We start from the raw sequence: 141,348 nt of genomic DNA on the forward strand, positions 1-141,348 counted from the left end.
TCTCTGGAGCAGTGGAAGTGCATTATCTGGAGTGATGAATCACGCTTCACCAACTGGCAGTCCGATGGACGAATCTGGGTTTGGCGGATGCCAGGAGAATGCTACCTGCCCCAATGCATAGTGACAACTGTAAAGTTTGGTGGAGGATAAATAATGGTCTGGGGCTGTTTTTCATGCTAGGCTAAGCCCCTTTGTTACAGTTAAGGGAAATCTTAAAGCTACAGCATACAATGACATTTTAGACGATTCTATACTTCCAACTTTGTGGCAACAGTTTGGGGAAGTCCATTTCCTGTTTCTGCATGACAATGCCCCTGTGCACAAAGTGAGGTCCATACAGAAATGGCTTGTTGAGATCGGTGTGGAAGAACTTGACTGGCCCGAACAGAGCCCTGACCTCAACTCCATTGAACACGTTTGGGATGAATTGGAACGTGACTGCGAGCCAGGCCTAATTGCCCAACATCAGTGCCTGACCACACTAATGCTCTTTTGGCTGAATGGAAGCAAGTCCCTGCAACAGTATCCCAACGTCTAGTGGAAATCCTTCCCAGAAGAGTGGAGGCTGTTATAGCAGCAAGGGAGGACCAACTCCATATTAATGCCCAGTGTTGTCTTACTCAAGACCTGTCTCAGGTCTGGAGATCACATTGAGTGTCTTGGTCTTGTCTCGCTGTCGGTCTTGTCTCAGACAGTGAGGACTAGTCATTTCTTCTCCAGACCAGAACATTTTTTGCAGTCGGAGTGCAGTATAACTCCAGTATACTGCATCCAAAATTTAAGAAATTTACTGCAGTAATTTTGCAGTGTGACTGCAGTAATTCTGCAATTACTGTGTCTGAAATACCAGTCGACTGCAGTTTCAAAACTGCTATATTTTTTTGTAAGGGGAGTAAAAAAGCTCATTATCAGCTTCCATTCAGTCAGCACATAAAACCGCATCGCCAGGCCAAATATATACACACCTTTCTTGAAACTTTAACCTCTTGAACCTCTAGGGGCAGTATGTCATTATTGGATAAAAAAACGTGCCCGTTTTAAGCGCAATACTGTCTCCTTAATAATGACTATATGATATTAGCCTTACTACTTGCAAAAATAATTAAAGAAGTCCTGGATGCAATCATTGATGAAACACAGTCTGGCTTTGTGAGGAACAGACATATTTCTAACAATGTCAGACTAGTATTAGACATACTTGACTACTCAGACCTAATAACTGAGGATAGCTTCATATTATTTTTAGATTTTTATAAAGCATTTGACACAGTAGAGCATCAGTTTCTCTTCCACTCCCTTGAGAGACTTGGCTTTGGGGATTTTTTCTGTAAGGCTATTAAGACTCTCTATGCAAATGGTAACAGCTCTATCAAATTGAAATATGGCACCTCACCTAGATTTGAGTTAAAGAGAGGAATTAGGCAAGGTTGTCCTATCTCTCCGTACCTGTTTTTATTAATCACCCAACTTCTTGCAAATTCTTTAAATAATAGTCCTGTACAAGGTATTTCCATAGCTGGTAAAGAAATTATTATAAGCCAGCTGGCTGATGATACTACACTTTTTCTGAAAGACGCTAACGAAATTCCCATATCGATCAATGTGATACAATCCTTTTCGAAAGTGTCTGGTCTATATCTTAACATTAATAAATGTGAACTCATAGCTGTCAAAGATTGTGTGACACCTTCATATTATGGTATTCCAGTAAAATAAAAACTTACATATTTAGGCATAACCATTACAAAGGATCAGAAGTCTAGAGGCTTACTAAATTTGAACCCTCTTATTAAAAAAACAGAAGAAGCTAAATCAATGGCTACAGAGGGACTTATCTTTAAAAGGTAGAGTCCTAATAACCAAGGCTGAAGGTATCTCTAGACTAACATATGATGCTCTATCTTTATATCTGGACAGTAAAATAAGCAAGGAGATAGACCAGATGCTTTTCAACTTTCTTTGGAGAAACCATACCCATTACATTAGGAAAACTGTTGTAATGAACACTTATGAGAATGGTGGACTGAATTTTCTGGACTTTACTACTTTAAATAATACTTTTAAGATCAATTGGATAAAACAATTCCTAAGAAGACCCACTTCTATCTGGAATGTTATTCCTCATCGTGTCTTCTCTACTTTTGGTGGCCTTAACTTCATGTTGTTTTGCAATTATAATATTGACAAAGTTCCAGTGAAACTATCTGCTTTTCATCAGCAGGGTTTCTTGTCATGGTCCTTAATTTATAAACACAATTTTCCACACAGATATTATATATGGAATAATCGGGATATATTGTATAAAAAGACTTATTTGTTTTTAGAATATTGGCTCCGAAATAATATCCTATTGGTGAGCCAACTGGTAAATGCAGAGGGTCTTTTACTCAGTTATAAAGAATTCTTATCACTTTACAAGGTCCCTGTAACACCTAAAGATTTTGCAATTGTTTTAGATGCCATTCCCTCAGGTGTTTCTATGTTATTCAGGAACGTGTCAAGACCTGACCCTCAAAGCCAACCTTCTATTGACCCTGTTGACTCATCAGTAGGAAAGATTTGTTTCTCTTTTGGTCCATTCAACAGAGCGATATGAACCTTGTTTCAACAGGATGTTGTATCTATACCTTATGTTATGCCTTATTGGAATGGATTTATTGATAATATCTGTTGGGAAAAAAGTTTGGATGTTGCCACACACATAGCTACTTGTTAACAAAATTAAGGAAGTTTCCTTTAAAATTATTCATAAATATTATCCTGCCAACCACTATATGAAGAAGTTTAAAGAACATCAACTCAAATTGCTCCTTTTGTAATGACCACCCAGAAACAGTGTTGCATCTTTTTTGGCATTGTATGCATGTAAGAAAACTGTGGCAAGACATCAGTAGGTTTATAATTGAACACATTTTTGAAGATTTTACACTATTGTGGAGACATGTACTCTGTTTGGATTCTTTACATACAATAGAAATAAGCTGAAACATTATGTAATACATTTCATTATTCTTTTGGCCAAATTTCATATACACAAATGTATATTTACAAACAGAAAACCACATTTTCGTACCCTACAAAAAGAAATTGAACTGTATTTTAAGACGGTTAAATGCTCTACTAACAAAAAAGCTGTTAGAATTGTCAGTATATGTACAGTGGGGAGAACAAGTATTGGATACACTGACGATTTTGCATGTTTTCCAACTTACAAAGCATGTAGAGGTCTGTTATTTTTATCATAGGTCCACTTCAACTGTGAGAGACGGAATCTAAAACAAAAATCCAGAAAATCACATTGTATGATTTTTAAGTAAATAATTTGCATTTTATTGCACAACATAAGTATTTGATACGTCAGAAAAGCTGAACTTAATATTTGGTACAGAAACCTTTGTTTGCAATTACAGAGATCATACGTTTCCTGTAGTTGTTGACCAGGTTTGCACACACTGCAGCAGGGATTTTGGCCCACTCCTCCATACAGACCTTCTCCAGATCCTTCAGGTTCCGGGGTTGTCGCTGGGCAATACAGACTTTCAGCTCCCTCCAAAGATTTTCTATTGGGTTCAGGTCTGGAGATTGGCTAAGCCACTCCAGGACCTTGAGATGCTTCTTACGGAGCCACTCCTTAGTTGCCCTGGCTGTGTGTTTCGGGTCGATGTCATGCTGGAAGACCCAGCCACGATCCATCTTCAATGCTCTTACTGAGGGAAGGAGGTTGTTGGCCAAGATCTCGCGATACATGGCCCCATCCATCCTCCCCTCAATACGGTGCAGTTGTCCTGTCCCCTTTGCAGAAAAGCATCCCCAAAGAATGATGTTTCCACCTCCATGCTTCACGGTTGGGATGGTGTTCTTGGGGTTGTACTCATCCTTCTTCTTCCTCCAAACACGGCGAGTGGAGTTTAGACCAAAAAGCTCTATTTTTGTCTCATCAGACCACATGACCTTCTCCCATTCCTCCTCTGGATCATCCAGATGGTCATTTGCAAACTTCCGGCGGGCCTGGACATGCGCTGGCTTGATTATGCGCTGGCATAATCCATGACGGCGTAGTGTGTTACTAATTAGTGTGTTACTAATGTTTTTCTTTGAGACTGTGGTCCCAGCTCTCTTCGGGTCACTGACCAGGTCCTGCCGTGTAGTTCTGGGCTGATCATTCACCTTCCTCATGATCATTGATGCCCCACGAAGTGAGATCTTGCATGGAGCCCCAGACCGAGGGTGATTGACCGTCATCTTGCACTTCTTCCATTTTCAAATAATTGCGCCAACAGTTGTTGCCTTCTCACCAAGCTGCTTACCTATTGTCCTGTAGCCCATCCCAGCCTTGAGCAGGTCTAGAATTTTATCCCTGATGTCCTTACACAGCTCTCTGGTCTTGGCCATTCTGGAGAGGTTGGAGTCTTGTTTGATTTTGTGTGTGGACAGGTGTCTTTTATACAGGAAACGAGTTCAAACAGGTGCAGTTAATACAGGTAATGAGTGGAGAACAGGAGGGTTTCTTAAAGAAAAACTAACAAGTCTGTGAGAGACGGAATTCTTACTGGTTGGTAGGTGATCAAATACTTATGTCATGCAATAAAATGCAAATTAATTACTTAAACATTATACAATGTGATTTTCTGGATTTTTGTTTTAGATTCCGTCTCTCACAGTTGAAGTGTACCTATGATAAAAATTAAAGACCTCTACATGCTTTGTAAGTAGTAAAACCTGTGATATTGTACCCCCTAGCTCGATTGTCCATTGTTTAATCTATGTATGCTCCTGTTCCCTCATGTGCTTTATGTATTGATTTGTTGTTAATAAAAAAATTAAAAATTAAAAGCTTGATCTGAAAATGTAGTCTGAGGCGCCGTAAGGAGTGTGTGACGCAATTGTGGAGCCTCCAGAGTTATGCCGAGGCCAAATTGAACTTTGTACTGCATCGCCGTGCTCCTCCCAAATGTATCAATGCGGGAAGCTCCTTATAGCTCCACATTGATATGATTGGTTGACGGTAGGTGGGGCGGGAGGTCCTGTATAAACACAAACTCACTTCCCTTGACAGCTATGTGAAGCAGAACACGTAGGAATGCCCTATAAGTGCTAGAAACTCTGGTAGTAAAATGTGTATTCTGACCTTGAATTTAAGCATGAGAATAGCGTGCTGTTCACCCCGCCATTCGTTCGAATTGGAGATTTAAGAAATGAAGGTGTGGCAGAGGTGCGTCTACAGATACCGTATTCTGACCTTGACTTCATTCCCTAATAATTCCACCACCTTTACAAGGAAACCATGAATAAATGCTATCCAACCTACCAGTTCTACTTTTTATATATTTATTATAGAAATAACAGCATTCTCCATGCACTGTAATTTCTGAATGTGTAAGAGCTATTGATAAGAGCTAGGTAAATGAGTAATCCGTTTGGAGAAGGGGATTGTAAATACACATAGCAATTGTTTTAGGTGATTTTTCCTTATGATCCCTGGTGAGTGGAGATGATTGTGAAACCAGCCATATGAAGGCAAACTGAAAATCATATCAACATGACATGTATTGTGGACCCTTTTCCACTGTGAAAAAGGCTATATATTGCTGCACCATTACTCAGATGTGTTTTGTGTATCAATATATTTAGTGTGTAAAGCCTCTCCAGGTTGTTTTTATGATTCATACTTTCCTAACCCTAATGTGCCTAAATAATCTACAAGATTGGAGTATGTTTAATTCTACCAGTTGGTGCTGAAATGGAGACGAAGGTGCATAGATGGCATTCTTTCATTGAGCCCTATTTTCTGAACCCCTTCTCTCAATGTATTCTAATGTCGACAAACGTCTAATTAAAGGTATACCATATTTAAAGGGATGGCTTAAGATAAATGTAATAAACTCCATGAGAAAATCTGTTGGCCAGCAAGTAGGAGGGTTCAACAGTTGAATTCCATGTATGCGTGCACAAGGAACCCACGCCTGCAAAGCCCATTATGCACCTTCAAAGGTGATTCTAACATGTATTGACTCAGGGGTGTGAATAGTTATGTAAATTAGATATTTCTGTATTTAGTTTTCAATACATTTGCAAAAATCACTAAAAACATGTTTTCACTGTCATTATGGGGTATTGTGTATCTGACTGAGAAAAATAAATAAGTTAAGAAATGTTGAATTCAGGCTGTAACAAAACGTGGAATAAGTCAAGGGGTATGTGCATTTGGGAAGTATTCAGACTCCCTGGACCTTTTCCACATTTTTTTACATTACAGCCTTATTCTAAAATTGATTAAAAAACATTTTTCTTTCACTCTACACACAACCCATAATGACAAAGCAAAAAAAACATTTTATTGTAGCAAATGTATTATAAACTCACATGTATTCAGACCCTTTACTCAGTACTTTATTGAAGAACCTTTGGTATCACGCTGCAAGCTTGGCACACTTGTATTTGGGGAGTTTCTCGCAGATCCTCTCAAGCTCTGTCATGTTGGTTGCGGAGCGTCGCTGCACAGCTATTTTCAGGTCTCTCCGGAGATGTTAGATCAGTTTCAAGTCCGGGCTCTGGCAGGGCCACTCAAGGACAATCAGAGACTTGTCCCAAAGCCACTTCTGTGTTGTGTGCTTGGGGTTTTAGTCCTGTTGGAAGGTGAACCTTCTCCCCAGTCTGAGGTCCTGAGTAGGATTTCATCAAGGATCTCTCTGTACTTTGCTCTGATCACCTGTCCCTCGATCCTGACTCATCTCCCACTCCCTGCCGCTGAATAATATTTCCACACATGATAATGCCACCATCATGCTTCACCGTAGGGATGGTGCCAGGTTTCCTCCAGACATGACGCTTGGCATTCAGGCCAGAGTTCAATCTTAGTTTCATCAGAGCAGAGAATGTTGTTTCTGAGAGTCTTTAGGTGCCTTTTACTGAGGAGTAGCTTCTGTCTGGCCACTAACAGGATGTACCTGAGCTCAAGTTCGAGTCTCAGAGCAAAGTGTCTGAATACTTATTTACATAAGATTTAATTTTTGTACATTTGCAAACATTTCTAAAACCTGTTTCTGCGTTGTCATTATGGGGTGTTGTGTGTAGATAATTGTTGTTTATTCAATTTTTTCTTTATTAATGCACTGCAGGAGTACTTACTAATGTACAAGCAACAAAGATCTTTGGTTTACTGTGATATCACTGCATGACAAAAGACCTGGCTTCCACTTAAGGCACAAAATCACAAACGTATAGAGCCAGCCAAATGCTTGTTTATTGAAAAACATGTATTTTTATTCCCATAGTTAAATGAGAGCGGTACAGTGGTTTCCCATGTTCAACTAGTAGTAGAAACAACTCATTCTACTGCCGAAGGAGGCAGTTTATGCCAAGGGGGCCACAGCCTTGGTATAAAAACACACAGCTACACACAGCCCCTTCCACCAGACCAGAGAGAGCCCTCATACATTTTCATTAAGTAGTTTTGTCATCTGGGTTACTGACTGTTAAATAAAACACAAAAAGGTTGTTAATAATGCAGCTGTCAACATATCCTTAAGACAAGGACTTCAATCAACACCTCCGTCTCAACCCTTCAACACAGTAGATATGTTTAGAATACTGAAGGAACCCCTGTCCAGTCGTATTCTAAGAGGCTGAATTAATCAAATAACAGTTTCAACACAAATCATGTCTGTTCCAAGCCCAACGGTCAGGAGGTTAACTTGATTACATCTACCCATGCAAGGGAGGAGCAGAGTACAGGCTTGGACAAGAGAAACATAAACATCATAGCCCTAATATCAGCATTATCCTCCGTTAGACCGACTGACACGCACTCAGGAAACTCACCAGGTCAGATAGGGAGGACAGAGTGAGACAGTGTTATTGCACTACATCTGCTGGGTAGAGTTGCCGTTCCAAGTGTTATTCTCATCCTCACTGTCCTCGTGATTCCGTAGCCTGTGGATTTTTCCGTCTTGTTTGAAGTCTGCTGGTTGCTTCTCCAGCGTGCGTTTGCGAAGGGTTTCTCTGAGAAAGTGGAAATGGATGTGAAATAACCCAACTAGGCCTTAAAAATGTTTTATTGGTATGTAACTATTATGAAAGCTGTATTGTCAATTTTGTATTTAAAACGCCACTTTAAACGTGTACATGACACTGCAACAAAATTTCCCCATGGGGACAAAGTCAGTAAGTAAGTAGGCTTTAGAGCACCCAGCCACACTGCTCAATCAAACCCCTAGATTCATTCTCCAAATTCTTTGCACTCTGGTTACAACAAATCATGTTAAATGTGGCTGTTATGAGCCCTGACAACAATTAACCTGGACCAGTAGACCAGCTTAACCATTCAATTACATTGTAACAATCTGGCAATGTTGTGTTACTAACTCCTAACCATAATGTACCACAACAATCTCAGCTACTCTTAAAAATATGCCTGTACACCATGAGTACATAGAAGATTCTGCTGGATGGGGCCTCACCTCTTTGGTTCACCAGATGAGGATGAGGAGCCAGAGGCAGTGTTGGGCCGCTGGGCTGGGCCTCTGGGGCCTGCTGCTCCAGGGATAGGGGGGCTGGTGAAGAGGAAGCCACTCAGGAACCTCCACACAGCCAGCAGAGGGTAGAGGATGGTACCCAGTACAGCCCAGATACCCCCTCCAGAGGTCGACTGGACTACCATGTTGTTTGGCCGTCCCGTTTGCTGGAAGGATTTAGAAGGAGATAAACACTGTATTCTCAATGCCATCATTCTACTGGGGAAACCAGAGAAAAATATGGGAAAACAAGCAAAAAGTCCCCAAAACAAACATTGGGAGCTAGATAACATTCGGAAAGTATTCAGACCCCTTCCCTTTTTCCACATTTTGTTACGCTACAGCCTTATTCTGAAATAGATTAAATTACTTTCTTCCCTTCAAATCTACACACAATACCCCATAATGACAACGCGAAAACAGGTTTAGACATTTTTGCAAAAAATAAATAAATAATTTACATACGTATCGAGACCCTTTGCTATGTATGAGACTTGAAATTGAGCTCAGGTGCATCCCATTTCCATTGATCATCCTTGACATGTTTCTGCAACTTGATTGGAGTCCACCTGTGGTAAATTCAATTGATTGGACATGATCTGGAAAGGCATACACCTGTCTATATAAAGTCCCACAGTTGACAATGCATGTCAGAGCAAACAAAAAGCTAGAGCTCCAAGACAGGATTGTGTCAAGGCACAGATCTGGGGGAGGGTACCAAACAATGTCTGCAGCATTGAAGGTCCCCATCATTCTTAAATGGAAGTTGTGAACTTCCTAGAGTTGGCCAACCGGCCAAAACTGAGCAATAGGGGAGGAATGGCCTTGGTCAGGGAGGTGACCAAGAACACAATGGTCACTCTGACAAAGCTCGAGAGTTCCTCTGTGGAGATGGTTGTCCTTCAGGAAGTTTCTCCCATCTCTGCAGCACTCCACCAATCAGGCTTTTATGGTAGTGGCCAGGCAGAAGCCACTCCTCACTAAAAGGCACGACAGCCCACTTGGAGTTTGCCAAAGGCACCTAAAGGACTCTCAGACCATGAGAAACAAGATTCTCTGGTCTGATGAAACAAGGATTGAACTCTTTGGCCTGAATGCCAAGCGTCACATCTGGAGGAAACCTGGCACCATCCCTACGGTGAAGCATGGTGGTGGCAGCATCATGCTGTGGGGATGTTTTTCAGCGGCAGGGAATGTGAGTCTAATCAGGATCGAGGGAAAGATGAACGGAGCAAAGTACAGAGAGATCATTGATGAAAACCTGCTCCAGAGCATTCAGGACCTCAGACTGGGAGCTCCAACAGGACAATGACCCTAAGTACACAGCCAGGACAACGCAGGAGTGGTTTTGGGGCAAGTCTCTGAATGTCCTTGAGTGGCCCAGCCAGAGCCCGGACTTGAACCTGATCGAACATCTCTGGAGAGACCTGAAAATAGCGGTGCACCAACGCTCCCCATCCAACTTGACAGACCTTGAGAGAGAAGACTGGGAGAAACTCCCCAAATACAGGTGTGCCAAACTTGTAGCGTCATACCGGAGAAGACTCAATGCTGAAATCGCTGCCAAAGATGATTTAACAAAGTACTGAGTAAAGTGTCTGAATACCTATGTGGATGTGATATTTTTTTTTTTTAAATAAATGTGCAAAAATTTCAACACAACTGTTTTTGCTTCGTCATTATGGGATATTGTTTGTAGGTTGATGAGGGGAAAAAAAACTAATTTCATGCATTTTAGAATAAGGCTAACGTAATAAAATGTAGAAAAAGTCAAGGGGTCTGAATACTTTCCGAATGCACTGTACACAAAGAAACCTAAGAGGCGTAAATATAACTGTGCTGCGATTCTATGACACGGTCTTGTTGTGAATTCTCAAAATGGGAGTTGTGGCTATGGACTCTAGATACCAATAGTCATCAATATTAGCAGAAATTTACAAAGAGACATAGGGAGCTCACTCACAGGCAGCAGCACTATTGAGGCACTGGGGGCCAGCTCAAGCGCCAGAAGAGTCTTGTCCAGGTCATCAGCGGTAAACTCTCTGCGAGGGAACACGGTTGCCAGGGAGAAGTTGCCATACCTATTTCCCACTTCCTGAGAGGAAAATTAAACTCTTAAGTGACAGCCAGCATTATGATATCTAATATCATATTCCAACAAAGAGGATGAACGTGTTCTTAATAGTCACTTGTCCAACTCTTGAATTATATTGAGTTAGAAAAAGTATCTTACATTGACAGCGAACTGCCGAGCTTCCTGCAGTCTGGCCTCTGAGGGGAACTGGTTGGTGAAGAATGACCCATCTGGTAGACGGAACTGTATTCTGGCTATGGCGCTGGAGGACAGTAACACACAGTTTGATGACAATCTAGAATTACATTAGTAGTGACATACAATTTAAAACTTTAAAAATAGTTTAAACTTTTTATTGAAAGTGACTGCTTTAAAACTAACTCCCCCCCAGCCCTGTGACTGTAGAATAGCTCCATACCTCCTCTCCCTTTGTGCATTCTCCTTCTTGGCCTGTGTCTCTGCCTGTCTGGCCTGCAGTGCTGCCAGCCGGGCTGCCTCCACCTCATCCTTGTTGTTGGCATAGCGGGCAGCTCTGTCAGCACGGTCCTGTGGGGATAAAGGTGCATCAGCCAGCCACTACCCTCCTCCCACAACAAACAATGGCTATTTCATCAAACTCTGCAGTGCTCATTTAGGCAACTAGAGGGAGTTATGAGAGAAAGTTCAATCAGAGGCCCAACCAGGGATTAGTTATGAGTGAAAGTGTGATGTGTTTGTTTACCAGGGCGATCTGTGCTTTGACACGCTCCCTGGCAGCCTTCTCCTCTGCCTTATCCCTGTTTCGCTCATCCATAATGCGTTTGGTCTTCTCATCCTCATTCTTCCTCTTGAAGTCAAGCATCTCCTTCCCCATCTTCCTTCTCTCCATCTCCTTCTTTATTTCACCCTGACCATCATCACACAGAAATAGATACAGGTGCACACAAGCATTAACATCAGAATCGCCATAGGCCAATGGCCACTGACGTTTGATTTTGTAAGTAAAAGGAATCGGCCCAAAAAAGAAGCAACGTCCTGCTCCTTGAAATTTCTTTAAGTGTTTGTCTTTTACATTGCTCATTTGTCAGACTTTTCTAATCACAAATAGTAGTGTTAATTAAGGGCTTTTTTTCACCTGCCCCCCCCACACACACACACACACACACCTATTCCCACCTTAACGGCCAGGGCAAATGTGCGGTAGGACGTTGGTACCCAGCCATGTGCGTCTCTCTCCTCACTGAATTAATTACATAGGCTAAATGGACGAATGGTTGATAGAAACTGATAATTGTGCACATTACTTCACAAATGTATTTAAATTAGGCATAACTGAATGATGAGGGAGAAGAGGGTGATTTAATTGTGTGTAATGATGAAGAATTGTGGCCATTGTGACTGAAATCGAGAGCATAGAGTAGAGAAGACGAGATTGATTCATGCGTAAAGGCACGGTTGGGGAACAATACAGAGTCCGATACAATCAGTAACTAATTTCACACATAAGAGTTAGCCTAAAGACAAGACTAAATTGACAATAGTATGATGAGTGACAATATCAGTTGTCAAATTGTACATGAAGATGGGCACATCTTGGAATTGACAGAGAAAGGAGCACCACTTTATCAAATTTTCCTTCAGAGTCACATTCAGGTAAAACTGATTGTATCAGCAATAGCATATTCTGCAGTTTCTAAGACACTTTTGTCAAATAACTCAATTCAAGAGCTGCAGCTCTATTTCCAAATATTACTTTTTCAAAGCATAACCGCGCTTTCCTTGGGGCAGCATTGCTCAGGATGCTAAGTAAAGACTAGTAACATAATAAACATAAAATATGCTATTCTGTCTATTTTTATATAAATGTTATTATTTCCACAATGTTTTTTGGACCTGCCAAAAATAAAAAAAAGGGTTTCTTTGTGATGGATTTAACTCTTGAACTAGTGGTTTTTCAATTGTACTTATAGCCTAGAGTAACAAACTAATGAAACTTGCATTATGTTCTTTGAAATAGCTTTTTTCATATTCTAATGTTACCTAAGACCTTCATAAACTCAACCACATGATTATTCTTCCCATAGCATATAAGAAATGTATTTATTAGACTGTTAGAATGTTGACCCATCATTGGTTGGGAGGGGGATCCAACGAGGCCGGACATATGCTTATGGAGCCGCAAGACAACGTTCTCTAATGGATACTTATAGGCTGAAAGGCCAGGCGATTCTATTATTATTATTATTACTGTGGTGTCAATATGGGACACCAATGTCTACAGTTATTCTTTACCTCCTCCTCTCCTTTCTTTTTCTGCTCCCGTCTTTCCTCCAGTTTCTTTGTTAACCTACAGAAGGAAAGGTTTCAGTTTGAAAAGAAAGCCATTTTCAACCTTTTATCCCACCTCCGTTGTGTGTGTATATATAGGTCCTACCTCTCCACCTTGGCATCGAGGCCTTCGTCAGGCTGAGAGCTGGTTGACACGTCCTCTGATGATGCGCTCCTGTCATCCCCAAGGGTCACAACCTCTGAGGCCGAGGGGCCGCCTTCTTCTGCTGGCCTGGACAGGGATTCTGGGTTGGACCACATCAAAGCAATCATGACAGTGTCTCAACTTCAATCTCTCAATCAACAGGACACATATCAAATAACACGCACAGACATACATTTACATATAGCGCAAGTACTTGTAATTTTGTTGCATTGCTTTTCAGTAAAGTTACTTTTCATCAACATTCCAAAGTGACCCCTCACACAAACATACCTTTAGACATTGCTGGTGCTGCTGCACTGTCTGTGTCTGCTGGTGGTGTGTGGCTGGGTTGGAGCTCCTGTGAGGTTGAGGGGGTCTGTGCTGGGGCTGGCTCTGAGGCTACCGTGGCTCGTGGGAGCCCCTCCATGGGAGCCCCTGCATCCGCTCCCTCACCTGCCATCTGCTGAACGTGCATCTGTTAGGCACAAGAAATGCATGTTAAGTGTGACACGCTCTAGGCTGGCTGATGCGCAACGCACATGACTACACAGCGAGCTGGAGACTTCGAGAGCAGGTGTCAGGCAAACTAGATACCCTCTACCTTACATCTATCTCAGTGCTCTTGGAGACCATTTACTGATGTCGTTTAAGTGTTTTCTGTGTTATATTTGGCTATCATACCTGTTTGACTTTGTTGATTCTTTTCATGAGTTCCTCTGCAGAGACACTCCCGGCAACAACTTCGAGGGGGATTCCATTCTCTCCGATAAAGAAACTAGACGGGATGCACACCACTGGGTCTTTTTCAGAAAGTTAAAGGCAAACCAACCATGCTCATAAAAATCATTTTAAAAATGGGATTGGACTTAATTAAATGATGTAGAACAGGTATTCCCAAACTGGGGTACGCCAAATAAAAAAATAAAAAAAATTCTTCATCACATTTCCATCAGTACATTTATATTTTCCAACGGGGCTATACATTTGGGTGGGTTTTTTCCCCCTTGCCTGAGTAGTCTCAACTCATTTTGGCAGTTTAATTAAACCATCTATTGTTCATTGAAATTACACAATGTCAAATATAGGTAGCCTCGTCAAATAATTAACATGCAATCACATTAACCATTACTCTCTCACGGGAAACATTCACTCTTGAGCAGACATTTAAAAACATGACAATTTGAAAAATAAGCAATGGGAGTTTTTAGAGCAAGAATAAAGATGACTTTCGAGAAGTAATATGTATAAAAGCAACAGATACCATTAATAAGAAGGGGATAGAAGCATCTTATATGGTGAGCTACCAAGTGGGTAGGACAGACAAGCCCCATACTATTGTGGAGGACTTAACTCTTCCTGCTGCCACAGATTTGTCTGGGACAATGCTGGAGGAAAAGGCAAAAAAAAAAAAAAAACTACACAGACAATGCCTTCATCAAACAACACTGTTTCATGACGCATCAGTGACACGGCAGGAAATGTTTTGAAACAATTACTGCTTCGCATACAAGACAGTGCATTACATGCGTTACAGCTGGATGAATCAACAGACATGGCGGGCCTGGCACAGCTCCTGGTATATGTCTGTTACGTTTATGTGGGGTCAATTAAGGAAGACATCCTCTTCTGCAAACCAATGGAAACCAGGACAACATGAGGATATTTTTAAAGTACTGAACAGCTTTGTGACATCAAATGGACTTTGGTATCTGTACTGAAGGCGCAAAAGCCATGACAGGGAGACATAGTGGAGTGGTAACGCGCATGCAAGCAGTTGCTCGCTCTGACGCCACTTGGGTACACTACAGCATCCACCGAGAGGCTCTTGCTGCCAGGGGAATGTCTGACATCTTGAAAGACGTTTTGTTAAAGCAATGGCCCTGAACTCCGGTGTATTTTTTGCATTATGAAATGATATGGGCAGCGACCATGTAACACTTTTACAACATACAGAAGTGCGCTGGTTATCAAGAGGCAAAGTATTGACATGTTTTTTTTTGTGTGTTTTCTTTTTTTAATTGAGAGACGAGCTTAAAGTTTTCTTGGCTGACCATAATTTTCACTTGTCTGACTGCTTGCATGATGACGAGTTTCTCACACAACTGGCCTACCTGGGTGATGTTTTTTCTCGCCTGAATGATCTGAATCTAGCATTACAGGGACTCTCCGCAACTATATTCAATGTGCGGGACAAAATTTAGCATTTGATTAAGAAGTTGGAGATATTTTCTGTCTGCATTAAGGACAACACACAGGTTTTTCCATCATTGTATGATTTTTGTGTACAAATTAACTCAAGCTTACAAACAATATCAAATGTGATAACGAAGTATCTGAGTGAGCTGGGTGCTCAATTACGCAGGTACTTTCCCGAAATGGATGACAACTGGATTCGTTATCCCTTTCATGCCCTGCCTCCAGTCCACTTAACGATATTGCGGTTCTGTGAAAATGTAATTTAATCAGAAGCCACTGACAGATTTCTGGATAGGGCTGCGCTCAGAGTTTCTTGTCTTGGCAAATTGCGCTGTTAAGACACTGATGCCCTCTGCAACCACGTACCTATGTGAGAGTGGATTCTCGGCCCTCACTAGCATGAAAACTAAATACAGGCAGAGACCGTGTGGGAAATGATTTAAGACTGAGAATCTCTCCAATACAAACCAACATTGCAGAGTTATGTTTTTCCTTTCAAGCACACCCTTATCATGGCCTATTTATTGCCTACCTCCTCATGCCTTTTGTACACACTGTATATAGACTTTCTTTTTTCTACTGTGTCATTGACTCGTTTATTGTGTTATTGGCTTGTTTATTCCATGTGTACCTCTGTGTTGCTGTCTGTGTCACACTGTTTTGCTTTCTTGGCCAGGTCGCAGTTGTAAATGAGAACTTGTTCTCAACTAGCCTACCTGGTTAAATAAAGGTGAAATAAAACATTTTTAAAAATTACCTGTGGTGAGTTATTCAATTTCGTATGAACAATGCGTTTTATATGTAAGATGGCTAAATAAAAGAGCAAAATGATTGATTATTATTTGGGCCCTGGTCCTATAAGGGCTTTGTCGTCACTTCCCACGAGCCAGGTTGTGACAAAAACGTACACTCATTCTTATGTTTAATAAATGTATTGTATAGTGTGTGTGTAGCAGGCATACAATGATGGCAAAAAAACAACATTTGAGATTGCGCCAACCCTGGTGCTAGAGGGGATACGCAGCTGGAGGTTGAATGTTTGAAGGAGTACGGACTATAAAAACTTTGGGAACCACTGATCTAGAATATGTCTGAAAGACAAAGCTTGGTGAATTGTCTAAAGGAAGTCAAGCCTAAGGGATCACAAACACAACAGTCTAACTCTAAGATAAGGATAAGAACCCTTTGGAGAAGAAGGATACAGATTTGGGAGAACTGTGTGCATGTCTCACTGCAAGAAAAGAAAAATATTAAACATAAAATGCATCACATTTGTTAGCATTTCCATTTTGATAGTGCTGTACAGAAAGTGTACATCATATCCACACAAGTGTAGGAGGATTCCATTATAAAGGCTACCTCTTGGAATCAACCTTGATTGCAACACAGCAGTTGTAGGAGGCCTCGGCCACTCTGTCGTCCTCCCAACTGGACATCATTTGTCCTGACACCTCATCGTCGCCTAGTAGAGAACAAGAATGTCAGATTCAGAATTGGTGAATCACTCGTCCTACGACACTCAATGCCCAGTTCCCACAATACAAGTCTGTGGTGTTGGTGTAGCGGACTAAACTCCATTCCATGGTGAAGGAAGGAGTTTAGTCCGCTAGTGTTGGTGGTGACAGTCGCCATCCAGAATAATTGCGAGTCGTCATCTAACGATTAACACACTAACGTTAGTAGGAAGCTAGCCAGAGCTAACTAACGTTAGTTAGCTGCGATTTGACAGCTGTCATTCCTTTTCGTTTTGACAAGTTAGCATTGGCTACATCGCCACTTCGAGTTTCATGTTGTTGACATGCATAGCTAGCTAAATAGCTGACTGACAATGACAGGGCTCGTTTGCTCTCCCGAGCTTGACAGTTTTATTCGCTACTATGGCGAATCTTTCGACTGGTTAAGGTTAGCTTTGCTAGCATACAAAACTGCGCTAGCTAATCTAAAAAACAATACCTGTTATTACGACGACGAAGATGGAGCTCTGTTGTTTTGCGGAGATGATGGCTGCTGGAATAGAGCCTTCAAACCAAATCATTTTTATAAAATGTGTTGGCTTTTCCTGTTTAATCGTTTCAATCCTGTAAATGCCTAGAACGTTCAAGCTCGTCACAGGAACTAACGGAGAATGATGGAAGTTGTAGTCCATAGATACGTATCGTGCTTATGGGACTTGAAGTCCGTTCATTATGTCACCAAATTAACAGTAGATGGCGCTGTGGTACTGAAAGTAATTGGTGCAGATAACTAACTGTCCACCACGATGAACTCTGAGGGGGGGACTGGATCTCGCTCAGTCCGTTTGTACATAGTTAGTCACACGAGATCTCAGTCACCACAGGTACGATTTTATCGAAATGTTGGTGAATGGTGCGTCTTGCCATAGAGATCCGGCATTTACAAAATGAAAGACTATATATTATGACAAGATAGCCACGTGACCACTAAAACAATGGAAATAAAGTACCACAGTATTAGTCATAATACCCTTAAAACCTAGAGGTCAAACATGGAAATGGTTCCAATCGTTTTGCACCATTCATTCTTCCCATAGGGGTTCTTAAATACACTTAAAATACGGGCTGTTCCGTGTAGGCTTACCCTGGTGTGACGGTTTGATAACTGTGTAAATCTCTCTAGGACTTTTATCAATATATTCACCTTTATTTATGCCACACAAAAAATAAACCCTAATCTGCTGATAATGTGGCTATCCTAAAGAACTAGAAATGCCATGATAATCTGGACAAGACTGCCGAATCGAGGCAAAGGTAAGAATCCCTGAAATTAACTAATGTTAGATAAATGTAGTAATTAATAAATTGGCTACATCTCTTTAAATGGGCAATTCTGTGAACTGTGCCTTGTGCAAGTTTTAAATGGACCAAATACCTGTTAGCAAAGGTGTCAGTTAGAGATGATGCACAGGAGCCTGCAGGCATTTGCATGATGTTTGTTTTGATGCTAATTAATATTTTCGAATCTGAGAGTAAATATAGCCGAATATATTGATGTCACTGTGTCCGACATAAATGTACATAGTAATCAAAACGTCACACCAGGGTAAGCCTACACGAAACACAGCCCTTATTTTAAGTGTTTCTAAAAATAAAAAACTATGGGTAGAATGAATGTTGGGAAAATGATTGGAACTATTTACCTGTTTGACCGCTAGGTTTTATGGGTATTATGACACCTCCACTGTGGTGCTCTATACATGTCCTCAAAGATGGAAGGCAGGCGGGAGGCAAGATCAGGTGGGACCATTCTAGCCCATGAGAGGGCAGATACGTGTGTGAACATACCATAGCGATAGAGGACTCATTTTTGTATCTGTGCCATTATAGCGTCTGTAACACATGGGCAGTGCCATTATCTCCATTTTAAAGTAGTACATTTTCTTCATTGGCTGATTGCTCCCAACTTGTAGAAATCCCCATCGAGTGGACTACTTTAAAATGGTGGAAGACCTCAATGGCATTGTCCATTTGGATTTGAAATCAAATATGAGGTTAAAGTGCAGACTGTCAGCTTTAATTTAAGGGTATTTCCATCCATATCGGGCAAACTGTTTAGAATTTACAGCACTTTTTGTACATAGTCCCCCACATTTTAGGGGAGCAAAAGTATTGGAACAAATTCACTTATATGTATTTAAGTATTCAAAAGTTAGGTATTTGTTCCTGTAGCATGCAATGACTACATCTCAAGCTTGTGACGCAACAAATTTGTTGAATGCATTTGCTGTTTGTTTTGGTTGTGTTTCAGATTATTTTGTGTCCAGTAGAAATGAATGGTAAATAATGTACTGTCATTTTGGACTAAAAATCCAAACTTGGAGTATAGACCCAAAAGAAGAACAAATGCTTCACTGTCCCAGTAATTACTGAGGGCACTGTATATCAGTGGTGGAAAAAGTACCCAATGGTCATACTTGAGTAAAGATACCTAGAAATACTGTGACTCAAGTAAGAGAAAGTCCTCCAGTAAAAGTACTACTTGAATAAAAGTCTAAAAGTATTTGGTTTTAAATATACTTAAGTATCAAAACTAAATGTAATTGCAAGAATATACTTAAGTATCAAAAGTATAAATTATTTCAATGTGCTTATATTAAGCAAACCAGACAGCGCCATTTAATATATATATACACACACACACACACACACACACACACACACACACACACACACACACTGCTCAAAACAATAAAGGGAACACTAAAATAACACATCCTAGATCTGAATGAATGAAATATTCTTATTAAATACTTTTTTTACATAGTTGAATGTGCTGACAACAAAATCACACAAAAATGATCAATGGAAATCAAATTTATCAACCCATGGATGTCTGGATTTGGAGTCACACTCAAAATTAAAGTGGAAAACCACACTACAGGCTGATCCAACTTTGATGTAATGTCCTTAAAACAAGTCAAAATGAGGCTTAGTAGTGTGTGTGGCCTCCACGTGCCTGTATGACCTCCCTACAACGCCTGGGCATGCTCCTGATGAGGTGGCGGATGGTCTCCTGAGGGATCTCCTCCCAGACCTGGACTAAAGCATCCGCCAACTCCTGGACAGTCTGTGGTGCATCGTGGCGTTGGTGGATGGAGCGAGACATGATGTCCCAGATGTGCTCAATTGGATTCAGGTCTGGGGAACGGGCAGGCCAGTCCATAGCATCAATGCCTTCCTCTTGCAGGAACTGCTGACACATTCCAGCCACATGAGGTCTAGCATTGTCTTGCATTAGGAGGAACCCAGGGCCAACCGCACCAGCATATGGTCTCACAAGGGGTCTGAGGATATCATCTCGGTACCTAATGGCAGTCAGGCTACCTCTGGCGAGCACATGGAGGGCTGTGCGGCCCCCCAAAGAAATGCCATGAGCTGCACTACCTGAGCCACTTGTGTGGGTTGTAGACTCCGTCTCATGCTACCACTAGAGTGAAAGCACCGCCAGCATTCAAAAGTGACCAAAACATCAGCCAGGAAGCATAGGAACTGAGAAGTGGTCTGTGGTCACCACCTGCAGAACCACTCCTTTATTGGGTGTGTCTTGCTAATTGCCTATAATTTCCACCTGTTGTCTATTCCATTTCCACAACAGCATGTGGAATTTATTGTCAATCAGTGTTGCTTCCTAAGTGGAAAGTTTGATTTCACAGAAGTGTGATTGACTTGGAGTTACATTGTGTTGTTTAAGCGTTCCCTTTATTTTTTTGAGCAGTGTATATAAATCAAATCAAATTTATTTATATAGCCCTTCGTACATCAGCTGATATCTCAAAGTGCTGTACAGAAACCCAGCCTAAAACCCCAAACAGCAAGCAATGCAGGTGTAGAAGCACGGTGGCTAGGAAAAACTCCCTAGAAAGGCCAAAACCTAGGAAGAAACCTAGAGAGGAACCAGGCTATGTGGGGTGGCCAGTCCTCTTCTGGCTGTGCCGGGTGGAGATTATAACAGAACATGGCCAAGATGTTCAAATGTTCATAAATGACCAGCATGGTCGAATAATAATAATGCAGAACAGTTGAAACTGGAGCAGCAGCACAGTCAGGTGGAAGTTGAAACTGGAGCAGCAGCATGGCCAGGTGGACTGGGGACAGCAAGGAGTCATCATGTCAGGTAGTCCTGGGGCATGGTCCTAGGGCTCAGGTCAGTTGAAACTGGAACAGCAGCATGGCCAGGTGGACTGGGGACAGCAAGGAGTCATCATGTCAGGTAGTCCTGGGGCATGGTCCTAGGGCTCAGGTCCTCCGAGAGAGAGAAAGAAAGAGAGAAGGAGAGAATTAGAGAACGCACACTTAGATTCACACAGGACACCGAATAGGACAGGAGAAGTACTCCAGATATAACAAACTGACCCCAGCCCCCGACACATAAACTACTGCAGCATAAATACTGGAGGCTGAGACAGGAGGGGTCAGGAGACACTGTGGCCCCATCCGAGGACACCCCCGGACAGGGCCAAACAGGAAGGATATAACCCCACCCACTTTGCCAAAGCACAGCCCCCACACCACTAGAGGGATATCTTCAACCACCAACTTACCATCCTGAGACAAGGCTGAGTATAGCCCACAAAGATCTCCGCCATATAACAGAGAGCCAGGGGCACACTACACGTAACAGTACGTTTGGGTGTCAGGAAAAATGTATGGAGTAAAAAGTACATTATTTTCTTTAGGAATGTTGTGAAGTAAAAGTTGTCAAAAATATCAACCATAAAGTACAGATACTACTTAAGTACTTTAAAGTATTTTGACTTAAGTACTTTACACCACTGTTGTATATACAGCCCCTCATGAGCTACATGTTTCCCATAAGGACATAAACTACGCCCATTAGATGTTCAGCAAATTACTAGTTTTGTCCCGCACGAAACATATTTTTCAGTGACCATTTTTTTATTATAATATTTTTTTCACATTGTCGGATCAAGCATAAATAGTATTTCATGGTCAATATGGCTTCTGTATTGGCCCTACAGCATTTACGGAGATGGGTCCTTTGCAGAAGTCAGGTAAATCATACTTATTGCGACTCGTGGAGGTATTTTCAGCATACTCCTATCTGTCGTGAAGGAAGTTATCAAGGAAGTGATTTTCTGTTTATACAGGACGTATCGCCTCCACCTACGGTCAAACAATTATCTCAATGCGGAGCTACATGTATATAGAGCCCTCCGCATCATTTGTGGGGGACGACATGTTTACTGTTGCCTTGTAACTATGGAGCTTTGATTAATAACAAGACCCTCTAAAAAAATACACGGGTGTGGTAGCTCACAACTCAACACATAATATAACATTTTATTACTGTGCTAATAGATCAGCCTCCACTACATTACTTTGTAATGCCATATTAAGATAGTATGGGTTAAAATTCGTGCACTATTTGTTTTCTTACTCTTTATGGGAAGAAAAAAAAATCACAAGGCAAATAGTCACAAAATGTCTGTCTTAGCATGTCAAACATCCCAGTGCTTTTCCTATTGATCATTACCCCACACTCTAGAAGGCTCTGTATGGTTACTGTGATACAGTCTCTGCAGAAGTCAACGCATTCATACTTCTTGCAATTCGTGGAGCAGAGCAGCGCTGTTGTCAATAAAGTGAGTTTGTGTTTATGCAGGCTTCCCGCCCCCACCTAGCGTCACCCACTCATGTCAATGCGGAGCTACTGATAACAATTCACTAGCTTCGATTGCAGTTTGAGACCAATGTGTCGCAGGGGGGGGGGGACTATACATTTTCACCACTAGTTTGCTTTCTCTATCAATAAGATGAGCATTTCAGTGACATGTATTCTTTATCAGGTTGATAAAGAAAATCTTATTTGATAGTCACCATGTCTTTATGACTTTCAAAACGACAGATGAGAATTCAATCTAACCTTGTTCTTCCTTAGGGTGGTTGTGGTCCCCAGATGCCAGATACCCAAACAAGTGAATCCTGAACAAACACCAGATATTTACCCACATCAACCTAGATTCAGCATACTATGGTCACAATGCTTTCCCTATCTCATTGCTGAACCATCAGTTTTAAAACAATCAAAACGACCACCTGTACTGTCAGGGCCTTAGGGCCAGTTTCCTGTCCCAAAAGCCTAGTCCTGGACTTAAAAAGCTTGTTCAATGGCAATTCTCCATTTAAAGTGCTTTTTAGCCCAGGACTAGGACTCATCTGTCAAGGAAACAAGCCCTCTGTGTTTATAGTGTAATAAAGGCGTGAAAACCTCCACCACCCCATTTTAATAGTAGGAATACAACTGAATTGGCACAGCTATTAAAGCTGTCTGTAACCTTATCTACTGTCTATGGAGCCCTTTCCAACCTGCCCTAATTTTTAGCTTTATTCCTACTGTGTCTGAGCTGAACAAGTCATACAACAGTGGAGAGGGTAATGGCAGCAGGTTGTCACCCTTCTAACAGTGGGAAGGGCTGTTTCATAGGCTAGTGCATACAGTATGCACCAGGTGCTTCACTACACATCAGAGAAAAGGACCATTCTCAGTAAGAACTATGAGCACCTTTCACAGAGAACAGGGTTGTATGTCATTTCCTTTCATGGAAAACATACCCCTGCTCACAGCTTTCATTCAATGATTTATGCATGTCTGGGACTATACTGGAGGTGATAGTGAGTGCAGCTTTGTTCAATTGGTTTTGTACGGACTTACCACCAAATTCTCCATGGTCTTCAGTGCATGTATACATTATAGAGCAACATTTTTTAATATTACATTTGCTGCTTGAAATAACTTAATGCATTAATATGCTTGATATCAATCCCTGTGCTAGACATCAACCCTTGGGCAGAAAAAGAGGGTAATTTATTGCTGAGAGAATTTCCTCAATAAGGCTCCATTTCACAAGCCTTGGCTGCAACACTGAGCTAGGTCCTCCAGATGTTGGCTTAATTATCTGTTAATAATCTCACTGTCAGTATGGAGATCCTTAATGCCATGACCGGACACCTAACAGGCTCCTTCACATAACAGATAACTCAGATATTAAGCCATCCATTTAAAACGGTTTCTGGCAACACTAGCTTCCCCAGGCTCTAGCTGAGACATGGGGCAGGTGGTTAGATTTTTCTTGCAGTAAATTGCTTTATTGTTATTGGAAAGGAAAAATATGACAGTGGAGGAAGGAACTGTATGGCATTGGGTGAGATGAGGTTGGTGGGAGGTTAATGTAGCAGACAAATTACCCTATAAAACCTGGATTGAGATGAATAGCACCAACCAAAGACCAAATTAGATAATGCCAAGTATAAAACCCACATCCCCACCAATAGCAAAATAAACCCCTATCTGCTTACACTGACATCTGAGGTAGGACTATACTTAGTGTTGATGAAAAATAATAATTTTATCATAAGTTTAAACATCATGAAAGAGGCCATCCAAAGCAGTTCGGTGATGATGGACAGAGAAAGAGAAACCCAGAGGACCCTCATCCATTTCAAAGGACTTCTTGTGATCTGAAAAAGCACATATTTTGGTGTAAACATTTATTGGTTTCAAACTGAAATAAAAATGACTTGCACCAGCACTGAACAGCCTTTCAGAATCCACACATTTTTATCTTTCGAGAGAAATAAAAAGGAGATATATATATATATATCTCATACCAGTCAAAAGTTATGGTCCCAGTCAAAAGTTTGGAAACACTCATTCCAATGTTTTTCTTTATTTTGGTTATTTTCTACATATAATAATAGTGAAGACAATCTATGGAATAACACATGGAATCATGTAACCAAAAAAAGCATTAAACAAATCAAAATATATTTTATGAGATTATTTAAAGTAGCCACACATTGCCTTGACAGCTTTGCACACTCTTGGCATTCTCTCAACCAGCTTCATGAGTTAGGTACCTGGAATGCATTTCAATTAACAAGTGTGCCTTAATTTGTGGAATTTCTTTCCCTCGTAATGCTTCTGAGGCAATCAATTGTGTTGTGACAGGTCAGGGGTAGTATACAGAAGATAACCCTCTTTGGTAAAAGACCAAGTCCATATTATGTCAAGAACAACTCAAATAAGCAAAGAGAAACGACACTCCATTACTTTAGGACATGAAAGTCAGTCAATACAGAACATTTCCTTCAAGTGCAGTCGCAAAAATCATCAAGCGCTATGATGAAACTGGCTCTCATGAGGACCGCCACAGAAAAGGAAGACCCACAGTTACCTCTACTGCAGGAGATACGTTCACTAGAATTACCAGCCTCAGAAATTGCAGCCCAAATAAATGCGTCAGAGTTCAAGTAACAGACATCTCAACATCAACTGTTCAGAGGAGTATGTATGAATCAGGCCTTCATGGTTGACTTGCTGCAAAGAAACCACTACTAAAGGACACCAATAACAAGAGACTCGCTTGGGCCAAGAAACACAAGCAATGGACATTAGACTGATGGAAAGCTGTCCTTTGGTCTGGAGTCAAACGTTGAGATTTTTGGTTCCAAACGCCGTGTCTTTGTGAAATACAAAGTAGGTGAACGAATGATCTCCGCATGTGTGGTTCCCACCATGATGCATGGAGGTGGTGTGATGGTGTGGGGGTGCTTGGCTGGTGACACTGTTGGTGATTTATTTAGAATTCAAGGCACACTTAACCAGCATGGCTACCACAGCATTCTGCAGCAATACGCCATCCCATCTGGTTTTGTGCTTAATGGAACTATCATTTGTTTTTCAACAGGACAATGACCCATCACACCTCCCGGCTGTGTAAGGGCTAATTGACCAAGGAGAGTGATGGATTGCTGCATCAGATGACCTGGCCTCCACAATCACCCGACCTCAAACCAATTGAGATGGTTTGGGATGAGTTGGACCACAGAGTGAAGGAAAAGCAATAAGTTCTCAGCATGTGTGGAAACTCAAACTGTTGGAAAAGCAATCCAGGTGAAACTCGTTGAGAGAATGCAAAGCTGTCATCAAGGCAAAGGTTGGCTACTTTGAAGAAACTAAAATATATTTTGATTAGTTTAACACTTTTTTGGTTACTACATGATTCCATGTATTATTTCATAGTTTTGATGTCTTCAATATTATTCTACAGTGTAGAAAATATTTTTAAAAATAAATGAAAGTAAAACCCTTGAATGAGTAGGTGTCCAAACTTGAGACGGGTACTGTGTATTCAGTTGTATAAATGTGCAAACTGTCTTTTTTCCCCAGTGACCCAGTAGGTATATAATTTAAAAAGACCTAATGAAAGATTTTAAACCATTGGCCATGTAGGAGGAGAGGAGAAAGAGGGAGAACAGTGTGGTGGAGAGAGGCCCTCCAAGCAGAGGATTGCTAAAATATGCAGTTGCAGTGGAGGAGTGTCATTTTTATCTCGACTTTTAAATTAAGTTAAAAACTAGGCGTGTCAAACAAAAGCCTTTCTTTGCTGCACTCATCTGTGCCCGCCTGTGACCAACACATACAAACCATTCACTGTGAAATGACAAGTGATTGAGATATTTAATTACCAATCCTATATAAATTATTTACAAGGTGCAGGTCTTTTCATTTAACAATAGACTGACTGGGGTGTCATTTTGTGTTTCTTGGAGAATAAATCAGTAGACTCTCAAGAGAAAGGCACAAGAGACCCATTGTGTAGCTAAGGGCGACTCCATGATGTACTGGCCACAATATGGGGCAAGTGGCTGGTGGCAGGGTGGCCGATAATCAGCTACTCTGGGGTGTGGGGAGGCTTTGGTTGAGTTAAACGGAACCAGGACAGACACTGCAACTGGGCTGGGGAATAATAATGAGCTTTGGGTCTGACTCAAGATTTCAACAACTATAAAACAAATTAAAAAATAAAACAAAAATACAGACTGCCCTTTTGATATGTTCCGGCCGGTTCTCAAAACAGAGAGCAGACGGGTTTATAATATTTGGAACTTCAATAATCGTGTTTTTTAAATGTTCGTTCACGTCGGATCAGTGTTACGTTTCGCTCTTTTGTTCCTTTTCATCAAATCGTTAGTAAGAATATTACAAAGTACAACACAATCCCCCTAAGCAAGTCTCTAGTGGAAAAACAACCCTTAACAACAAGCCAACTTAGTGAGGAGTGGGGCTGGGGGGAGTGATGGCAACAGGAAGTGACTGGCGGTGCTGGTGAGGGGTGAAAGGTCAAGCCAGGGGTCCTTAGCGCCCTCTACTGGGAGCTGGCCCTCTCCAGGGGGTGTCTGTGGCCCCTGCTCACAGTGAGTCTGAAGGAGGCTTGGGGGCCATTGTGGTGGAGGAGGGCGTCCTGCGCAGTGTATCCGGAAGGGAACATGGCCAGGATGGTGTAGACGAAGGCTGGGTCAGCAGGGGCTTGACCGTGGGTTTGGGTGGGGGACACCGTTAGCCCCCCGACTGCCAATCTCGGAGGCTGTGGTGCTCTGGGAGCCATCCGACTACAGCCCGGGCTCTGGAGAGCTCACCTAGCAGAGAGTCCGCCTCGGTCCTGCTGATCTCTCCCGGCAGGTCAGTCACCTCCAGGACTTGCCCACTCACTGTCACAGACAGAGCAGCGAGAGACAGAGCAGCGAGAGGGGGGGAGCAAGAGAAAAACTGTCAAAACCAACTTGGAGACAACCTTAGGCCCATGACCTAGTTTTACTGGTACAGACTAACCCTAGCGTCCTTTGCAATCAGTTTTGTTCTATGTACAAATCTGTGGGAATTCAAATCAAAGAAAAATATAAGATAGATCTAAGAGTGAGATATGAGGGGGTTTGTTTAGGCTTGGAGGTCCACATCTCTGTCCTCTAACAGACAGAGGGTGTTCCCTACCATTACCTGGATCACCTACACTGAGATCTGTAGACAGAGCTTTCCTTGTCTGCTTCCTCCCTCTGCCCCCTCCACCGCTGTGCCGCATCCCCATGGGTACCTGGGTGCAGAAAGAAGGACAAGAGCATGTTCAGATTACCATCTCTCGCAACTATACTTTCTTTGGACTCCAGCTTAAGGTATCGGAATGATATTGATTCAATTGGAAGACAAATGAGGAACAAAAGAATCAGAGACCAATGTTTGACTTCATCTTTTGTTTTATTTGCACAGTACTAAAGAGATGTTTCCAGGCTTTGCCAAGCATTTCAGAAGGGTATATCAAAATCCCCACATAATTCCTCCTATAAACAATAGGTAGCTTCAACTTAAGTGGATGATCTGTCTTGTGTAGACTCACCTGATGGTTGGGGACCATGGGTGGAGCGTGGAGAGGAGGACGGATCTGGGGGTTGTACTGGAGGGGCTGCCCTAGTAACGGGTACCGCGCATCTCCTGGGAAACACAGAGATGACAACACACTTAGTTTGGCTCAATTTCATTAGGGTTACAATTTTCCATAAAGATGGAGCAACTGAGCTGTCCTCAGGGACCCTGAGCATTCCACACATTTGTTGAATTTAGTACTAGCACACCTGATTCTTCTAGTCAACTAATGACAGCAAGCCTTTGGGATATCATATTCCTATATAATTGGAATAGATTAAATATGTAGAAATATCTGGTTGAAGGTCCACCAGGACTGGGTAGAAAAACACTGGGTGTCTCCCTCACCTTGCCCTGGCATAAAGGGTCTGGAGAACTGGGGCATCATGGGTACGGGGGCGAGGCCTGGACGGATGCTCTTCACATTGGTTAGGTGGTGTGGGTGGGAGGGAGTTGGCGACTGGGCGGGGGAAGTTGAGGGACTGCCCAGCTGGGGAATGCTCTGTACGGACAGTTGGGGAGGACAGGGGAGAGTTAGTGGGTGAACATGGAGCTCACAGACACCATTACATTTAGTCTCAGGGATACTCCCTTCTTAGAAAATTACAGACCATGGTCACGACTGTCCACATCATCAAACCAAACCTCATTACTACATTTACACTCAGCATGTGATACTGATAAATATATATATTTTTAATTAAATTGTTTTTGTTCATATATATATTTTTATCTGCAGGTTCTCTCTAGGCTCAGCTGGGTCCCTGCACTCACCTGTGAGGTGTCTAGGGTGGAGAGCTCTGTGGACTTTTGTCGTCTCGTGTGGTCCAGACTGTAGTACTTGCTGTGTTTCCACTGGGGGGGCGAGTGAGGCCGTGGTTGCTGGCCGGGGGGCAACGTCAGCTGCATCATCACCATCCCACCGCCTGGGGGAGGGGGAACACCTAGGGGGGCACAAAGACATCAAGGACAGACATTAGAATCTCATATTAAATAAACGTTTATTTATCCCCTCGGGGGCAATTAAAGATTTAATGTGTATAAACATCTTGTCCGCCTGTTAACGTGGGAATTCCATTATGTTCATCCTGTGTGTAGCAGGTTTACCTTAAAGATATTTATCAAGTTCAATAGGATCAGCATACGTCAGTGTGACTTAAATTATTTCCTTCTGTTTGTATTTCATAGTGCATTAGAAAAAAATAAAAATGTCCACATTCACTGTCTCACCGTTAGAATCCTTTGTAATCTATTTGTGTGACGTTAACCTCCACTCATTTGATATGTAATATGTTATTAGTAACTAAATTCCATGTTTGAACAAAGTGTTTGTTGATATGCAGATTATTCTTGTCTGGTCGCGACTTTCAGCGTGTCTTCTTTCCAAGGACAGCACCAACCACTAATACATAATCATATCCAAAACCTTCAGCCATCAAGCATCCATTTAAAGTTGTTTGCCCAACAATGAAGGGTTAGGGAATTTACTAGACCTGCACTTGGCCTTATTAAAAGAAGAGTTCTGACTGCACTAAGCCTGTCTAATGATTTTTGGCGGTGGTTTAAAAGTAAACAGTGTCTATATAATGCTCTTATCCTGACAGGGTGTAAACCACTGTATATGGCTAACTCATGCTTGAAGAAAAAAAGTCTTCAAACAAAGTGTGCCAAAAAAGCTGTACTTGTAATAGAAAACCAGGCAATAGATGAAATATTTAGGCCCGTCTTGGTGCAATATGATGCAGTTTATTGGGATTTAATTGCAAATGAAGAAGCTTAAGGACCAAAACACAATTCCACATTTAAAGAAAGAGAATGCCATTATAATTTTGTACTAAGGACTTATCTAACTCCTCGTAAGCTGTTTCATATGAACATTTTGAATGATGCATCCTGTACACTGTGCCCTCTTAATGAACCTGTTACCTTTATACACATGGTTTAGGAATTCCCTCGTATCTCTACTGAACAAAAATATAAACACAACATGTAACAATTTAAGATTTTACTGAGTTTGTTCATAGAAGGAAATCAATCAATTGAAAAAAATTAATTAGGCCCTAATATATAAATTTCACATGACTGTGTGGGCATTACACACCAGGCCCAGTCAATCAGAAGGAGTTTGTTTTTACAAACAAAAAAACTCCTCAGCAGAACTTTCCCCCCTTAGATGATCCTGCAGGTGAAGGAGCCGGATGTGGAGGTCTTGGGCTGGCCTGTTTACACGTGTTCTGCAGTTGTGCCAAATTCTCTAAAACGACGTTGGAGGCGGCTTATGGTAGCGAAATGAACATTACATTCTCTGGCACCAGCTTTGGTGGACATTCCTGCCTGCAGTCAGCATGCCAATTGTACGCTTCCTAAAAAATGGACACATCTGTGGTGTTGTGTTACAAAATTTCGCATTTTAGATTTGTCTTAATGTCCACAACACGAGGTGCACCTGTGTAGCGAGCATGCTGTTTAATCAGCTTCTTGATATGACACACCTGTCAGGTGGATGGATTATCTTGGCAAAGGAGAAATGCTCACTAACAGGGATCTAAACAAATTTGTGCCCAAAATTTGAGATACATTTCTGGGATCTTTAATTTCAGCTCATTGAACATGGGACTAACACTTTACATGTTGTGTTTTATATTTTGGTTTAGTATATATTCTGGGATGAAGTAGCTTTGATCTTGTCCACTGATGTCCGAAAATATTCCTGCATCTCCTTTCGTTTTACTTTTAAATGATTTCTCTGTACTTCATTTCTTTGGCTGTGGCACATTCTTCTTGCTGGCCCAACGGCTGCAAAGAAAATGATTGCCGTATGATGGAAGCCTCCACACACTATCTGGCAATGGATCCTCACTTTTTTGGATGTAATTTATATGGAGCTGTCTACCTCTCGCATTCATGGAGCTAAAGAAGTCACTTTGAACCAATGGTTCTTGCCGCAGAAACACTTTGTGATGTGTTGCTTTGAGTTTCTCTTTTCCTATCATTTATTTTGATCCATGTATGTTTATTTAATTTGATACCTTAGGTCCTCGGATGGGATTGGGGAGGGGGGAGGTGTAACTTAATTTTGTATGTATGTATTCATGTTTGCTGACTATTATTACTAAATTTAAAAAACATTTGATTAAAAAAAAGAAACAGAACGCAACAAAATACATATTTTAATTTGATAGTATTTGCCACAAAAAAAATGAAGGGAATTATTTTTCACTTGGTAATCCCTGCATGAAATTAAAACATTTACCACCTCACTTGTGAACGGAGCGAAATCTAATTTCAGGATTTGAAAGAACATTTCCCTTTCCATTTTAATTAGATATTCAAGGAGAAAAGACAAAAAGAGAGGGAGAGATGGAAAGGAGAGAGAGAGAGAGATGGGGTGACTGACGATGGCTATACTGATTCACAGGGGCTTCGCCACAGAGAGGAAATTCACATTAACTGAAATTAGAACACCCATGAAAGCCCTTACTTTTTTAAGATGGCCATAACTGGGAACAAAGCAGCAGAGGAATTACTTTTTAATTACCAGCCTATATCTGTTCAATAATTAGATCGTTAAGACTTGGAGTGTCATTTCAATTAGCACCTTAACGCTTCACAGCTAACAATCGAGGGGGGGGGGGCTGGCAGGGTGTTAAGGCGTCTACATGACTACCTTTCTTTTGTTGTTGCCACGCCGTATAACAATAGCTTTGGCCCTGGGAGATGAGAATACTGCCTGCCTGTCTGTGCCCTCTCACCCTTTTAGAATCGATTCAATCCATTTTGAATTGCCAGAGAATTCAGTCTGAAGTAATTTCTCCTGATGACACCTGCCTCTGTTAAGTGGGGTTCTAATTCCAGGGTTTGGTGAAAGGTTATTTTAGGCTATTACACTCCAGTGTTTCGCACAGGGGGGATTGGATTGAAGAGAGTATTAAAGAACAAAAAAGTACAGGTAGCAGAAAGGTTTAAAACAGGGTGCGAAGCTAGTGATCTGTGGGTTTTGTTCCAGAGACGACCTATACGGCAGCTAATTTTATTGACAGTGATTGATATTTCATTCCTAGTTGAGACCTGGATGTAATGGATGCTGTGGCTCAGGCTGGATCTGTGCTGTGACTGGGCTGTGTACCTGAGCACTGCTGTGCCTGATGGAGGGGCTGCTGGGAGCTGCAGGGGGAGGACGGCCGAGGGAACTGCATCTGCTCTGATCCAGGAGGAGGCAAGAACCCAACAGAGGAGCTGCAGAGAGAGAAACACACACACACACACACACACACACACACACTTTTTAAAGCTGAGCAGCAGAGAGGCAAAGCTCTGGCAGCGCTTCACTCAATGTAATCAGAATTTGGCTCATCAGTTTAAAATGGGCTAAATTACTGAAGTGGAACACTGTACACAGGGGCATTAGAACTACCACTAATATCCTCAATCGGAAACGAGTAAAGGCTGGGAATCGCTACGGACCTCATTTTCTATCAAATCAAAACAAATCAAGGGCAATCATAATTTTTTACTGTGTCTCCGTAACCAAATTGCGGTTGCAGTGTGCAACTTTGGGTTTTCTGCTTTCCAGGCTCTTCTTTCGCTCATTTCAGTTGTGATTTAATAAGGATAAAAGCAAAGCGAAGGCAGGCAAGAGGCAGGGTGATGCGTCAGCCCAAAGCACAGAGGCAGGCAGCTGCTGCTGGAGACAGTCGGCTCTTCGCTCCGCTCGGCACCCTGAGGAATAGTGTGCGTCTGCACAGCGGACCAGAGGGCTGGCATGAAGGATGGTGTAGAGAGAGCAGCTCACCACATGGGACCAGCAATGTTATATTAAGACTCAGTAGATATCTGGCCTTATAAATCATCTTGAACATGGCCTACTAAAGAAGAGGCCCCATGAGGGGGAGGGAAGAGGGGGGTGGAAAGTGACCCCTTTCTTTGCCATGCATAGCCCAGTGTGAAGCATCACAGAGACGGGCTAGTTATCGGTTAAAACTAAAAACGTCTCACTGTAAAATAAGGAATATATTAACGGTCTGTAATATTGTAATTTGTCTATAATCAGAGTATGTTCACATTAAAATATTGTGATTTCCTATTACATGGTGTTTTGTTAAACTGGGAATACATTTAGAACCGCTATTCAACAATGTAATGGGTCTACAATAAGCGTAATAATGGGTATAGGTATTTCCATGTTAAAACAGTGTGGTGATGATGTCCAACCTCATGGTGTTCTGTTGATTGGGTGTGATAACACTGTAGTAGATCTGGACACCAGAACCAGGCATGGGCCCCTGGTTGGACTGGTTGTGGTTGATGATAGGCTGCTGATATGTCTGCTGTGGCACACCCTGTGAGCCTTGGGGCTGCATGGATACCTGCCAAGACAGACCCAAATTACACATGGTCAACATGGGATGCCAAAAAATATACAAGATCGTTATTGTAAAAGAGAATGGTTCTTAACGACCAAGATACTTGGCTAAATAAAGGTTTAAATGAATATACTTTTTTTAACGTCTTAATAATGTTCATCATTGACAATTGTGTTTTGACATTATAGACTTACACTGACTTAGTGTTGGTGAAATGCCAAGTACCCACCTGATAAGATGGCATGGAGGGATACTGGACCATCATGCCTTGCATCTGATTTCCCATATTGCTATGCAGGCCACTGACAGTGTTCTGACTATGTGGCACTCCAATCATACTCTGATAGCTCTGTGGCTGATTTGGCATCACAGTTTGGTAACCTGGAGAAATAAAGAGAGCAAGTTGAAGTTGATACAATCAAAAAGTGGACAAAAATGACTTGAGGATCTTAGATTTCAGCAGACTTGCATTGAAATGAAATGCAAAGTTCCTTGGCACAGGACAGGCTGTGTGCTTGTTTATTTGAAAAGTGATCAATGATTCAATGAAGTCAACATTAAAATGGCTCGGTGAATAAACAACCTTTAAGAGCCAAAGTCATCTCAATAGGATTTATCCTCCGCTGGTAAGATTATGGGAGACGAGAAGAGAGAGAAAAAAAAACTTTTCATAGAGTATGTTAGAGAAATTATCCTCTTTTTTTGCACTGGGTAAAATACATCAGTGTCAAGGTTACCAAAGCTCTGAGAACACCATTGAAAAACCCTCCAAAGCAGGCGCCCTGAGGAGAGGTATGGGGGGATGGAGGGGATGAAAACTGCAGGAGGTAAAAAGGAGGAAGAGAGTGAGGTGGGGGGCTGGGCAATTTTCAATTTCTCCTGGCTTTTGGCCAGAGCGACAGCAATCAATTTGGTCCAGATGAGAAGAGAAGTGGGACAAAAGGAATGGATGGCCCCCGGCGGGGAATGAAGGAGAGGCAAGCGACGAGAGAGGCTGGTCGCTATTTTTAGTGCCATTCTCTCGCCTCCACTTACAAACTGAGCATGAAGCGAATATAATATTAAACACTCTCTGCTTCGGCTGACTGAGCAGAGGAAGGTGAGGAGAAAGGAGACGCGTTGCACTATGGTACCACCCAGACTCTGAACCTGGACATAGGGACTCAAAAGGTTTGAATCACTTGCTGCTTGCAGACAGTTTTGCCTGCCTGGTTAAAAAGGTACTGACTGTCAGGCGGCTATAGCAGATAAGATGAAACGGGCACGCCACCCCTCTCCTTGTTACAGCAGATAAACTGAGGCTTCCGCTGCCTTTCTCAAGTTCAAAAGCTTAATCTTTGCTTACAAGAATAAGGGAAAGGACTAGGCTTTCTCAGACGCCTGGGGAAAGGAGTTTTCAGGCGGTACTGGTGTCCTTCAACTCAGATCTACCACAACATTTTTCTTCCTCTTTTCACCAAAAAACATTTTCCTTCAGCTTTATTTGACCACATGTGGAGAAGTATAGTACATGTTTCACAGACAATGTCCAGTTTCAGCTGACATTAAGAATTCTGCTGATATTTTATGATTACAACAATTGTACAATTATGAATTTAATACTTTGTCTTCATAATTGCAGTTGAGACTCTTGCACAAGCCTTTTATAGTTAACAGAATCAGCTAATAATGAGCAGTATAATATATGTTAACAGAATCTGATTTTATTAAAATAATTATAGAAGTAGAGCACACAAAAAAGTCGAAGCCTGATGTAGAAGTCAAAACCAAAATGAGGGCACTTTTTATGGCAGGAACATTGAGGATAAAAACTCATGCACTGAGTCTTCACAAATATTCACGACGAGATGCATTTAAAGTCTCAGTCAAGTCAGAAGGCCTTCTGATTTGATAGTCAATAATCAAGAATGCCCAGAAGACAGGAGGGCTTTTTAACGTGCGAGTTTTACAGCAGTTTGATTTATTGCGTAATTGTTCGTGCCGAGCGATTAAACAACATTTCTGTTATTTTTAATTTTTTAAAACAACTATTGTCCAACATTGGTTCAATTATTTGGATTCCATTTCATTCAGGGTTTTTTTTGCGAGCTCAATGCAAATGATATCACTGCAGATTCTCTAAAGACAAATCAGATCAACCCTGAACTGTGCGATGTAGTAGGGAGTTATAGTTTTCAACAGGCCAATATTCTATAGTTTAGCGCAGTGTTTCCCAATCCTGGTCCTCAAGTACCCCCAACAGTACACAATTTCGTTGTAACCCTTGACAGACACACCTCATTCAACTCATTAAGAGCCTTACTTTTTATTTTATTTAACTAGGCAAGTCAGGTAAGAACAAATTCTTATTTACAATGACGGCCTAACCCGGATGACACTGGGCCAATTGTGCACCGCCCTATGGGACTCCCAATCACGGGTGTTTACGATACAGCTTGGAATCGAACCAGGGTCTGTAGTGACGCCTCTAGCACTGACATGCAGTGCCTTAGACCATTGTGCCACTAGGGAGCCTGATAATTAGTTGACAAGTTGAATCAGGTGTGCTTGAGGACCAGGGTTGAGAAACACTGGTTTAGCGCAGAAAACATAGCAATTAACTACAATGACCATAATCCATTGCACGCCTACTTGTCCGGAGACAACGCATGATGGAGAGGGATCAAGAGCAGTTGCTTTGCGAGGCACTGTATCTCTACCTGAAAATACATGATCTAACTGATTAATAGTTGGTATTCAGCAGTCAAAAGTATGCCTTATTTACTTTGATGAACAAATAAAATTGAGATTTTGTCAGACAGCATAGACAGCCACTCTAGAGATGAGATGACTAGGAATTAAATAAATTAATCAAATAAAACAAATGTAATATACACAACTGAAATATTAAATTAAAGTAATGTGAATAAAAGATGGGTAATAAGTGATAAGCAGTAATTGGTAGTCACTACCATCATGGGACTTTTATTAATTATTTTATTCTGTGTTACAGCATAATGCAGTGTGCTTCTGCTGCCTTTCATTAAAAATGTCTACAAAAATTCTGTAAACTGAAACAGACCTCAAAAAGCACTGATCGCTCAGCACTACTAGTGGTAGGATGTGGTTGGCGAACAGTTCTGTCTGAAGAGGTGAGTGTGAGGGGCTGGAAAAGAGACCGGTTCACTGTGAGAATCATAGGCCTCTCAGACAGTGCCCCGGCCCCGTATCCTGAGCCTCTGGTTTTACCATGGAGGGCCAATACCTGGTTCCACCCATGGAGGGTCTAGATCCACCAGTATCCAGGACAGGCCTTTCGGTTCTAACCCAGTCTGAAGGGCTGATATCCAGGTAGGAAACCCATCTAAACACCTGACTTTGGACCCACATGCATATAAACGTTCTGACATTTCCCTGCTGGAATTCACCATCATTTAATCATTTTCCCATTTGAAATCCCCATCCTTTTCTCCACTGCCAACCTGCATGACAGATGCATGTACAAAGGCTGGCAGGTAATTAAAACAAAATTCCCCATTTCCTTTCAGAGATCAGATTGGCTTCTGGATTTCAGTGGTGCAGCGGAGCATCTGTTTCTCTAGACAGGCCAGTGAATAATGCCTCAGCGATACACAGAGGGGGGAGGGAAACAATGCTAATAGTGTATTTGACTGGGAATTGTTATTATGGGGTAAAAGGGTAAGGCAAAACAATGGCCAAAACTGCAGAGAAAAGCATTCCAACACAGTAGCTTTTCGCTCTGCCCCAGGGGCACTGTCTAATTTCCCCTCTGCAGTTTACTTAAATTAGCCTATTGTGTACCCGCCATAAAAGCAGATAACCGGAGAGAAGAAAGTGCTGAGTGTAATAGAAAAGAAGTGTGAAAAGGGAGGGAGGAGCGGTAACAGCCATCTCCCCGCAGCTTGATATTAACTGTATTAAAATAAACACACAAGAAGGTGTGGTATGGGGTATTTTACCCCCCATGTAGATACCTTCAATGCAAACCACTCCAGTGATGGTATTACATATATTACACCAGAGAAATAACACACCTGAAAGTAACACCTGTTTTTAATAGGAGAACTTGGCAGCTGAGATGGATGGTTGAGTTACTGGTTCAGTGTGCTAGATACCTACCTGTCTGTTGTGTGGGCGGGGGCATTGGCTGACTCTGTGGGGCGCTGAACTGCACTGTGCCCACAGGCCTGTACTGCTGGTTGGACAGGGGGTACTGGCCTGGCGCACAGTAACATGCTGGCATCTGTAGGCAGAGATAGAGCAGTCTAAAATGGCATACCATTAATACCAACACAGCTATCCATCTCTCTGAGGTCTCTGAACATACAGTCCAGTACCTCTGCTGGTGTGTGGTATATAGTTACCAAGTGCCATTTAAATGCTATTTTAAGTAGAGAGAGAAAGTATTTATGAATAAATGTATTGTACATGTCTCTCTCAGATAGTATTGATGGAACATTACAATCATGTATTTGAGGGAACAAAGATACTGGCCAGGCATTGATTAAGATAGTCAGTTAGATGGAACAAAAGTATATTAGTACTAATGTAACAGAATAGTGTAAAGACTAAGAGGAGTAAACCAGATTAGGCTCGCATGTACAGAAACTACCTGCTGCTGCATGTAGCCCTGTTGCTGCATGACCGGCTGGTTGACAGGTGGAGGGGCGGGGTTGTTGTAGGCCTGGGGTGCCGGGACGTGCTGGACTGGAGGGGCCACCATGTAGCCCTGCTGCTGAGGGGGGGTCTGAAGCACGACGGAGGAGGGGTACATGGCAATGTGGGTGTCCCGACCTGGGCCCTCTCCAGAGACCTGCCGGGCCAAGCTCATGTGGCTGAACTGGGCTCCCAGGTTGTTTTGCTGTGGGAGCACACAGAAACGTGTTAAATTGATACATTACATTATTACATGTCTTTTATATATTTATTAATATAATGGGAGTTCAGTAATGGCTCTACTTGAACTACAACAGAACATTGTATATAATTAATAATACATCGTACTTTTATATAGCGATTTTCTGAAACCCAAAGACTTCTATAGAAAACTATAGGCTAGTACTAACGAACGACTACTGCTGGATACAGCCACCCATGCAAATCAAAAATCTGAAGGCCCTAAAACTGAATTCCTCCTGACCTGTTTAAGTGTGGTTTGGTTTACTTTTCTTTACAGGGTGGTGGGTGGTTAGGGACTTTCAGCATTGCTATTCATAGAACATCAAATTCCATCATCTGCTGTGAAATTAATTATTCAAAGCAGCCTTCCACAAATGTAAAAATGTAATTAGTTATTAAGGGATGTTTATTGGTAGAGGGAGGTCAGGAAAGAGGTTAACGGAACACATGATTTGCATCAATGGATGGAGTGGGGTAGAAATACACAACACATGAAAATAAAACTGATTCCATTTAGCATTAATTGGCATATTAAGTCTTACTAAGGGGGAAAAACACTAACCATTGACTAACTGCATTCGATTAGCCTCGAGAAGTAACGCTAAGCAATGCCTGACACTAGTGAATATAAGTTCATTAAGGAACTTTTGCAAGTCTTGTTTGAAATTCTGTCCTTGTGTGTATTATTTCATGAATATTAGCCTACATGTTACATTCAGATCTTAATGTGGGCATATAGCAAGAACAGAAGATTAGCTCCATTCATTTTGCTGTAGAGAATTTCTATATTTTATTAATCACAGTCATCTATCATATAGCTGGAAAATGACCCTATAATATTCCCATTTAGCAGTCTCAGGCACCTACAGTAGCAAACACCAGTTTGGCTCTGTACTAAGTTCACTATGTATTTACAAAAAGTATCAACAGATTATTTGGCTCTGTACTAAGTTCACTACACATTTACAGATTTTTTTAAACAAGCCATAAGAGGGAAAATGGGATAGAACCCAAATATTGAGGTTGAAGGAGGAGGTGAATGAAGGAAGAGTAAAGAGATGAAAGTCAAGTACCACAGTGTATTGTTGGTTAGGGGAGACGGAGAGCAGCTGAGGTGGGTAAGAGACAGATGAGTACTGGACAGGCTGAGCAGAAGGCTGGAGGGGCCGGACCGGCTGAGGAAGGGATAGAACAGACTGAGAAGAGGAGGAGAGGAAAAGAGGTAGAGGAGAAGAAGAGGTAGAGGAGGAGAGGAAAATAGGTAGAGGAGAAGAAGAGGTAGAGGTAGAGGAGGAGAGAAGAAGAGGTAGAGAAGAGGCAGAAAAGACAAGAGGAAGATTAAAGGAGAGAAGTAGGCGTAGAAGGTGAAGAGGAGAGGTAGGAGGAGAGTACAGTACAGGAGAGGAGAAGAGGAGGAGAAGCGGTAGAGGGCAATGGGTTTAGTCAAAGACATTAGGCAGAAGATGCAAACACTGCAAGAGGAGAAAGCATTGCCATCTCATAAACAAAATAATTACAGTAGGGGAAAAGGATATTAGTTTAGTGCTAGCTCCTGGGGAAATACAACTAAACAGTAATGAAGTTAATTAAGACAAAGAGCTCAGTCAATAGATGACCATGGATATGAATATCCTCTATCTTCTACCAAGGTTGACTGGTGGAAATCAATTACAAGACATAAATATGAACACCATGGGACAGCTCTTAGTTCAAAATAAATATCCTCCAATTTGCAAACCCCTCATCAGCCTCATCCCCTGTGTCTATAATGTCTTTATTAGAAAGGGACATTGCTGCTTCGCGTCATTGGAAAGGCATCCTTGTCCGACCCCTGGGTTGTGCACCCACACTGTCAGAGGTCAACTCATTTTCCTGCCCTGGTATTTTCACTAATGAAGCTCAACCCCTCTGGCTCCAGTTTATTTTTTTAAAGGACCTCTCCATGACAGGTTGTGTTGATGGGGATCTTGCTATTAGAGATTGCTATTCCTACCACCGAGGGCCTGTATAAATTCTAATGATTACCATTTGGGCTGTGTGCTGCACCAGGGTCACAGTGTTAAGCCGACACTCTGAACTCAATTCATTTACTCTGACAGGGGTGGCGACTAAGGAGAACGGCAGGTTGCAAAATTTCCTCAATGAATTACACCGTACCAATGTCAAGCACCGGCATGGTAATGTTTTGAAATGGGGGCCATGTCAATCACCGGGGTGTTTTAGGATGACTGAGTAAGAATTGAACATGTACATCAGTTGTTCTCCTACTTTCCCTTGCCCTGCTAGGGATTAAACAAGCACGTTATGGTTTGTAATGTGTAATGTGTAGATATGAATAAGCCGGTGACATCTACATTTTCTCCTATGCTTCAATTGAATTGAATTAAATCTCAAATTAAATTCAGTGCCCTGCTAAAGGGTGTTAGCGGACCTGTGAGAGTACGTGGTTGTGATTGGTGGGCTGGTGTTGGTGGCGGCCAGGAGGGTGTGGAGGAGGGAGCATGGGCTGCTGGGTCCTGCCCTGCTGATTATGATGCTGATGATGTTGATGCTGAGGAGCCATGCTGTGGTTGGGGTTGTATACCACAGCACTGCCATCCGGGTTCACAAAGGGCTGGCCTGTAGGTAGAGAGGAAGGGCTGAAACGCACTGGAAAACCACCAGCACGGGTATCTCTATTAACACATTAATGATCATAATTTTCAGCATTATAATCAACACGAACCATCTTTTTAAATCACATCAACCATTATTGTCAACATTCTTTTCATCCCTAATGATATTGGCCCCATTATCAACATTAAACATATTCTTCAACGCTTTGATACGAATTTGCCAAATTGTTAGGTATCCAGAAATGTAATTTGGCTAGCATTATCCTTACAGCAGTTGTAGACAGTATAGTGTCCAAGGGGCTTCATTTACATAGCCTATTTTTGAATTCACACAGTGAAGTGAGTAAATATTTACAATAAATGTGTACCTTTGCATGAGCAGGAAAAAGACGAAGAATATTGTGTGCGGAGGCACCTTGTGTAGAGAGAATATGAAAGAAACATCTAGGATAGATTTCTGCCCTCATTCTTTCCTAGGGCTCATTTCTCCTCTGAATCGCAGGTGAAAAATGCATTGATGGTTCTGAGGGTTCACTGTGAAATAGGCTGGCTCCGAATGCCGAATATCCTTTTGTGAAGGTATTTTTTAATGCAGAAAGGAGGTTATTGCCACGGAGCAGTGCAGAGACACTCAGCTCCAGTGTATGGCTTATATATCACATTACCTGGTCAAATCTTGGGTGTTTTTTCCTTACATTTGTATTCTACACACGTCTAATGAAGTGCCTGTTGGTAATATACATTGTCATAAGGACAAGGTTTCACTCCACAGACATGTTTGCTTTGTGAGCTCTACAGTTACTCATATACTACGAGGATTAGAGGGGGTTTGGCCATGCTCTTATTTTACTAAATCTAATATTGGTGAGTATCTACTATAGTTAGCATTTTTCCTACACATGGAGTCATAATAAATTATTGAGAAGAAAATATATAGGCTATACATTTGCACTCTGGGCTCATTTGCCAGTGGTGAGAGGATGGGTTTTCCTCAACTTTTTGCACGTGTGACGCACACATGGACCTGAAAATAACTCCTCTTGAGTTTTGAACTATCAGGTGGCTAAATTAATTCCTGGGTGCTACACAAGACATTTCCAAGAAAGGTCAATAAGCAATTACACACCCCTGACTGGCTCTTGAAAAACATTAGTGCCAGCTCCATATACCCGGGCTTATCAGCCAGACCCATGCATATTTAAGAACTAACCTTCTCTATGTCGGCCGCTGAACGAGCAGACTGAAGAAGAATGCATTATACATCAGAGCGCCGACTTACTCTCTAGTTTTTCTATATTCAACACCGTACAGTATGGCTCCATTATCCCTTGTCTCAGCAACACTTTAGGGAATTTGTTTTGACCAACGTCGGGAAATATTGATCTTGCGAGCGCGCTATCGTTTTTCAAAGTGCTTCTGTTCTGACCTCATCTGCGGGCAGCAGAGAGGCGGATCTTCATTTGAATGCAAGCCGCCTCAGACAGCAACTCCCGTGTCAAATCTAAATAATTTGAGGAAAGTGATACACATTCTGTCGGTTGGGTTTACTATTTAAAAGGACAATCAAAGCAAGTTCTAATTTTCACCTCCCCCAAAATACTCAGAACTCAAATACATCATAAATAATGCATGAAGAAATGCCTTGTGTTCTGCTGTGGCGTTCCACCACTTTTCTTCCAGATACCCCCCACCCGAGATACATCACCCTCCCCAGCTGGCTCCAATGTTACAAACTACAGTACGCTGTCTGTCTCTCTATGCACCACAAGAAGAAAGCAGTCAAGGTATAAGCAGCAAGATGTGAGAGTTTGTGAGTCGTGTTAGTTTGAAGGAGAATATTTCGGTTTGTGAAAGAAACCCAATGGCAGGACACAAGACACATTTTACATCCCCCACGCAAGCCCCCGTACTGTACAACTAACTTATTCCTAACCAACCTGGTCCGATGGTAGGGTTAGAGGGTACCAACCTGTGTGTGGGTTGACCAGGATACTCCCTGGCGGTATCCCTATGGCTTCCAGGGGAAGCAAATAGTAGCTAGTGTTAGCTGTATTTGCTGGTGGTGGCGGCACCGGGCCGCTCCTGCCTCCCGCCTCATAAGTCACAGTACTACTAGTGCAGGTGGCTGGGTAAGCCACTGGGCAGGGGGGCACGGCGTGGTTGTGAGGGTGGCCAGCCTGGGTTAGAGCTGGGACGGTGAGGGGCAGCTGGGAGCGAGAGAGCGAACCCGTGGAGGACCCTACACTACTAGAAGACTCTAGTGAACCTAAGGAAGGAAGGAAGGAAGGAAGGAAGGAAGGAAGGAAGGAAGGAAGGAAGGAAGGAAGGAAGGAAGGAAGGAAGGAAGGAAGGAAAAGGAAAGCCTTAACCTACAGACACAGCAGAGTTAACACACCATGCTTAGAGTTGTTATATGGGGATGGAAAGGGAGTCGTAAGATGCATGCCAAGGGTCAAAGGAGATACTGATGGTATCTACTGGAGAAGCGGCTTGAATTCATTGGATATTTATATTAGTCTGGCTTAGACAATCACCTTTAACTGTATAATGCACCAATGGTTGAGGCCATTGCCATAAAAACCTTTAGTTGACCCAAGTAGAAATCTAATGTTTTTCATTAAGAAATGCACTACTTTGAAAGGACAATTTTGAAATTCCAAACCTACACAACCAATGATCTGTTCGAATTACCTGTGGGACTGATGCGGTCATAAAATAGAAAGAGGATGATGATATCGTCAGCAGCTCTAAATGACAATTTAATTCATTTCTTGATTAACGTCTTCATTTAGCTATTCACTTTGTGTGTCCAAGCACCACCACCATGTCCATGGTGGGCAGAACAGAACACAAAACTTAATGAAACTAATAGATTCTTGAACTGTACATAATTAGATCATTAAGACTGGAATCTAATCACTGTCAGGTAAACAAAATAAAACATGATTGACTAAGACATTCTACTACAATTCTAAAAGAATGGCAAACCACTGATAGCATATTACCATAACATTTGTAGAACTATGGTTCAAAGAAAGGAAGAGAAAATGCATAAATGCTAAAATAATGCTTTGTTGAATTGGCTAGCTACTTCCCCTATTAAACTGACCATTGTATGTTTGAGATGGGGCTCTTCTTTTTGTGAACGTAATAACCAATGAATTCACACTCCAGATACCAAATGGTTGTAATAAAATGAGAGAGGAGGAGCGGCAAATGTAATAAGAGGAGAAAGTATGCTGGAAAGGCACGCATTAGAAAGCACACTGTCAAAAATGTACACACTGTTAATATGTGAGTGGTATGTGCATGGTTTGGTTTTCCTCATCTGCCGACATCTGTTTGAGAATACACCTACAGCACAAGAACACACAGTGAAGCACCCATTTCACCTGGCAGGAGTCGTCATAGGGAATTTGTCTCTTTAAAGACTAAAAGCATTCAAACCCTTTGATAGAATGATGGGCATTATTCTAGAATCTGCCTTTGTCATGTCACATGGCTTCTCTGATTGGACGCTCTTCTAATGGACAGGCCGTTTTGACAGGTGCTGCACTGCTGATTGGCCAATATAAAGGTGGAGATTTAAAGTGAAGTGAACTGTGGTTGGTGTTTAGTTTGGTTAAACCAGACTGAACACTGCACTCACCATGGAGGGTGGCATTCAGTCTGGTTTAACCAGGCTAGTTGATAGTGGAAGTAGTGGTTATTTATTTACCAGTCTTAGAGAGGCGACCCATGCTCTTGCTGCTGCCCGAACTGTCTCCCCTGATGAGGACAGAGATGCCGCTGAAGCTGCTGGCCTTGGTCATGGCTGGCCTCAGGTTACGGTTGGAGCTGTCAGAGTCTGTGCTGCTCCACGGCCGAGGGTCAGAGTACTTGGGTTCGTTCTCAGAGCTGCTCTGGCGACTGTTGGCCGGGTGGCCATCTTTTAACCTGAGGAAGGAGCCATTTTAAACCATTATGGGATTATACATTTATTAGCTATTATAAGAGATATAAACTAATTAATCGCATAACCATTTCCTAAGCAGAGAGTAAGAGATTGGTGAATTTGTCATGGCTATGTTACGGTGAGAGATAATTACCTAAACATTTGCCGCCTTTGCTGTGTACTGTTACAAGCATCATCCTCCTGTTTCCTTTTTTCAAGAGCCAAGCCATCTGGACCCTGGAATAAAATAAGCTCTGTTCGCTACTTGTATTTACTGACTCAAACTATATATTAAGGGAATTCTATGGGATGGTTCTTACATCTTGAGCAAATATCCTGTCTCTGGCCCTCTGGTACTCCTCCTCTCGTTCCTCTATAGACTTACTCCTCCGGTCGTCCTTCAGCCGCATTCGCATCTAGACACGTCAACACGATGCTTTAGCACTAACATCTGACACATACATCCACTGTCTCCTTTAGCAATGGTTTGTTAGTTAACAGTAACAAAGGGCTAAGGGAATATACTCTAGGAAACACTGAACAAATCACCGTTAATACCATTTGTCCATTGACTACTGCTTTTACTTTGTGCATGGAGGAAAAACATTCTGAGCTTTGCTAGTAGTGAAGACACCATTAATACCATTTGGCCATTGACTACGCTTGACGCATCAAGGTAATACACTTTTCAAAATGGGGTTTTGTCTTTTTAAAACTTTACTGGCTTTCATGGAGAAAAGCGAATAATTTAATTTAATTTTTAACTTTCTTTCTTGGAAGTTAATTGATCATAATGAGGTCTAGTATTGGGGAGCCTCACATTAAATGACTATCTTACCATGTTGTCATCTTTGTCTGAGCCGGAGTTGTCCCTTTTGAGAATGTAGCGCTTTTGGAAGTCGTCAGTTTTGTCGTCTTTGATGTGTTCTGAAAACTTTTGATCAGGGCTACAGAGAGAGAGATATGGGGGGGGAAGAGGAAACTTGAGTTGTAGTGCTAATTCGTTCCAAGAAACCTGAGATGTTTACACCATCTCCCGTCCGCCTCGAACGCTGTTGCTCTCGTCCTAACTTTCATCACCCAATATTGAAAACGCAGATAATTACGTTTCCCCAAAAACTCATTTCGAGGGCTGCAAAGGAAAATCTCTTTTGCCTTGGCAGAACATTTCTGCAGGCTTAGCCATTTGAATTAAGAGTAGGGATGAACATTTAAATTATTGGTTGTGGCAGAGAGGGACGAGAGAGATTACTCACATTCTTGTATTGCTAGTTTTGTTGATGATTACAGATTTCCCGGTTTGGTCGACGTTGTGGTCTAGGCCGAAGTAGGCGGCGACGCGGTGCAGCAGCATTCTGTGGTAGGAGGTCATTGGAGGGAACTTTCTCTTCTGGCTTCTGAGGAGGCGGATGAGGAGAGGAGAGGACAGGACAGGGAGGAGAGGAGGAGAGAGGACAGGAGGTGGGAGAGGATGGGAAAAGAGTAGGAGAGGACAGGGAGAGAGGAGGATGGAGGAGAGGACAGGGAGAGAGGAGCATGGAGGAGAGGACAGGGAGAGAGGAGCATGGAGGAGAGGACAGAGAGAAGAGGGTGGGGGGCGAGTACAGGGGACCAAATCAATAATTCAAAGAGGGACTACAGGACAATTAGGAACAGTCGTTCTGTGCAAAACGGTCCAACATAGCCTGGAGTGAAATCTCATTAGTTCTCCCCAGGCAGAGAGAGACATCACACGAAATTATGCATGAGGCTTAATAAATGAACAGAAACAGCTTATTCTGTTTAAATGAACCCCCCCCCCAAAAAAAAATCCTCAACAAATCGAGACACAAGAGACTCGTAAATTCAGTTGAAATGCACCCAGAAAAAAACTTGACTCAGCTGAGCTACTTACTCGTTATTACTGATAAAGTCGAGAATGTCCTGTTCCAACTTCAGCAGCATCATTCTGTCCCTGTGAATATAATGGATTGAACATGGAGAGAATTAGTTTGGAGTCTGTTTAGTAATTTGAGCATCCATCTCATTACCTCAGGGTATGAAAAAAAACTGCAACTGATGACTGATGAAGATGCCAAGTGTTCAAACATTTTAGAGAATGAGTCTTTGCTTATTCACCAGTGAAAGAGAACAACAGCTGGGCTTGTGGGAACAGACAAAATATTTTCAAATGACTGGCATGGGTACACACCTGGGGTTGTTTTTCAATGTGTTTACTAAGAATTCATGGATATCGATCCCGGTAGAATCTGTGTACTCCTGACTGGAATCTGGAGGGGAAAAATAGGCATTAAAGAAAAACTTTTCTATTGTGTCTCCTCATTTCGCAGAACCTTCGCAAAAGTTAGAGCATTAATGAGCAAGAAAGATATATATTTTTTAAAGTAAGCTAAACTTGAAGGACATAAGACCATCCATTGCTTTTTTAAATTTTACAGAAATGTTGAAGGTTCAATGAGTGCTGACTGAGAAAGCTGTTATTGTGGTTTATTTTAAATCAACTTTACAACCTCTGAGAAACCTCTGATTCCAGACAATAGCCGGTGCTTACCCACACCGGATGGTTGTGTCCCAAATGGAAACCTATTTTGTATTTAGTGCACTTCTTTGGACCAGGGCCCATAGGGGACACAGACAATGCCTACCTCTGGACAGCATCTTCCTGGGCATCCTCTCAGTCTTCTCTAGCAGCTTCTCCACACCTTTGTCCTCCTCATCCTTGATGGGTGGCACCTCCTCTTTGTCAAATGACTGGGAGACCTGGATCTCAACTTCATCCTGCAAAATAAAAGACTGTTGGAGTCACCTTTTATAATGAAACAAATGGGATAAGGTGATTTCTCTTTCTTAAGGAGCTATCCATCAGGATAATGATAACGACCCCACCAACTTTCCAAATGTACAGATTATGTAGCTAGTGGGGTGGCATGGTAGGAAAGCCCATGTGTACTAAGGGTTTTCAGTTTAATGCTATGATCTTGAGCATTCACACCCTACAGAGTAGCCCAGCCTACTCTTTCTCTGATTAAGAATCTGAAGCACCCAGAAAGGCTTTCATTTAATCTTTAGGTCAATACAAAAGTAGAAGTAAAACAAGCACACAACGAGGCCGAGGGACAGCAAATGTTTGTTTTTGTAAATGGGGAAATCTGCTATGTTTACATTGGAAGAAAAAAATAAAATGCACCACCCCTGTAAAAAGTACTAGCCTAGGGGAGTTACAGCTTGCTGACAACGCTTTGATTCTGCACAGACTGAGTGAAAGCGAGAGAGCGAAGGATAGTGAATAGAGTGGGGGGAAAAACTCCTGGGAAAGGAAATCTCAATCACACACCAGTTCAAGGGCATAAATCTGACTGAATGAGTCTTCGGTGACACCCTGCCAAGCGTATTCTTTCATGAGGTGGGAGATAATTTGACAAGCATTTGTTTAATTCACTCACACAGTCAGGGAGTTTCCAATACTGCTCCTGATTTAGGGTTTTTATACAGTAAACCAGTTAAACGAGACACTATTTCTACTATGGAATGGGTGGAATGAAAGAAAGTTGGCCTAACCCCTAATAAAACAAACGTGTTCTACAGAAGCTTGCATTCAAATAATTCAACAGATTTGAACCCCTGCTGTCAGATTAAAACTAATTATTTTAATAGGCTAATTCTAGTATGACCTTTTGGGTCTTAAAAAAAAAATCTGATTTCATGTTGAACAAAAACATTTGTGCGCTATCGTGCATAAATGTATTTTGTCCCCCTACACCAAACGCGATCACGACACGCAGGTTAAAATATCAAAACAAACTCTGAACCAATGACATTAATTTGGGGACAGGTCAAAAAGCATTAAACATGTATGGCAATTTAGCTAGTTAGCTTGCACTTGCTAGCTAATTTGTCCTATTTAGCTAGCTTGCTGTTGCTAGCTAATTTGTCCTGGGATATAACCATTGAGTTGTTATTTTATCTGAAATGCACAAGGTCCTCTACTCCGACAATTAATCCACACATAAAACGGCCAACCGAATCGTTTCTAGTCATCTCTCCCCCTTCCAGGCTTTTTCATCTTTGAACTTAAATGGTGATTGGCATCTACACTTTCATAGTATTACCACGACAACAGGCAAAACATTTAGTCTTTCAATCACCCACTTGGGTATAACCAATGAGGAGATGGCATGTGGGTACCTGCTTCTATAAACCAATGAGGAAATGAGAGAGGCAGGACTTGCAGCACGATCTGCGTCAGAAATAGAAAGGAGTTCTATTTTAGCCCTTGGCTACGCAGACGCTCGTTGGCGCGCGCGAGCAGTGTGGGTGCAATAATTGAATAACATTGATTTCTACATTTATTTTGCGATGCTTGCACACGCAACGTGTCCGGTCTGGTCAGCATGTAAAGCTAAATATGAATTATGTGGTGAGTGACCTGAAACAAGGTAGGTGCTTCAATAGTCACAAATCCTTTCAAGCAACTGGAAACGTTGTGTTATCCAAACAAATTCCTTTCTGAAGCTTTTGTTGCGGGGAAATTGTTGTTCTGGAAGCTGAAGATGAACAGTTGGTGAGGTGTGGAAACTACAGGAATTTCTTGTGAACCTCTTTCTTGACGTTTCACTATTAAAAGAGATGCACTTGTGGGGTATAAATATGCAATGAAATTATGGTTTGACACCAGCTGATGGTTTGGGGAGGGGCAGTGAATTGTCATAGGAGGGGCGTGGGGGATTTGCAGTTTACCTTGTGTTCTCGAGGCAGATCAGTGGTAATAGGGGGAGGAGGAGAGGACTCTTCGCAAACAGCCAGGCTCCGAACTAACTTTAACTTTGAGTTAGACTGGGGATTGGAGAGTGGTGAGGGTTAAGAAGAGAGTCAGGATGGGACAAATACAGTGCAGGCAGAGTTTGAAAACACACCACAAACCAAGCGCATGGAGGGAGGGGTATCAGAAGGAAAATTTTAAAAGAATCCAGAATTCCCATGCAAGCACGGCACACACTGGCATGGCAACCCAAGCTCAAGACAACACCATGCACACGGTCACCTAGGTTAGATTGACCATTAACTGGTCACTGGTTAGATCACTCGTCATGATTCTGATGCATTAGAATTTACACTTGAATAACTGAAAATCACAAGCTTAAAAAAAGGGTAAAAAATATATACTACACAAAATGGGGGGGGTGCAGGCAGTGTAAATTAAAAGGGAAAAACAACTCATTGTCAGCTATTAGATGGTGGGGTTCATCAAGCAAACACTGTTACAGACATGCCTCTTGCCACTGTACCTTGGGCCTTTTTCCCATCTGTCCCGGTGTTTGCCGCTGTACGGTAGGCAATGAGACAAAATGGATCACATGAGACAAGGGTCTCATTGTCTGTAAGCCCTGGGATGAGTCCCCTTAATAACAAAATGACTGAGGACAATTACAAAGTAAAGATGGGAATCTGCTCTTGAAACCATTTAGTCCATCTCTACAAAAACCGATCCATTAAATGTTTTTGTAATGAAGAAATATTAAGATGCAACCTTTTCTTTTGCGTAAATATCCAACAGATTCTAACCCTTATTTATTAATGGTTGATGCACAATAACATTTTAATTTGTTTACCCTAATGCATCAGGCTAAATTATATCCAAGTCTAAATAAGTCACTGTAGTAGAGGATTTGGAAAGAAAGTGTTCCTTGCCCTCCATGCTACTCTGAATTCTAGACTTGGAAGAACGGCCGCGGGGAATTGTAAAATAACTGTTCTCTCCTGCACACACATCTAAAACAGCACCTTGTGTGCAGTGAGGCGCCTCGATCTGCAAAGTGGAGGAGACAGATGGCAGTAAAGGCATTTGTTCCGCCTCCTCATCCCCCTAGGGGTGATACAGGAGAAGTTTGTGGATAAACTGGGATTTGAGATCGAGATTATCTGCTTTTCCGCTCTTGCATGGATCTCCTCAGCAGACTGACTGCATGGCTCCTGGCCTTTCCATTCCCTTACAGGTATATCCCCCCCCCTTATCTCAACTGCCTTTAGTACTATACAACCACCTTTACAAGGGGGGCAGCCAGGCTAAGATACAACTGAAGTGGCAATATTTTCCATATAAAGTGCACTACTTTTGACCAGAGCCCTATAGGCCCTAATCGAAAATAGTGCACTATATAGTAAATAGGGTGCCATTTCAAACGCAGCTCTCCTCTGACTGCTGTAATACCATATATAACCACCTATACACATGGAGCCAGGTTGAGAGAAGACTGGTGGTGCTGAGATATGAAAAGGGTCAAGGCTTTTCAGAAAGGGGGATAGCATGAGGGAAATGTTCCAGCATGAAAGGAGACTAGCCTAGCTGTTCAAATCTTTCACGCACTACCTGTCAGAGGATGGTAGAGAAAAAAAACGATATAGGCCGCCTGCCATATAAAACCTCCACAAGGTTAACCTTCAAGCGTATGATAACTGAGTAGTGGTTTTGCGGTACACCGCTTCTGCGGGTTCTCACAACTCAATTATCTGACAATTGATTGGTTGTGCTTTGCCAGGGACTCCCCAGGGCCCCTGAGCCTGTGCTGTATCAGAAAGCAATTATTTCTCCCCGCTCTGCTAACCATTACAAAGCCCACCGATACCCCCAACCCTCACACATCTGTCTCACTAGTCCCCTACCATTTCTCGCTGCATATACATTTAGTGTAGTCCTCTGGTACATAACCCAACCCCGTCAACGGACATGCCATACTTTGATACGGAAATTGTGTGGGTAGGGATGGTTGATTTTGTGGGGAGGGGGGGTTGCAGGCATTGGTAAAAAAAAAAAAAAATGTAAAAGGCTGACTGGTATGGGACGGTGTGGGGCCCAGGTGGTAAGATACAACCCTGCTCTGTGATGAGATTTACCAGAGTTTCGTTCTTGTCTTGGCAGCAGCTCTCTGGTTGAATCTCGGGTTGGAGCTGGGTTTGAGCTTTGGCCTGTGGCGGGGTCTCTGCCTGCTCCCTGCCGTTTGTCTTGGTCGGGCTTGGTTCTTCTCCCCCCGCTGGTGTCGGTGTGGCACTGGCATGGTGGCTCTCCTCCGTCTCCACACCTCTCATAGTGGCGCTAGTCTCCTTTACAGTGACAGTATCAGACATCCTCATTAGAGAAGGCTACTTGGAGCTTCGTCTACCAAGAGCTCGAGACCTAGAGTGCAGAAAGAGATGGACAACACACGACACGGTTGCTTCGGTCAGCCTCAGCCACTGCCTGTCCTCCCCGAGGCTACTGTTTCAGCAGCAGCTATTTGTACTAACAGATCAATGAAGTTTCCTCAATGACAAATCACCCAATATTATAGCCAACTGTGTAATAATGCATAATTTTAAACTCTTAACCTCTCCCCCTTTCCCTACAACCCTCCCTCAATCTAAATTGATGAAAACCGTGTCCCTGAGAGTGTGAGCAGCACCTGGCCCTCAGGAGAGCCCAGCCAGCTCAAAGGTGCTAATGAGAATCAGTGGCTTCTGAAGCGCTTCCATTAACACTTTAGAGGGTGAGATGTGCTCTACTCCTGTGTGTGTGACGCTCCTCTACTCACACCGTGGTCCTGCCTGACAGTGCGTGTCTGGTGCCAGGGCGGACGTCAGCATGGCCAGATGGTGCAGCGAGCCGTGACTGCTCTGCCTGCCAGGCTGCCTGCCTCGCAGGGAGAAAAGACACGGTGGTGGTGACACTCCCATATGCGGGCCTGTAGACGCTGTAGCAAGCAGCACTGAGGCCTCCAGGGATCCCGATCTTCCTTATCGTGAAAACGGGAGAAGCAATCTCCCTGCGTTATCTCCTATCTGGCAACCTGTCACCACACTGGCATCCTATTCTCTCCCACCCAGTCTCTCTGGCTGTCACTGCCCACTCTACCCTGCCTATCCAGTCTGCCATCTCTAGTCTGAAATAGACTGCCTTTTTAATGCTTTGTCCTGAGACATGGGCTGTGACTATTACTGCAGAGGCTGTAATGTCTGTGATGTGAGTGATGTCTGATTGTGTGTGTGTGTGTGTATTTACCGGCTGCGGTGCTTGGCCTGCAGGTCAGTGGTAGCGCCGAAGAGAAGGGCGAGACCCACTGAGGCGGGGTCCCTCTGCGTGCTGCTGCCGTTGGTGTCTGGGTGGTGCTGGACCAGTTGGTGGCTGAGGCTCTGGCTTGTGTGGAGCTGGGTCGTGCTGGAAGCCCTGAGGAAGAGGCCCATGTCCCCGTCACCAGCACTGGGTCCGGCAAGCAAAAGCGCTGGCCTCCAACAAGGCTCTCATGCCCCTCAGTGACCTGGGGAGAGAGACAGGTAGAGGGAGGAAGAGAGAGAATGGTTTGTTAGTATGTGTGTTCACTGGTGATTTATGTATTTAAATGTAAACTCATCTTTAACATATTTGTAGAACAGGGTGTTGAAGTTATCAGTTGCATACACACTCACAGAGTAGGAGTGATACTAAAACAATCATTTTGAATCAACTCTATTTGGCTGACCGAACGGCCACTGTCTAGCTGAGAAGACGTGGATTTGTTGCTTCTCTGATTCTTTACTCTCCTGTGGTTGGAGGCCAAACTGCAGTGCAAGAGGCTGTCACAGAGAGCTAACGTTTCCATCTCTCAGCTCCCTCAGAGCTCCGCCACGCTCTAACCCTGCTAAACTCTGCTCTCTTCTGGGTTAAGAAGCTGTGTGGAGAAGTCCCAGTCAGAGGGGTTGGCCAGGAGGTCAAGTGGATTTCCAGCTCGCTCCATAATCCAGTTAACAATGGCTCCAACTCACCTCTTAGCCCTACGGAGCCCCAGGTAACCGGGCACTGTGTCACCTCGTAGAGGTTGCCATGGGCACCAAGAAGCATGGCGTCATGGTAGCTAGTTCATCCTAAATCTAGTCTCTCTCTTCAGTCCAGTTTACTGAACAGTTATCTGATCTGCTCTACACTGGCCAGGATGACTGTTGGTGCTTCTCAATTCACATTTTTAGCAGAATTCAGCAGTGGAAATACCAGTCCAAATAGAGGCCTGAGATCATTGGGACGTGTTGACTTGAGAATGGCAGGGTACAGCTAAGCAAACACTTGCTGTGTACCTGACTGACAACGTAGTACATTTATCAGGCTAATGGAGGTGGCGCAGAGCTGAAGCAGAGGCTGCTGCATTATTTAATCCTCCGATGGCCTCGCCTGATTGGGATTCATGAGATCTGTAGCCCAGGGTTGGTGGGGGGCTGTCAGTAGAGAGGACAGGTGTGTGCGCGTGTCTGGTTGGCTTTTAGTGTCTCACACACACACTTACGGTCACACAAATGCTTGTCAACACACACACACCCCCGTCTGCCGGTGTGCGGCAGCCTCCTGTCTGTCAACAGGGCGTGTGGTGTCTGTCACAAGTCCCTCTGCTCAGTCTCTTTCCCCAGGCCTCCTGCTGTCTGGGCTGCCTGCCCTGTGCTTTTTGGGAGTGACAGCCTGCCATAAGCCCTCCACATCTCAACTACGCAAGCTGCGCTGTGGGGGGTCACAAGGACCAGACGTCGGCGAGGGGCTGAACGAGACACTCTGCATATTTTCCCACCTCTTCTCTAGGCGGACTCACACTCAAGGACAATTATGCTTTTAATGCGACCAGACAAGAGCAGTTCTGGAATTCATGAGAGCTCAGTAGTTCACCACCCCACCCCCTCCCATTTTTTTCGCAGCACATCCAGCGTCAGGAGAGCAAGGACGCCCATGCCTGGCCAACCTTTTCCCTCCCACGCCCCCGCTCTGGAGTGGCCACAGATGGAGGCTCCCCCGGGCTGAGAGAAGGGGTTGGCTGGTGGTGGAGGGCTGGTGGTAGAGAGGAGAGTACAGTACCGTCTCTTCTAGTGGGAGGACCAGTGATGCCTGACTGAGGCCCCATGAGGATCAACCTCCTTTAAACAAGTTTGTGGTGCGTGCAGTGGAACATCTAAGAAGCAGGTCTTTCTTGACCCTGGATGTTGAGCCTTGTAGTCACATGACTCTTCTGGGACTTCTGGTCTCAGCCGGAGCACTGACTGGACGTTCCGTAGTATTTTCGGTGTCTGTCCATATGCTTGTGGTTTGTGTTTTCTTATGAATTTATGAGTGCATCATTTCTACAGCAGATGCTCATTCACCTCACAAGGTGACTTGGTTCACAAAAATGCTTTTGTGGATGACAGATGGACAATATTAAAGAGGCAAAGGGCATTCTTTCCCCCCCCCTTGGAGACGCAAAAGGTCCAATTCACGGAGCTTCATGGATCTTCCTCCAGGGGCTTGTATTTTGTTACTTTTCCTTCTTTCCTCTTCAATGGGGGGGCCTGAGTCCACATTTCACACTAATTGGCCAGGGTGTTCTATCCGAGAGGCTAGCTGGAGCCAGACGGAGACAGCACCGGCCATCTCTTCTCCTCACAGTTGACTCGAGGAATGCTTAGGTGGTTAAGGATTTACATCGAGCTGCTCAACCAACTGTGGCTGACCAGTGAGCAGAGGGAAAACTAAGAGTACAAATAAGGTTGGAAGTGGCGAGTTTGTGAGTGATTGTAATGTGTGTTTGTGTGTGTGCGTGCCGCTCTCTTTCCGATCGGTCATCCAGTCGGCGAATGGATGTTGGAGATACAAATGAGATCTATGTTGGTGTCAACGAGTGACAGCTAAGAGTGGAAAAGGTATTGATTTTGTCAGGCTGGATAAATAAGCTGTTTTCTGCTTCCTCATCCCTGCTGTCTACAAAACAAGAGGCAGGGTAGCATCCCAAATGGCACCTTACTCCTGTATAGTGCACTACTTCTGACCAGGGCCTGTCCAAAGTAGTGCACTAATATAGGGAATAGGGTGCCATTTGGGACCCATGCAGGGAGGTGTCCTATAGACTTAAATAGTGAGGAAGCATGGCACGAACATGGGCAGGAGGAGAGGAAAGCGGGAGTAGTCCGCTACGGTCGATCTGCAAGTTGACACCGTAATAAACCACAGAGACAAATGGACTGATCTGTCTGTGACAGTCCAATCATGTGTTAACTAACCATGAACATACCATTTTATTTTCCAGAATATAAACTAGGTAAATATTTCCTTCTTATGAAAGCATGTGACTCACCAAAAATAATTTTACCCTTTATCTGTGGAGAAAGCATTTATGACAATGCAACAAGGAACATTTTTTGGGGTCAAGAATAAAATAGTAAATTTATATAATTCTGCAAGATTAGAATACTTTGTGATATTGAAATAAGAACTGAGGGAGATGAAAACTTTAATTAAATTCCTTCCTTTCAACCTTTGTTATCTTTTAAGCACATAGACCTGGAGAGAGTTTCTCTTTTTTTTTTACCACCCACACACAGGGGGATGGCGTCCTTATTAATAATCCCCATCAGCACTGGGTGAACTATTTTTTCATAGCCAATTATATTTACGGATGATTGACAGTTGGCTGACGTCACAACGGAATATAAATTGCAAGAAGGGGGGTGCTCTGAAGCCTGACACAACTGTGCCTTAACTACACACACACACATTTAAAACACAAAATTAAAAGGAAAATACCACAGTGATGCCAACTCCGTAACTGCCCCTTTTTACTCCCACCATGCCCTTCCCTTACATACAGCACCATCTGAAATATGTAATTCCCTGGCTTCAGTTTGGAACTGTACACCGTTCCATTGATAGACTCTAAGATTCCGGTGCATTCAACACTCAGAAGGCTCAAAAGACAGTCCACCTCTAGCCCCAGGGTGCTTTCTTTAAGGGGAGATTTTTTTTAAATGCCCCCGAGGTGGGCGGTTCAACTCTCAGACCCCAGTGGTGCTGTTCATTTCCATCTGCTTAAACACAAAGCCGCGATCAAAAGCAGAGTCTTGCCGGCCAAACGTTTTTTTTATTGAATGCAGGAATAAAGAAGTCTATATCCGAGCCAGGGCTATCAAAAATGAGATGGGAGAATTCCCAGTAGTGCGGGGTAATATGGACAAAAATCCATATCACCATAAATGCAATGAAATTACCACGATAACAATACATTGAACGATACGTTTAACATTAATGTGCACCAATTACTTTTTATTATATTACCCTTAAAACTACTACTACTACTTTAAATGTGTCTATCATTGTCCCGTTAGCAATAGATCATTTTAGCAGACTTATTTTATTTCAAACTTCACATTCCTCTAGTAAAGGCTACTTATCGTTCTTATTAATATCAGTAAAAATGTCCTCAATAAATGGTCGGTATTGATACATTTTGATTGATCGTCCCAGCTCTAATTCACAGTACATCGAGCTACACTAATGACTTCAATAGCAAATCACAATATCCACTATCCATCATCTCATCCAGCAGAGAGAGGAGACATGGTGAATCTCTCACCTGCTGTGTGAGTTTCCTAATAGATGGGCCAGGTGACTTCAGGGTTGCCGTCAGAGGTGAGGCTACCTCTAGCTTCCTTTCAATTACCAACGGGGGAGAAAGAGGAGAAAGAATGAATGAAACATATAAGGGAAAGAAGGATGGATAAGGATCAAAATCTTGGTGCAGTTCTTTCCTTTGCTGGACGGCAGCAGCCGACACTCAGCACACAAAGGAGCGCTACTTTTCACTAATGAGGACTTCCTGCGGAGGTTAGAACGCAGTGCGCCGGGCTACGCTCCCTCCCCGGCTACATCCATATAGCAATTACACCACTTAATTGCCTTCATGAGCCAGATATTCCCCTGCCTTTTGCCCCAATCATAATGCAATTACGCCAGGTTTCTGGGCAATGTTAAACGCCATCTCTGGAGTGCATCTCTGGGGCATTGTGGCTTGCAGTAGCATTGGGTCCCGTTATGTTATTAATTTCAACCCCCTCTTAGAGTGAGGCTGGAGGAGACCGAACTGAATCATTAGCCAGACTCTGAAAACGACCCTTGTTGCCTCGCTCCGGCCGTCTGGGACTGTGATGGGAGCCAAAGCTCACTGATGGCAAGTGACATTTGGGCTAGGCTTCAAATTAGAATCCTTCACTTGTCCCCTTCATTAGATGTCCGATTAGTAGAGATAAAAGGATATGAGTTGAAGACTGGAGGGGAATTGATGAGAATGGCTGATTCAGAGTAGCCGTTAGGTATGCGTTGCCAGTGGTGGTCTGACGGACTCCATTCCCATCGTAACCTTGTCCCACTTTACCAGAACTCTGATTGCCCCATTTCACAGAAATTAGATGCATAGTATTCAGGGGAAACTAAATACAAGTGGCCCCACTCTACCAATTACGACACAGTTCGCACACACTTAGCATAAAAATAATTTGCTAACAGTCCCCTAAGGTATCATATGGGAAAATGGAATAGGCGCAATTACCAGTGAACTATTAGCAAATAAAGCCAAGCTCGTAACGCTATAGAATAATCTATGACAGGGATAATAACCAATTCATCAGCCAGCCAGAGGACGATTGAGGAAACAAACACACCTGGAGACACAGACATGAGCATAAAAATGCTGACAGAGGCACAAGACAAAAACAGCAAACCTCTACACTTCTAAATGGCTTATGAGCTGATTGAGCACTTACTAGTAGAATTGCAAAAATTACAGAAGAAAAATAGTAAGCGCACTCCTACCAGACAATGTAATAATATTCAGAGTTGCAAAAGATCTGCATATTCCGCGCCCCATTAGACTCAACAACTTTTCCGGTGTGAAAAAAGCCACCGTGTCACAAATTGACAACGCCATTGAAGGAGAGAGAGGGAGACTGTCTTACTGTTGCATGCATTTCCCTCCTGGTCCAAGCATGGCACAGCGAGTAAGGTTTTAGAGAGGGACTGAGCAGCTTCGGTCCGAGTGTCGTGGTGCTATTCAGCACACATCAAAAGATCTCAGCAGGGGTTCAAGCACACCGCTTCCTTCCCCCTCACCATCCTAAGGGAAAAAGCCCTTTGGGAAAGAAACAACGTCGCAGCAGCACAAATAACAATATTTTCAAAGTGGAAGTTAATGGGACTATGGCCAAATACAACCGTGGTGCAAAAACCTCACAAAGCTCCAGACAGCTAATCATATTCCTCCTTTTTCGAACGCAAAGCTTGTGAACTTCTAGAAAAGCCGCAGCATTTCCCCGGCAAACTCTGCTCTCTCACTGCAAATTGCTGAATACTACAGCCCCGCTCAAACAGTCTCAGGTTTATTTCTCTATGTACGAAGACAAGACCCACTTACACAGGGTGCTCATATATTGGACATTGTTCTGGTAGGTACTTGTACCTCTCGAGCGGAGCATGCACAGCACATATCACTCACCTGCCACATTGTAGCCACCATTATTTCCATTGGTCAGGGGTTTAGTTTCCATAGTACCAGAGGCTGCATTGGCTGTGAAAGTTGCTGCTCAGAGAATTGTCCCCGAGACAGCCCCCTTCTTTCTTCCTTTCTTCCTCTCTTTGCAGCGCTATCTCGCTCTGTCTGTGCCGGGCTGCCTAAGTGCCAGAGCCCATGGTTGGGTTGAGACTCTCACTCCGAAGCCTCGGAGACGGAGCCAAATCAACGACTGGGCTGTATGATGTCAGAGCCGGGCTCAGCCACTCAGGTGGCTCGGCTGAGCTCGCTGCACGTCACTGGCTAAATTGAGCTCTTTATTAGCGATACAGCCCGAGCCCACGGCGTTGAGAGGAGCCATGGGATGTTTACCTACCCCACCCATCCCTCCCACTTCATAACCAACCCCCTGCAATAAAATCACAACCCAACCAGAGTGTGTGTGTAGGTGTTTGTGTAGGAGTGAGTGTGTGGGAAAGGTGGGGGTATGTTGGACCACAGTATATGCCTTACAGAGGAATAGTGTAAAGAGGTAGTGCGATGTAAAGAAAGCTTGAGAGAATTCTACTGTCTAGGTGTATTTGATTGATTGACCGTAGCAGTCAATTAAGGGGGAGAAACATCTCATTTGAATAAAAGGTTGACCCGTCTCTTCTGCAAGTCTTTTAGTGAACAAAACATGTTTCTAAAGAGATAGTTACGACAAGAAAAAATATTTGATGCATTATGCATTAGTGATGAAGAATTGTTTATCAAGGAATGCTTGGCCTAATCAACCAAATAGGACAACATACAGATGCTCAGGCTAACCCATGGCTGCGCCCTTGCCCAGTCATGTGAAATCCAAAGACTAGGGCCTAATTAATTAATTTAAATGGACTTATATGATTTCCTTATATGAACTGTAACGCATTAAAATCATTGAAATTGTTGGCTATTGCGGTTATATTCCTGTTCAGTATAGTTCTGTACGATGGCGAGGGGTGGGGTCGATAAACCAGGACGATTCTCCAACGTTTAAATCTCCAGTTAGAGAACATTTTGGCTTCACAGTAGACCGCAACGGCAATGGAAAGAGTGGGTATGTTGCCACTTCTCAATGAGAATAGCCTACGCAGCTGCCAACACCTCAAACATGTTGACACATTTACACCAACATCACCCACATGTACATTGTACCGCAATTACCTCAACATCGGTGCCCCCGCACATTGACTCTGTACCGGTACGCCCTGTATATAGCCCCGCTATTGATATTTACTGCTGTTCTTTAACTATTTCTTATTCTTATCTCTTACTTACATTTTTTTTTTTTTGGGGGGATATTTTCTTAAAACTGCATTGTTGGTTAAAACTTCTTATGGCTGCAGGGGCAGTATTGAGTAGCTTGGATGAAAGGTGCCCAGAGTAAACGGCCTGCTCCTCAGTCTCAGTTGCTGATATATGCATTTTATTATTAGTATTGGATAGAAAACACTCTGAAGTTTCTAAAACTGTTTGAATGATGTATGTGAGTATAACATAACTCATATGGCAGGCAAAAACCTGAGAAGAAATCCAGACAGGAAGTGAGAAATCTGAGGTTGGTCGATTTTCAATCCAGGCCCTATTGAATTCAAATTGGGATATGGATGAAGTTGCACTTTCTAGGGCTTCCACTAGATGTCAACCGTCTTTAGAAACTTGAATGAGCCATCTACTGTGTTGTGGGCCTGAATAAGAGCTGAATGAGTCAGGTTACTGCCAGAGAGCCATTTCCTGGTCAGGCGCATTCTACATGATATCGACCTGCGTTTCATTGCTTCTCTAGACACAAAGGAATTCTCCGGTTGGAACTTTATTGAAGATTTATGATAACAACACCCTAAAGATGGATTCTATACTTAGTTTGAAATATTTCTTCGACCTGTAATATAACTTTTTGAAGTTTTTTGACTGACGTTCGGCTGGACCTGCATGAGCGTTTGGATATGTGTACCTAACGCGCTAACAAACGTAGCGACTTGGACATAAATAATGGACATTATTGAACATATCAAGCATTTACTGTGGAACTAGGATTCCTGGGAGTGCATACTGATGAAGATCATCAAAGGGAATATTTCAAATGTGATTTCTGGTTTCTGTTGACCCCGACATGGCAGAAAATGTTATTTATTTTCTGAGCGCCGTCTCAGATTATTGCATGGTTTACTTTTTCCGTCAAGTTTTTTTTTTAAATCTGACACAGCGGTTGCATTAAGGAGAGGTATATCGATAATTCCATGTGTATAACTTGTATTATCATCTACATTTATGATGAGTATTTCTGTTGAATCGATGTGGCTATGCAAAATCACTGGATGTTTTTGGAACTAGTGAACGTAACGCGCCAATGTAAACTCAGATTGTTTTATATAAATATGAACTTTATCAAACAAAACATACATGTATTGTGAAACATGAAGTCCTATGAGTGTCATCTGATGAAGATCATCAAAGGTTAGTGATTCATTTTATCTCTGTTTCTGCTTTTTGTGACTCCTCTCTTTGGCTGGAAAAATGGCTGTGTTTTTTTTGTGGCTTGGTGGTGACCTAACATAATCGTTTGTGGTGCTTTCGCTGTAAAGCCTATTTGAAATCGGACATTGTGGTGGGATTAACAACAAGATTACCTTTAAAACGGTATAAGATACATGTATGTTTGAGGAATTTTAATTATGAGATTTCTGTTGTTTTGAATTTGGCGCCCTGCACTTTCACTGGCTGTTGTCATATCATTCCGTTAACGGGATTGCAGCCCTAAGAAGTTAAGGGCTTGTAAGTAAGCATTTCTGTTGTATTTGGCGCATGTGGCGGCAGATAGCCTAGTGGTTAGAGCGTTGGACTAGTAACCGAAAGGTTGCAAGACTTAATCTGACAAGGTAAAAAAAATCTGTTGTTCTGCCCATGAACAAGGCAGTTAACCCACTATTCCTAGGCCATCATTGAAAATAAGAATGTGTTCTTAACTGACTTGCCTAGTTAAATAAAAGGTTTTTAAAAATTAAAAGACCAAAAAAATTGACAAATAAAATTCGATTTGAGTATACCTATCAGTCAAGCAAGACGGTAAGGCGAAGAAAAAAAAACTCTCCTACACCTCTGCATTCAGAAATAACAAGAGCGATAGTTATGTTAATAGCTGGGGATATGCGCCCATTCTCAGTGGTTGAGAAGGGTACCGGATTTCAGCACCTCGTAAAAGTGCTATAGCTACATTATTAACTTTGCCCTCTCCAACCCATTTGAGAAAACGGTTAGTACCAGCTCTATATAAGCAAGCTAAAGCCAAAGTTGTCAATGAACTGGCCAATGCACCCTGTGTTGCAATGACAACAGATGGAAGGAGCTCAAGGGCTACAGAGATAGCCCATCACATTACCTCGGAGTGGGAAATTAGAAGTAACCTGCTACAGACATTGGTGCGCATGTTTTTCTCTTTGTAAGAAAACATGGCATAGGCCTATATAATGTCTGAGCCATTTTTACATATTGATTTCATACACAATGTACTGTGTTTTAATGTTACAGAGTAATCGTGTATTCATTTCAGAAAATACAAAGTGTTGGTATTCCTGATTGTGCTCTCATCAGGCATTATATGACTCATGATCATATATGGAATCAGGAATACCAACACCTTGTATTTTCTGAAATAAACAAAAATTAACTACAGTACCAAAACCGAACAGTTACCCCAAAACAACAATACTACTGAACCGTGGGTTTGGTGAACCTTTACATACCTACTAAACAAGTAATTAAAATCTAGATGGTATTAAAATAAACAATAGCATTTCTCTCAAGGATAGGGCACAGGCAGCGAAATCCTTTCTTAGCCCTCTGCCATTGATCTACGTGGGGTCCTCACAACCCCCCCGGGCAAACACACCAACACCTAAAAAAAACATCCAATAAACAATTACTGCACATGAGTGCGGCACCCTGCTTCTACTGTAAACAAATGTGATTCTCACACCTTCAGAATTATACAGTTCTAGCAGGGAATGAATGCTTACTTCCTCCATCCTCCCCCAATAATATACTACAGATCCCTGTCAAGCAACCATCAGGAGTCTGTGTTCATTAAATGTGTTGACATTATACTGCAACGATGTGGGGAGTTGAGCCCAAAGTGATGGTGTTTGGCAATAACAGACGCTTTGAATGCCTCAGTAAGAAGCAGATGAGAAAGTTTGAGACAATTGGAGGGAGAGGGAAAGTTAGTATAAAAAAAATGTAAGTATTTGTTTTTGCAACCATTTCCCTGAAACCTTGTTGCATTATCCCTGGCAGGCTCGAGTCCTAGATTAAAACATGTCCCTGGGTGTCGCTGACCATATTCATATTTGATGATAGCTCCTGATATGATTGAAACTGCAAGTGCACACACCTTCCCTAAACTGTAGGAAAAATATAATTTGGCTATGGCTTAAATTATCTTGAAAGATAAATTATGCTGAAAGAGAGAAGAGGCTACTCCTGTATATCCAACCCATTAGACTTTACTCTGTAGTTGGAAGAAAACTGCACCCCTGAAACCTGTGCGGACAAACAATTATTTCAGAGAAATAATGACATAAGGTATAATTAACTAAATTGGTCAAATAGCCTGTTTTTTTAAGCATCACACCATTGAGCTGCAAAGTTTCACTGTCACCTCTGGGTGGACGACTATAAGTGGAGGTGGAGGGATATAGTTGTCATCGCTCTTGAGTGCTAGAGCAGGTCTGGTATGACGAACTGTGACAAGCTCACAGGGCTATTTGCATACACACAAACAGGCTACACAAGTACACACACAAGCTATACTTACGCACAAACAGACACACACGCTCACAGCATGGTGCGGTGGTGATGGAAAAATCTAGGCACACAGGTGCTGGTGCCCTCAGCATTTCATACTTCACCAGTGATTGGAAGAAATTGAGTTACATACCGCAATATTATTTTTGGCAATATTATATTGATATTTTTGATACTATTTCCTCATGCTCTCGTGTCTTTCTGTAGCCGACATATAGTGAGCAATATGTTTGTAATATCAAATCTTAATATATATAGAATCTCAACACATTGTTTTGGCACCTAAGAATTGTGATATCGTATTGTGAGTATCTGGCAATTCCCAGCCCTTCAGCTGAATAGATTGGTTAACAAAATACCTCTGGAAGATAAAATCCACCCGGTGCACTACACAACACACCCCTGGCAAATAAGGTAGTTCCTTTCACCGCTGTAATTGGAGAATATTCACTCATACTAATTAACTGAATGCATTGCAAAGCAAGCTGGGGTTCGAAATGGATTCAGATTAGGGCTGGCGATATGACCAAAATATCATATTACAATATTTCTCACATTTTTTACAGTATTTTATGTTTTTGAATAATAAAAGTTGGACATTTGCTTTATGAGTAGCGCTTGTCCCTAGGGTGGCAACACATACATTCTAAGTGATTTCAAAATGGGGCTTTCTATTCTGATAGTTTTATACTGTTCATTAAACTTCAACCAAAAATGTTTTTCAGCATTATCAATTTCATGCACTCATTTCAGACCACACTGCCACTTAGGGCAGTACGGATGGGCAAAACATCTAGACCTTATTTTAACTAAATATTGCAATTTGACTTGTGATTTAGATCAAAACACTTAAGCTGTTGGAAACTGTTGGAATCATGGAAATATAACGATTATTCTCATAAGTGGGCACCACCTAATGTGAGATTAGCATTAGCGGCTTACATAATTTGGCCACAAACTAGCTGTTTATAGACAGTAACAAACAAACAGTGCAATTATAGAATGCTTGTGGATTTAAATTAAGGAGCAAAGTGGAAACAGCATCGTCGTCATCATTTTGTTGCATGTGCCCCATTGACCATGCAGACTGAACGCAAGTGTTCTCGTGGTCAAGTAACATCTGCGATCCTTGAGTTTGAGTGACAGGGGACGGGCTAGGTCTGTGTGGAAAGCGGCAGGGAGAGGAGAGAGACGACAAAGTAAACTATAAAAATGGACATTACACGTGGCTGAGTAAGGCATCACATTTAAACAAACCAAAACATAGAAATAAGGTTATAGAAGGTAAAGTAAAAACCTAAACCGGTCCTTGCATCAATACCGGTATATAGTCAAATTGTATACTTCCCAGCCCTAATTCAGATTAGCACTGATTTAGTTCAAACTGACAAGTGTGGTAGTGGTAGTGGAGACAATGTATTTACAAAGAGCAACCAACCCATGAGTGACTAATTATAGTAGTGCAATACATCCTGCAGTCAATTTAACATGAGGAACATACAGGTAACTGTAAAATTTAAGGAAACACCAACATAAGTGTCTTAATAGGGCACTGGGCCTTCATGAGCCAGAACAGCATCAATGCACTTTGGCATACATTCTACAAGTGTCTGCAACTCTATTGGAGGGATGGGACACCATTTTTTCAAACAAGAAATTCCCTAATGTTATGTTTTGTTGATGGTGGTGGATGGGGGTATTGTCATCCTATGCAGGGATAGCCATGGGAGCCAAATCAATAGCCAAAATGGCCTGCTGTAAGGGTGGATGGTAGGCCCCTTACTTAATCTGGTGAGCAAGGAGAGGCAGGAAGCAGAAGATCCCGTACACGGTATTTATTTAAGGCTCTTGGAGCAGGTGCAGGTATTTACAAAAATCTATAAATCATCCAACAAGATGGTGGACCAGGCTCAAAGTAAATAATAAACTGAAACTAGCCAAATTAATATAAAGATGGAAGATCAAACAACTCTACAGTAACAGTTGAGATACTATAACCTGTACGATACAGAAATATATATAGAATACTTTTAAAGAGCTGGACTAGAGCAGAAACTCTCCCCCCCAATTAGTAATGGAGTGTTCCTTCTTAATGAGCAGACCATGGCCACGCCAAACATTTGTGGAGACAAATCTCACACAAAAAAATGTGTAAGTAATGCTTCAGACTAGCAACAAAGTTTATTAGTTATCTAATTTAAAGATTTGAAATTATTTGGACTATATCAAAACACATGAAACATGTAACTTAACCAAAACAAATGTTTGGTGAGATGACGAAGCAATTATATATATATATCGCTGTGTATACTGTGAAATGGCACCAGTGAGAAACGGAGTATACAACCCACACAAGTGGCTCAGGTAGTGCAGCTCATCCAGGATGGCACATCAATGCGAGCTGTGGCAAGAAGGTTTGCTGTGTCTGTCAGCATAGTGTCCAGGGCATGGAGGCGCTACCAGGAGACAGGCCAGTACATCAGGAGACGTGGAGGAGGCCGTAGGAGGGCAACAACCCAGCAGCAGCACCGCTACCTCTGCCTTTGTGCACAGCCCTCCATGTGCTCGCCAGAGGTAGCCTGACTGCCATTAGGTACCGAGATGAGATGATCCTCAGACCCCTTGTGAGACCATATGCTGGTGCGGTTGGCCCTGGGTTCCTCCTAATGCAAGACAATGTGGCTGGAGTGTGTCAGCAGTTCTTGCAAGAGGAAGGCATTGATGCTATGGACTGGCCCACCCGTTCCCCAGACCTGAATCCAATTGAGCACATCTGGGACATCATGTCTCACTCAATCCACCAACGCCACGTTGCACCACAGACTGTCCAGGAGTTGGCGGATGCTTTAGTCCGGGTCTGGGAGGAGATCCCTCAGGAGACCATCCGCCACCTCATCAGGAGCATGCCCAGGCGTTGTGGGGAGGTCATACAGGCACGTGGAGGCCACACACACTACGGAGCCTCATTTTGACTTGTTTTAAGGACATTACGTCAAAGTTGGATCAGCCTGTAGTGTGGATTTCCACTTTAATTTTGAGTGTGACTCCAAATCCAGACCTCCATGGGTTGATACATTTGATTTCCATTGATCATTTTTGTGTGATTTTGTTGTCAGCACATTCAACTATGTAAAGAAAAAAGTAATTAATAAGAATATTTCATTCATTCAGATCTAGGATGTGTTATTTTAGTGTTGCCTTTATTTTTTGAGCAGTGTATATACAGTGGGGCAAAAAGTATTTAGTCAGCCACCAATTGTGCAAGTTCTCCCACTTAAAAAGATGAGGCCTGTAATTTTCATCATAGGTACACTTCAAATATGACAGACAAAATGAGAAAAAAAAATCCAGAAAATCACATTGTAGGATTTTTAATGAATTTATTTGCAAATTATGGTGGAAAATAAGTATTTGGTCAATAACAAAAGTTTATCTCAATAAATGTTTTCTGTAAGTCTTCACAATGTTTTCACACACTGTTGCTGGTATTTTGGCCCATTCCTCCATGCAGATCTCCTCTACAGCAGTGATGTTTTGGGGCTTTTGCTGGGCAACACGGACTTTCAACTCCCTCCAAAGATATTCTATGGGGTTGAGATCTGGAGACTGGCTAGGCCACTCCAGGACCTTGAAATGCTTCTTACGAAGCCACTCCTTCGTTGCCCGGGCGGTGTGTTTGGGATCATTGTCATGCTGAAAAACCCAGCCACGTTTCATCTTCAATGCCCTTGCTGATGGAAGGAGGTTTTCACTCAAAATCTCACGATACATGGCCCCATTCATTCTTTCCTTTACACGGATCAGTCGTCCTGGTCCCTTTGCAGAAAAACAGCCCCAAAGCATGATGTTTCCACCCCCATGCTTCACAGTAGGTATAGTGTACTTTGGATGCAACTCAGCATTCTTTGTCCTCCAAACACGACGAGTTGAGTTTTTACCAAAAAGTTATATTTTGTTTTCATCTGACCATATGACATTCTCCCAATCTTCTTCGGGATCAACCAAATGCTCTCTTGCAAACTTCAGACGGGCCTGGACATGTACTGGCTTAAGCAGGGGGGCACGTCTAGCACTGCAGGATTTGAGTCCCTGGCGGCGTAGTGTGTTACTGATGGTAGGCTTTGTTACTTTCGTCCAAGCTCTCTGCAGGTCATTCACTAGGTCCCCCCGTGTGGTTCTGGGATTTTTGCTCACCGTTCTTGTGATCATTTTGACCCCACGGGGTGAGATCTTGCGTGGAGCCCCAGATCGAGGGAGATTATCAGTGGTCTTGTATGTCTTCCATTTCCTAATAATTGCTCCCACAGTTGATTTCTTCAAACCAAGCTGCTTACCTATTGCAGATTCAGTCTTCCCAGCCTGGTGCAGGTCTACAATTTTGTTTCTGGTGTCCTTTGACAGCTCTTTGGTCTTGGCCATAGTGGAGTTTGGAGTGTGACTGTTTGAGGTTGTGGACAGGTGTCTTTTATACTGATAACAAGTTCAAACAGGTGCCATTAATACAGGTAACAAGTGGAGGACAGAGGAGCCTCTTAAAGAAGAAGTTACAGGTCTGTGAGAGCCAGAAATCTTGTTTGTTTGTAGGTGACCAAATACTTATTTTCCACCATAATTTGCAAATAAATTCATTAATCCTACAATGTGATTTTCTGGATTATTTTCATTCTCATTTTGTCTGTCATAGTTGAAGTGTACCTATGATGACAATTACAGGCCTCTCTCATCTTTTTAAGTGGGAGAACTTGCACAATTGTTGGCTGACTAAATACTTTTTTGCCCCACTGTATATATATATTTGATATTTTATTTTTTTCTAGGCGTTATGATTTCTGTTTCAGCGTTTCATGTCTGTACGCTACTCGTGTTTCTTGTTTTGTTCCTTGTGTTATTTATTATTAACATCACTCCCTGTACTTGCTTCCCAACGTACAGGTTACAGGCTCCTTCACTTCGGCTGTGTCTGACAAAGTTACTTGAGGTCAAATCCTTGCTTTCGTTCTTGTTTCTATCAATTCTTTTCAAATCTCATTTTGGGAGTGAAACATGGATGGAAGAAGCAAGGACTTGACGCCAGCAAGTAAAGTTTTCAGACACAACCTTGGAGTTGACCAGAGAGACAATAAGTGGAAGAAATAGACAAAACAAATGCCATTTTTTCATCCAGGCTCCGCCATCTAATTGCCCCTCGCCTTCTTTCACCCAGATGAAAATTGTCCCCCTCTCCGTTATTCAATTAGAAAGAACATATGTCACGGGCAACTCAGCATTGGCAAATTATAATCCTTCTGACCATAAATCAGAAGTAGCGTCACTGCACTGCTAATTACAGACACTCCAGAGGTTCAGAGTCAACCACACCGTGCCACCCTACTTCAAAATAATTAATGGACGGACACTATGCACACTCACTGGTTCATCAGGATTCTATAATCCCATGGAAAGAACAAGAACATTAAAGAACAAGAACATTTGGGGGAAATAAACGGCTGGAAAATTGTGAGTCATTCTTGATAGAGGGTCACTTATAATGGCCAACAGTAACACAATCACAATGCTTCCTGGACCCCGACCTATCAACCCATTTCCCAAGATGTCTACAGTGACAACTGGATGTTTTGAGGTCCAACAAAATAAATTGAATAATATTCAGGCGTGCATGCACACACACACACACAATCAAAGTGATAGAAACTTCATCTCTCAAATGCCAACCCAACACTTAAATAGCAGACGTCTTGCCTTTTTGTGGTTAATAAATCCAATGTGAAACGTGATCAACTAGCATTGAAAAAGTTACTTGATTGTTCTCCAATTAAAATCTCTCTCTGAATCACACCTGTAACATCAGTAGCTACAGTAGAATATGCATACTTCGGGGGGAGGGGCAGGTGGCCTATACACACACACACACACACACACACAGGCAAAGATGTTAGGCTGGTAGTCTCTGGAATAAGTTTGAGAGACAGTGAGGGCTGTTGCATTTTTTGTGGGACTGAAAAATCCAAGAACGTTAAAGAAAGTTATTAACTGGTTTCCATGCTTTAAAAATAGCAGTGCTGTTCCGGAACATTATAGTCCACTTTCGTTCTCGGTTCTGTTCCTCACATATATTTTCCAGTTTTCGCTACCGTTCCCTGAACTGGTTCCAACCCCAGTTGAGAAAATGATTTACATTTTTGGAAATTGGGTTAAAAAAATATTCACATGCATAATAAAGAGATACTGTATGTGATCATTTACAAGTTTAAATTAAAATCTGTTTGGGCTTCTTGCAGTCAACAAATGATTTGTTTTTATGTTCCGGCCTGACCATGCCCTCAAGAAGAAGAAGAAAATGTCCCACAGCTGAATCAAGTCGAGATTACCTTGGGTTATTGGCTCAGCAGGATATATACATTTTTCTTTGATGGTCGTTCCGAGGCAAAATATCTTGCATTACTTTGCAGTGATTTACAATGTTAAGAAGAGCATACCTTTTGCCAACCAGACAAGTCAGATTCCAATGGCAGGGTTTTTCATGCCCATTTGTACAGTTATAAAATGCATTGTATATCTATTATATTACATTGCTCCCCACAGTGATATGCTGCTGGCCATTATTCTGTATACTTTCACAGTGAAAAGCCCAATCAAAAACAGAAAAGAGGTCTCATTGAAGTGACTAGATCAAAATCCTCCCAATTGACGTCAATCCAAATTACACAGGGGAGTGGGTCTTCAACATCAAGCCATTTCAAGTATGAGTTTTGGAATGAGGGGGTTCTTCTAAGCAATAAATGCACTTTAAGTGACTTGGCAGAGCTGAATGCGCTGGCTCAGCTTGGGAAAGGAGAGCAAACGGAGAGGCAGATCTAACAATGTTGTCACACCCACTATTCCCAGTGTCTCCTTTTCACAGAGATTTTGAGATTGAGCCATTAACAGATGGTATTCTCAATACAAAGCAGTAAAATCAAACGTTTTATCATTTGACTCCATCCAAAACATTTAATGAGGACAGACCACCAGCCAACTATATTCCTGCCTGCCTTCTGTAGTTTAATAAGCTGTTCTCAGGTCCATTCTTCCACTGCCCATGCAATGGATCCACCATCAGATGTGGAGGTTTGTGGCTGGCCTGGTCAGGTGGTGGAGGTTTGTGGGTTTATGAAAAGGAGGAGAGGAACTGGAGAAGGCGTGTCAGGGAGCCCTAATCTCCCTATAAAAAAGGTTTCAATATTAAACGACTGATAACACCTGCAGGCTATTCAGCACTGCAGTTTTCAGGCACATTGCACTCTGGATTTATGAGTATCAATTTCCACGTTTGGCAAATATGGTTTCCCGGGAAAAGGGCAGAGAGCGAGAGGGTTCCTGAATAACTGAATGCTGAACAGCAGTCTGTCCAATACGCACTCGACAGCCACCACTATGCACCCAAACTGTAACAAAGGATACTAAAGTAGCCCGTCACTCATGTCTTTCCAGCACTATAGCTGGAAAAACTGAGGAAAAACTAATCTGTCAAATAATTATAGCTTGTCCTATGATTTCACAGTGCAGTTGTCTTTTTGATTCTTTCACATGCAAAAAATAGTCCCCGGCATTCAGCTTGGAAACACCTGGCACGGGGCTTGTGAGACAACACTTCCAAACCGCTCGACCAATTCATTTGCATAATAAAGAAAGCGTAATGGCAGCGTTTACCAATTAAGCCTCAAATTGCAATTTGCTCCCAAGAAAGAGGACGAGGGAGAAAAAATAAGAGGGAGGAGATAGAAGTGACAAATGCGTTTATTAAAAATTTTCCCCAAGGACATACTGATTCCTGCACATTCTAGGAAGGCAAAAAAAATAAAAATAAAAAACTTTCTAATGAGGTCCCTTGGCGTGTAGGGAGAGGGAGAGCCTTCCCGCTCTCCCGCTTTCTCTCCTCCCTCTCTCTCTCTCATTCCCTCTTTCTCCCCCTCTCTAACATGACAGACCTCCTGTGGACACGGTTCTATCCTTAGAGCACAGGCAGAAACCGGGGCTGCACAGACACTATAGGTTCCGCATATGTCAGACGGTGACACGTCCTCACACCGTGAAATGCTTGTGCCGAGACAAGAGGGCTGGTGGTGGTGGAGGGGCAGCAGTGCGAGCACGTAATGGATTCTGACAGCCCAAACCAACGTTAGCGTACATTAGATTTCCAGTGCGCTCTAGACAATAGAATAATATTGGTCTAAACTTTGATTGGCTGGGTCAATTCAGGCAACTCACAATTATTGCATGTCAACAACGGCATACAACTGCAAAGTTGTAAATTCCTTTAAACAATGAAAATTCTGTGTTTGCAGAACACAGGTCTGGGGTGGTTTGTGATGGCAAACCTTGATCCTCAAATGCCGACCTCTGGTACACATCTATTGATCTGAAGAGCACGGTTTCCTCTGGGCTTTTTATAGGACACCGTGTTTCTTAGCAACCGTTACATCATTGTTTTTCTTTACCCAAGCCGGCGGAGCAAAGCCCTAAAATGATTATGCGACTCCAGACAGTTTCCCAAGCCCAGACTTCATAAACAAACACAGCATATTAATGCAGGAGGCGACAGATCACTGCTCACATTTATTGATTCCCAGAGCGGCAGGCAGGCAGTATGATGCACATATCCAGATTGGCATCTTCATACACACACAGTGCAGAGCGTCAGTCTCCTCCACAGTTGCTTAAGGTAATAATCTCCATGCAACCCCCCCCAGTGATTGACCTTTTCTATTGAATAGGTATACAGAGCAGCAGAGAATCCACTCCAGGGAAAGGGCAACAGTGTTTGTAGAGCAATATTAAACCCCTATAAGGACCAAACGGCAACGTTTCTCTACATCGCTCCTGCTCTATCCACAATCTGCAAATATGTGTGAGAAAAATTGCTAGGGGAGAAAAAACTAATTAGAAACACATGGGACAGATCCGTAGCAATTAGAGGCGAGCTCGTCAGCTGTGAACCTCTACCTGCAACAGTGGCTCTGCAGCTCTGCCGTGCAGAGATGACAGGGTGAGCTTTCAGCACAACTGACGCTCTGTCTGCCCGCCTGATCTCCCTCTATCCCCTTCTTCCCCGCTCTCTGGCGGCCCTGAGCGTCGGTGGAAAATATGCAGGACTACGGGCAACCACAGAATATTTCTCCGGGGGGCGTGGAAGAAAAAGCGGATAAGTGGGGTTTCGACGGGCATATGTTCTTCCTAGGTCAACCCTCGTCCTACTAGTCGACCTCTACCTTGATTTTACAGAACCAGGTGCTGGTGGATTAGAGGGAGGGAGAAACATCAAAGGGGAGGGTATCGTTCAAGCCCAGGCGAAGGACTACCAGACGGCAAAACAAAAATAGATTACCGTCTGGCGAGAGCAAAAGTTTACAAAAACGGGTTTCCACCCTGGCTTTCAGTGCTTTATCGCTTGTATGTTGCACTTGCAAGCTTGCTTACAGGGAACTGAATGCAATATAAATACCTGACATTGTCCGGGAGATGTCCTCATGCTGTGTAGAATGATATACATCGCTAGCCAGCCATCGCAGGTTATTCCATAATTTTGTGGCAATTTAATTGGCTCTGGGACACTTTTCTGATGACGGACAACTCCGGATTTGGAGAGCATTCAAACAATGAGAAAGACTGATCAGAGTCTAATGGCTTAAAAGAAAGCACTTGCGTCACTGCAAAGGTGGATAGATGAAACTGCTGTCTGCCTGCCTCAAAGGAAAAGCTCCAACAAATCTTGAGAGTCAGGTATTTCACATTTGGGTGTTTTCCAAATAGGACATTATATGTCTTTTTGGGCAGGAGTACCAGCACCTCAAATTGTCTTCTGCTTGCGCTACTGCATCGCCATAGAATATTAGCTCAAAATGATTGAGTTCCTGCACACAAAGTCAACTACTGGCCTAGACATGCATACACTATCAAATAGAATTCATAGCAAGCAGTAGGGATGGAGTGGGACGAAAGGTATATACACTACATGACGAACAATATGTGGACACGTGCTCGTCGAAACATCTCATTCAAAAATCATTGGCATTAATATGGAGTTGGTCCCCCTTTGCTGCTATAACAGCCTCCACTCTTCTGGGAAGAACATTCCACTAGATCAGTGGTTCCCAAACTTTTTATAGTCCCGTACCCCTTCAAACATTCAACCTCCAGCTGCATACCCCCTCTAGCACCAGGGTCAAAGCAATCTCAAATGTTGTTTTTTGCCATCATTGTAAGCCTGCCACCCACACACTATATGATACATTTATTAAACATAAGAACGAGTGTGAGTTTGTCACTTCCCACGAGCCAGGTTGTGACAAAGAGCTCTTATAGGACCAGGACACAAATTAAAATAATCAATAATTCTGCACTTTATATAACCATCTTACATATAAAGCCTTATTTGTTAATCAAAATTAATTAATCGTGGTTGCAAAGGGAATCAGTGTATTAACAGCGCAATTTGCCAAGGCAGAATACTCGGAGCGCAACCTGATCCAGAAATCTGTCAGCGGCTTCTGATTAAATAAAAAATTTCACAGAACCGCTTGTTGCAATTTCGATGAGGCTCTCTTGTTCAGATATCGGTAAGTGGACTGGAGGCAGGGCATGAAAGGGATAAGAATCCAGGTGTTTGTGTCATCCGTTTCGGGAAAGTACCTGCGTAATTGCGCACCCAGCTCACTCAGGTGCTTCGCTATATCACATTTGATATTGTCCGAAAGCTTGAGTTCATTTGCACACAAATAAATCATACAATGATGGAAAGACCTGTGTGTTGTCCTTGTTAATGCAGACACAAGAGCTCCAACTTCTTAATCATAGCTTCAATTGTGTCCCGCACAATGAATATAGTTGTGAAGAGTCCCTGTAATCCTAGATTCAGATCATTCAGGCGAGAAAAAACATCCCCAGTCGTGTGAGAAACTCGTCATCATGCAAGCGGTCAGACAAGTGAAAATTATGGTCAGTAAAGAAAACTAAGCTCATCTCTCAATTAAAACAAAATGTGTCAATACTTTGCCCCTTGATAATCAGCGCACTTTTTTTTACCCCCTTTTTTCTCCCCAATTTCATGGAATCCAATTGGTAGTAGATACAGTCTTGTCTCATCGCTGCAACTCCCGTACGGACTCGGGAGAGGAGAAGGTCGAGAGCCATGCGTCCTCCAAAACACAACCCAACCTAGCCGCACTGCTTCTTGAAACAACGCACATCCAACCCGGAAGCCAGCCGCACCAATGTGTCGGAGGAAACACCGTACACCTAGCGACCTGGTCAGCGTGCACTGCGCCCAGCCCGTCACAGGAGTCACGCGATGAGACAAGGATATCCTTGCCGGCCAAACCCTCCCTAACCCGGACGACGCTGGGCCAATTGTGCGTCGCCCCATGGACCTCCCGGACGCGGCCGGGTGCGACAGAGCCTGGGCTCGAACCCAGAATCTCTGGTGGCACTGCGATGCGCCACCTGGAAGGCATCAGCGCACTTCTGTATGTTGTAAAAGCGGTACATGGTCGCTGGCCATATCGTTGCATAGTGCAGAAAATATACAAGAGTTCAGGGGCCTTGCTTTAACCAAGTTAACCATTTTCACTGTAGTGTCCAAAACTTCTTTCAAGCTGTCAGGCATTCACTTGGCAGCAAGAGCCTCTCGGTGGATGCTGCAGTATACCCAAGTGGCGTCGGGAGCAACTGCTTGCACGCGAGTTACCACTCCACTATGTCTCCCTGTCATGGCTTTTATGCCATCAATACAGATAACAACATAAGCAGCAGCTACGTATGGCTACATATGGACCGTTAGTGGAATTCCCGCAAGACAGTAACGGTTAATGTGATTCGATGTCAATTATTTGACTAGGCTACCTGTATGTGACATTGTGTTGTCATTTCGCTGAACACTAGATGGTTTAATTTTATTTTTGGAGGTGAAACGAGGCTACTCAGGCGAGAAAAAAATATTGCGGGCTGCTGGAGCATTCTGTGGCACGTTATCTATTTGTCAGCCATTTGTTTTTGTTCATGCAAGTTATTGCTAGTTTGACCACCAGAAGGCATCTTTGAGAAGCATTTGATAGTCTTCCATATTTGGCATTTTATTAGGATCCCCATTAGCTGTCGCAAAAGCAGCAGCTACTCTTCCTGGGGTCCACACAAAACATAATACAGAATGATATAATACAGAACATCATTAGACAAGAACAGCTCACCATACATTTTTAAAAAGGCACATGTAGCCTACATATCAATGCATACACACAAACTATATAGGTCAAATAGGGGTGAGGTGTTGCTTTATCTGTTTTTTTGAAAATCAGGTTTGCAGTTTATTTGAGCAATATGAGATGGAAGGAAGTTCTATGCAATAAGGGCTCTATATAATACTGTATGTGTTCTTGAATTTGTTTTGGATTTGAAACTATGAAAATACCCCTGATGGAATGTCTGGTGGGATAAGTGTGTGTGTCAGAGCTGTGTGTAAATTGACTATGCAAACAATTTGGGATATTAACTTCTTTGGGATAGGGGGCAGCATTTTCACTTTTGGATGAATAGTGTGCCCAGAGTGAACTGCCTCCTAACTCAGTCCCAGATGCTAATATATGCATATTATTATTAGTATTGGATAGAAAACACTCTGAAGTTTCTAAAACTGTTTGAATGATGTCTGTGAGTACGGCAGGCAAAAACTTGAGAAAAAAATCGAAACAGGAAGTGGGAAATCTGAGGTTTGTAGTTTTTGAACTCAGACCCAATCGAATTCACAGTGGGATATGGGTTATTTTGCACTTACTAAGGCTTCCACTAGATGTCAACCGTCTTTAGAATGTTGTTTCAGGCTTCAGGCTTCTCATGTGAAGGGGGCCAGATGGGAGCTGTTTGACTAAGGGGTCTGCCGGCAGCCTCGTACTCTGTCACGCGCATTTCACATGAGAGGGATCTTTCGTTCCATTGCTTTTCTACAGACAATGGAATTCTCCAGTTGGAACATTATTGAATTTTTTTTATAAAAACATCCTAAAGATTAATTCTATACTTAGTTTGACAAGTTTCTTCGACCTGTAATATAATTTTTTGACTTTTCGTCCGACTGGACCTGAACGCGATTTTGGATTTGTTTACCAAACGCCCTAACAAAAGAAGATATTTGGACATAAATGATGGACATTATCGAACAAAACAAACATTTATTGTGGAACTGTGATTGCTGTGATTGCATTCTGATGAAGATCATCAAAGGTAAGTGAATATTTGTAATGCTATTTAAGACTAATGCTGACTGCGCAACATGGCAGATATTTATTTGGGCTATTTGGGCTCAAGGCGCCGTTCTCAGATTATGCTTTTTCTGTAATGTTTTTTTGAATTCTGACACAGCGGTTGCATTAAGGAGAAGTTTATCTAAAGTTCCATGCATAACACTTTAATTTTCATCAACATTTATAATGAGTATTTCTGTGAATTCATGTGGCTCTCTGCAATATCACTGCATGTTTTGGAACTACTGAACATAACATGCCAATGTAAAATAAGATATTTGGATATAAATGTGAACTTTACCGAACAAAACATACATGTATTGTGTAACATGAAGTCCTGTGAGTGTCATCTGATGAAGATCATCAAAGGTTAGTGATTAATTTGATCTCTATTTGTGCTTTTTATGACTCCTCTCTTTCGCTGTAAAAATGGCTGGGTTTTTCTGTGAGTTTGTGGTGACCTAACATAATTATTTGTGGAGCTTTCACTGTAAAGCATTTTTTAAATAAGACACTGTGGCTGGATTAACGAGAATTGTATCTTTCAAATGGTGCCTAATACTTGTATGTTTGAGAAATTTGATTTCTGAAATTTCTGTTGATTTTTATTTGGCGCCCTGCAATTTTACTGGCTGTTGGCGAGGGGTTTCGCGGTTAACTGACTTGCTTCGTTAAATAAAAGGTTACACTAAGAGCATAACATTTCTGCACCCTAATTTTCCCTATGCTTGCCTCAGAGCAGCGCAAAACGGTGCTAAAATAGTTGTAGGCTTTTGCTTCTAACCTCATTATGCTCTTTAAATAAATAAGACCCACACCTTTTTAACAGCACATTAACTCAACACTTGTGAGACTCATTTCGCCTATGGTAGGCCTACAGTATATCGAAAAATATTTTTTTCACTGATAATTAATAATTACATTTAGAGGATTGGAGGACTCTAAATTAATAGATTTCCATTAGATATTCTCAGATATTCTCACAGATCCTACGGGGCTTTCATAAAATTATAAATTCATTAATAATAATAGCTTTGTTTAAAAATTAACAATATTTGAACTTTTGTTTTCATTTAACTTAGAGCGAGAAAAAGGCTATTCTTGAACATGGGGTTTCGCACTCATTTGTAAATAAAGTCAGTTTGTTATTTAGAATGTTTTATTTATTTAGAAACCAAACTAGATTATTTTGCAGACATCACTTGCTTATATTCATGAAGATGATAAAGGCAATCTAATCTCCTAACATCACGGCATGACATCACTCTAATTACAGTCAGAAGACAGTTGAAGAAACTAGCATGGACTTATGGAAAGGCTCAGTAAGAAATGTTATATATATTTTTTTTTATTATCAGAACACTAACCGTGTGTTCACTTGTTTTGAACTGTTCTGTAGTTTCGACCCAATAATTTATCTGACAAACAAAGCATCAAACATGGCCCTTGAGCAATTTGCTCAAAATCGTTACAGAAAAAAAGGAAGAAGATCAAGCAACCCGAGTCCCAAGCATCTGCTCAAACTCCATGTGTGGGGGGGGGGTAATATCTCGCCAGGGACCAGGCCCATATTTGATTTTTTGACATAAATTACTGTAGCATACACCTCACGGACTGTTATGTGTTCCACAATAATTCACTCTTGCTTCCTTTTTCAGGTATCATCCTTGAGATTTCTTTGAGGAAGAAATCAAGAGATCTCTGACATAGGGTCCAGCATAAGTATTTCTGGGTACACACAGTTTATTTCAAGGTAGAATTATAGCAATATTTTGTTAGGTTTAGGCCTATTTACATGTATAGTTATATTATTGTACCTCATTTTGGTTGTTAGGCTAAATGTATTTTTTTCTTCTCCAAATGCAGACAATGACCCAAAACACACTACCACCCGGGTTTGCATTGCAAATGAGGGCATAAACTGGGTCAAGATGCCAGCAGAGACAGTAGACCTTTTTGTTGTAAAATAAAGCTTAAATGAAAAATAAATAAAATACCTACAACACCTTCGGTAGGCCTACAGTATATATAAAATATATATATATATAATTCTCTCTACATGTAGGTCTCATGATTTAAACCCGATCTAACTTGTTTGGCATCAACTGAAAACATTAATCAGTAACTCTGCCAAGCCAACAGGAAAAGATTAACTGGTCAAAGCCATCAAGATGTTGTGGCTAGAGAAATTGACGATACAACAATGGAACAAATACATTGATCATCTCAGCAAGGTTTTACCTGTGGTCGTGGAGCTGGGTGGAAGTGCGACTAAAATGTAGTTAATTAAACATCTGCATTTGAATGTCTTTTTTCTCTTTATTTTATTAACGAAAGCATAAAAGATGTTGAAGAAATACTGTACTGCTGTTTTGAGTTAGAAATGTAACACTTTAGAGTACTTAAAACCTCTTAGGGATGATGCGGCATTTAGTTCCTGTGAAGGAACCTAAATCCATGCAATTTCAGAGCGCCACCTGTAGTACTCGATAAAACTCAAACTTTCATTAAAACACACATGCAAGGTACTCAATTAAAGCTACACTCGTTGTGAATCTAGCCAACATGTCAGATTTGTAAAATGCTTTTCGGCGAAAGCATGAGAAGCTATTATCTGATAGCATGCACCCCCCGAAATACCTGAACGAGACCTAAACAAAAGATTTAGCTGTAGCCGGCGCTACCCAAAACGCAGAAATAAAATATAAAACATTCATTACCTTTGACGAGCTTCTTTGTTGGCACTCCTATAAGTCCCATAAACATCAGAATTGGGTCTTTTTCCCGATTCAATCCGTCATTGTACACCCAAAATGTCATTTTATGAAGGCCAGTCTGATCCAGGAAAATTCAGGTTTACAACACGCAACGTCACTTTTTAAAATTACAAAAGTTGCCTATAAACTTTTACAATTCACTTCAAACTACTTTTGTAAACCAACTTTAGGTATTAATAAACGTTAATAATCGATCAAATTGATCACGGGGCGATCTGTATTCGATAGCAGCAAGTCTTGAAATCATCGTCCATTTTTCCACTTTCATAACATCCTCCAGTGCGCCCCAAGACAGGAAGTGCCTATACGTCATCTCACCAAGGATAAACCAGCCATGAAATGCCAGTACTGGCGACATCGTGTGGAAGCTGTAGGCGTTGTAATGGGAACCTCATTTATTTTCTATCGCCTTAGACAATACATTGACTGGCGGATGAATATTTTTTTTGTGTTTTTGGTGAACAGATTTCCCTGGGATTTTTACTCCTAAACACGTTCTGTTATAGCCACAGACACGATTTAACCAGTCTTAGAGACTTCAGAGTGTTTTCTATACACACATACTTATCATATGCATATACTATATTCCTGGCAGGAGTAGCAGGACGTTGAAATGTTGCGCGATTTTTTACAAAAAGCTGCGAAAATTCGCATCATCCCTAACAGGTTTTAAGCATCGAATAAATTACGAGTTGAGGGACTTCCAAAACAGTAGCCGGGTTATAAAAAAAGTATATTGTCCTGCTAATAGGAAACATTTGCATGATGGGCTACACCTGCTACAGTTGTGATGTCTTCACTATTATTCTACAATGTAGAAAATAGTAAACATATAGAAAAATCCTGGAATGAGTAGGTGTCCCCAAACGTTTGACTAGTAATTAATTAGTTAGATTAATACCATGGTGTTTATATTCCATGTAACACAAAAAACCCTCGGTTTCTGTTAGGATGGAATGGAAAATATGGCTCTGTACAACGTGAAGGTTAAAAGTAAAGTACTGGGCTATTTAGCTAAAGAATCCCTGTGTCGCGCAGACGGGAGACCGGTTGTAATTGTAAGTAGGCCTAATAAATAAAAATCTGACTTCTATTAGGCCGTTAAGCCTCATAACTGGATGAGGTAGGCAAAGTTATTTTATATATGTCTAGGCTCCGAAGAAAGACTCCAATTAAGCCCTCTTGTTGTTTGTAAAGTCTAATTAAAATTAAGATTAATGTTGAAATGAATTGCTCGACTGGTGTAGGTTCTCTCTTTGTTGGTGTGCAACACTCGCATAACAAGTTCGCTATATTTTTCAGCACCAGCCACTGTTCAGCTCCTATTTATTGTGCTATGGTTGCCGCCAGTTGTTTTTTTTAAATTAAACTTTATTTATTTAACTAGGCAAGTCCGATAAGAACAAATTCTTATTTGGAATGAAAGCTCACCCCGGCCAAACACGGATAACGCTGGGCCAATTGTGCGCCCCCACATGGCACTCCCAATCACGGTCAGATGTGATACAGCCTGAATTCGACCCAGGGACTGTAGTTAAGCCTCTTGCACCGAGATGCAGTGCCTTAGACCACTGCTCCACTCGGGAACCATGAGAAATTATGTGTGTGTGTGTGTATGTATGTATGTATGTATGTATGTATGTATGTATGTATGTATGTATGTATGTATGTATGTATGTATGTGCAGTGGGGAGAACAAGTATTTGCTACACTACCGATTTTGCAGGTTTGCCTACTTACAAAGCATGTAGAGGTCTGTAATTTTTTTATCATAGGCACACGTCATCTGTGAGACACGGAATCTAAAACAAAATCCAGAAAATCACATTGTATGATTTTTAAGTAATTAATTTGCATTTTATTGCATGATATAAGTATTTGATACATCAGAAAAACAGAACTTAATATTTGGTACAGAAACCTGTTTGCAATTACAGAGATCATACGTTTCCTGTAGTTCTTGACCAGGTTTGAACACACTTCACAGGTGATCTGTTGTTGCTCCTAGACGTTGCCACGACTTTTGTAAATATAGTGTACACTGACAATAATAATTTTAAACAACATTTTATTTGGCAGATGTATTTCAGGTCACTCAAGGACATCTTAAATAAAGTGTTGTTCAAAAAATATTTAATTTAGGCCTAGGCTTATGTAATCAATTTGAATAATAATTTCAAAATAATGGTTGGTTTCTGGCTAGGGGTGTGAACGTTTAAATAATGTTTGAAAAAATTCTTAAAAGAAAAAAATCCTTGAGTGATGATTACCAACATCATAGCATACGTATCGATGAATCATTGTGACATATGAAATACGAGTGATAGTTATTACACATTGATTACACTATGTAAAAAATGAACGAACGCATTAAATGATTGTCACGTCATAGGTCCTGTCACATGTCCTGATTGGTCAACAAGCTTATTTGACACGTCAAATAGTGTTATTTGACATGTATCTTTTTTGACACGCAAAAGATCCAAACGGTGTTCCATACAAATCCTGGTTGAGAATGAAACGACTGAACAAATGAACAACAAAACAGAACAGCAAGTAAGTAGAAGAAATAAGTTGTGATTATGTTTTACTGGTAATGGGGACAAACGTAAATGCCAACAAAATAACTTTTTGGTCAGTGTGGTGTGTAACCTTTATTTAACTAGGCAAGTCATTTAAGAAAAAATTATTATTTCCAATGACGGTCCGGACAATGCTGGGCCAATTGTGTGCCCTATTGGACTCCCAATCACAGCTGGATGTGATACAGCCTGGATTCGAACCAGGGACTGTTGTTACACTTCTTGCACTGCGATGCAGTGCCTTAGACCTCTGCATCCATGTGTGTATGTTAACTGTACTATAATGCTTAAAATGCCGCTAAAATGTTAAATATCGGTATCACTTTTTTTTTGGCAAGGAAAATATCAGTTATCGCCATCGACCAAAAATGTCATATCGGTGCATCACTAGTCTGAATACACTGTATATGAAAATAGGGTATTTACATTGACAGTAAATACATGATCCTATAACTTTCGAGAATTTAATTTAATTGGATATAGAACTTTGCCCTATGCTTCTTTGCCCATGCACTATAGTTGGGCCCTATAGGCTATTGATCATTTAATTGATATCCCACAATACATTCTAGGCGCAGTTGAACTCCCGCGCCCAGCAGAGAATGGAACTCGGCTTGCATTTTGACTCAGTGATTTTGACTAAGAAAAGGTTGGTGACCACTGTTCTAGTCTATATAGGCTATGGCTGCCTATTGTGATATATTACTGTTATATTAGGGCATTATGTCCTAGTCTCAGTCTAATTATAGGCCTATGATTTATTATGTGTAGCCCTGTGTGAATCACGTTTTAAATGCAAGAGTCACGGATTTTATGTAGGCCTACAAGACTACATAAAATTTGGTCAGAAATGCGAAATCACTTTAGATAGTTAGTTGTGTGCGATTGATTACATTAGGCTGTAGGGTAGGCAGTTATGATAATTGAGTGATGATTTGAATACATTTTGGCACACCTACATTTTTGCTGGCCCTGCCATCAACAGATTGCTGCCTATGCCACTAGATTGGAGATGGGAAGACGGGAAGTTTTGATGAAAGCCACATGAAAAAGGTGAAGGTAAACTAGGGATACATACAGTGCTTTAACTTTTACACAAGGTATTGAAAATTCAGAATTCTGCCATTCACATTTCCATAAAAAAATTGAAGGAAAAGAAGACAGAGAGAGAGACGGATAGGAAAATAAATGGCAAAAAAATAAGATAAGAAAAAAAGGCAACAGGTTGTCTGTGGAGGAAAGATTGCTACGAGCTACTGTACTACAAGATCAGAACAAGGTTGTTCTGAAATGCATGTATACACATACTGTGTCATGGCTGTATTTCAGTTTCAAGACAACAGAAAGAGAATAAAAAGTTAGGACTTTATGAGCTTAACAAAAATCACTGACATTTTTTCCTATCTTAAGTGCAGGTACAAGCTCCATTTCTCTTTCCTCTGGGTTTACAGGGCCCTGCAATGCAGCAGTTTCCCTAGGAGAATTAAACTAGCAATAATCCATTCCAAACATTTGAGCTGTACCATTTCCATAAACCATATCAATAAACCAAAAGGGACAAATTAGTCAGCTACTCTATTTGTATGATTAATGAACGAGTTCAAGTTACAAAATACGATTCAATTAGCCAGTCAGTCACACAATGATGATAGGCTAGGCTAGAGCTCAAAAGCAAGGACACTATTCATCAGTCCCTCTGTCCTACAGTCTCATCCCAGAGGGGATGGGAGTTTTGTCATCCTTTTAGAACCTGGGGCCTTGTTACCTCAGTGCTCCATTCTCATCACAAGGAAGTGTAATTTAGCTGCAGCACCCGTGACTCAGACAGCACCATAGGTGTGGTAAAGAGATAAATCGAACTCAAACAATGGAAATGCCATGGCAACACCACTCAAGTGTCCCACCGAAGGGGACAAGATTCAGAATCTCCACATTGTCCCCCATCAAAACAAGGATAATGCATCCTAAAGTGTGTTTGTTTGAAGTTGGGCAACGCTACCTTATTGCTGTGTTTCCAAACACGAGCTGTGCAAAGCCAGGCAGTTACTCAGGTGGGAGCCTCCTGGGGCCTAATGGAGACTGACGTTTGTTTCTGTTTCTCATTCCGCAGGAGCCCATATGGGCTAAGTCACAAATGGCAATCTATTCCCTATGTAGTGCACTCTTTTGGATCAGGCCCTGAAGCAAGCAACTCATGCATCACATCCCCTCAGTCCCATTAATATCCCCCTGACAGATACAGGCCAGGGAAAAAGAGACCATTGCCAAACAATACTGAGACTGACATTAGCTGTAATGCAATTAGACAGCCTGACAAACCTCGACCAGAGAACATTACAGTCAGGGACGTAGCCTATCTGGAGGAAGGTGAGACTCATCGGGTGGTTCTTTCTCTTTTCAGTGTTTTTTTCCCCACCTGACAGATAATCATGTTCTCTTGATAAGGCAAGGCATCGTCCTGACCACATGGCACACGGCAAAGCGGCTGCTCTGTGCTTTGTCCAGCTTCTCTTCAGTTGCCACTAGAGGACCGACTTATGATCACACTTGTTTGAACACCTTGTCTTGGTGGAGTGCTTTGCAAATTGGCATAATGCCCTCGAGTAAATGGATGTCCTGGTGGATTAGTGTGTGTGACCTAACCCTGAGAAACAGGCAGAAACGGTTCAGCAGTTTGACAGTCCGTGAGTGTAGCATTGCTGAAAACCCACATGTATCTATTATGAACCACTCAAAGGCAGACAGGTGTATTAACACTGAGGTGCCGCTGGGCAGCCCTGATTAAAACAAGACAATAATGTGGTTTGGAAAATTGCAGTAGTTGCAGGACCCGGAGAAGAGAGGAAGATCTTCCCTCAGGTGATCAACTATTTATTGCTTTGGAGCATGTGCCATTTCCCATCATGTGTAATATCATTCTGTAACCACGTTCCCACCCTCAGTTTTTATGCGAGTAAAGTCATACAGTATACAAAAATAATGACAGCTGTGATGGAAACAGAAGTTGTGTTCTTATTTTTGGGGGGGTAAATAAGCTTTAATATTGCAAATAGGATTGTGGCTTCCATCAATGCAATTGTCTGAATCATTTCCAGTCCCCCATATACAGTACATTTGGAAAGTATTCAGACCCCTTGACTTCATCCACATTTTGTTACATTCCATCCTTATTATATATATTTTTTTATCCTCAATCTACACACAAGACCCTTTACTTTGTTGAAGCACCTTTGACAGCTTTTAGAGCCTCAAGTGTTCTTGGGTATGACACTTCAAGCTTGGCACAACTGTATTTGGGGATTTTCTCCCATTCTGCAGATCCTATCAAGCTCTGCCAGGTTGGATGGGAAGTGTTGCTGCACAGCTATTTTCAGGTCTCTCCACAGATGTTCGATCGGGATCAAGTCCGAGCTCGGGCTGGGCCACTCAAGGACATTCAGAGACTTGTCTCGAAGCAAATCCGACCTGGTCTTGGCTGTGTGCTTAAGGTCGTTGTCCTATTGGAAGGTGAACCAGTGTCTCATTCTAAGGGCCTGAGTGCTCTGGAGCCAGTTTTCACCAAGGATCTCTCTGTACTTTGCTCTGTTCATCTTTCCCTCGATCCTGACTAGCCCCTACCGCTGAAAAACATCCCCACAGCATGATGCTGCCACCACCATGCTTGACCGTAGGGATGGTGCTAGGTTTCCTCCAGACGTGACGCTTGACATTCAGGCCAAAAAGTTCAATCTTGGTTTTATCAGATCAGAGAATCATGATTCTCACGGTCAGAGTCTTTAGGTGGTGTTTGGTAAACTCAAAGTGGGCTGCACTATTGGTTAGAGCCTGTAAGTAAGCATTTCACTGTAAGGTCTACAGCTGAAGTATTCGGCGCAAGTGACAAATAAACTTTGATTTGATTTGTGCCTTTACTGAGGAGTGGTTTCCGTCTGGCCACTCTACCTTAAAGGCCTAATTGGTGGAGTGCTACAGAGATGGTTGTCCTTCTGGAAGGTTCTCCCATCTCCGAAGGAACTCTGGAGCTCTGTAAGAGTGACCTTTGAGTTCTTGTTCACCTCGCTGACCAAGGCCCTTCTCCCGCGATTGCTCAGTTTGGCCAGGTGGCCAGCTCTAGGAAGAGTCATGGTGGTTCCAAGCTTCTTATGGAGGCCACTGTGTTCTTGGGGACCTTCAATGCTGCAGAAATGTTTTGGCTACCCTTCCCCAGATCTGTGCCTCGACACAATCCTGTCTCAGAGCTTTACAGACAATTCCTTTGACCTCATGGCTTGGTTTTTGCTCTGACATGCACTGTCAACAGTGGGACCTTATATAGACACGGGTGTGCCTTTCCAAATCATGTCCAATCAATTGAATTTACCACAGGTGGACTCCAATAAAGTTTTAGAAACATCTGAAGGATGAGAAAACGAAAGAGGATCCACCAGAGCTCAATTTCAAGTCTCATAGCAAACAGTTCTGAATACGTATGTAAATCGGGTATTTCTGTTTTATACATTTGCAAAAACAGTTTTCGCTTCGTCATTATGGGGTATTGTGTGTAGATTGATTATTTAAATCAATTTTTCGAACAAAGCTGTAATAACAAAATTAGGAAAAAGGGGTCTGAAAACTTTCCGAATGCAATATATTTTTCGTAAATATATCTAGATATTTTTAAATATATTTTCCTTTATTATTTTCCCCTAACCCTACCAACACTCCCCTAATTGGTGTAAACCAAATGGCAAAAAAAAAAACTAAGCTTCTACTTCCAGCTAATACATAATATACACATTTTACAGATAACTATTATAAAATATACTATCTTTTGTTTGCTTTAAGTTCCATCGTTCAGCTACCCTCAACCCCCCCGATCAATCTCTGAAAACCACCCAGTTTGCCATATATTTTGAGACTGTGCGGTGATGTTTTACAAAAGTTCTGAACCTTTCTAATCTTGTAGTTTCTACAGATAGTGAAATATTTTATTTTACAAAGAGTATATTATTATTGATCGTCAGCGGCCCAGCGACATCTGGGTTTGGTCGGGGTAGGCCGTCATTGTAAACAAGATTTTGTTTTTAACCGACTTGCTGTGTACTACTCCCTTTACAGAACAGCACAAACTGTCTCTAACCAGAATAGGAGTGGGAGGGCCCAATGCACAACTGATTAAGACAACAGTGTCTAGTTTGAGAAACAGACGCCTCACATGTCCTCAACTGGCAGCTTCATTAAATAGTACCCGCAAAACACCAGTTGCAACATCAACAGTGAAGAGGCGACTCCGGGATGCTGGCCTTCTAGGCAGAGTTCCTCTGTCCAGTGTTTGTGTTCTTTTGCCCATCTTATTATTTTATTTTTATTGGCCAGTCTGAGATATGGCCTTTTCTTTACACAGAGTTCCATGAGAACTTCAGTTTCTTGGCTATTTCTCACAAGGAATGACCTTCATTTCTCAGAACAAGAATAGACAGACGAGTTTCAGAATTAAGTTATTTTGTTTCTGACCATTTTGAGCAAGTAATCAAACCCACAAATGCTGATGCTCCAGATACTCAACTAGTCTAAAAGGACTGTTTTATTGCTTCTTTAACCAGAACAACAGTTTTCAACTGTGCTAACATATTGCAAACGGGTTTTCTAATGATCAATTAGCCTTTTAAAATGATAGACTTGGATTAGCTAACACAACGTGCCATATGAACACAGGATGGCCGCTAATAATGGCCATCTGATCTGTACGCCTATGTAGATATTCCATTAAAAATCTGCCATTTCCAGCTACAATAGTCATTTACAACATTAACAATGTCTACACTGTATTTCTGATCAATTTGGTGTTATTTTAATGGCCCAAAAAATTGCTTTTCTTTCCAAAAAAAGAAAATGTCTAAGTGACCCCAAACTTTTGAATGGTAGTGTATATTTTAATAACTGAACATATTCTAAATTCAAAACGGACAAGGACATTTTATATGACTCCTGTTTCCACAAATCGAGGACAAAGACAGTATCGCCCAAGCTAAGGTTGGTCGAAAATGTTCTGTGCTACAGCAAACAGTACCTAACCTGCAACTCCCAGTATAATGGATACCAAAAATGTTGATAAAATTCCATTATCTGGTGTTACAATCTGTAGCTATAGAATTACCAGATACCCTACATCGTGTCCAACTCATTCCACGGAGGGTTGAGTGTCTGTGGGTTTTCACTCCACCCTTGATTGTTGAATTAAGGTCACTAATTAGTAAGGAACTCCCCTCACCTGGTTGTCTAGGTCTTAATTTAAAGGGAAAAAACAAAAACCTGCAGACAATGCCCCCCCCCCCTGGAATGAGTTTGACTGACACCTCTCCCCAACATTGACCATCACCTACAATTAAAAACGAATACAAAAACTTGATTGTTGAAACAGGTGTTTAGTGCTGGGCTGATACAAAACTGCATGCCCACCAGTAGCTATTAGCAGGGTACGTTTTAGGCTGCGAGTCAGCAGGTTGTCAGCCTAAAGAATTCGATTTCCAAAATTGGGGGATCCCCAAAGTAGTTCAACTATATTGTCATTATGCTAGTAGTGACAAAAGTGTATCTAGCTACTGCACATGGATATCCAGTTGGGTGATAGCTAGTTCTCACTAAACTGGCACTTGACAAAAAAATATTTTCCACCATAAATCCTCTTGGATTACTAAAATTAGAATCTTTAGTTATCCATTTCATAATTGTTATGTATATTGATCAGAATGCATTTTAGGTAATTTCCACGACTACCAATGCAAAACAATATCAATACCACAATAGTTTTGAAAGTCCCAAAAGGTAAAACAAATACATTTACATTTTTGCTCACCTAATGAAAAGGCCTGAGTTAAACAAAACATTTTAAACAAATATTTTAAAATGTCTTATTACCACACAACTTTTTCTGAATCTTGTTTATCATAATTACTAGTGGATACATGTTATTTTTATGTACCCATATTTGGATAAAGAACAAAAAGGCACTATCAGATAAAACAAATATCAAGTTTGGACACCTACTCATTCAAGTTAATTTGTGTAATTTCTTTCTTTGTTTGAGCCAATCAGTTGAGGTGTGACAAGGTAGGGGTGGTATTCAGAAGATAGCCCTATTTGGTAAAAGACCAAGTCCATATTATGGCAAGAACAGCTCAAATAAGAAAAGACACGAAGGTCTGTCAATCTGAAAAATTTCAAGAACTTTGAAAGTTTCTTCGAGTGCAATCGCATAAACCATCAAGCGCTATGATGAACCTTACTCTCATGAGGACCGCCACAGGAAAGGAAGACTCACAGTTACCTTCGCTGCAGAGAATCATTAGAGTTCATTAGAGTTACCAGCCTCAGAAATTGCAGGCCAAATAAATGCTTCACAGAGTTCAAGTAACAGACACGTCAACATCGACTGTTCAGAGGATACTGTGTGAATCTGGCCTTCATGGGCAAATGGCTGCAAATAAACCACTAAAGGACACCAAAAAGAAGAAGAGACTTGCTTGGGCCAAGAAACATGAGCAATTGACATTAGACTCGCAGGAAATCTGTCCTTTGGTCTGATAAGTCCAAATGTTTTATTTTTGGTTCCAACCACCGTGTCTTCATGAGACGCAGAGCAGGTGAAAGAATGATCTCTGCATGTGTGGTTCCTACCGTGAAGCATGGAGATATGATGGTGTGGGTGTGCTTCACTGGTGATACTATCAGTGATTTATTTAGAATTCAAGGCACACTTAAAACCTCTTAAGCCTACCCCCTACTTTTTCGAACATTCTGTTAAAAATCGCGCAACATTTTGGCGTCCTGCTACTCATGCCAGGAATATAGTATATGCATATGATTAGTATGTGTGTATAGAAAACACTAACGTTTCTAAAACTGGTTAAATCACGGCTGTGACTATAACAGAACGTCTGTTTCATCGAAAAGCGCAGGAAAATCTGATCACTGAAAATGGAAAAAAATATCCATGCGCCACTTCAACCCATTGTTAAAGGTGAACCGTATTAAATGAGGCCGAGGTTGCAGTACCTACAGCTTCCACAGGATGTATAGAGTCTTCTCATTTGATTCGGATTTGATTCTTGGTAGAACCGACCAAAGGGAACAGATTCCCTCCGACCTCCAACTTGATGTATTGGCCCGGTGGTTTTCCGGACATTTTTTCCAGACGACCAGCTATCGAATTTACATCGCCTCCTGATGATTTTTATCGCTTATTAGCGTGTACTAATACCTAAAGTTGCATTAGAAAAGTATTTCGAAGTGTTTTGTGAAAGTTTATCGTCGACTTTTTAACTTTTAAAAAATGACGTTACGTTATGAAACGCTATTTTTTTCCGTTTATCACACAGTCTTCATAGATCGATATCTAGGCTATATATGGACCGATTTAATCGAAAAAAAAGACCCAGTATTGATTATGGGACATCAAGGAGTGCCAACAAAGAAGATGGTCAAAGGTAATGAATGTTTTATATTTTATTGTGCGGTTTGTGTAGCGCCGACTATGCTAATTCTTTTGTTTACATCCCCTACGGGTCTTTTGGGGTGTTACATGCTATCAGATAATAGCTTCTCATGCTTTCGCCGAAAAGCATTTAAAAAATCTGACTTGGTGCCTGGATTCACAACGAGTGTAGCTTTAATTCAATACCAAGCATGTGTATTTTAATGAACGTTTGCGTTTTAACTAATACTATTAGCGTTTAGCGTAGCGCATTTGCATTTCCAGAGCTCTAGTTGGGACGTCTGCGTCTCAAGTAGGAGCAAGAGGTTAACCAGCATGGCTACCACAGCATTCAGCAGCGATACACCATCCCATCTGGTTTGCGCTTACTGGGACTATAATTTATTTTTCAACAGAACAACGATCCAACACACCTCCAGGCTGTGTAAGGGCTATTTGACCAAGAAGGGGAGTGATGAAGTGCTGCATCAGATGACCTGGCCTCCACAATCACCCGACCTCAACCCAATTGAGATGGTTTGGGATGAGTTGGCCACCAGAGTGAAGGAAAAGCAGCCAACAAGTGTTCAGCATATGTGGGAACTCCTTCAAGACTGTTGGAAAAGCATTCCAGGTGAAGCTGGTTGAGAGAATGCCAAGTGTGTAAAGCTATCATCAAGGCAAAGTGTGGCTACTTTGAAGAATCTCGACTATAAAATATATTTTGATTTGTTTAACACATTTTTGGTTACTATATGATTCCATGTTATTTCATAGTTATGTCTACACTATTACTTTACAATGTATAAAATAGTTTTAGAAATACAGGAAAACCCTTGAATGAATAGGTGTGTCCAAACTTTTGACTGGTACAGTATATCCATAAAAATGATGCCAGCTGATACAGTATTTCGACTTGTTGAGAAGCGCTGCCTGCCTGTCTGTCTGGTCCTGACACCTTCATTACTATAGGACAGATGGAGATGGAATTTGAATATTGAAACAATGTTGCAAATGTCAGAGACAGACAGGATGGTTTATTCAAATCTCCTCTGTTGAAAACTAAAATGTTAGTCTAAGAGAAATGTGATAATGTCTAGATGCTTTTTATAGTAGAGATCAAGTTTAGAAAGTGCCTGGTTGGGTTGATGAGATGGAACAGGGTTAATATGCATTTTAACTTCATAAATTTAGCCGGTGGTAACTTGTTGAATAGACAAAAATATAAGACACTTGTATGTACCTAAATGTTTAATATCCATCATTTTATGATTATTTGCTTGAATTGCACACCCTCCAGTATCACTCGAAGTTCAGCATTCAGGAATAGACCCACCCGTTGTATAATGTGCTTTATAAACTGGGTGATTTGAGCCCTGAATTCTGATTGGCTGACAGCCGTGGTACATCAGACCATATACCATGGGTATGACAAAGCATTTATTTTCTCTCTAATTACGTTGGTAACCAGTTTATAATAGCAATAAGACACCTTGGATACCAAGGCTAAGGGCTGTATCAAGACACTCCGCTGTGCATAAAAACAGCCCTTAGCTGTGGTATAAAATGGTCATATACCACACCCCCTTTAATAAAATAGGCATCTTAATCTTCAGAATGATAGTTGCATCATGGTTTTCTAACACAATTGGTTAATGCCATGATTAAAACTGGTCTCATGAGAATCACCCAGTCAATGTTGCATGTGCCTAAACTCGGCTAGCACCGCAAGCTCTCCGCCAAACATGAAAGTTACACTTCACTATCTTTCAACGCAATACAAAATCCAACCTCACCGGCTAGCTTGCGCGAGTCAGTTTCAAAGAGCATGAACTTGTTAAAAATTAACTTTGCTAGCAACTCGACCAGGTCACATCTACCTCGACTGTTTTATTCATATACAGTATTACTGTATGCAACTAGCTGGCTAGTTAACTAACTCGTTAGGCCATTGTGCACTGACACTAGCAAGAAAAATGTGCAAACTGGTGACAAGCTCCCAAACCTAGTCACCTAACGTTACCGCCCCCTTGCCTTAGCGCCACAGAACGCGATTATGGCAGGCCTCACATGGTTAGCGAACATTTGCTAGCCACATAGCTAGCTAACTACTTCTGTAAAATAACAGTTAAGTTAGCTGACTAAAGTTACAAAGGTTAGTCGCCAGTTTAACAAAATCCATATATGTATGTATACTTTTTTTTATTTTTAAATAACGACTATGCTCGCATGACACGTGCTTACAAAAAAACTTGTCAGGGAGAATCCCTTGTTTTTATTCGTCAGGTTAGCTAGATGGCTATAATTAGCTAGTCTTTCAGCTAGGCCAAAGCTTCGTCAACGTTGCCTTTCTCGCCATTGGAAGCCGTTTATAGCTAGCTAACTTGGATGCGCTAATTACGTTCACAGAATATTCAAGAAAATAGTTAACGTTACATTTATAAACCATTAAATTGTGCTTACCGGCTGCGTTAAGTTGTTAGTTATCGGTGTGTATATTTATGTTTCTATTTCCAGTCAGTCGGCAACATGAGGGGGAGGCAGCGCGTCTGCAACTGACTGACAGATAGGGGGAGGTTGCCTAATCAGACAGACTATGATACAAATTATTGTTAAAGTCAAACAAAACTCTGCCAGAATGTTGAATAACATTTCATTTGAATGTACCGGTTGGTATTTCAGCTGGGCAACATTTGAAACAAAATATCCACAGGAAAGTATTATTTACCCGAGTTTTTAGAGTGTCAGTGGTGCAATTGAAATTTCACCTGGCACATGTGCAAAACCACGTGAACACCTGCAAGACTGCGTTGGTATGCATTCATTGCGTGCATGTGCTTTTCAGTCTTGTACACGTACTTTAGGTCATGAGCAAATACATCTTGATTGGCATACAGAGACCTATTTTTTTAATCGGTTTAATGGTCCAATGCAACCGTTTTTTTCTCAATATCAAATAATTGTTCGGTGACAATTAAAGTACCTTGCTGTGATTGTTTTCAATTAAAATGGTCAAAAATAAATTTCTCAAGCAAGGATTTTGCTGCGAATGGTCTGAGTGGGGAGGGGGAAACTGAAAACTAGCTGTTATTGGCACAGAGGTTTGGAATTCACTTTTTTATTGGTCTATAAACTATTTTACCGTATGTGACCATCCCACCAAAAGAGGCTGGCATTTCAGGCAGTCTTTTCAAACAGCTCTTACACTATAAGGGCATCATTATTTTCACAGTATTATTTCAACCCCATAGTCTGGAAATACATATAAAATACAGGAAAGTCACATTTTGACTGCACTGGGCCTTTTAATAATACTGTGCGGTGGATATTATTGTCTCAGATTTCAACCAGCTGAAGGATCAACCCCATGGAAAATCAGCAGAGTACTTTCAAATATAATTGTATTCAACAGTGTGACAGAAGGCATTGCCACATTTGGGACTTTTGGGATGCAGAGTGGAACAAATGAATGACACTGAATCTTGTCCTATCACTAGCTAGCTAGCCACAAGGTGTGGGGGAAAAAATAAAACTATTATAAATTGATGCTGTCATGAAGTCAATTATTTGAAAACTTTTTTTTTGAAAAAGTAACTAGTCAGTTGCTCTCTGGAATCTATGGAGAGGCAGCCATGCTGAAGTCAGATAGTCAATGTAAGGTGAGTGCAGTCAAGAGCAGGCCTGGGAGAAGATGCCAGGTAAAAATGTGTGTTTCTATAATTTAAGTTGTTTTTAAATGACAGATATAATGTAATGTTTTGCATACAGATAATGAAAAGTAGAATGTAGTATTTTGACAGGACAGGTGGTGGCAAGCATTTGGACAATTTGAAAAGAGTACGCATACTTTAATTTCACATTCTTATATATCCTTAGATTACTTCCTTTGTGAAACGCGAAAACTTTTTAAAAACATTTTACATCTGTTCTAGCCAGGGCTGTTATCAGGGTTACAGATAAGACAAGTTTCTTCAAAGCTAGCCTCAGCTGATTCTAATTCCTGTCGGGTTGTAAATCTGCCTAGGGACACAGTAGGTATCCCAAATGGCACCCTATTCCCTATGCAATAGTTTTGACCAGGGCATTGGTCAAAAGTAAGGTACTATAAAGGGTATAGGGTGCCCTTTGGAACAAACAGAGTTGGTGGAGTAAAATCAATTCCCTGGGATGTAACAGTCGCTGCTCTGGTTAGGTCAGTCAGTCCATTGAGGGAGCAACATGGGACACAAGGGCCTGCGTTCCAATGGTCTTCTTTTTTCCCTGCCGGCTTCTCAGTGCGTTAGTAAAGATCAGGCTAGCTAAAGCCTAGCAAGGGTTATCGATTTGAGGCTGAGCACTCAAACAATGCCCTTCCTTACAGCAAATTTGTTGATGTCCTCTCTGACTTTACCTTCTGAGCCAATAAAATAATCCAATGTTTTATTGAGTGCCTGGATATTAGTGATCTCCAAATGTACAGTATATTCATGATAAACAAGAGCAAATACATAAATTACCCAGCTTTAGAGCACCACTCATTGCTCTTGCCCGTGACTATTGTCAACCTCAACATCCCCCAAACAAAGCAATACACAAACAAGTGAACTTTAAAGCACCTCGTTATGTGCCGAGTACAGTATGCTCATATTCAATCAACCAGTTTTTCCACCCCTCTCTCTCCCTCTTTTCATGTACATAGTATCTACATGGAAGTATTCAGACCCCTCTACTTTTTCCACATTTTGTTACGTTACACTTATTCTAAAATTGAATAAATTGTTTTTTTCCCCCTCATCAATCTACACACACTTTCCCACAAGTTTTTTGAATTGTTTGCAAATGTATAAAAAATAAGCGGAAATATCACATTTACATACAGTACCAGTCAAAAGTTTGGACACAGCTACTCATTCCATTCTACATTGTAGAATAATAGAAGGCATCAAAACTATTAAATAACATATGGAATCATGTAGTAACCAAAACAAGTGTTCAACAAATCAAAATATAAGTAGCCACCCTTTGCCTTGATGAGGAACTCTGGAGCTTGTCCCCCCGATTGCTCCGCTTGGCCAGGCGGCCAGCTCTATGAAGAGTCTTGGTGATTCCAAACTTCTTCCATTTAAGGATGATGGAGGCCACGGTGTTCTTGGGGACCTTTCAATGCTGCAAACAATTTTTGGTACGCTTCCCCAGATCTGTGCATCGCCAAAAGCCAGTCTTGGCACTCTACGGACAATTCCCAAACCTCATGGCTTGGTTTTTGCTCTGACTGTCAACTGTGGGACCTTATATAGACTTGGGTGTGCCTTTCCAAATCATGTCCAATCAATTTAATTTACCACAGGTGGACTCCAATCAAGTTGTAGAAACATCTCAAGGATGATCAATGGAAACTGAGGAGGCAGGTAGCCTAGTGATTAGAGTGTTGGGGCAGTAACCGAAAGGTTGCTGGATCAAATCCCCGCGATAACAAGGTAAAAAGCTGTAGTTCTGCTCCTGAACAAGGCCATTAACCCATTGTTCCCTGGTAAGCTGTGATTGTAAATAAGAATTTGTTCTTAACTGACCTGCCTAGTTTTTTTTTAAACAGGATGCACCTGATTTCAAGTCTCATAACGGTCTGAATACTTATGTAAAAAAGGTATTTCTGTTTTTATTTTTAGTACATTTGTCAAAAAAAATAATTAAATTGATTTTCACTTTCATGAGGATTTTTTTTAAAGTCCATTTTAGAATAAGGCTGTTAGGTAACACAATGTGGAAAAAGGAAGGGATCTGAATATTTTCCACATGCACTGTATCTTTATTTACCTGCATAATGTCTCTCTGTTTGTCGCTGTCTGATTCATTTATGTGGGGAATTGCTTGTAAACCTCCATGGCGTCAATGCAGCAGAGAGAATGGCCAGGTTCAGGTAAAGCAAACCCTCTCCCTATAGCCCCAGACTGATTGATACTTTACAGAAGCCAGTTACTGACGTTCATGTTGCCTACTTCTGTGAAGTGACAGGTTTTCTGATACCCTGTTATCTTTACATAACTGCTGTGTGGGAGGACAGGCAGCGTTCATCAAGAGGAGGGCCAGTGCCACAGCCCTGCATATGCAACTGAGAAAGGAGAGCTCTGTTTGGAGCTGTTGAGATGTGTAGGCAGGCACCCTCAAACTGGAATCTGGCTTACTGGGGGGAGAACTAAAAATGAAATTATGTAAAACACTCCAATGAACTCATAAGACAAACCGGGAATAGAAATGGACACTACGACTTTGAATAAACAAAGTGGGGTTTAATTTGCAATCAAAAAGGATATTATGGAGTAGTTATGCATTTTCAATCTTTGCTGTATGGTTCATGAAGAACATTCCTGCCGGCAATATACTGTAGCTTTAGCAAACAATCTTATATTTAGCAGATTTAATTAGCCTGAGAACATTTATGAATTAAGATTATGAATTAAATAATGCTCAACTGGTGAAAAGTGAGACATAAGCCAAGGCCTATAAAGATGCAATTTTAAATATTGTCTAATGTTGACATTAATATCAGTAAATATCAATTAAAAATTTCCCTTTGAAAGATAAGCTATTATTGTAATTAACCAACCAACAGAGGACAGGATCAGAATTACAATTAAGGTATTGTTGCCTCAATGCAAGATAGCTGAAGATTGTATTCTACATTGGCCATTCAGTGAGAAATCCCTTTAGTGGCCAGAACAATACAGTCCTCAACAAGACGTGACAGCTTTTGGCTTATCTCCCTGCCCCATGTTGATGGCTGTGCTGGCTGGCTTTACAGCTGCAGACCAATAGACTGACTCCCCAGGTGCATGCAGAGGTTATTTCCCCCTGATCCTCCACTGACAGTGCAAATCCACAGTTGTGTCCCAAATGGCACCCCATTCACTATATAGTGCACTACTTTTGACTTGGGCTCTATGGGCCCTGCTCAAAGTTGTGTCCTACATTGGGAATAGGGTGCCATTTGGAACGCACTCTATGTCGAGGCAGCAGGCAGTGTCCCTCGGATCCCACAACAAAACCAGACAGAGCGGATTTCGGATGCTCCATCTCCTTAAATATGGCTGCTCCCTGGGGGGTTTTGTTACATTTTTCAGGGTTTTTACTGTGGATAGAGTGTAACCCTCCTCACCACTCTCTGACCTGGTTATTAATCTGTAAATTGATCGCAAACCCTCTTTCCCTGGGAGGTATTTGCCGCTGTCTCCCTGGTTTAAATGAGGGGGGGGTATAGGCTTTAGCCCTGCTCTTATTTAGCCCAACTTTAGCCTGGTATAATGGAGCAATCTGCTCCCCTCTGAATATCCACCACCAACCCCCAGATGGGCTCTTGCCATAGTATTCATTGCTGTATTGGTTCCCTGAGACTACACTTTACTGGCCAGTTGACCCTGCCTCATTCATATTTATCCCAGTGTTGATGGGCTCCTATATCATCTCGTATTGCCTGAGTGGTTTCAATTTTATTTTTCTCCAGGGCAGTTAGACCTTAACTTAAAGTTTTTTTTCTTCCGAATTCAGGAAAATAAGGTGTTTCATTGAAGTATTGAGATTGCATTTATGCTGCGGTTGATGATCCATTTAGTCTGAATGATGCCTGCACATTTGTGTGGGTTTGCTGAGGTTTTGTTGCTCATGCTAATCGGCATCACTCCTGCACATTTTAATCATCATTATTGGAACTAGTTGTATGACGGGTTGTATCTGAAAACACACATGGCAAACCATGTTAAAAGGATTTGCTAGAAAAATGCATCAGTAGATGATGCCAAGCTGTGTTGGGCCTTTGGGAAAGTCAGATCTGAACAGTGCGTGCGTCATACTATATGAAGAAAAAGAGCAACAGCCTAGCATTAAGGAGAGCAAAAAACATCCAGAAAATGTTTTATAATTGTAAGATTGTTTTTTTGAAGACCCCCCCCCCCATAGGCGAGGAAGGGTTTGAGGAAGAAGGTGGCTCTGCTTTGTGGTGAGTGAGTGAGTGAGTAAGGGAGTTGAGCGGTGGTGTGTGTGTATGAGCTCCACTTCAAGCCCCGCTCTGACTCACCCCAGTGGGTGAGGGCCAGGAGAACATAGGACACCCACGCCCTCAGCCCACACTCCCCACAGCTCAGCGCTCTACTGCTACTGCCCTGGAAGCTGAAGAACACAGAGGGAGGGGGAGGACAGAGATGAAGAAAATAAGAAATACATATCTCCTTTTAAACTATTAATAGTCCACAGTCATCAATGTTATGTACGTTTTCCTTCGGATGCTGTGGGGATCATAGGTGCGTGGGTAAAGTACCAGACCTAAACTGCAGATTATTAGTGGACACTGACTGAAAGGAGCGGTCTTTGAAATAAACACCAGGGTCTGAAATAGACAACGGTGTCCTTTCCATGAAAACACTTTGGCTGATGATGGTCTTTCTTCCTGTTATATCATACACCTGAAGGAAAAAAGCCTAAAGGAAAAGTTCTAAGAAAAGAACGTTGTGCCTTGCAAGTGACCTCCACTCCTAGTCTGCTCGCTTTGCTGGTTCTTCTGCATTGTAATCTGAGGCACAACAGTCAAACAGATGAGATCCACCTTTGATTTGCGATCTGTGTTTTGAAACTTGCTGGTTGTCTCCATACTCACCCCCCTCATCCCCCTGACAGATTACAATCTCAGCCCCAACTGGATGCAATTCAACTGTGTGTAGAAGCTGTGCCAGGGAATTGGAAATGACATTTTCAGTAATATTGCCTAACCCCAGCCAGCTTTCATCCTACCAGCACACCAGGAACACAAGTGGATGTTGGCTTTCATGTGGCATAGATTTTTCTTTTCCAGAGATAGGCCTATAGCAAACCAGCTTCCCAGGGGGTCTGTATTGGAAGGCAATTACAGGAGGGAGAGAAGTCCCCAATACTGTGTTTTTTGGCCTTTTACCCTACTGTAGGCTACCTGAATGAGACTATAGTTTCTTGTCCCAGGCACAAAGGCAAAGAGGCACACACTCATTTCTAATTCTTCCAACAAACAAGACCGACAGTAGCTACATGTTTCAGACACCTTTCTCCACTCCAACAAATATTAACCAGCACAATCAAAGCTTGTAATAAGACCACTGTAACAAACATGACATGAGGCGTCATTGAACCGGAAAGGCACAAGGAAGTGGAGGTAATGCACAGCTGTGTTCACAGTAAAGATAAAGTTACATTTGTGAAGGCCAATCAGGTGGAAATTGAGGCGCGGCAGGTGGCAATTATGGTTGAGCGTGCAAATGCAACATTTTGTTTAGCTCCTCACACCACAAGGTAATGAAATGCACACTGAATGCAAATTGGTGCACGCTGCATTCACAAAATCATCTGTGGTTAGTGTGGTAATGCATGCAGATCACGTACCTGGTAGGGGATGCAAGGGAAGGGGAGGGAGGGAGGGTCAGTAACAATTAAGGCAGATAATTAACCCATGTCGCAAGCTGGAGTTGCCGTGGCATTGATGGCTATCTTTGTTACGAGAGCTAATGGATTGTAACGTTTCACGTTAAGACATCAAGGCGGCCCCTCATCATATATCAGACAAAAATGTGTGCGTGATGAATTGTGTGTTTATCTTATTTCCCCTGTCCTTGTTCCCTGTCAGGCCTGTCACAGCGGTGCACCAAATCCTATGTAAAAGGCTAATAAAGAAGCAAAGACTGGCACCAGGGGCGGACCACAGTTGATGCTGGTGCCACTTTTCATTTAGCATCATTACTCAGCAGCCAACTACTAAAGCACTCTGTCTCTTACAGAGCTCTGTATCGGAAGGAATAAGAGATACAGTTTAAAGCCATCAATACGCCACAGGAATTCATCATGTATCTTCCCTTCTTCAATAGGGCATGAATCATGATAAAACAAACAGAACCAAGAGCATATACAGAAACTGATTTGTATCATCTGACCAAGGAATACTGCAGAAGAAAATCTGAAAAGAAGAAAATATATAATATGACATTTTGGACCTGAAAAGAAGCTGGGGAATTAATTATACCCCTTTAATAAATTCTCTATTCAGAGGAGGCACGATTATCTTGTATAGTTCAATTATGTCATTGTCACCAGATGGGATCCTCTGTCGTCCTTTCGGGGCTGCTTGTGCTCCAGGCCCTTGTGGATTTGGAAGATAACATTTAGGAGTTCTGCATGTTGCTGTCAGGCAACCTTCACCTAGGATGCCGTGCTGTTTGGAGCGTGAGCCACTGAGTAGACACAGATGATTAATGCTCGGCGAGGCAGCAGGCACCTGCATGAGTCTTATCCATTGTGTGTGGAGACAGGCCAAGAGGGAGCCCCAGCAATTAAAAAAGGACACCACTGGCTATGATGATATTACTCAAACAGCTTCAACTAACTTCAAATAAACCCAAGTGTCTGCGATAGATAACTACTCTGATTAGGCCTTTCTTATTCATCAAATCAGCACTAATGCCAGTTGTGTTTTTGGCTTTGTTTATAAAGGCGACACAATTCAGTAGTCTTTTAAATAATCAGATCACCTCTGAAAAGATGTGATGTGATTGGTCAAAAGACCAATTAGTGGGAAAAAAAGATCAGAATTGGCCTGCCTGTCTAAACGCAGCCTTAGAGACACGATTGGTGGATAAGAGGATAATAAAATAGACCATCGTTATTATCTAGACAACAGAAGTCAACAACACCATCAGCATCGATTTGCACAGCTCTGCCAGATACATAATTGCAGCGCTGTAAGGGTGAACATTTAGGGTTAGGAGCAAATAATGATGAAAATGATCATCTATAGTTTGCAGAGAGATTTTCATGAACGGCAAAGTGTTGATTTTAATTTGATACCCCCGGCCTCAAACTGTTGGAGCTAAGCATCACATTATACATCCATCCGCAGATGGTTCTTTGATGAGCAATCAGGTCAGATATTTCAATTGACGCATGTATCTCATGGTGTATTCAAAGTGTTAATTGTTACACTGAAGAGGAAGTGATAATTAAGAGATCTCTTGCTTCTTAATGGTGTCAGGATGCAACCGAGAGGAGGGGAAAAGGGATGGGGGTGTTTCAAAGAAAACACCATTTTTATCATCAATCATTTGTTTGGAGATGAGTTGAGAACATGCCCAGCAGCTCACTGTTATGTCTGTCTCTGCCTGCTGTTTTGGAGTTTGTGTTTGGTAGAGGCATTGTCAGAAGGTTGGCTGGACCTTTCTTAAAGCTGCAATATGTCACTTTTTTGGCGAGCTGACCAAATTCACATAGAAATGTGAGTTATAGATATGGCATTCTCATTGAAAGCAAGTCTAAGAAACGGTAGATATGTTCTATGTGCGCTATTTCTATGCTTCAGTTCTTAAGTTTCGTTCTTGCGTCTTTTACTTTTAATTTTGTACACCAGCTTCAAATAGACAAATACAATACTTTTGGTTATGGAAAATATGTTTCACATAGCTGGTACAATGATTCTCTACACTATACTTGTTTGTTTTGTCACAAACTAAAATCAAGCGAACTATTAGAATTTTAGCAACCAGGAAATGGCAGAGCGATTTCTACATATTGCATCTAGATCACTTCACTTCTCTCTTTTTGTTTCCAAGCTTTTCTGCAGAAGCTTCCAACATATCTCACTTCTCCATAAAATTAAGGGGCACCAAACCCCCTCACAGGGTTGGTTAACTCTTGAGGTCACTGGTCTCTCTACTACCAACCTAGGTAAATCAGCCTTCGATTGTATTGCCCCTCCCACCCCATCCCTGGTGCCAATAGGGCAGTTTAGAACACTGATGAGGGATGAATTCAAATCAAAACAAAAGTATATTTGTCACATGCACCAAATACAACAGGTGAAGTAGACCTTACAGTGAAATGCTTACTTACAAGTCCTTAACCAACAATGCAGTTAAGAAAAATACCCCACAAAATAGTTTTTACAAATAATGTTTTGTTTTTATTTATATTTTTTATTTGAATAATTCACTGAGGTTTGCAAGTGTTTTGGTTGATTGTAGTGCTTTATTAGGGTTTTGGTTGATTGTGGTGCTTTATTAGGGTTGTTGAGATGTTGTGTGCCTGTATCTGCTGTATCCTGTAGTTAATACAGTTCTTTCTGTTTCATTGATTTATTTAATAATCATGTTGTGAGTTGTTTGTAATCAGGGCACCATCAGGGCACCATTGTTTTGAGGCTGGAGTTGGTATTAAACGGTAACGTCTGCTTCCAACTCACACTCTCAAGCACATAGATCCCCTGAACGCAGCTCACTCTCCAGATCCCAATCACCTGAATTCTGATCTACTGTTCACATAGCTGTATGTCATTTACACACACTATTTAGTTCCGTTCTTTGCACCCTATCATTGAGGTATTGTTTGTTTTGATACACATTTCTATCCGGAGTGCTGGTTTTCCTGTATTAGTCCTCCTGTGTATCATAATTTGGCCTGCCTCACTAACGACACCTTTTTGCCTATTCCCTGCCTGTACTTTTGCCTATTGGATTTCCTGTTATCAACCTCTTGCCTAATCTCCTGGAGTACGTTACTAGTCTTTTCCCTGCCTGTACTGTTGCCTTTTTGGAACCCCTGTGTATGACCTTCTGCCTGCCCCTGGACCCAGTTACCTGCCTCCTCCTGTCGTCCTTTACAAATATACACCTGCTGTGCCCTGTGCTTGAAACCAGCTCTCTGTCTTCCATCGTATTCATTACAGAAACTTCTGTCGTTTTCTCATTAGGTTCATATGGATTATAGTCAAATTGCATGCCTGCCTCATACAGGCCGGTATTTCTGAGTTAATTTAGTTGTTACGTCCCACACTGTTTCCCTGACTGAATACGTTTCAATTGTTAGAATTATATGTTGAAAATGAAGCAAGAAATTCCGTCCCAAATTAGACTTGAAGACACGTCCTCAGCTGTCAACTCTTGTACCTGATCAATTTATATCAGTTTCTGCAGTCTTTAATGATGAGCAAGTGTCAGTGGAGTTGGCTGTCATATGTTAATAATCATTCCTTCACAGGCCCACATTCTGTAGTTGTCCTGCTGTCGTTTGTTTGATTAATTTTGGAGGCGTCGCTCGCCTCTGAGGAAACAATAGAAGCACCCGCATCCAGAAATAGTTTAATGCAACCCAGGCCTAATCTGTTCGCAATCCAAACTGATTAATCCTCATTTGACAGGTTGCCGTATTCTCTGTAATTAAGTAAAATCATTCATTAATATTCGCTCACCATCAGAGTGTGAGTCTCATGAACGTGGACGTGTTCAGCTGTCAGCCGTGTCTTCTTCCATTACCTCATAAAGATCCCTGAAAAGTACAGCGTCTTGGAAGTTTAAGCGCCATCATGGATATATTGTGTCGACAATACAGCTCCTGCTCCTCCTAACTTTCTTCTTCTTGCAATTTATTGCTTATTGCTTTTCAAAGATTTTGTTCTGACGTTTGGCTTGAAACACTGCCTGGAGACAAAGTGTTCCCTTTATTGTGTATTTTGTCAATCCCACCACATTGTAGAGGACAAATAATTTGAGAAGACATTTGATTTTGTTCTCATACACTGACTTTATCAATATTGATCAATGTATATCTGAAGGGTGGTGGTGGAAGGACCCATCTCTTGGAAAATTGTCCTGGGACTCTGGAATTGGAAACCCAACTAGCTTGAACTTATCCTTTTCAGAAAAAACGGTACTGTATCGAATTCCACAGGAGCGGGAAAGCATAAAGAATCAGAAAGAAACAGCTTCCAAGGGACAGAGTAAAAATTGTCATGTTAGTTTTAAGTAAAGATCAAGAACAAGTGATTCTCGTTAATGAGTATCTGAAATGTCGGGGGATTGGCAGAGGGTACGCGAGCAAGTTGACATTTATTCTCTCCTACTTAATAGCTCTAGTAACAGAGCCATCCTTGACTCCTGTCTCCTTCTCTCTGTCATTTAATTAACCTTTGCGCAGATTAAAATGTTATCCGGTGTTATCTGAAAGCAGAGGGTGCAAAGAACAGCTTCTTGCTGAGGTTTAAGCCTATATGAAGTGAGACGTTCGGTTCGCCGCAACCTATTCCCTGCACACTAGGGATACTAGGTATAATATGTGCTTTGATATTCGGAGGAATTATCATTGGGCGATGAAAAGGAGAGTGAACAGGTTGGCTGGTCTGTCTCTTCAGAAGCCAGCTGATTGGCATGGCAGCCCTGTGACAAATCACTGGGGCTAGATTAAACAACTCAGCTTCTGATCGTAAGGCCACTCACTGCCTGTTGTTTCTCTCCTGCTCCCATCGCGTGGTCTATGCAACACTGGCACATCTGAATGGGCCAATTGTCATCATAATGTGTGGGAAGAAAGTCCCACAGGATAAGAGGAAAATCAATGCAACAGTGCTTGGTTGCCATGCTGTGAACTACACATTCAAATCCGAAACTGATGTAGGTTTATTAAAAGTACTACACAAATGTACTAATATGCATGAGGATGTTCTGATGAAAATGACTATTGCTTCTTAAAGACCTCATGCAGTGATGAAGAAGCGTAGTCAAAGCAGTTAGGTACTATCAAACCTGAACTATATTATGTTTAATCATTCAGGAATTCACTGTTTTCTGAAAAGATCCATCTACATAATTCCAGTTTTGTAATTGTAATTGAACCTTTATTTAACTAGGTAAGTCAGTTAAGAACAAATTCTTATTTTACAACGACGGCCTACCACGGCCAAACCCTCCCCTAACCCGAACAATCCTGGGCCAATTGTGAGCCGCCCTATGGGGCTCCCGATCACAGCCGGTTGTGATACAGATCGAACCAGTGTCTGTAGTGACGCCTCTATCACTGAGATGCAGTGCTTTAGATCGCTGCGCAACTCGGGAGCCTCCAAATGACAAGCTGATAAGGTGGCAAGTTATCCAGCCAATTTGCAAACTTACAAGAAATCGCTTTATTACTGTGTCAAACGCATTTGTTACACATCTGTAATACAATACTAATATCGGCTTGTGTGTCCGAAAGAGTTTCGATACTGAAGGGTGTAACAAACCCTCATCCAACTGATTTTTTTTATTAGAACATTTCATTTTTCTACCATGTTTATAACCCATGAGAGAGGATGGCAGAGGCTACGGTAGAGATGATTCGGCTACAGGATTCACAGGCCTATAAAGTGGGTTTATTGTGATTTGTGTAGCTCCACATCTCCTGATATCATGATTGCCAGGATGTGCCTGGGAATAGACAGACCAGGTGGATGTGTCGGAAGCAATTTAGGCTAGTGAAACCATACAGCTACGGTAACTGCTTGCATTGTACTAACCATAATTGGCAATAAGGTGAGGGCTGATACCGCACCATCTCTTGTACCTCATCATTGTCCTTCCCTTCCCTGCGACTGATGGCTATAAGCTATAAGCTTCAGTTGTCAGGGAGCAAAAACAGAATCGGCTCTGAAACCGCTGACACTCAGGTTTATAAAAGATTGATGTGATGCCTCCCAGCCTTGCACACTTTGTGTTGTTTGTCGGCAAGGAAACAACCAGGTACAATCCCCATGTGATATCTGGCATGCTGAATGTTTTATGACTCCGGAGTGCATCGGGACAGAGGTGCTGCGACGTTTGGCTACTTCAGGAAATTGTCTTGTGTTGCCCCATGGGACGAAAAGGGAATCATGAAAGAGATGCCAGAAAAAAAAACGAGACAGCAGCCACTTCTGTGTTTCTTCTGTTTCTCAATTTCTGTGACACAAAAGCTTGCTTGCACATTGACTCTGTACCAGTACCACCTGTCTGTAGCCTTGTTATTGTTATTTTTTTGTGTTACTTTTAATTTTGTACTTTAGTTTAACTCTATTTCTTGAACTGCATTGTTGGTTAAGGGCTCATAAGTAAGCATTTCATGGTAAGGTCTACACCTGTTGTATTCGGCGCATGTGACAAATGGATTGGATTTGAACAGTAGCCTACTGTCTCACATTTATTCATTTTTAAGATGTTAACAATTGGACCCTGCTAACAATGAATGATTCATAACTATAACAAATGTTTCTATACATTGACATAACCAATTCATATAGTTCATAACAGGAATATAACAGAAATAATTGTCATAATGTTTCATTCAAAAGTGGGAAAATGCTGTTGGGAAGTTATTTTGTCAAGTTTTTGGTGGACTGTCTGTCCTGAAATAGCAAAGAACAGTAAATATGTGACAAGTTTCTTTGTTCACGAGAGGATGAATTTATGTTGCTAAAGAAAGATTCTCACAAATTAATGAGTTCTTGTTGTTCTGGCAGTAAACCCTCCCTGAGAATTCCAGCAGCACCAGTTTAGGTGGACCTGTGTTGCTGCCATGGTAACATTTAGAATACATCTCTGATGTTGCCTCTCAGGCAGTATGCATGCATGTTATGTATATTGTATGTCTCCATACCTTATGTTAAACTATTAACCTCTTCCAAGAACAGGATGTTTTTCTCCTTCAAGAGAAAATAAAAACATTAAAACATGTCAATTACGCACAATGAGATTTTAAAGAACCCCCACTGTGCATCGCACGCCACCTACGTATGTGCAAAGAAATTATCTTAATCATTGAAAGTAAATTCAAACTTTTATTGACTCAATTTAGTTGACAGAAATGTGTATCTCTTTGTTACGTCACCTGAAGACTAACTCTCTACTTAAAGTTGTGTATAGAGAGCTTTACTCATACTAAGTGTTCTTGATGTGAAAATGTGAATAATCTTTGCTTATTTAAAATAGTCACAAGCTACCCTGTTAGTCTCTTCATCAGATATATTGTGCATCCAAAGATTGTCATCGTTGTGTTCCTTTTGATTATTAACTTTAATACCCATCTTTTTTTCTAATCATTTGATGTTTGAGTTGACTTCTGACGAGCTGTCACTTTTTGAAACAAACATAGCAAACATAATTAATAACAAGGAAGAGTCTGTCAAAGACACCATTCACAGTGTTGTTTTTCTCACATTTATTGGTTATGCTTCTTGCTACACGCTCTTTTTTCATAATTAACAGCGCATACGTTATAGCTTTAATTACAACAACAAAAAAAGGCACATACACAACAACAAAATCTAAAGTATAATGTTACTTGATTGCCATAAGCTGTGCTATGGTGTGTGGGATACTTCTCGAGTTCTCATTCGGGAACATTCACAATCAAATGATCATGTACAAATTAAAACAATCTCACACCTTAAAAGTGTTCAGACTGTTTAAATGAACTCCCACACTAAGCTGAGGTGAGAAGAACAGCTCTGAGAATAGCTCCGGCTTTGTCAGATTGCCTTATGTCTGACTTTATTTCCAAACTTTTATATTTTATGAGCACATATATTCATTTAACCTTTACCCTCCTACTGCAATGTCACAATCTAGAGGTGTTCATGGGCTTTTACAGTATGATTTTTTTTTAAATGCAATGTACTTACGGTAATGTACAGTTTTCAAAATCATTTAAAAATGTTGCATGGTAGGATCCTATAGGACCAAAACAAGCCATTTTGTGATCAACTTTTTATTTTGTTTGTCATTTTTTCAGAAGGGGGGGTTACAGGTACGTGTGAACTGAGTAGACAAAACATTAGGAACACATTCCTAATATTGAGTTGCACCCCCTTTTGTCCTCAAAACAGCCTCAAGTCAACGTGGTGTGTAGTCTACAAGGTGTCGAAAGAGTGCTGGCCTATGTTGATGCCAATGCTTCCCACAGTTGTGTCAAGTTGGCTAGATGTCCTTTGGGTGGTGGACCATTATTGATACACACGGGAAACTGTTGTCGAACATCTCATTCCAAAATCATGGGCATTAATATGGAATTGGTACCCCCTTTGCTGCTATAACAGCCTCCACTCTTCTGGGAAGGCTTTCCACTAGATGTTGGAACATTGCTGCAGGGACTTGGTTCCGTTCAGCCACGAGCATTAGTGTGGTCAGGCACTGATATTGGGCAATTAGGCCTGGCTTGCAGTCGGCATTCCAATTCATCCCAAAGGTGTTGAGGTCAGGGCTCTGTGCAGGCCAGTCAAGTTCTTCCACACCTATCTCGACAAATCATTTCTGTATGGACCTCACTTTGTGCACAGGGGCATTGTCATGCTGAAACGGGGAAGGGCCTTCCCCAAACTTTTGCCACAAAGTTGGAAGCACATAATCATCTATAATGTCATTGTAAGCTGTAGCATTAAAATTTTCCTTAACCGGAACAAAGGGGCCTGAACCATGAAAAACAGCTCCAGGCCATTATTACGCCTCCACCAAACTTTACATTAGACACTATGCATTGGGGCAGGTAGCGATCTCCTTGCATCCACCAAACCCAGATGGTGAACCATTATTCATCACTCCAGAGAATGCGTTTCCACTTATTCAGAGTCTAATGGGGGCGAGCTTCACACCACTCCAGCCGACGCTTGGCATTGTGCTTTGTGATCTTAGGCTTGTGTGCGGCTGCTTGGCCATGGAAACCCATTTCATTAAGCTCCAGATGAACAGTTCTTGTGCTGACGTTGCTTCCAGAGACAGTTTGGAACTCAGTAGTGAGTGTTGCAACCCGAGGACAGATGATTTTTATGAGCTACACGCTTCAGCACTCAGCGTTCACGTTCTGTGAGCTTCTGTGAGCTTGGTCTACCACTTTGCGGCTGAGCCGTTGTTGCACTTAAACGTTTGCACGTCACAATAACAGCACTTATAGTTGACCTGGGCAGCTATAGCAGGGCAGAAATTTGACGAACTGACTTGTTGGAAAGGTGGCATCCTATGACGGTGCCTCATTGAAAGTCACTGAGTTCTTCAGTAAAGCCATTCTACTGCCAATGTTTGTCTATGAAGATTGCATTGCTGTGTGCTCGATTTTATACACCTGTCAGCAACGGGTGTGGCTAAAATAGCCAAATCCACTAATTTGAAAGGATGTCCACATACTTTTGTAAATATAGTATATCTCTGACTATCACCCCCACTTATAGATGTTGGAGTTTCTAATAGAGCTGTAATATTAGTGAGAGGCAGTGGGTATGTGTGGTGATGCTGGGATCCTTTGATGAGTGCAATCAGGTCTCTCTGTTCTGCACGTGGGCAACACAAAAGTAGCATCTCAGTAATTGCTAGTTATTAAAGCTGATAATCAGCCCCGGTGTGCAATGAAGTATAATGACCATCGTTGATGGACCTATCTCTGAGGATGTGAAAAGCCCTCATGCATACGTACAGTATGGGGGTGAAAACATAGGGAGTGCGGTCATGTGAGAATTAAACTTAAAACAGTTTCTCAGAACCACAACGACTGTTGTGATCGACTGTCATTTACTCACCAAATGGGGACTTCAGTAGGGTCTTCAGAGATGGAGTACCGCATTAGGGAAATTACCTCTTTACCTTGTTATTCCAAATTATATTCCATATAGAAATTCTAGTGCTGTAAGACAGAGTGCCTTCAGGAAGGATTCAGATCCCTCGACTTTTTCCACATTTTGTTACGTTTACAGCCTTAATCTAAATTTGATTCAATTGTTTTTCCCCCTCATCAATCTACACACAATACCCCATAATGACAAATCAAAAAGTTTTTTTAGAAATGTTTGCGAATTTATAAAATATAAATAACTGAAATATCTCATTTGCATAAGTTTTCAGACCCTTTACTCAGTACATTGATTAAGCACATTTTGCAGCGATTACAGCCTTTAGTCTTCTTGGGTATGTCGTGACTTTACTTTCATTCATCTGATGACTGTTATTTGTTGAATCAACTAACTATGTTTAATTGTTACCCGATTTAATTGAATCATGTAACAATTAACTCGTTAGGAATTTAGGGCACCACAAGAGAAGTTGTTTAGAGTTACCATCTCCTGAATTAAACTCCAAAAGGTCTTTAACTATCACATCCATAAAACTGTCAAAGCATTAATCATAACTTCTTATCATATCATTTTGAACAGTCGTAACCTCCTGCAACTGCAAAATCCGCCTTACTGGTGATTCAGTACTACACAAATTGGTTTAATTATTTATTTACTAGCTAACTAAATGATAACACAGGATAGCATGCACACTTAATACATTAGGAAAAAGTCCCAAGCAGACTGACACAAAATGGTGGCTTTTTACACAACTACATGGAGAGAAGAGAGAGAGACACTTATCGTTGATACATTTTAGAAACTATTCTCACAGTAATTATATACTTTGCACATGAACCACCGTCCGTTAGGAGTAAGAACTCATTGATGTATTTACGTGGGAATGCCTTCGTTCACCGTTTATCTCTGTCGGAACCAGCCCTCCTTAGGAAGGGTGATGGGCCTTTTAGCGCATGCGTAAGGCTCTGATTGTCCGAAAAGGTCCATCTGGCTGTTCTACCATAAAGGCCTGATTGGTGGAGTGCTGCAGAGATGGTTGTCCTTCTGTAAGGTACTCCCAGCTCAACAGAGGAACTCTAGAGCTCTGTCAGAGTGACCATTGGCTTCTTGGTCACCTTCCTGACCAAGGCCCTTCTCCCCCGATTGCTCAGTTTGGCCAGGCGGCCAGCTCTAGGAAGAGTCTTGGTGTTTCCAAACTTCTTCCATTTAAACATGATTGACTGGGGGCCTCAAGTGGCGCAGAGGTCTAAGGCACTGCATCACACTGCTTGAAGCATCACTACAGACCCGGGTTCTATCCCATGCTGTGGCACAGCCAGCCGTGACTGGGAAACCCATGAGGGGGCACAAAATTGGCCCAGCGTCATCCAGGTTAGGGGAGGGTTTGGCCATCCGGGATTTTCTTGTCCCATCTCGCTCAAGCGGGTCAGGCAGCTTCAAGCTGACTTTGGTCGCCAGCTGAATGGTGTTTCCTCCAACACATTGGTGCGGCTGGCTTCCGGGTTTAGCGGGCAGTGTGTCAAGAAGCATTGCGGCTTGGCAGGGTCGTGTTTCGGAGAACACATGGCGCTCGACCTTCGCCTCTCCTGAGTCCATAGGGGAGTTGCAGCGATGAGACAAGACTAACTTCCAATTGGGGAGAGAAGTACAACAACAAAAAATGGAGGCCACTGTGTCCTTGGGGACCTTCAATGCTGCAGAATTCTGTTTGAACCTTTCCCCAGATCTGTGCCTTGACACAATCTTGTCTCGGATCTCTACGGACAATTCCTTCGAATTCATGGCTTGATTTTTGCTCTGGCATGCACTGTCAACTGTGGGACCTTTATAGCCTTTGCAAATCCAAAATCCTGTCCAATCAATTGAATTTACCAAATCAAATCAAATTTTATTTGTCACATACACATGGTTAGCAGATGTTAATGCGAGTGTAGCGAAATGCTTGTGCTTCTAGTTCCGACCATGCAGTAATAACCAACAAGTAATCTAACTAACAATTCCAAAACTACTGTCTTATACACAGTGTAAGGGGATAAAGAATATGTACGTAAGGATATATGAATGAGTGATAGTACAGAGCAGCATAGGCAAGATACAGTAGCTGATATCGAGTACAGTATATACATATGAGATGAGTATGTAAACAAAGTGGCATAGTTAAAGTGGCTAGTGATACATGTATTACATAAGGATGCAGTCGATGATATAGAGTACAGTATATACGTATGCATATGAGATGAATAATGTAGGGTATGTAAACATTATATTAGGTAGCATTGTTTATATATTTACATCATTTCCCATCAATTCCCATTATTAAAGTGGCTGGAGTTGAGTCAGTGTCATTGTCAGTGTGTTGGCAGCAGCCACTCAATGTTAGTGGTGGCTGTTTAACAGTCTGATGGCCTTGAGATAGAAGCTGTTTTTCAGTCTCTCGGTCCCAGCTTTGATGCACCTGTACTGACCTCGCCTTCTGGATGATAGCGGGGTGAACAGGCAGTGGCTCGGGTGGTTGATGTCCTTGATGATCTTTATGGCCTTCCTGTAACATCGGGTGGTGTAGGTGTCCTGGAGGGCAGGTAGTTTGCCCCCGGTGATGCGTTGTGCAGACCTCACTACCCTCTGGAGAGCCTTACGGTTGAGGGCAGAGCAGTTGCCGTACCAGGCGGTGATACAGCCCGCCAGGATGCTCTCGATTGTGCATCTGTAGAAGTTTGTGAGTGCTTTTGGTGACAAGCCGAATTTCTTCAGCCTCCTGAGGTTGAAGAGGCGCTGCTGCGCCTTCTTCACGATGCTGTCTGTGTGAGTGGACCAATTCGGTTTGTCTGTGATGTGTATGCCGAGGAACTTAAAACTTGCTACCCTCTCCACTACTGTTCCATCGATGTGGATAGGGGGTGTTCCCTCTGCTGTTTCCTGAAGTCAACAATCATCTCCTTAGTTTTGTTGACGTTGAGTGTGAGGTTATTTTCCTGACACCACACTCCGAGGGCCCTCACCTCCTCCCTGTAGGCCGTCTCGTCGTTGTTGGTAATCAAGCCTACCACTGTTGTGTCGTCCGCAAACTTGATGATAGAGTTGGAGCGTGCGTGGCCACGCAGTCGTGGGTGAACAGGGAGTACAGGAGAGGGCTCAGAACGCACCCTTGTGGGGCCCCAGTGTTGAGGATCAGCGGGGTGGAGATGTTGTTGCCTACCCTCACCACCTGGGGCGGCCCGTCAGGAAGTCCAGTACCCAGTTGCACAGGGCGGGGTCGAGACCCAGGGTCTCGAGCTTGATGACGAGCTTGGAGGGTACTATGGTGTTGAATGCCGAGCTGTAGTCGATGAACAGCATTCTCACATAGGTATTCCTCTTGTCCAGATGGGTTAGGGCAGTGTGCAGTGTGGTTGAGATTGCATCGTCTGTGGACCTATTTGGGCGGTAAGCAAATTGGAGTGGGTCTAGGGTGTCAGGTAGGGTGGAGGTGATATGGTCCTTGACTAGTCTCTCAAAGCACTTCATGATGACGGATGTGAGTGCTACGGGCGGTAGTCGTTTAGCTCAGTTACCTTAGCTTTCTTGGGAACAGGAACAATGGTGGCCCTCTTGAAGCATGTGGGAACAGCAGACTGGTATAGGGATTGATTGAATATGTCCGTAAACACACCGGCCAGCTGGTCTGCGCATGCTCTGAGGGCGCGGCTGGGGATGCCGTCTGGGCCTGCAGCCTTGCGAGGGTTAACACGTTTAAATGTCTTACTCACCTCGGCTGCAGTGAAGGAGAGACCGCATGTTTTCATTGCAGGCCGTGTCAGTGGCACTGTATTGTCCTCAAAGCGGGCAAAAAAGTTATTTAGTCTGCCTGGGAGCAAGACATCCTGGTCCGTGACTGGGCTGGATTTCTTCCTGTAGTCCGTGATTGACTGTAGACCCTGCCACATGCCTCTTGTGTCTGAGCCGTTGAATTGAGATTCTACTTTGTCTACCACAGGTGGACTCCAATCAAATTGTATAAACATCTCAAGGATGATCAATGGAAACAGGATGCACCTGTGCTCAAAGTCTCTTAGCAAAGGTTCTGATTACTTGTGTAAGGTAGTTTTTTTTTTTTGCCAATAAAATTCTACAAACTTGTTTTTGCTTTGTCATTATGGGGTATTGTGTGTAGATTGCTGAGGATTTGCATTTATTTAATCCATTTTAGATTAAGGATGTAATGTAACAAATTGTGGAAAAAGTCAAGGAGTTTGAATACTTTCTGAAGGCACTGTATATATTATATATAGACACAGATAAAGCTTATGTCTCTAGGAATGGTGTTTTATTCCTCAGAAAGGAGAGATATAAAAAAAATGGAGTTTGGACACACCTACTCATTCAAGGGCTTTTTTCATTGTTTATATGTTCTACATTGTATAATGGTAAAGACATCAAAACTATGAATTAACACATTGAATCATGTAGTAACCAGAAAAGTGTTAAACAAATCAAAATGTATTTTATATTTGAGATTCTTCAAAGTAGCCACCCTTTGCCTTGATGACAGATTAGCACTCTTGGCATTCTCTCAGCCAGATTCATGAGGTAGTCACCTGGAATGCATTTCAATTAACAGGTGTGCGTTAAAAGTTAATTTGTGGAATCTTTCCTCAATGTGTTATTTAAAAATTTAAGAAAACTCAGCATTAGCTTTATGTGTACTTTATATCTGGTTTTACACCAAAAACAGTTTCCCAAATAATTATAGTTTACAGTACTGTAACAGTTTTCTGTGGACGAAGGATCGGACCAAAGCGCAGCGTGGTTAGAGTTCAACATGTTTAATAAAGACCATAAACGTGAACACTACAAAATACCAACACAACAAATGTGTGAAAACCTAAACAGTCCTACCTGGTGCATAGACAGAAGACAACCACCCACAAACCCCAACACAAGACAGGCTACCTAAATATGGTTCCCAATCAGAGACAATAACTAACACCTGCCTCTGATTGAGAACCATATCAGGCCAAACAGAAATACAACCTAGAAACACAAAACATAGAATGCCCACCCAACTCACGTCCTGACCAACTAAAACAAACTAATAACACAAGAACTAGGGTCAGAACGTGACAAGTACAAGTCAAAAGTTTGGACACACATATATATATATATATTCTTGCATCCAAGTTACCAACTAGTGAATAAATGATAGCTGGGAAGGTAAAGAACTTGAAAGGAACTTTGTTTCATGGGGAAGCTATTTGAAAGTTCCTCTGTGGTTGCTGAAATTGTAGGAAATGGTTTTAGGCAAGTGCAGACTCTAACGCTACACTTAAAGTGGAAATGTAAGATTTTGCCACTGTTACCGTAAACAATCCATATTAATTCTGTGTGATTTGAATAGTATGCACATTCAATTCAGTTTGAAAGATGTCAATTGTGTGCTGTCACCTGTACTAGGGATTGAGACAATCTCACCAGGGATGTCAGTCGGCCTATGGATAAACATTCAGAACATTAAAACTTTGCCGTTACGGTTTTCTAGGTGTGAAGGATAGTCGGACCAAAATGCAGCGTGTAGATTGCGATCCATGTTTAATGAACAACGTGAAACACAAATAAACACAAAACAAAGAACGTAACGAAAACCGAAACAGCCTATACTTGTGTAAATAAATAAAGAGATAGGAACAACGACACTAAGGACAATCACCCACACCAAACTCAAAGAATATGGCTGCCTAAATATGGTTCCCAATCAGAGACAACGATAAACACCTGCCTCTGATTGAGAACCACTTCAGACAGCCATAGACTTATCTAGAACACCCCACTAGCTACAATCCCCCATATATACACACACACCACATACAAAAACCCATGCCACACCCTGGCCTGACCAAATAAATAAAGATAAACACAAAATACTTCGACCATGGCGTGACATTTGCTCACCAGAACCGGTATTATTCTGTTGCAGTGTGTAGCCTTGTAGAGAACTTTGCCCATCACTACAGAATATTTATGTTTGCAGCATTTTCTGCAACATTCCCTCTGATATACAGTCAGGTCCAACGTTATTGGCACCCTTGAGAAAGGAGCAAAAAAATACTGTATCAAATAAATAATACAAATACTATATTGTTCTCCACAAAATTTGAAAATTATATTATTTTATACTAGTACCATTTCTCAGAGAAAGAGTGGCAATAATATGCTAATAATGTTTTTGTTGTTGTTATATTAGACTGTTACAATACAGATTAAAATGCTTTAGTTCCATTGCATTTATTAGGTTTTCTAACGACCATACAACATCACACACTGATGGCTTTCTATTCATTATTGATTTATAATTCATTATCAAATAAGTTACAGCTAGGATAATTGATTTCGTAATGTTGTCTTTGGGAAGTGTTTAATTGATAGATCCTATTTTCTTCTGTGGTTGGGTCTCTCCTTTTTATATGAATGATTAAAGAGAGAGTTATTTAATCCGTCTCAGAGCCCTGCAGTGGATTTGCGTACAGTACTTCCATCTGACTAACCAAGTGGAGCGAGTGACGGCATCCCAATGGCCGCATATTCCATACATAGTTCACTACTTTTTACCAGAGCACTATGGGGAATAGGGTGCCATTTGGGACACAGCCCGTGTCTTTGACCAAATGGCCAACTAATCGCCTCCCTCCCTCCTCCCTGTTCCAGATGACCCAATTGACATATCATTCTTGGCACCTCACAGTATTAATGAACGTGTTTCATCATCTGTGATTAAATTGGATGCTTTATGATTCATCAGCAACATTTTTTTGTGGGAATTAGAGTCTCTCCAAGGGGATCGACCATTTTAATTGCAGGTATGTGCACGGCACAACAGAAAAGAGAACGCGTGAGTTGCCTGCTGCCCACATAAATTCACCTGTGCATCAGCATTTTCACCAAAACCTGCTAGCAGAGGTGATACTACTTTAGCAAAAAATATTATTTTCAACATTACCAGTACTTCAATATCAGCATAATTTTGAACCCACGTACGATGGCTCCCTCCTTCAAAGCAGTTGTTGAGTGTGGCTGCATGGAGAGAGACAATCTGTTTTGTTCTTCTAAGTACTTTAATGGCTCTTCAACAAGCACACATGCTTCCTAATTCAATCTCTATGGAAATGGAGAATCACATTTTAATTTATGTAATACTCAACTGCCTTGCGAACATGCACAGCAATTTATGGAAATCAGACCCTTCTATTGAGCCAAAATTAAGAAATGATTATCCTCAGCTCCAAAGTGTGTTTTTCTAATAACCCGGTGTGGATTACACATTAGTAATCCATGTTAGTGTCATTTAGAAAACGATAGGCAGCTGAGCTTTTTATATTTCTCTACATATTTATGGAACGTCACTATGATGAGTGCTGCTGACATCAGGGTTTCCGAATCAAAATATAGCTGTTACTTTGTGAAAGAACAAAATGTTCTGAGTCCATACAGATTCTTTTGATGTGATAATATGGCTTTGGGGTAAAAAAAAATGTAAATGAGGCGTGGATTCCCTTTTAGAACAAGATCTGAGGCAGCAGCCCTGTCTGTCACACACGCACGCACACACACACACACACACACACACACACACACACACACACACACACACATACACACACACACACACACACACACACGCACACGCACACGCACACGCACACGCACACGCACACACACACACACAGACGCAGGAAGGCGGTAGGCGGTAGTACTGCCACTCTGGCCTTTCCTGGTCCGCCTGAGCCTGGCTATGGGATGACAGGTGACTGGCATTGTCTCCTCTTCCTTTGCCTCCCCTCATAAAAGTTTTGAGCTGCACCTGAATTAAATAATAAAATCCACCTCTAGTTAGATATGAGGAAAGAGTCTGATTGACCCACAGCCTAAAGGCAGTTCTGCAAACCTCTTCATTACTCTTTGAATCCGCCTGTGGTTTGCCTGAGAGGTACTGGCACAGCCAAATCCTTCTCCAGTACTGAGGGTGGGGGCAGAGGGAGAGACGGAGGAGATAAAAATAGAGCCTCATTACTCCATTATTGCAGCCCATTGTCTGTTGCTAGGCAATGGTATCAGATTAACACTAATTATCATTTTATCACACTTTTCTTTCCCCTGTCGTTTTTTCTTCTTTTTTACTTTTTCTCTCGCTCTCTCTCTCTCTCTCTCTCTCTCTCTCTCCGTCTCTCTCTCTCTCTCTGCTGTAAAGTTGAAACTGTGATTTTGATCATTTGCACTGAGGAGTTACTTTAGGAATTTACATTAAGATATTTACATTCAGAAGCATTTCATTTTCTGATATTGTGAGAAAATAATAAATCAGAGGGATCCAATATTGGTGAAGGGCTGATATAACGTTAGTCCCTTTCAGAAATATCAGTCATTTGGTACATCACATTAAAACACCACTGATATATCTAGTTTGGGAAGTGCAGGACACGAGCAGAATCCAGAGAGTAATACAATTGTCTTCATCTGTTTGTCTGTAATACCTCAATTCAAGGTAACCCACTGGGCAAAAACTAGTTAAATCAACCTTGTTTCCACATAATTTCAACACAAAAAAATCTATGTGATGATGTTGAATTAACATAGAAAATTGATTGGACTGGCAAAAAGTTGTCAATGTGAAATCAATGGCATTTAATCTTTTTTTCACCCAACTGTTAACCTAAATCCAATGACATGGTGACATTTGTTATTGATTTCATGTTGAATGCACGTTGGTTGACAACTAAACCAAATGTACAGTACTAGTCAAAAGTTTGGACACACCTACTAATTCAAGGGTTTTTCTTTATTTGTACTATTTTCTACATTGTAGAATAATAGTGAAGACATGAAAACGAGGAAATATTACAAATGGAATCATGTAGTAATCAAAAAAGTGTTAACCTAATCTAAATATATTTTACATTTTTGATTCTTCAAAGTAGCCACACTTTGCCTTGTTGGCAGCTTTGTACACTCTTGGCATTCTCTCAACCAGCTTCACATGGAATGCTTTTCTAACCGTCTTGAAGGAGTTCCCACATATGCTGAGCACTTGTTGGCTGCTTTTCTTTCGCTCTGCGGCCCAACTCATTCCAAACCATCTCAATTGGGTTGAGGTCGGGTGACTGTGGAGGCCAGGTCATCTGATGCAGCACTCCATCACTCTCTTTCTTGGTCAAATAGCCCTTACATAGTCTGGAGGTGTGTTGGGTCAATGTCTAACAAATGATAGTCCCAATAAGCGCAAACCAGATGGGATGGCGTATCGCTGCAGAATGCTGTGGTAGCCATGCTGGTTAAGTTTGACTTGAATTCTAAATAAATCACAGACAGTGTCACCAGCAGTGCACCCCAAACCAAAACACCTCCTCCTCCATGCTTCACGGTGGGAAGATCGCGGAGATCATCCGTTCACCTACTCTGTTTCTCACAAAGACACTGTGGTTGGAACAAAACATCTAAAATTTGGACTCATCAGACCAAAGGACAGATTTCCACAGGTCTAATGTTCATTACTCGTGTATCTTGGCCCAAGCAAGTCTCTTCTTCTTTTTGGTGTCCTTTAGTAGTGGTTTCTTTGCAGCAATTCAACCATGAAGGCCTGATTCACGCAGTCTCCTCTGAACAGTTGATGTTGAGATGTGTCTGTTACTTGAACTCTGTGAAGCATTTATTTGGGCTACAAGTTCTGAGGCTGGTAACTCTAATGAATTTTATCTTCTGCAGCAGAGGTAACTCTGGGTCTTCATTTCCTGTGGCAGGCTTCATGAGAGACAATTTTATCATAGCGCTTGATGGTTTTTACGACTGCACTTGAAGAAACTTTCAAAGTTCTTGAAATTTTCCACATTGATTGACCTTCATGTCTTAAAGTACTGATGGACTGTCATTTCTCTTTGCTTATTTGAGCTGTTTTTACAAGAATATGGACTTGGTCTTTTACCAAATAGAGCTATCTTCTGTATACCACCCCTACCTTGTCACAACACACCTGATTGGCTCAAATGCATTAAGAAGGAAATCAATTCCACAAATTAGCTTTTAACATGTCACACCTGTTAATTGAAATCCATTCCAGGTGACTACCTCATGAAGCTGGTTGAGAAAATTCCAAGAGTGTGCAATGCTGTCATCAAGGCAAAGTGTGGCTACTTTGAAGAACCTGAAATATATAATGTGTTTAACACATTTCTTTGGTTACTACATGATTCCATGTGTTATTTCATAGTTTTATAATGTCTTCCCTATTATTCTACAATGTATAAAATAGTAAAAATAAAGAAAAACACTTGAATTAGTCGGTGTGTCCAAACTTTTGACTGGTACTGTAAATAAAAAACTAAACGTTGGACTGGCATCTGTGCTCAGTGTGAAGGCACACATTTTCCGGTTAACATGTCACATTCTGACCTTAGTTCCTTTGTTTTGTATTTTGTTTTAGTATGGTCAGGGCGTGAGTTGGGTGGGTTGTCTATGTTAGTTTGTCTATGATTTTCTATTTCTGTGTTTGGCCTGGTATGGTTCTCAATCAGAGGCAGCTGTCAATCGTTGTCCCTGATTGAGAATCATACTTAGGTAGCCTGGTTTCACTTTTGAGGTGTGGGTGTTTATTTTCCGTGTTTGTGCCTGTGCCACACGGGACTGTTTTGGTTTGATTTACATCACATTTATTGTGTTGTTTATTCATTAAAAAACATGAACACTTACCACGCTGTGTTTTGGTCCTCCGATCCTTCATACTACTCCTCTTCGTCATAAGAAAACCCTTACATAAACCCTTACATAACATCCCAGAACCTACAAAAAGATAATAGTGTACTCTGACTGCAGGTTTTTCTCTGAGACGGAACCCATCCAGAGGACTGACAAAATAAAAATGAAAAAACTTTCCACCTGCACACGGAGATCCTCCTCTGTTCTCCTCAGTTTTCCTGCTTAGGAACTAGAATGGGAGATGTATGTAATGTAAGCTGTGTTTTTGTGTTAAAAAGAGAATCCTGCTGCTCACCCTAGTCATAGTGATTTATTCCTGTGGATCTCTGGCACCCGTGTAGGCCACAGCTCGGGGGCACACAGCATTCTTCCAGACCTGCCCATTGTTTCTCTATGCTGGCAGTAATGAGAGCTTCCATAGGAACAGAGCCCATCTTTCCTGTCAGGGTGAAGAATGCAGGCGGTGTGCAAAAAGCCCACACACAGATGCGCACAAACACACGTGCACGAGCACACACAGATACACTTCAGAGAGGCAAACAAGTAACACATGCACATACATGCATACATAACACATGCACATGCACACACAACAACACAAAGACAGATTTGCCAGAAAATGTAGATGCACGCATGCACGCACGTACACACATACACACCTTCCAGCAACACAGACACTGTTCAAACACCTCAACAGCCCATAAATCACAATGTCATTTCACACTAGCCTCCTGCAGTTAAGGCAATTAGGAGGAGGAAAATGCACTTATTTTCCCCTACATTTAACATGGAAGAACATAATAAATATAACATAATGAATATAACATTATGCATATGTAAGGTCTACATTTCCTGAAATATAATGTGGCTATCTGTATATGTACAGTACCAGTCAAAAGTTTAGAGACGCCTACTCATTCAAGGGTTTTTCTTTATTTGTACTATTTTTGACATTGTAGAATAATAGTGAAGACATCAAAACTATGAAATAACATAATAATGGAATCATGTAGTAACCAAAAAAGTGTTACATCTAAATATATTTGAGATTCATCAAAGTAGCCACCCTTTGCCTTGTTGACAGCTTTGCACACTGTTGGCATTCTCTCAACCAGCTTCATGAGGTAGTCACCTGGAATGTATTTCAATTAACAGGTGTGCCTTGTTAATTTGTGGAATTTCTTTCCTTCTTGGTGCGTTTCGACCAATCAGTTGTGCTGTCACAAGGAATGGGTGGTATACAGAAGATAGCCCTATTTGGTAAAAGACCAAGTCCATATTATGGCAAGAACAGCTCAAATAAGCAAACAGAAACGACAGTCATCATTACTTTAAGACATGAAGGTTAGTCAATGCGGAAAATTTCAAGAACTTTGAAAGTTTCTTCAAGTGCAGTTGCATAAACCATCAAGCACTATGATGAAACTGGCTCTCATGAGGACCGCCACAGGAAAGGAAGACCCAGAGTTACCTCTGCTGCAGGAGATAAGTTCACTAGAGTTACCAGCCTCAGAACTTGCAGCCCAAATAAATGCTTCTCAGAGTTCAAGTAACAGACACATCTCAACATCAACTGTTCAGAGGAGACTGTGTGAATCAGGCCTTCATGGTTGAATTGCTGCAAAGAAACCACTACTAAAGGACACCAACACCAACATACGCATGTTGTCCGGTCCTCTGGCATTCTCTATAGGGGTACCACAGTGTTCAATTCTCGGGCCGACTCCTTTCTCTGTATACATCAATGATGTTGCTCTTGCTGCGGGCGATTCCCTGATCCACCTCTACGCAGACGACACCATTCTGTATACTTCTGGCCCTTCCTGGGACACTGTGCTATCTAACCTCCAATCGAGCTTCAATGCCATACAACACTCCTTCCGTGGCCTCCAACTGCTCTTAAGACCAAATGCTAGTAAAACCAAATGCATGCTTTTCAACCGTTCGCTGCCTGCACCCGCACGCCCGACTAGCATCACTACCCTGGATGGTTCCGACCTAGAATATGTGGACATCTATAAGTACCTAGGTGTCTGGCTAGACTGCAAACTCTCCTTTCAGACTCATATCAACCATGTCCAATCCAAAATCAAATCTAGAGTCGGCTTTCTATTTCGCAACAAAGCCTCCTTCACTCACGCCGCAAAACTTACCCTAGTAAAACTGACTATCCTACCGATCCCTGACTTCGGCGATGTCATCTACAAAATAGCTTCCAATACTCTACTCACCAAACTGGATGCAGTTTATCACAGTGCCATCCGTTTTGTTACTAAATCACCTTATACCACCCACCACTGCGACCTGTATGCTCTAGTCGGCTGGCCCTCGCTACATGTTCATCGCTAGACCCACTGGCTCCAGGTCATCTACAAGTCTATGCTAGGTGAAGCTCCTCCTTATCTCAGTTCACTGGTCACGATGGCAACACCCACCCGTAGCACGCTGTCCAGCAGGTGTATCTCACTGATCATCCCTAAAGCCAAAACCTCATTTGGCCGCCTTTCCTTCCAGTTCTCTGCTGCATGCGACTGGAACAAATTGCAAAAATCTCTGAAGTCGGAGACTTTTATCTACCTCACCAACTTTAAACATCTGCTATCTGAGCAGCTAACCGATCGCTGCAGCTGAACATAGTCCATCGGTATATAGCCCACCCAATTTACCTACCTCATCCCCATACTGTTTTTATTTTATTCACTTTTCTGCTCTTTTGCACACCAGTATCTCTACCTGCACATGTTCATCTGATCATTTATCACTCCAGTGTTAATCTGCTAAATTGTAATTATTCACTCCTATGGCCTATTTATTGCCTACCTCCTCATGCCTTTTGCACACAATGTATATAGATTATTTTTTTTCTACTATGTTACTGACTTGTTTATTGTTTATTGTTTACTCCATGTGTAACTCTGTGTTGTTGTCTGTTCACACTGCTATGATTTATCTTGGCCAGGTCACAGTTGCAAATGAGAACTTGTTCTCAACTATCCTACCTGGTTAAATAAAGGTGAATAAAAATTAATAAAATAAAAATAATAAGAAGAGACTTGCTTGGGCCAAGAAACACGAGAAATAGAGATTAGACCGGTGAAAACATGTCCTTTGGTGTGAAGAGTCCAAATTTGAGATTTTTTTTTCCAACCACCGTTTCTGTGTGACGCAGAGTAGGTGAACGGATGATCTCTGCATGTGTGGTTCCCACCGTGAAGCATGGAGGAGGAGGTGTGGGGGTGCTTTGCTGGTGACACTGTTGTGATTTATTTAGAATTCAAGGCACACTTAACCAGCATGGCTACCACAGCATTCTGCAGCGATACGCCATCCCATCTGGTTTGTGCTTACTGGGACTATCATTTGTTTTCAACCTGACAATGACCCAACACACCTCTAGGCGGTGTAAGGGCTATTTGACCAAGAAGGAGGGTGATGGAGTGCTGCATCAGATCACTTGGCCTCCACAATCACCCAATCTCAACCCAATTGAGATGGTTTGGGATGAGTTGGACAGCAGAGTGTAAGAAAGGCAGCCAACAAGTGCTCAGCATATGTGGGAACTCCTTCAAGACTGTTGGAAAAGCATTCCATGTGTAGCTGGATGAGAGAATGCCAAGAGTGTGCAAAGCTGTCATCGAGGCAAAGGGTGGCTACTTTGAAGAATCTCACTTTTTTGGTTACTACATGATTCCATATTTGTTATTTCATCGTGTTGATGTCTTCATCACTATTCTACAATGTCAATAATAGTAGAAATAAAGAAAAACCCTTGAATTAGTAGTGTGTCCAAACTTTTGACTGGCACTGTATATTAATTGAGAACAAGCTGGATTTGGGGCAGAATGAGAGTATTGTTATTCCAATTAAGAACAATTCTAATAATTTGTGGCACAAACTGTTCAGGACAAAATGAGGGGAACTTACACCATGCAATTATTCATGTCAACCATATTCTACTGTAGGTGTTTCCTTTTCACGGTAAGAGTTTCACTGTACGTGAGACGTGTAACGGTCAATAAACTCTCTTCCATTCAGTGATTTCAGAACTTCTGTTCTTCCTTCTCTCTCCAACGCTCTAGAAATCCCTGGTTCTCCTTCCGTAATGTAATTGTCTGACTTTCCAACTTCCCTAAATGTGGATGGCTCTTCACCTTAAGAGGAGCTATCCATCTATGATTTATTACGGTGAAGCACTGAGTTTCCATCTTCGCCCCTGGGTTGTCACTGCTGTTCTATAATTGGGCGAGCCGCATGACCGACCTAGCCAGTGTTGATGCTTCAGCCACGCGATAGCTAGCGCCAGCACCAGCACCGACGCTGTCTTTCTTTGGGAGATTACCTCCCTTTCTCCCTCCCTTGTCTTCTTTCGTTTCCTTTTTCACCAACAGAGAGTGAAAGTAGGACGCCATTTGCGTCTCCTTCATTAATTGCTCTGCCCTTTCTAGCTCAACCACAAAACAACCCCCTATAAAAGTGACGAAGTGGAAGGAAAGCAACAAACAAACGAAGAAAGAAATAAAGAACCGCAGCCAGTGCTGGACCCAGCTTTGAGGAATGGGTCAAATTAATGAGGCTGTTGTATGCTGTGAGCTGGAGGGAGGTGGAGGCAGCTCGCTCCTGCTCGCCCTTTGAGAAAGTCATAATGATGGTGCTCTGTCTCCCTCACTGTTCCCGGTTCAAGGGGGGATGCTGCTACAGGCTCTGGACTTGACCTGACCCCTATGACTGGCCTCAAAATGTAATTTGCCCTTGTGACCCTGTTATGTCTCCTGCATCCTCCAACCATCCGCTCCTCCTTCCATCCTCAGCGTGTCATCCCTTCCTTTTTTTTACCTGGCTGAGAGGACCTCTAGGAAGCTGGGGTGGAAACCATCGATCTCTCCCCTCTACCTCTCCCATCTCTCCCCCCTTTCTCCCATAGCTGTGTATGTCCAGCCAGGCAGGCCAGTTTGTTTCTCACCAACTCCACCCCTCATTTCCTTTCACTGTAGACAGTCAACACACAGAGCTTATGTAAAGCAACATTTACCTTTATAGGCTATGTCTGTGTTGGGCATCACTTATTAATGCATGGATCTCAATGGAAATGGAGAGGCATCCTGGGTCATGGGTGAGTAACTATGTCTCCCAGGGGAAGAACAGACCAATTAACCAGGAAGACAACAATGTATTTCTGCTAATTACTCATGCTTCTTTTATGTCTGAACAAGAGAATCAACATTAAACAAAAAAAAAGTGGGGGGTAGCTGAACAAAACAACACTGACACAGAACAATAGTTTAAACTCCCTGTATGTTATAGGACTGGGAAGTACTGTAAAGGTGTTTTGAAAGAGGACTGTGCTTATAAGACAAGGATTTCCCCTTGAGGCCAGTATCTCTATGTTATAGTGTCAGTGTTTCATCTTTGAGGAAATGTGTTGCCTATAACAGGAACATGGTTGATTAGCATCTCCTTGATTATCTGCTAATAAAAGGTGTGTAGCCACCAGTATTAAAGGTGTGGACCAACCAGCAGTAAAGGTGTGGACAGGCTCTGTCGACCCCCTGCCATTTGGGCTCTGTTCCTGATACCACCCTGGAGCCCGAGCTGCAGAAACCAACCTCCTCTCTGAAGCAGTGGTTTCCATGACAACCTCGGGAGCTCAGCTCGCAGGAAAGTTTCTATCTTCACTTCTAGAAAGTCGGGTGCTACGGGAGTCACAGAGGTGCTTTAGCTACAGGTGACATGAAGAGGAGCACTAAATATGCAGAAAAACAAAGCAGGGAGGGAGCGGCTTGGAGATGGATGTTATTATTACCAACTCCCAACCCTTCTCTCTCTTTGCCACGAGGAGTCATGAAGTGGTCTCTAATGAGTGGAAAGTGATAGGCGTCAGGCACGAAGACATTGTCTATTGTGATGAGACACCCCCAATAAGAGAGTGGCTGCCATGGCAAGGCTTACTAGACTCCTACCAGAAAATGTGCTTTCTTAATTTGTCATTTTCAGAATCGAAGTCACCAGGCAGTTGATGAATTTCACTGCAGTTTGCCTTATCCTCTTTAAGTCCTATTCTCCCACTGTTGTTCACCAATGCAGATACCAACCGTGTTTCATTCCTTCTCCACTTTCTTAACATTAACCACACTGCCAGTTAACCAGAGGGGTGAAATAGGACATTGTGAGGAGCACATCTGCAATTCCCCTCCACACACACATACACGCCGGACACACACGCAAACACACACAGACACACACACACACACACACGATATTCTATCTACTGGCTCTCTGCAACTGAGAGAACCCAGTGAACGTGTGATGTAGCTAACATATTTTGCCTGACTCTTTACGGTGGGTCTGTTCTACAAGGCAGACATTTTGCAAGGAACAGATTGGGAGCTCAATGCTCCAATTAAGGATCGGAGCAAGTACAAAAGCAGGTGGTGGTAAGAGCTCCTGTATCGCACATCACAAAAGATTTCAAGTTTGTGTGTGTGTGTACCTTTGTTCCCCCCACCCACACTCAAACCCTTTGATATTTAGTGGCTCTGCACTTTTGCAGCAGCCACCTGTGAGAGGAAGCCTGAGCCAGATGATGTGTGTATATTGACAGGCAGCTTCACAGCAGGTAGCTAGCGCATCAGCTTGTTACAAAGGGAATTTCAGGTCTGTGCAGTGTGACACTTGGGGAATGTAAGGTGCTCAAAAGCACTCACACACACACACATGCAGCACACACACGCATGCACGTACGCACACAGGCACACACATACATTCGCAGACGCAGACACACCCACACACACACACACACACACACCAAACTACAGTTTTTCGGTCTTCTCCTGTCATCCCAGCTCAGTTGAGGCGTTCGTTCACCTGGGCCAGGAGCAATCAATGCTACCTGCAATTATACTGCCACCTTCATGGTGGCAGTATAATTGTATAACCCTCCCCATCATGGTGGCTGTCATAGGTTCTGTTGTCTGCTTATTAGACCAGAGACAGGGGCAGGGTGGGGGAGCAGTGGAAGGGGAGGGGATGCAGGTCCATCCCTAACCCCTTCATGAGGCAGAACACAGATGTGTAGCATGGGCATCACCTGTCAGAGCCATCATCACATGACCTCCCCACCTGCCTCTCTCTCTCTTTCACTCTCTCGCCATGCAATTACTGATCTCATCACATGCTCTGCTCATTCTGCTCAGAAAATCCCATTGTCTTAAATTTGCAAGACCTTTCTGACCCGTCGTGAGGAATGGGAGTGGAAGGGAGAGAGAGACCAGGAGTAATGGATTGAGAGAAAGAAGGAAAGTACACTGCATGACCAAAGTATGTGGACACCGGCTTGTCAAACATCTCATTTCAAAATCATGGGCATTAATATGGAGTTGGTACCCCCTTTGCTGATGTAACCGCCTCCACTCTTCTGGGAAGGCTTTCCACTAGATGTTGGAACATTGCTGCAGGGACTTGCTTCCACTCAGCCACAAGAGCATTCGTGAGGTTGGGCACTGATGTTGGGTGATTAGGACTGGCTCGCTGTCGGTGTTCCAATTCATCCCAAAGGTGTTCGATGGAGTTGAGGTGAGGGATCTGTGCAGGCCAGTCAAGTTCTTCCACACCAATCTCGACAAACCATTTCTGTACGAACCTCGTTTTGTGCACAGGGGAATTGCCATGCTAAAAAGGAAAGGGCCTTCCCCAAACTGTTGCCACAAAGTTGGAAGCACAGAATTGTCTAGAATGTCATTGTATGCTGTGGTGTTAAGATTTCCCTTCACTCGAACTAAGGGGCCTGAACCATGAAAAACAGCCCCACACCATCATTCCTCCTCCACCAAACTTTACAGCGGACACTATGTATTCAGGCACGTAAGCATTCACCTGGCATCTGCCAAACCCAGATTCATCCGTTGGACTGCCAGATGGCGAAGCAGGATTCATCACTCCAGAGAACGAGTTTCCACTGCTCCAGAGTCCAATGGCGGTGAGCTTTACACCACTCCAGTCGACGCTTGGCATTGCGCATGGTGATCTTAGGCTTGTGTGTGGCTGTTTGGCCATGGAAACCCATTTCTTGAAGCTCCCGATGAACAGTTTTTGTGCTGACATTGCTTCCAGAGGCAGTTTGGGACTCAGTAGTGAGTGTTGCAACCGAGGACAGACGATTTTTACGAGCTACGTACTTCAGCACTCAGTAGTCTTGTTCTGTGAGCTTGTGTGGCCTACCACTTTGCTGCTGAGACATTCTTGCTCCTAGACATTTGCATTTCACAATAACAGAACTTACAGTTGACCCGGGGCAGCTCTAGGAGGGCATATATTTGATGAACTGACTTGTTGGAAAGGTGGCATCCTATGATGGTGCCACGTTGAAAGTCACTGAGCTCTTGAGTAAAGCCATTCTACTGCTAATATTTGTCTATGGAGATTGCATGGCTGTGTGCTCAATTTTATACACCTGTCAGCAACGGGTGTGGCTGAACTAGCCAAATCCACTAATTTGAAGGGGTGTCCACATAACTTTGTATATATAGTGTATGTCTGGGGTGCTTTGTGGGTTGGTGGCTGGAAACACATTGGAAGTTGAGAATCCTTGTCATCCCTAGCTGTCCATTCAGCGCCACTAGAGGGCTTGAGAGTTTCAGCACCATGGAAAGCGTCTATACTTTCCCTGCTTTGTTGAGAAAGTTTCTATCAGTGCTCTGTTATGCAGTTGGATGACCTGTGCAGTTGGATGAAGTTAGCATTGTAAGGTAATACAGGGTATTATAATTTTATGACCAACTAGAGCATAGGAAAAGCATATGTTAAAGCATGCTATTACATAGCACCTTTGTATTTCTGCCCGTTGCCAGGGAACAATAGACAGCAATTACCATTAAACATGAGTAGTACATCTCTTAAACACGCTTCAGTTTAAGGAATGTTGTTTTGATTTCTTACTTTACTTTCAGCTCGGCTATTATGAACTTTGGCCTGAATGTCTCTGTGTTGTCAGGGGACTGTGAAAAGCTAGTCTTAAAATAAGGAAGAAAATTAGATGTTTTATTGCTGTTGTGTTGCGCTGTGCTCCTCTGAGAGAGCGCTCTCCGCAACTCAGGAAACTAATCTTCTCCACACGCTCTCAATAGCACGCCAGGAAAAGGTGTGAAAAAGAAAAAGGAGAAGACGAGGGGAGAAGACGACAGCAGGAAACAAAACGTCTACTGTAAAGTACGCAATTTCACCTCCCCATGCGAACATTTTCACACGTTCAGATTCCTCACCTCCAATAAGCAAGGAAATGGAGGCTGAATTTAGATCTCCCAGAAGACACTCAATCTGATCACAACACATGGTTGGTAAGAGACCCCAAGAGCAAATCTGTATCACAAATGGCACCCTATTGCCTATATGGTGCAATAGTTTTGACCAGAGTCCGATGGGCCCTGTTCAAAAGTAGTGAACTATGTAGGGAGAAGGTTGCCGTTTGGGACACATCTCAAATGAACGTGATTACAGTTAGCTGACGGAATGAAGCCCTGGTGAGAAGGAGGTAAAGTTAGTTAGCTGAATAGCTGGGTTGCTGGATGACTGGCGCCCTGTGGTGTGGCCAGCAGTGCCTTCCACCAATCTCATCAGCAGCTCTCGGTGGGAGACAATCAAAGAGGGCTTTGGAGAACTTTGTGTTCTAGAATTGTAGAACGAAGGAAATGATTAACTATTGTGCTGTTGACAATCTGGCTTAGGGTATGGCATGGGTTGAGTGCTATGCGTGGCAGTGTCTGTCCGCCATACAGTGGGTGGTATTATTGTCCCTTTTCAATCAGGCTCTTTTCCTAATGATGCATTTTCCTAATGACGACAATGTATCACACTGTGAATGGAATGTAGCACTTGAAGAGACCGGTATGACATGATAAGACAATACAATAGTAACCCAGTAAGACATCCCTATTTATCTTATCACAAAAGGAATGGCCTTCGACTGAAATCGCTTTACTGTTTCATTTATGTATAAAGGTTTCCGCATGCTTCACATCCAAAACAGTTCTTAGCAGTTTGTGCATATATTATGATGACATTTTGTGACCTTTTTGTTAGTTTTGGTCTTCGGCAAAGTTTTTTTCCGGCTGTTCGTGCACATAACCCCCTTGGGTTGTGCCATGGCGGAGATCTTTGTGGGCTATACTCAGCCTTGTCTCAGGATGGTAAGTTGGTGGTTGAAGATATCCCTCTAGTGGTGTGGGGGCTGTGCTTTGGCAAAGTGGGTGGGGTTATATCCTTCCTGTTTGGCCCTGTCCGGGGGTGTCCTCGGATGGGGCCACAGTGTCTCCTGACCCCTCCTGTCTCAGCCTCCAGTATTTATGCTGCAGTAGTTTGTGTGTCGGGGGGCTAGGGTCAGTTTGTTATATCTGGAGTACTTCTCCTGTCCTATTCGGTGTCCTGTGTGAATCTAAGTGTGCATTCTCTAATTCTCTCCTTCTCTCTTTCTTTCTCTCTCTCTCAGGGGACCTGAGCCCTAGGACCATGCCCCAGGACTACCTGACATGATGACTCCTTGCTGTCCCCAGTCCACCTGGCCGTGCTGCTGCTCCAGTTTCAACTGTTCTGCCTTATTATTATTCGAACATGCTGGTCATTTATGAACATTTGAACATCTTGGCCATGTTCTGTTATAATCTCCACCCGGCACAGCCAGAAGAGGACTGGCCACCCCACATAGCCTGGTTCCTCTCTAGGTTTCTTCCTAGGTTTTGGCCTTTCTAGGGAGTTTTTCCTAGCCACCGTGCTTCTACACCTGCATTGCTTGCTGTTTGGGGTTTTAGGCTGGGTTTCTGTACAGCACTTTGAGATATCAGCTGATGTACAAAGGGCTATATAAATACATTTGATTTGATTTGATTTGATAAAAATGTTCCTCGAGGCAAGTCAAAGTCGTCAGCCGAAGTTTACACCCCTTTGTTGGTGATTGGTCAATAGTAAGGATTCTTTAATGAAGTGTTTGTTGTAATTCAACAAGTGATGACTTGTTTTCATGCAAATCTTTTCACTTGAGTAATACTGATACAAAAAACGTCAAAATGAATAACCGATTTCTTGAGTTAACTTATATTAATTCTGACTATTTTGAGGAAGTGTATACTGGCTACGGTGTCTCAAGATGTACGAACAGTACTACTGCCACATTCTCATTTTTCAAGCAAAGGTATTTTAAGAGAGTATGCGAGCACACTCGCTCAGTTCGCCTAGCCGAGTTTGGAGCATGCTAATGCCTTAAGAGTTCAGTGTCCGCGGCTCAGTGTCTGCATGCAAGCCCTCAGAGTAAAGGTCAATTCGAAAGCTAGTGAGCCATCTCATTGGACTCTCGCCTCAGGATAGGGATGGAGCATCCTAAGACATGCACAGCTACACAGCTAGTTGGCTACACCCCCCGGGCCCTGTTGTTGTCTATGGAACAGGGGTTAATCCATGAAGATGGAAGCGTTCTGTCCTGTCCTGCCTCCACTGGCCGTGGCGAATCCACTGCAAAAATCTGCTGCAGGCCTTGTGACATATCATCATTATGGCAGACGAAAGGGGCCAATATTCCGTAATGGGCCTAGTAATAAAGTCCTGAACCAACCTCTCTGGCCCACGACTGGGGGTCATACAGCTCAATCTAAAAACACCATCCTCCAGGCCTATAGTCCTAGCCCAGTGAGCAACCTCATTTTCTTACCACTTACAAGTAGCAAGCTCCAATCACGTTCTTCTATTGGTTTGAGGCCAAATCCGTCATCCCCCCACTTCTCCCCACCAAACTCTCTAATTTCTCCCAGTCCCCCCACCCCCATCTCTCTCCCATTTCTCCTGTTCCCCACATTTCTCCCCTTTCAAACTTCCCCATTCCCTCTATCTCTCCCATCCCCCATCTCTCCCATTCCCCCATCCCCCCTATCTCTCCCAGTCCCCCCATCTCTCCCAGTCCCATCCCAACAGTGGGAGTGTGTCAGTAATTAAGAGATGGACTCACACTCAGAGGCCCCAGAGTACAGGAGAAGGGGCCTCTGCAACTCTCTCTCCACCGAAACGTTAACTGGCCAATGACAAGAGAGGAGAGCCAGGAGGAGAGGACGTCCTTCTCCTTCCCCCTCATATCCCCACAGCAGCCCCACTCAAGGTGACAAATCCAGGTTGGCCCTCAGAGGGATTGGCATAACATGGAGATGGGGTTGGGGTAGTGGGATGAGGGGGGTGATTGAAAACAGATACAATTGTGTAAATTAGGTTATGTAGAGAATGGGCACAAGGGTTATTATGTATTCTATTGTATGTAATAAAAGAGCTCAAAATACACTTTTTGTGGTTGATATGAGATGAGAACTTTTTTGGACTGCTGCATTCTCATAGTGATGTAGTACCACTATTATGGAAGACATGCTGTTGCAAAACGGACAAGTCTTTCTTGTGTCAAAGTGCTAAATTTGACCTTCTGTTATATTAAATCAATCAACTCAATGTGGTTCTTTCCACCGTTTTGGGTGGTATGCTGTGTGCAGTAATGACATCTCACTTCTAAGGCATGTACGTCACTGAGCTCTGTGTGCTTGTGTTTGCTTGTGTGAGTGTGTGTGAACTATGTCAGAAGATGACACACACGCACCTTGTCCTCGGCCACTCGTCCCTCACCCCAGTGACCCTGCCAGCACCCCAGCCGGGTGAAGCGGATGAGGAGGCAGGTGATCTCAGTTAGACCCCCGTGCCACTGGTGAGAGGACATCTGTCTGCCTTGCCAGTCTCTCCACACAGAATAACACATACAGTACACACCAAACACACACAAACACATGCGCACACACACACATGACCACACAGTGCACAACAGAGAATGCCACGCCACGTATGTAACAGAGCCCGGTGGGTGAGCTCCCAAAAAGCAACAGAGAGAAAGAAAAGGGGTATAAATTAACAGGGTTAGAAATTAACTTTACCTTGATTTATAAGGTTAAGAAAACCCTTATCATCTTGCCCAACCTGTTTTTAATCAAATTGTTAAAAGCAGATTTTTTTTTGTGCATTCAGATTTGTTTTATTGTTGGTTTCTTTCTACGTCCTCAAGTTGTTATATTTGACCCCAAGTCACTCTTTGAACAAAGAATTTAAGTGCTCACAACAACATACAACAGAAACCTGCTGCCCGCCATACGTTTCATCAATCACAGCATACCCACAAATCCTCCGGAAACCTAGCAACAGCAGGAGCCAGGCTCCACAGATTTAACGATTCCATTCCATTGGTGTATCTTCTTAATTGGCGGTGTTTCCAAATATCTCTGTGTTATTTCAGGGTACAGGGTGCATTCTGCTAGATCTCACTTTATTGCTATCATGAAAATCATGCTGCTTTCATCTACCTTTCATCCCCTTATTTTCAGACAAACGGTATGGCGGGGTGAAAATGTTAACTATCAGTAGGAATTATTGTGTAGGCAGAGAATGATCATTAGAAGAGAAAGCTGATTTTTCCGCCATCAGATACCTTTATGATTTATCATTGGAGACAGCACACTGGCTATAATGTTAAAAAATGCAGATTCTGACATTCTGTGTCATCTCCTGTTTGATATCTGAGTACACAGATGTTAATAGGCCCATTTCTTGCTCTCTCTCACTCTCTCATCCTCAATGCAATTAACACAAGCTAGCTGTTCTGTTTTATCTCTAATAAAAGAGCTATCAAATTGAATATGTCTAGCTGTCTACCAAGTTATGTCCTAATCTCAGGCTTCATATTGCTATATTTTTCTGGTGCTCAGTAAAAGTCAGATAACAATTTGAAAGTCAGACAGAAATTATGCCCACCAGCCATCTGGTTGTCACTTATATTCATATCAGTCTTGAATCACACTATAATTTTTGATCAATATTATCCCATTATATCAGAATCTCTTATTTTGGTATAAGAATTAATCGTACAATGACAACACCATAACAGAAAGCATAAAAATATAGAAAGTGTAAACAGTAAGTGAAAGGACATTCTTTATGAAGGGCTATTTAAAAGCCTCCTGTTTTTGCTTGGTGGATTGACCCTGCCAGTGCCATGACTCCTGATACAGAGACATTTTCAGTTTGTCAGTATTTATGGTCAGGCACCTCTTTGTACCCCTCCTCCCTGGAGAGGAGCACGGTAAGTCAGCCTCTCAGTTGGAAGATTAGATTAAACAGAGGAAAGGTCAGTTCCATCACTTTCCCCTCACATTAAGGACCTCCGTCACCTGTGCTGCTCAGAATAGCACCTCCGCCATTCTATTCTATCTCTCCACCACCATATGGCGTGATGAATGTGGAGTGTAGAGAGGAAAGAGGAGAGGAGATTGACTAGAACACGTTAACTAACGGGAGGGAATGACATTAATTCAGCTCTGGCAGAGCTGAGTAGCTGGAAAGATGTGTTGACCTCGCTACCCTTGTCTTAATGAATCTACCGACCGCCACACTGAAAACAAAGAGAACACACACGAGTGTCTGTTGTGTCTCTCCCTTTTCAATTATGGTTTTGTGATTGAACCAATGCAGCAGGCGTTTTGTTTCATAACTTATATAAAGGGAGTACATTACTAAAAGAGGCCCATTAGCGATGGTATTTGCGTTGCTGGCTCTCCTAGTGTGTGATTTCCCATTGTTCCTCCTCTGAAACATATGCTGTTGGATTGGCTCTAACAGATGCATTCAATGTCCTACTTCCTGCTTGTGTTCAGCGAGACAAAAATGGGCTACACCAACATGATGATTTAATACGTCGACTTTCCTGGTTGGTTTATTGTCAGAATCAGAAATGTTTTAGCAGGAAATATTAGAGTCAGAAACGTTATACTTTCTACATTTACATTTTAGTAATTTAGCAGACACACTTATCCAGAGTCACTTAAAATTTGTGCATTCATCTTAAGATAGATGGGTCAGAAATCCACATATCACAGTCAAATCAAGTACATTTTCCCTCAATAAAGTAGTTATCAGTAACGTCAGTGCTAGTAGAAAGAAACAATTTTTCCTGGATTAATTTAATATACTCTTTGAGAAGAGGTAGGGTTTCAGACGTATTCAGAAGATAGGCAGGGACTCTACTGTCCGGGCTTCAGGTGGAAGCTGGTTCCACCATTGGGAAACTTTCTCAATTTGAGCTAGGATATATAATCACTACAGTGTTAGAATTTTGAGAACTAAGCCATTTTTTACATGTTGGAGTGCAGACATACCGTATCTCATTTTCATATCGGCGATATAACTAATATGTCAGCCAAAGGGACATATAACTACAATGGTTAAATGTCACAATTTTTTACATATTCTAATGAGACTATGTTGGAATGGGGAGACATAAAGCATGCTTTCTCCCTAAAGAGTTACATTCACAATGATGTTATAAAGTCCTTAAAGTTTTTCTTCATCTGTTCCTTCACAACCTGGCAGCTGAGAGACATCTGATTGGACAGTCCTTATCGCTGTGGCGACACTGCAGCTGTGGTATATTTTTCCCTACCTGTGCGGTGTTCAGACAACGAGAAGGAACCCAAGTGTGTGTCATTCCCAAATGTTCCCCTGTAGAGGTGTGATGAGGTTCTAACACTGTCTCTCTGTCACACCAGCAGCCCTGTCATGACACACCCTAATGAGCAACACTTTACTGTCTGCCACTGGTGAAGGCTTCCCTTCTTCTCTCTGACACAAGGGTACAGAAGTGAGACCAACACCTAAAGTCAACCCTTATGATTGGACCTGAAGTTTTTCCATGCAATGTGACCTGACAAAAATAAATCGAAGCCACCACTACCCCTTGACACGTATACTACAACATGACAGTGAGGCCCAATGTAGCGAAAAGTTTCAATTGAACTTCCACTTCAAGACATCCCTGTGCTGAACTATTCTCCCACCTTTAATACAACCCAGCTTGGAAAGGCCCCAAGGCATGTCGGCCAACAGAAAATGACAAGACGAATTTAGACACTGTATAAAGTGAGTGAGGGGCGATGCCATACATGTCTCCCTCCCAGAAGCTTACTCAAACGGCTGTAAGAGAGGGCTATACTAGTTCTAAAATGAAGAAAATGTAAGTCACCTTGGCTTAGGCGAATGAATAATGGAATGGAAAGCGGGCCTGGCCCAGTTAAAATGTTATCTGCGGGTGCGTATGAAATGGCACCCTGTTCCCTATTTAGCGATGGCTCTGGTCAAACGTAGTGCACTATCTGGGAATAGAGAGCCATTTGGGCAGCAGACTATGTGTGAGGCTGAACATGGGGAGGATGTCTCCAGTTTAAAGACAGACCTCCTGGGTGCTTCCATCTGAAACAGGATCTCACACAAGGCTATCCCCTACGTGAACTTACATATCTTATTAACATTCGGTGAACACCTATCTGTGGTGTTAATACAAGTACTACATATATATCTCCATGTTCTGATATCTGTGAAATGCGCCTGGCTATCTATCTCATTAGACTATAGTAGACTGGGGAATCCAAGGTTTCAAGTATGGATGGTACATATGTAGAATAGAATAGAACAGAATTGAACATAATAAAAAAGACTAGAATATAATACAACAGAACAGAATAGATTAGAATTGATACTGCCGTCAGCTGGTCCGTCTTTTTAAGCTCTATAAAAAGCTTCAAAAATATGTTAAAATGGATCTACAAACTAAACTGGTCACTTAATGGCAATGTCAAAAAGCCATTACAGAGGTTAAAGTTTCTGAATTCTAATGGAATGTTAGGCCCACAGGCCTAAGCATAGAACAAAAGTATAACTAAGGGAATTTTTTTAATGATTCAAATCAATAAAACACAGAAAATATTAATACATCATTTACACTGATGTAATTTACATGAGCAATAGTGACAATAGGGATACATATTGTATTGTTTCTTATTATATGAATAAATTACCAAATGAATAATTGATTGATAACTGGTGGCTTAAGTTTCACAAATATGCTGCTTCCACAATGAGTTAAGCTACAATGAGGGAGATTCTGATTGCTTCAGACATTTACAGTTAAGTAAACAGATTGCTGCCAATGATTTAAAAAAAACATTGAAATTAGAGCAAATTATCTCCAAATAGTATACTGATAAACAGGTGCAGTCATCATATTATTGTACTGTTCATAACTATACATGTTTTTTCTTATTTTCTATTTCATTTTATCTTTATTTTACCAGGTAAGACTGAGAACACATTCTAATTCACTCTGTTTCTTCCCAACACTCCATCAGAATGTGTTTCATGCTAGATTGGTTCTGAGGACAAGCATCCATTCACACACTCTCAACACATGTCGGTGTTGCCGCGGCAGCAAGCGCCAGCAGATGTAACGCTAGGATGGGAAGCTGCCTTCATGTCGCTGAAGAAGAAGACACAGCGGTACAGCAGAGCTGGCAGCCAGCTGTTACACTCCACAGACACAGCTCTCAACGGCAATGCTCTTCTCAACTACACCGTGTGTGTGGGTCAGAGGGCTGAGAGGGTGTCACGTCTCAAATGGCACCCTATTCCTTATATAGTGCACTACTTTTGACCAGAGCCCTATGCACCCTGGTCAAAAGTAGTGCACTAAATATGGAATAGGGTGCCATTTGGGACACACACTTAGGCCTACTGTACACCCCAGCTCAACGTGATCACAAAACACATATCACCCATGATTCACAGGTCTGATGTGCGTTGGCACGACGATAGAGAGAAACAAAGACGCCAGGTGGCTCATAGAGGTAGGCATCTTCACTTTGTGTAAATAATCAGGTGTTAACCAAATGATATGCTTATTTTCATAGGTGCAAGAGGACGTGGTATTGTTCACAAAAGGTGGTGTTTAGATTCATCACTAATCATCAATCAAGACATTCTTACTATCTCCTAGATTTCCACCTGCCTTGAATGAATTAGTAGAGTCACAGGCTACGTGTCTCCAGTTTCTCACAACAATAGACAATAGATTAGTACTACACATCCCAGGCATTAGCAATCATACAGCTAGTACCTATACATCCACAGATATGAGAAGTATTAGTGTTGAAAATAGAACCATTTGATATACTGCATGAATAAGTAATGAAGTGTTGTCTCAAGAATACAAAGCTTAGATTTCAATGTGTTGTTAAAAGGCATGTCTTTGGAGGTTTTGGCTGGCACTAGGGAATGGAGGGGAATTTAGTGGGGGTGGGACCCAAAACTCAGATGACATTTCATAAAATCAATAAGAGTCCCTGGCCTTTTGAGAGATGCCAAGAAACAGCTTCTCTGGGTGGAAAAAACAATTAGCAGCCTTTCTGAGGCGCAGCAGAGGAAAAAGGCACGGCATGCGTCTTTTGTTTTCACATCGACCTGTGGGGGAAGGTGTCTACAGCCACTTAAAAGGGGTACTGGCAGCGGTTAAAGCATGTAGCACATTACATGGGTCGTTGTCGGTCACGCAGGCCTGCTTTTCTAGGAACACCTACCATGAGAAGTCCCCACTTAAGGCCCATATTGTAAAATCATGAAAGCTGTATATTTTTATATATATATATATATATATATATATATATATATATATATATATATATATATATATATATATATATATATATATATATATATATATATATATATATATATATATATATATATATATACACACACATTTGCACATAAAGCATTTAACTTCCTTTTTTTTTTTAACCTGGGTTATGTCATTATCTCAATCCTCCATATAGTGAAAAGGTCTATGACAGCCAACTCTACTGTCTGTTTGTCTTCCTGTATATGTTACATAAAGCTCGCATTTGCACGACTGTGTAAAGACCTGTGTTGTGGGAATGTTTTATCCATCCATGGTGAATTCTAACATTGCTGTCACTCCTCAATGAGGATAACTGTCAATATTCCATTACATTCTGGATCTTTATCTTCCGAAGGATATCGCCGATTCCTCATCTCGCTCTCCCTGCAGACCCAAAAAGTACAGATATCTTCAAATATGGATTTCCGCAGGCTCCTTCTCTTATTTACAGATGTAGGATCTTAATTTAATTTATTTTGTTGCTGAGAATTGTAAAACTTTTAAAAAGGCTTCTAAAGTTTGTAATTTCCACTTTAAAATGTCAGACTTGATTTGCCCTAACACAAAATATATCAACCCCTACAAGAAAATGTCCATTAACTACAAACCACATAATAATTCACATTTCATGTTGCTGTAGGATTATTTTTCTGCTGTAGCAAACTGGCTCAAATTAAGATCCTACATCTGTATCCTAAGTATTCCACCCCTTCTCTTTCATTTCATCTGAAGGTTACTGCAGGGTTTAATCACTACTTGCTAATAAAATGGGATATCTAGAATGTTCAGAGCATACATCTATTTTTATGCATTCCATCCATGCAGTCAGTTCCTGTCTTGTGTCCCAAATGTTACCCTATTCCTTACACAGTGCATTACTTTTGACCAGAGCCCTGGTCAAAAGTAGTACACGATATAGGGAATAGGGTGCCATTTAGGACACAGCGCCTGACTGGTCTGGAACCATGACGTCAGCGGTTTTATTTTATCATTTGATGCCATTGACCAGAGAGGTGTCCTGATGGGTTTATGGATTGGCCTACGAGCTATGGCCAGGCTAGTGTTTAATTCACAATCACACCTTCTGAGGCATATTTCACTCCTTAATCACTGATCCCTACTACTGCTCCCTGTGGAGCAACAGGCCACAAATGACACCATTTATTACACCTGCTTATTTTCCATTTGAGGAGGGAGAATCTTGATTCTCCATTAATTTGTACATATATTAAAAATGGTACCACAATATCCATCAAACTACTCATCAAGACCATAATCCCATTTCTAAATGAACACAGTAAACAATACAGTACAAAATAAATGATGGTGCATTAGTAATTTACTCCACATCTACATGGTAAGTAAAATTGGATGCAAAAAATAGATACTCCAGAGTCTCTTCATACATACTGTGCTGAGGGGATGGGAACCATATGCTGCTCGCTACATCACAGCAGCTCGAGGTCAGGGAAGGTTGAGGAAAATGAGTTGGCAGTGAACCATCAAGTCAGCCTCATACATACACCAACCACCATCAAAGACCCAGTGTCAACCAGGGGACCAGGGTTCCGGTCTAGAAGCACCCTTTTCACTGTCTTCAGAAGGCACATTCGATACTTCAGTTTAGCTAAAACCGAGCCCAAAAGGACAATTCCTATAGATGGCTCCATTGAGAATTCCAATTTCAAGACACTTTCTATATCAC

At 42.0% G+C, this 141,348-nt stretch overlaps 2 protein-coding genes across 14 annotated transcripts; both read right to left on the reverse strand.

Annotated features, from left to right (window-relative positions):
- Positions 1 to 7,221: 7,221 nt before the first annotated feature.
- ubxn4 (UBX domain protein 4) lies at positions 7,222 to 17,358 on the reverse strand. 2 transcript variants are annotated; one of them, XM_042318500.1, is made up of 13 exons: positions 17,189 to 17,358; positions 16,595 to 16,697; positions 16,438 to 16,466; positions 13,721 to 13,839; positions 13,331 to 13,514; positions 13,001 to 13,139; positions 12,859 to 12,913; positions 11,309 to 11,461; positions 11,006 to 11,133; positions 10,747 to 10,849; positions 10,477 to 10,608; positions 8,460 to 8,680; positions 7,222 to 8,001 (listed from the first exon to the last, which is right to left on the reverse strand). In XM_042318500.1, exons 1-13 carry the CDS (start codon positions 17,268 to 17,270, stop codon positions 7,863 to 7,865), a joined length of 1,587 nt encoding a protein of 528 aa, XP_042174434.1. In that variant the 5' UTR covers positions 17,271 to 17,358; the 3' UTR covers positions 7,222 to 7,862. The 2 variants fall into 2 exon arrangements, with proteins under 2 accessions (XP_042174434.1, XP_042174429.1); XM_042318495.1 differs by having other exon boundaries at positions 11,309 to 11,473.
- An 8,856-nt stretch (positions 17,359 to 26,214) lies between these two features.
- On the reverse strand, positions 26,215 to 93,583 carry LOC112237713 (R3H domain-containing protein 1-like). Of its 12 annotated transcripts, none has more exons than XM_024406335.2 (27): positions 93,451 to 93,583; positions 52,814 to 53,069; positions 52,347 to 52,444; positions 51,673 to 51,952; positions 50,067 to 50,102; positions 49,519 to 49,614; positions 47,427 to 47,559; positions 46,973 to 47,051; positions 46,676 to 46,735; positions 46,038 to 46,178; positions 45,620 to 45,728; positions 45,102 to 45,197; positions 44,936 to 45,018; positions 44,566 to 44,783; positions 42,817 to 43,113; positions 40,664 to 40,851; positions 39,306 to 39,428; positions 37,946 to 38,194; positions 37,453 to 37,576; positions 33,563 to 33,714; positions 33,182 to 33,336; positions 32,097 to 32,206; positions 28,745 to 28,914; positions 28,319 to 28,472; positions 27,945 to 28,039; positions 27,551 to 27,644; positions 26,215 to 27,264 (listed from the first exon to the last, which is right to left on the reverse strand). In XM_024406335.2, the coding sequence occupies exons 4-27, from the start codon at positions 51,907 to 51,909 to the stop codon at positions 27,113 to 27,115; spliced, it is 3,351 nt and encodes a 1,116-aa protein (XP_024262103.1). In that variant the 5' UTR covers positions 51,910 to 51,952; positions 52,347 to 52,444; positions 52,814 to 53,069; positions 93,451 to 93,583; the 3' UTR covers positions 26,215 to 27,112. The 12 variants fall into 12 exon arrangements, with proteins under 12 accessions (XP_024262103.1, XP_024262098.1, XP_024262109.1 ...); XM_024406330.2 differs by lacking the exons at positions 52,347 to 52,444; positions 93,451 to 93,583 and adding exons at positions 57,150 to 57,225; positions 59,064 to 59,286; XM_024406341.2 differs by lacking the exon at positions 52,347 to 52,444 and having other exon boundaries at positions 51,673 to 51,879.
- Positions 93,584 to 141,348: the final 47,765 nt, after the last annotated feature.

Source organism: Oncorhynchus tshawytscha, linkage group LG03 (assembly GCF_018296145.1).
Source record: "Oncorhynchus tshawytscha isolate Ot180627B linkage group LG03, Otsh_v2.0, whole genome shotgun sequence".
Lineage (NCBI taxonomy): Eukaryota > Metazoa > Chordata > Actinopteri > Salmoniformes > Salmonidae > Oncorhynchus > Oncorhynchus tshawytscha.

Coding starts and splice junctions, on each gene's coding strand:
- ubxn4 (XM_042318495.1), bottom strand. CDS start 17,270: ATGATTTGGTTTGAAGGCTCTATTCCAGCAGCCATCATCTCCGCAAAA. Junction 13,140..13,330: donor AGCACCAGCAATGTCTAAAG/GTATGTTTGTGT, acceptor GGTCCAACCCAG/AATCCCTGTCCAGGCCAGCA. Junction 8,002..8,459: donor TCATCTGGTGAACCAAAGAG/GTGAGGCCCCAT, acceptor CCACTTTCTCAG/AGAAACCCTTCGCAAACGCA.
- LOC112237713 (XM_024406317.2), bottom strand. CDS start 51,909: ATGAGGATGTCTGATACTGTCACTGTAAAGGAGACTAGCGCCACTATG. Junction 37,577..37,945: donor AGGGCTACATGCAGCAGCAG/GTAGTTTCTGTA, acceptor CTCTGCCTACAG/ATGCCAGCATGTTACTGTGC. Junction 28,915..32,096: donor TCAGGCACAGCAGTGCTCAG/GTACACAGCCCA, acceptor GTGCCCCCCTAG/GTGTTCCCCCTCCCCCAGGC.